General features: G+C 48.8%; 3 protein-coding genes across 7 annotated transcripts in view; 2 read left to right on the plus strand and 1 right to left on the minus strand.

Moving 5' to 3' along the window:
* LOC123378316 (maestro heat-like repeat family member 5) overlaps nucleotides 1-5,515 on the plus strand; it is a 10,019-nt gene extending 4,504 nt beyond the window's left edge. The window contains exons 8-13 of the mRNA XM_045031910.1: nucleotides 1-110; nucleotides 1,195-1,317; nucleotides 1,706-1,808; nucleotides 2,594-2,668; nucleotides 3,509-3,662; nucleotides 4,863-5,515. The exon at nucleotides 1-110 is cut by the window's left edge and continues 46 nt beyond it. Coding sequence (XP_044887845.1) covers nucleotides 1-110; nucleotides 1,195-1,317; nucleotides 1,706-1,808; nucleotides 2,594-2,668; nucleotides 3,509-3,621 — 524 coding nt within the window. The 3' untranslated portion in view covers nucleotides 3,622-3,662; nucleotides 4,863-5,515. The remainder of the gene's footprint in view (nucleotides 111-1,194; nucleotides 1,318-1,705; nucleotides 1,809-2,593; nucleotides 2,669-3,508; nucleotides 3,663-4,862) is intronic.
* Nucleotides 5,516-46,591: 41,076 nt separating this feature from the next.
* On the plus strand, nucleotides 46,592-48,727 carry MRPS16 (mitochondrial ribosomal protein S16). 4 transcript variants are annotated; one of them, XM_045032622.1, is made up of 4 exons: nucleotides 46,592-46,724; nucleotides 47,244-47,274; nucleotides 47,661-47,921; nucleotides 48,440-48,727. In XM_045032622.1, the coding sequence occupies exons 2-4, from the start codon at nucleotides 47,262-47,264 to the stop codon at nucleotides 48,556-48,558; spliced, it is 393 nt and encodes a 130-aa protein (XP_044888557.1). In that variant the 5' UTR covers nucleotides 46,592-46,724; nucleotides 47,244-47,261; the 3' UTR covers nucleotides 48,559-48,727. The 4 variants fall into 4 exon arrangements, with proteins under 4 accessions (XP_044888557.1, XP_044888558.1, XP_044888559.1 ...); XM_045032623.1 differs by having other exon boundaries at nucleotides 46,598-46,619; XM_045032624.1 differs by lacking the exon at nucleotides 46,592-46,724 and adding an exon at nucleotides 46,753-46,905.
* Nucleotides 48,728-52,176: 3,449 nt separating this feature from the next.
* Nucleotides 52,177-120,629, minus strand: LOC123378591 (uncharacterized oxidoreductase YjhC-like). Of its 2 annotated transcripts, none has more exons than XM_045032609.1 (14): nucleotides 120,557-120,629; nucleotides 119,275-119,391; nucleotides 101,982-102,066; nucleotides 98,661-98,734; nucleotides 93,991-94,050; nucleotides 92,302-92,409; nucleotides 87,748-87,804; nucleotides 80,108-80,238; nucleotides 77,877-77,931; nucleotides 74,138-74,230; nucleotides 65,767-65,898; nucleotides 62,979-63,080; nucleotides 60,805-60,969; nucleotides 52,177-52,485 (listed from the first exon to the last, which is right to left on the minus strand). In XM_045032609.1, the coding sequence occupies exons 2-14, from the start codon at nucleotides 119,365-119,367 to the stop codon at nucleotides 52,336-52,338; spliced, it is 1,305 nt and encodes a 434-aa protein (XP_044888544.1). In that variant the 5' UTR covers nucleotides 119,368-119,391; nucleotides 120,557-120,629; the 3' UTR covers nucleotides 52,177-52,335. The 2 variants fall into 2 exon arrangements, with proteins under 2 accessions (XP_044888544.1, XP_044888543.1); XM_045032608.1 differs by lacking the exon at nucleotides 120,557-120,629 and adding an exon at nucleotides 120,103-120,178.
* Nucleotides 120,630-130,304: the final 9,675 nt, after the last annotated feature.

A 130,304-nucleotide genomic window follows, 5' to 3' on the forward strand; every position in this document is an offset into this window, starting at 1 on the left:
TGGTGAGCAGCGTGAAGGACCCAGACAAACCCATCGTGCAGCAGGAAATGATCCACTGCTTGCTCCCGCTCCTGCTGCACCTTGAAGACCGGGATGAGAGTGTGACACTGGTAAGTGCCACGGTCATTATTTCCTGAAGAGCAAAGAGCCAGAATCCCCTGGGGCCCCCACTCCATTAATGGCCAGAGCCCCTTGCCCAAGCAGAGTCTTCTCCTCCCTGCTTCACTCCATGCTGGAGCCCAGTGCCGCATCCATTCTCACAGCACAATTGGGAAGAAAAGCCTTCTTCTGGGAAAGAGCCCTGACCCTCTCCTGCAAAGACAGGCCTCAGGCCTTTGGGCTGCTGCATCCAAAGGTTCACAACAAGAGGCAGCAAGAGAAAAGGAAGCACAGATCTGTAAGTGCCCCTTCAGTTCAGGGAGCTGATATCTGCCCCCAGCCTTCTGGAAAGTGGGTGCAGCTGCCCTGACTTCTTCCCTGGAGCTCCTGAGAGACCTTCTCCAGGTCCCAGCTTCCCAGAATTCACCGGACGTTGCCCTCTTTCGTTGGGCCAGCTGGGATGTGGAGGGAAGCCTGATCTGGGGCCCCTTTGGCCCGACTCTTTGGGATCCCCAAGCTGACTCACGCTCTCATGCAGTCTCTTTGCGCCTAAGGACTGAGCTGTGGAGATCTCTTATGAATCTTTCCAGGGCCGTCCATAGAGGGGCGCAGGGCCTGGGACAACACCCCCTACTCTGTCCTAAGCCCCAGCCCCACTCCATCCCTTCCCCCAAGTGCCACCCCACCTCTTCTCACCCCTGCTCCGCCCTCTGCCCCATCCCTATTCCTCCCCTCCCCCCAAACCCCCACTCCCTCATTTCCCGAACGATGCTGGGAGCTGGCGAGGTGGGGCATAGCATAGTGGGACCGGGAGTCCTGCTCCTGGCCCCTGCATGGCCCACGTCCTGCGTCCCCCTGAAGTGCGGGGCCCCCCAAAGCGCAGGGCCCTGGTCAACCACTCCAAACCATCCAAAGACAGGACGGCTCTGGCTCACTCCAGCCAATTCCCTCTCCTGAGCACACTCCTGTGTACAACAAATGACAGGAATCTCCACTAGCAGGAAAAGCAGGAGAACAAGGGACGGGGAAGGTTCCATGTCCCCCAGACTGTCCCTCTCTCAGTGAGAATCCTCTTGGTCTCACCTTCTCTTGCAGCGATGCAAACTGACGCTCTTCCGCTGCGCAGTGTTTCTCAGGTGGGCTCATTTGAAGACGCTGTTCCGCAGCATGGCCTGGGATGGCTCCACACAGCTCCTGAAGTGTGCCTGGAAGTGCTTGGTAGGTCAATTCCCTTTGCCTTGAGAGTGGTGAATGGGGACTTGAGGGAGACCTTTTTAACCCCACACCTTGAGTATCCATCTGCTTCCGTCGGGTGGCAGGACTCTATTCCAGGCTCTCTGTTGGTTCATTTCTGCAGGAGTTACAATCCCTTCACATTTTTGAAAATTTTCTCCTCAACTGTCAGACCTGCAAACGTTTGTCTTTGAAAATGAAAGCTGAGGTTCTGGAGAACACAATAGTAACTCCAGAGAGGTGCTGCTGTGGCGCATGGGCTCATACTGGCTGTTGCCATGACCTGGCTCTATGCTTTGGCTTCCCTGGACTAGTCGCTGTGGGGAGAACATGTCATTTGTATATTGTGCGTTTCTTCCTCCTTTCTTCCTAGATGCAGAACAACAAGAGCCATATCCCCAAATTCCTGTTCCAGGCCTTAGAGTACCTGGAAAGCTCACAGACAACAATCAGACATTCTGCAGCCCTGTTCATTGGTAAGCAGAGCAACTTCACTCGAGCTTTCTTGAACTGCTTCCTTCAAAGCCCTTTTCTAGACTGCTGCTCTGTTCCCGCCAACAGCACCAGAATCCTGAAAGTAAGTGTGTGGGGGGGGGGGGAGGGGTGCGCCTAAGAGGGCCCTGCACCCAGTGAGGATCCCTTCCCTGGCTAGAGGCGTCTTTTTAATTTTTACTCACCTAGCGGCGCTCTGGGTCTTCGGCGGCACTTCGGCAGTGGGTCCTTCAGTGCCGCCGAAGACCTGGAGCGAGTGAAGGACCCACCGCCGAAGTGCTGCCAAAGACCCAGAGCGCCACCCGGTGAGTACACGCCCCACGTGTTTTTTTATATATGTGGTGGTTGTTGTTGTTTTTTTGTCATCCTTGCCGGGGCCCCGTCGAAACTGTTTGAATTGGGCCCCGCACTGCCTAAAGCCGGCCCTCTGTGTGTGTGTGGGGGGGGGGGGGGTGATAGAGAGAGAGAAAAAATTAACATGTCTTCCAAGATGAAGGGAGCAACTTAGCTCTATTGACCGCACCAACTTCCCCTGCCCACAACAACTCTTTGGCTGCGCCTAGGGGAAACCAGCATGATGTGAATTCAATCTCCTTTGGAAATCAGTCTCTCAGTGACTTCTAGGCTTCTGATGCTTTATCTAATGTGCTTTGGGAACAGGTGTAAGGAATGTATTTAATTTCCCAAGGGCTGTCTTGGGAGAATGGCTGCATCTTTCGCAGTTTTCAGCAAAGGATTTGAAAAGTAATGAGATTCATTGTCTGTCTAGGAAATACTATCCACCATTACTGTGACTTGTTGTCTGAAACAGTGACTGAAGATGGCATCTCCCGCCTGTATGAAGGTAAGGAAATACCTCTGTGTGTTTGTGCCTCTGTGGGAAGTACAGGGGTGCAGCACAGGGCCTGAACACAGGTTGGAATGTGTCCCTCTCTGTCTAAGGACAGTGTTTAAGGAAGAAGGATGGTCACGCGAGCTTTCATCGAGGTGCCACAATATGTGTACGGGAGCAGGGGAATTCCATCCCTAGCTCCTAGAATAGACGTAGCCTTAGAGCTCTGTGGGGAGACTGTCTTCCTAGAGGTCAGAACGTCTCTAAAGGAAGGCCTGACAGAATTGAAAAGGGCTGTTGTTATTATTAAGGACGATGATGAGGATGACAATTACCCTCTGTAGGGAAAGATTCATCACTTGCCCTCCCTGTAATGGAGAGATTTCAGGCCAGGCAACCACTCAGAACTTGGTTATCAACTCACAGGAACTCCCCTGAGTGCACATTGGAAACATCTTTCCCTGTGACCTCTTAAGGAATGAAGGCACAGGGCCACACAGGATTTCAGTAGACATTAGGAGTCTAAATCTCTCTGCAGATCTGTGCGTAAACGTTGGATCATTTAACACCTCTGCTGCTGTCACTTTTCTGTTCCATCCCAAGCAGAGTTGCTCCCACCTGCCTGTGTTTTAGCGTGTGGACGTGCGTATGCTGGGGGAGGGGGAAGTTACACATGGAATGGGGTCTCCTCTCTGTCCAGGGCTATTTTGGGAGTAGCAGAGTTGCTGTTTCTTGCCCGCAGACTCTTGGGTAGCTAATAGCATGTGGCAATGGCCATCTGAAGGGGAGGTTTCCTAGGCACCAGTCACATCAGCACCATGGGGCTTTCAACCCGTTTCCTCTTTGTTTCAGCTTTCCAGGAAGTGCCTTTTACATATGACAGGACCACAGGGCACATCCTCAATAGATATTACAAATGGCTGCAGAAGCTTGGAAATCTCGTCTCGGGTTCCGCATTCGACTAGGGAACCGGGACCGACACAGAAGATCTCTTTGTCCTGCTATGGTACGTACAACAGCGTCTTTGGAACAGGGACTGAACAACGAGGTGGATACTGGCAGATGACAGACAATTGTGTAGGTCAGTGAGGCGTAGAGAAGATTTTGAAGAAGTTGAAAGGGATCTAATAAAGCCATGTGACTGGGCAGCACAATGGCAGATGAAAACCAGAGCTGACAAAGTCAGGGCCATACGCATGGAAAGCAGTGAGGTGAACAACTCCTACATATCGCTGGTGTCGGACACCAGAGCATGGATGGTTGGGCCCAGTGGCTGGAGCCGGGGTGGTGGGGCCTAGTGGAGGTCGAGCCAAGGGTTGGAGCCGGAGTGAGGAGCAGCTAGGGGCAGGGCCAGGGTGGGATTAACGATTCGCAGCCAACAGGAGCTGTAGGGGGCGGAGCCTACAGGCAAGAGCAGCTCATAGACTGTCACTAGCAGGGTTGGAAGGGACCTCAGGAGGTCATCTAGTCCAACCCCCTCCTCAACACAGGACCGATCCCCAACTAAATCCCCAAATGGCCCCCTCTGGGGTTGAACTCTCAACCCTGGGTTTATCAGGCCAATGCTCAAACCACTGAGCTATCTCCCAGGACAGAGGTTCCCGGCGTGGTGCTCATTGCGGCGTTGCGGCTGCGGGGGCGGGGAGGAACGGCAGCGCGTGGAGCCGCCTCGCCCCACCCCAGCCAGGCAGAGCCGGCCCGGCTGGAACGCAGCACACAGGGGCTTTAGTGGCTGTACCACGGGGCCCCCCTTAGCCCTACTCCTTTCATGAGTGCATCACTGCCCCACTTCTGCCCCAGCCCCACACACGGTTACAGGGCAGAACCCTGTAGCTGAGCTCTGAAATCTCTCTCACTGTAATGAAGTTACTGCAGAGTCAGGACAACCCCACCTTTGGGCTCCATGTCTGACATCTCACCCCACTGCACAGAGGCCTACATTCACAGAGCTTCTCGCATGTGATTCCTTCACTCATCAGAGCCAGGCGGAGAGAGGAGAAAGTCTCCCAGACTCCCTTTATCCATTGCCAGCCCACAGGGTAGCGGAGGTTCTGGGAGGTTGGGTGCTCTCTTTACGCAATGCCAGTTCTCAGGGAAGTTACAAAGGAGCACTAGCAAAGTGCAGTGGTTTTGTGCTGTGGAAAACTACCCTGCTTGAAGGTTTTGTTCTTCTGAATTGTGTTCCTGCCCTTTCTCCCTCTTACAGATATCTAGAGGCTAACAGGAGCCAACCGAGCCCACCACTGATCACATCTCTTGGGAGACGCCAAAGCAGCTGTTGCATGGGAAGGAGGAGAGAGAAGAGGCAGAGCAGGATGTGCCGGGGTGCACCAGTCACACATCACCTCACAGTCTAGGCGGCGGAAGCCAAGCCCCTCCCCAGCCCTGCCGGACATGCTACAACTGGAGCACCAGTGTGAAAGGGAGCAGCTCAGCTCGGTCTAGGCAGATGCCGAAAATGGAGGATGCACATTGTAGGCTCCAGTCCAGAAGCAGCTGAAGCCCCTGACTGCAGAGCCCCGAGGTGCCGAGACCCAACCCCATCCCCGGGTGCCTGCAGACGTGCAAGGGAGCTTGGAGTCTCTGGGAGATTCCCACGCCGGGAGCCCAGAGACCCCCAGCCCATGGCCTAGAGACATCTCGTAGGAAGTAACCTGGGAGAACTAGCCATCGCCATGCTGAGTGACGTCAGATGTTCTGGCTGGATCCCCACTGACTCAAGGCCGAACACATGGGCCATGGACAAGGCCCTGGGCTAGGACCCGGGGAAGAGTAACAAGGGTCCGGGTCCCCCTACCCCGGCCACCATCCATCCTTGGGTGGCAGCCCAACTCCCCAATGTGCCACTAGACTGCACAGCCCCAAGAGTAGGGGCGGCCATCTTGTCTCTGAACTCTCAGCCAAACAGCCCTGCACTGAAGGGCAGCGATATTGACTCTGCCCGTTGGGCCACACAGCACTGAGGGAGAGAGCAGCCATATTGTCTGGAGCCATCGGCCACACAGGCGTGAGAGACAGGATAGCAGCACGGACTCTGGTCTCTGGGCCCCACAGCCCCGACGGAGAGGGTGGCCGCACGGACTCTGGTCTCTGGGCAACACAGACCCGCCGGAGAGGGTGGCCGCACGGACTCTGGTCGTTGGGTCACACGGCCCCGACGGAGAAGGCGGCTGTACGGACTCTGGTCGTTGGGTCACACGGCCCCGACGGAGAGGGTGGCCGCACGGACTCTGGTCTCTGGGCCCCACAGACCCGCCGGAGAGGGTGGCCGCACGGACTCTGGTCTCTGGGCCACACAGCCCCGCCGGAGAGGGCGGCCGCACGGACTCTGGTCTCTGGGCCCCACAGACCCGCCGGAGAGGGTGGCCGCACGGACTCTGGTCTCTGGGCCCCATAGCCCCGTCGGAGAGGGCGGCCGCACGGACTCTGATCGTTGGGCCCCACAGCCCCGACGGAGAGGGCGGCCGCACGGACTCTGGTCATTGGGTCACACGGCCCCGACGGAGAGGGCGGCCGCACGGACTCTGGTCGTTGGGCCACACAACCCCGACGGAGAGGGCGGCCGCACGGACTCTGGTCTCTGGGCCCCACAGCCCCGACGGAGAGGGCGGCCGCACGGACTCTGGTCGTTGGGTCACACGGCCCCGACGGAGAGGGTGGCCGCACGGACTCTGGTCGTTGGGCCACACAACCCCGACGGAGAGGGCGGCCGCACGGACTCTGGTCTCTGGGCCACACAGCCCCGATGGAGAGGGCGGCCGCACGGTCTCTGGTCGTTGGGCCTCACAGCCCCGACGGAGAGGGCGGCCGCATGGACTCTGGTCGTTGGGCCACACAGCCCCGACGGAGAGGGCGGCCACACGGACTCTGGTCTCTGGGCCCCATAGCCCCGTCGGAGAGGGCGGCCGCACGGACTCTGATCGTTGGGCCCCACAGCCCCGACGGAGAGGGCGGCCGCACGGACTCTGGTCGTTGGGTCACACGGCCCCGACGGAGAGGGTGGCCGCACGGACTCTGGTCGTTGGGCCCCACAGCCCCGACGGAGAGGGCGGCCGCACGGACTCTGGTCTCTGGGCCCCACAGCCCAGACGGAGAGGGCGGCCGCACGGACACTGATCTTTGGGCCCCACAGCCCCGACGGAGAAGGCGGCCGCACGGACTCTGGTCGTTGGGTCACACGGCCCCGACGGAGAGGGCGGCCGCACGGACTCTGGTCGTTGGGTCACACGGCCCCGACGGAGAGGGTGGCCGCACGGACTCTGGTCGTTGGGCCCCACAGCCCCGACGGAGAGGGCGGCCGCACGGACTCTGGTCGTTGGGCCCCACAGCCCCGACGGAGAGGGCGGCCGCACGGACTCTGGTCTCTGGGCCCCACAGCCCAGACGGAGAGGGCGGCCGCACGGACACTGATCTTTGGGCCCCACAGCCCCGACGGAGAAGGCGGCCGCACGGACTCTGGTCGTTGGGTCACACGGCCCCGACGGAGAGGGTGGCCGCACGGACTCTGGTCGTTGGGCCACACAACCCCGACGGAGAGGGCGGCCGCACGGTCTCTGGTCGTTGGGCCACACAGCCCCGACGGAGAGGGCGGCCGCATGGACTCTGGTCGTTGGGCCACACAGCCCCGACGGAGAGGGCGGCTGCACGGACTCTGGTCTCTGGGCCACACAGCCCCGACGGAGAGGGCGGCCGCACGGACTCTGGTCGTTGGGCCCCACAGCCCCGACGGAGAGGGCGGCTGCACGGACTCTGGTCTCTGGGCCCCACAGCCCCGACGGAGAGGGCGGCTGCACGGACTCTGGTCTCTGGGCCACACAGCCCCGACGGAGAGGGCGGCCGCACGGACTCTGGTCGTTGGGCCCCACAGCCCCGACGGAGAGGGCGGCCGCACGGACTCTGGTCGTTGGGCCCCACAGCCCCGACGGAGAGGGCGGCCGCACGGACTCTGGTCGTTGGGCCCCACAGCCCCGACGGAGAGGGCGGCCGCACGGACTCTGGTCGTTGGGCCCCACAGCCCCGACGGAGAGGGCGGCCGCACGGACTCTGGTCTCTGGGCCCCACAGCCCCGCCGGAGAGGGCGGCCGCACGGACTCTGGTCTCTGGGCCACACAGACCCGCCAGAGAGGGCGGCCGCACGGACTCTGGTCGTTGGGTCCCACAGCCCCGACGGAGAGGGCGGCTGTACGGACTCTGGTCGTTGGGTCACACGGCCCTGAGGGGGAGGGCAGCTGTTTTGACTGTGGCCATTAGGCCAAACCACACTGAGGCTAAGGGCAGTTATTTGGTTCCAGCCAAGGGACCTCGCCCCTTCACCCCAAGGCATCCCTCGTCTGTCACCAGGAGACTGACCCCATGACATAAGACTTTCGGGGTCAAGATGCAAACGTGAGCAGAAGCAAGGAGTGGCATGTGACCCCTCTAAGAGCTCCTCCCACTCCTCTACCAATCTGGGGGTGTTTTATCTCCATCGATCTGCCTCAGGAATGGATCTGAGCAATGGGGGAAAGTTCTGGGGCAGAGTGACCCATTCGGAAGTGGGTCATGTAACCCCTCGAAGAACTCACCCCAGTTGGGGTGAGCCTCATCCCCTTAGGAGCAACCAGAGAGGGGATTTCACCAGATAGGTGAAAGTGCCATGGTGGGGTGACCTGCCCGTAAGAGGGGCCCATCACCCCTCCATGAAATCCCCCCACCGTCCTCTGCTAATTGATCAGGGTTTCACACTCACCCCTTAGGCCATCCCAGAAGGGAAACGTACCAATCAGAATAGGTAGTGCCCGAAGGCCTAGGCCAGAAGCCGCTGATCTCCGGAGCTCCATGTTTGCGTGGCTGGCAGCATCGTCCTGGAAGTTGCAACCCAACACTGCGCGGAAGAGGCCGACTCGTTCCAAGGATGTGTTTTGAGGAAATCATGGCCTCGACCTTCGGGCTATATCTGTTCTGATTGGTACATGTTTCCCTTCTGTGATGGCCCAAGGTGGGAGTGAAACCGTCGACAATTGGTAGAGGGTGGTGTGAGGGCTTTTTAGATGGACCACGGGATCCTGTTGCGGGCAGGTCACTCCGCTACCTTACTTCCATGTTTGGTCAAATCCCCTCTCGGGGTGGTCCTACAGGGATGACGCCCACTTCAATTGGTAGAGGACAGACGGAGGAGTTCTCAGAGGGGATACACAACCCCCTTCGAGATGGGTCACCCTGTCCCCGTTCATTCCCCGATTGGTCAAATCCAGTCTCCAGGTTGTAAAATGCTAGTTGCCCCTGCCAAATTTTAGTAAAAGAAGGGAAGAAAGGCATGTACCTTTTGCGTTATCTATAAGGTGGCCATCTTGGACTTGGGAAAAGAATGTGGTGACCTTTTGCCATGTGCTCTATTATTTTGGGTTGGGAAGCACACTCCCACGCACGGATTGAATCCGCGTAGATAGGGTCTAACATCCAGGCAGAGACGACGCAAAGAGGGATAGGGAGGGGTTTTAGTTAGGTCTACTCACCCGTTCCTGTGTCCAGCATCGAAGTCCATCCCTAACGTCCAATGTCAAGAGAGCAGCAGCCATCCACCACTGTCCTTGCAAGAGAAGAGAGAGAACATCAACATTACCCCCTGGGTGTAACTGTTTGGGAGAGTGGAGCAGAATCCAGAGTTAAAGTTTTTGTTAATCTGCCCCTTCTCTGTCCTATCCTAGCCCTTTTCCCCATAGGAAATAAAGTCTTGTTTGTGTGGTTACCACTGTGTGGCCTTATTTTCTTGTGCTAAGGGAAGCTCCGATCGATGGGCTTTACAAAGGGGACCATGTGGGAAGAATTTACTGTAAGATTCCCCACGTCTTCTGAATGGGGTTTGGGTCCTGCCCTCTTTAAAGGAAGGAAAAATCCTTACAGGTGATCCCACAGGGGTGAAACCCACTGTGATTATTTAGTCATCTGTCCTATTCACCACGATGTGTGTGACCCTGTGTATCACAGGGAAGTAGCACATGGGGCATTATAAATCCTCTGATTTCAAATGGACACTCGTGGATGAAGAAGGACAACTTTTCAAATCCAATGTGCACCGAGATTGTATGGACACTGAACGTATTGAGTACAATGCTCTTATCTTTCATCTGTTCATTAAACAAAGCCAAAGGAGCAGGGTTGGGAGGCTAGGCACTGACTTCCCCAGGATCATTCCTCTCCTAGTAATTCCCATTACAAATCTCCAGTCAGGGAAGAGCCCGAGGAAGTGTGATCAGTGGAACTACCCAGCGCACCAGAGAAATCAGGGCCCTGAGCTGAGAAAAAACAAGCCTCAGCCAGTTCACATTCATTCACTGTCCTCAGCACAGAAACCCCAGAGGCACCTGAGGATTACTTGAAAGGGTTTGAGAGGGTTGGCTCTGCAGAGATAGAGCTGACGCCTATTACGGCTGGTAAATCCATGACAGAGTAGGAACAGGATGGAAAGATACAGGGACACAAATTCTCTGGTTAAGTCGAGTGTGTTTCCAAAACCTGACCCGTCGCCTGGCGCAAGGGCAGAGCTTGGGTTAAGAAGACGATCTAGGCGTTTTGTCCCTTTAGCCATGGTGCACACAGAAGATGATGGTTTACAAAGTGATTGACAAGTGGGGGCGGTGGACGACTTCCCCGCTGACATGCTTATTGGGAATTATTTTTTTATGTGGCTCAGGGTGTGGAAGTGATCACCCGCAGCCAAAATGCATCTTTGTGTTGAGATCCCAGGGAGAAGGGGGGAAATCCCAGAAGCTACTAAGGGAGACAGAGAAAGTCTCTCTGACACCCCGGCAGTAGAGGGAAGCGGCGTGTCTCCAGCAGCAAAGGGAGGTGCTGAGATGAACTCCTGCCGCGCAGCGGAAGGCAGCCTGCCCAGTGCCCTCAGAGACAAAGGGGTCGAAGAGGCACCTCTCACTGAACAAGCTGTTCCAATTGTTCACAGCCGGAGTTGTGCAGGTGAGGAAAGCATAGACCTGGCCCTAGAGAGCACCAGGGATGGTGGCCTAGAGGGGGCTCCAGGAAAGGAAAACAGGGAAAGGCCTTTTGAAGAAGATGGAAAATGTCTAGGAAAGCTCCAGTGGGAGAGAACCAAAGCCCTGAGCAACCCTCTCAGCAGGTGAATGTGCCCAGGAGCACCCTGGGGAAGTCATGTTGTTAGCGCAGGAACGTCCTCATGCTGGTCACTTGGGGATGGACGCCCCACACAGAGGGGCTGACTCAATCTCTCCCTGCCCCCAACGCTCCCTCAGGCCAGCAGCCTGGAACTCAGCCTCAGAGAGTGAACTGTGCAGCTGACTTTTCAGAGGAAAGCAGTCACACAACCCACCCCTCGGGGACATGGGGTGGTGGGAGACGGGCTCTCCCTCCAGGACCCAGAGCATATAACTGGGACAAAAGAAATCTGAGGAGGTTCAACAAGGACAAGTGCAGAGTCCTGTACTTAGGACGGAAGAATCCCAGGCACCGCTACAGACTAGGGACCGACTGGCTAGGCAGCAGTTCTGCAGAAAGGGACCTGGGAATTACAGTGCATGAGAAGCTGGATATGAGTCAGCAGGGTGCCCTTGTTTCCAAGAAGGCCAATGGCATATTGGGCTGCATTAGTAGAAGCACTGTCAGCAGATGGAGGGAAGTGATTACTCCCCTCTATTCGGCACTGGTGAGGCCACCCTTGGAGTACTGCATCCAGTTCTGGGCCCCCCACTACAGAAAGGCTATGGACAAATTGGAGAGTCCAGTGGAAGGAAACAAAAATGTTTAGGGGGGGCTGGAGCACATCTTCTATTGGAGAGGCTGAGGGAAGTGGGGTTATTTAGTCTGCAGAAGAGAAGAGTGAGGGGGGATTTGATAGCAGCCTTCAGCTACCTGAAGGGGGGGTTCCAAAGAGGATGGAGCTCGGCTGTTCTCAGTGGCGGCAGATGACAGAACAAGGAGCAATGGGCTCAGGTTGCAGTGGGGAAGATCTGAGTTGGATATTAGGAAACACTATTTCACGAGGAGGGTGTTGAAGCACTGGAATGGGTTCCCTAGGAGGTTTTTAAGGCCCAGCTTGACAAAGCCCTGGCTGGGATCATTTAGTTGCGGTTGATCCTACTTTGAGCAGGGGGTTGGACTAGATGATCTCCTGAGGTCTCTTCCAACCCTATTCTTCTATGATCCTAAGTCGGTCTCTGGAGGGTTGGAGAAGAAAATGTCAAACGTGGGAGTGGGCAGGGAATTCCCACTGACCCTCAAAGCACAGAGTGACCTGTCCAATCTTATAGCCCTGGTTCCAGCTATTCAGAAAATTGCTTCTGGACTTATTCTAGGCTAGTTCAGAGCATTTGTAGATGGGTCGTTTGGGGTTTTTCTCTCTCTTTCTTTTAATATAATGATGCTAAAACTTTTGTAACTAATACAGCCAAATAATGAGATGAATAGTGAAGCAGGTTTAGCTACTTCATAAGAAAAAGGGTAAATTTATTTCCCCGATTTTGAGTCTTAAAAGATTTTCTGAGATTTCAATTTATGAATGTGCAAGCGTTTTATTGCCCATCCTGAATTGTGGATTTTCTCTCTTGGTGAAGGCTGTTTGGTCACATACTTTGATATTAGCTTAGTTTGACAGGATGTAGCTCAGATTTGTTGAGGACTTCACGAGACAAACCATCATTTGCCTGAAGAGCCTTTTTTCAATCTTATTTCACTTCAACCTTTGTCTATCCCCGTGTCATGAGATTGTTTGAACAATGGCAATTATCGATCTCTCTCAGCAGAATCACTGAGCATGCAAGCTGGATTCTCACACTGAGAGGCAGAGACTGAGACAGGGAATGAAGTTACTGCCTGATGCCTGCAGAGATGTGAGATATACTCAGGAGTGGGGGAAGAGCTGGGAGACTGCCGGGTTTGCTCTTCAGAGCCAGACAGCTGAGGCTGAGAACTGTGAGCTCCCTGCATCAGAGCCAGAGAGAGACTCGAGCTGGCCTACGAGTGTCCTGTGAACACCCCCCGAACTCTAAAGGGCCAAGAATGACCCCCCAAGAAGAATGATGGGGGGAGGGCCAGCGTCTCTCAATTGCTGTGATGACAACGCTGGGCACAGGCAAGTGAGCCAGGGATGTTAACAGAGGCCACAGAGATAAGGAGCCCTAAAGCCCAGCTCATCCCCTCTCCGCCCTACATCCACCTCACTGTCCTGTGTGGGGACGAGAGAGGCTCTCTCTGCCCCACTCCCCCCACACTGTATCCCTTCAGCCTGAGCTCTGGGGGTTTCCTGCCCGTGGAGCGTCTGCTCTGACTGAACAGTCATTGGTCCTGTTGCTAGCAGGATTCTTGTTGACACAGTAGCAGCCAGAGGCTGCAGGGCCGTCCCGAGCGATTTTGGTGCCCTATGGAGGGTCTGTGTGGGGCTCCGCCCCAGGCCTCCGCGAGGGGTCTGTGTGGGGCTCCGCCCCAGGCCTCCATGGGAGATGGGGTCTGACTACTTTCTGTGGGAAGTGGAGTGACCTGGCCCCAGCCTGCTCTGCTCCCCCAGCTCCCAGGCTTGGGCACGGGGGGAACCGCCCCCCAGCACTCACCGACGGCGCGGCTGGAGTCGGGGAGCGGGGCAGGCCGGGGCCGGGTCGCGCTACTTATGGGTGAGGGCAGCCCAGCCGCTTCTGGAGTCCTGAGGGGAGTGGGGGGGAGCAGGGGCGGGGGCCTGGGGAAGAGCCAGAGCAGGGGCTGGAGCAACACGCAGCTGCGCAGGGCACCAGGAAACGTGGTGCCCCAAACGTCCTGGTGCCGCACACGGCTGTGTACTTTGTGTGTGGGTAAGGACGGCCCTGAGAGGCTGCACCATAGCCTGAGGCTCTAGTGCGCTCGGTGCTGTATTAGACACACACAGCGTGAGACACAGCTCCTAGGGGAAGGGGCTTCAAGTCTAACCGCACAAAGCAGACACAAGGAGGAGTGTGTGGGTGTCGGGAGTGTCTCTGTGATTAAGGCCGTGCTTGTAAACCAAGTTTTCAACTTCCAATACATGTGAAAAAACAACAACAGATTTTTCTTCCTCCAAGTAACAGCACTTACACTTACACAGTACAGAACAAGTAGCCTGAGTTCCCTGCAAGCTGCACAGCCGCACAGCAGCCTTCTTGGTGCCGCATGGGCACTCAGACAACCCAGCCGGGGGCCTGCCATGGCTAGGGGGGGGCACCCTTCCCTGAGCCCCAATCTATCCCAGCCTCCAACCTGCCCGAACCCAGCTGTGCCTGAGCTGCCCTTGCCCAGACCTGAACCCAGCCCTGGCCTTGCCAAGGAGAGGTGCCTATCCTGTGGCCCCAGCCCTGCAGCTGATACGGGGGGGAGGTGCCTCTCCCCCCAGCCTGGGTGCTGCTGCAGGGGGAGACAGCTGGGAAGAGTCCTCTCTCCCGGCCCGAGCACCCTCCTGCACCATTGGAATCCCCCACCCAGACCCGGGACACTTTCAACTCCAGCTCCAATGAGCTGGATACAGGATCAAATTGCTACTAAGTGCAGAGACTCTTGGGAGGGGGAGGGACAAAATACGGGTGGATAAACTCTACTGTGCCTCAGACATCAGCCAGCGCTGTTGGAGTCAGCAGATCTAGTGATGGTGATGGGGAAGGAGGGAATCCCTGCGACTCGCCCCATTTCCTTCCGGCGTCACAGAGGCTGAAATGGTACATCTGCCCCACTCCTGCTCCTCCTTGTTATATGGAAATGCATTTTAAATAAGAAAAATGGTAAAAAAGAAAAATGCCCAGCACGACCTGTACCAGCGTGAGCACAACTGGGAAGGAGACATTTTGCCAGCAAAGAGGGAACTTGGTGACTAACAATCGCTCTGCTACTGGGGTGACAGTATAAACGTGATGCTCAGGGATTGTCCAGACCAGGAAAATGGGTGTCCATTAGGACAGGCCAAAGGGGAAGATGCCAGCTAACCCCAACCCCTGTGCCTGGGCGATGTCAGCACTGCAAACAGAGCGGTGTGTTTACATCAGGATAGCTACCTCGAGCACGCCGACTCCAAGGGAAATCCTAGAGCAGAAGACAAAGCCCAGGTCCTTTCTCACTCTGTGAGGCTACTTGTGGTCACCCCAATTTCCCCACCTGGGGCTGATGGAAACTCCTTGCCAGGAGGGGCAACGCTCCCATGATGACTCACAGGAGAAAGGAGTTGGGAGCAAGGAGCACAGGATCCACCCCAGAGAAGGGCGACCTGTAAAAGGCACGAGTGTGCGACACACGAGGCAGATGAGAGAACAGAATGATACAAATGGTGCAAACAACCCAAAAGGTCACTATGTGGGAATTAGTAAATGTGTTTTTTTAAAAAGTCTCTTCTCTGCCCTACACAGAGTTTCTACGCTGCGTCGCTGTCCTGTGAACACCCTGATGTCTTGTAAGGTGTGGGCCCCGGGTGAAACTTTTCCTGCACTCTCAGCATCGATAAGGTCTCTCTCCCATGTGAATTCTCTGGTGTACAGTGAGGGCTGAGCTCACACTGAAGCCTTTCCCGCACTCACAGCACTGAGAGGGTCTCTCTCCCGTATGGCTGCCTGCTGTGTCATTAGGGTTGCTTTCGGACGGAACAGTTCCCCACACTCACAGCACTCAGAGGGGCGCTCTCCCGTGTGGATCCTCTGATGTGTATTGAGGGCTGTTGTTAATTTCAGTTTACATGTTTGCCAAATTATTCTGTATGAAAGTTAAAGTAAGTTCTGTAACTCAAAAGGCCATTTTGTGTTGGTAAAAGGACAAGGCGACCTCCATTGGGGGTCAGGTTCCTGGTCCTCAGTACCTAGAAAAGGCGGGAAAGTGGGAAGAGCAGGAATCTGACCTTGCCCAGCAACAGCTCCCTACAGAGACCAATGAGGGGAGGGGCCAGGGGCACTGGCTCTTGAGCCGTCAGAGATGCAGGTGGCTGCTCTCTCTCCTGGTGCGGTACAATCTTGGCACTGGCTATGGGCCTGCAATAGCTACTTACTAATTAAGTTGGGGTTGGTTGGTTGTTGTTTTGGGAAAGCAAACTTGCATACACGGACCTGGTCCGGTTAGTTAGATCAATCGTGCACTCGGGACGACGCAAAGCGGGTTAGGGTGGGAGTTAAGATAGGGATACGTACCTGTCTGTTTCATCTGTCGACCACGGTCGGTGTTCACCGCTGGCCTCTGTCATCTGGATCCTGCAACCCCTTCATTGCTGACGTCTGTAAAGGTAAAAGAACATCTTGTATTATAAGCGCATGTGTGTGCCTGTGTGTTGTTCCGAATCTCCAGAATCATTAATCCAGTCCCCTTTCCCTTCCTTCCTCTCCCCTTAGCAAATAAAGTGTTGTTGTTTATTTTATAGTTGTGTGTGTGTGGAGTTCATTAAAGTCAGCTCTGATAGCTGGGCTTAAAAGGGGGACTCAGCAGGAGATAAACTGTAAGGCTCCCCGAGATCTTCTGATCAGATCGGCCTAGAGAGATAAAAATCCTTACGCTTGTTGAACCTCATCAGATCTCTTTTGGCCCAGTCCTTCTTGAGAGCGGGAAGAGGCTGGGACAGCAGCTTAAAGCCACATCTCCCCAGGGCAGCACCGCACAGTGTGCAGCGCAGGAGGCACATTTCCGTTAGTTTCACTTTGTGCAACTTAACCCTGAGGTTCTCAGCCCTGTGAATGAGACTGTGGAATTGCCCAGCCCGTGGGAAAGATTGTGAGTGTAAAATATTCCCAGGGTTGTTCCATCCCTGGGGGACCATCTGCCTCTGGATGCCGGGGATGGAATCAGGACCTTTCACTGCCAGGCCTCTGCTTACGACCAGGCCCAGGTCAGCCGTGATCCAGTATAAACAGTGACTCACAATGAGCCTTAGCCCACCTACTGCTGTTAACGGGCAAGGCGGAAAGGCCTCAATTTACAACAATGGCCTAATTTTGGGTACCTCAGTTTCTCCCTTTGAACTCCAGGACTGCAGGGAATTTGTTCCAACGGCAGCCACAGCTGCATGTGGAGTCCGTGGGCACTGCAGGTGTCCAGCCCCTACGCATGTAAAGGCAGGATCCCGTATTTGGACCCTACATCAAGAGACATTCCTGAAATCTGGCCCCAGCCCACCACTGTGCTCTGCCTCCCGTGCTGCCCAGGGTGGGCCAAAGGGGCTGTAGGGAAGGGGTAAAGCCCTCCCCCACCCTGGGAAATTCCTCCCACACAGGTGCCGCTTGTGCCTCCCCCCAGCAGCTGCAGGCACAAGGAGTGCTCGGGGCGGGGGGGGGGGGGAGCATGGACAGGCTGGAGGGGGAGGGGGTGGAGCAGGGATAGAGGGGTGTGGCCAGGATGAAGCTGCACCTCAGTTTTATACCCTGGCAAAGCCCCTAACACCATTAAAATGAGTGCAGCACTTTACTCAGCTGAGCTGCAACCTCTGTATTAACCAGGTAGTTAAAGTGCTGCAGCGTCGTACCCAGGGAACTCGCTGCATCGGCAGCAGCATCTCTGCTCAGCCCAGCTTCCCCAGCACAGCTGAATTCCCTCCTTCTCCCAGACGGCTGCTTTCCCGACTCCTGCCCCAGTCCCCGCGGGCTGCTCCCAGATCCCCTCCTGCAGTGGAATGGACACGTGGCCTGAGAGCCCTGGACACTGGATTCCTCTGTTCACCCCACACGAGGGACCCTGCAGGAGCGCTAGTGCAAGCTCCCCTCACCCGCTGCCCTTGACCACTGGTTTGCAGCCCCCAGCTGGGGGAGAGGAGCTCATTCTCCATGGACCAATGAGTCCCTGGTCTCTCTGCTGGGACTCACAGACAGGGAGAAAATCGGTGCAGGGAGAAAATCGGTGCAGATGGGGTCACCTACCCCACTAGGGCCCAGGCCGAGATCCCAGCACATTCCACCCCAGCCCCTGACCAGCCATCAGATGGACTTTCAGCCTCTGTCCCTGTGGCGAGGGGGAGGCATTGGGTCATTGCCCTGGGGGAGCTGCTGGGCGAGGGAGGTGATTCACCTGCTCACAGACCCAACGGGCTAGTTTTACTTTGGTTATTATAGCTGAAAAGTCATGGGAGACGGGAGAGATTCCAGCAGACTGGAAAAGGGCAAATGTAGTTCCCATCTATAAAAAGGGAAATAAGGACAAGCCAGGCAGTTACAGACCAGTCGGCTTAACTTCTGTGCCAGGAAAGATAATGGAGCAAAGAAATAAGGAATCCATCTGAAAACATCTAGAAGATAAGCATGGATACTTCTACCCAGATCCTGGTGTGGTTTTGCAGAGACTGTGATTTGCTATTCCCACTTACTGACATCCAGGGTGGGGGGACCATCCAATGTGAAAGGTGCCTGCTGGTGAAATCTCTCAGGCAGCAGAAGGTTGAAAAAGCTACTGGGGGGAAGCTGTTCTAGACTTGATTTTAACAAATAGGGAGGAACTCGTTGGGAATTTGAAAGTAGAAGGTACTTTGGGTGAAAGTGATCATGAAATCCTAGAGTTTGCAATTCTAAGGAAGGGTAGAAGGGAGTACAGCAAAATAGAGACAATGGATTTCAGGAGGGCGGATTTTGGTAAGCTCAGAGAGCTGATAAATAAGGTCCCATGGGAATCAAGACTGACGGGAAAACAACTGAGGAGAGTTGGCAGTTTTTCAAAGGGACACTATTAAGGGCCCAAAAGCAAGCTATTCCGCTGGGTAGGAAAGATAGAAAATGTGGCAAAAGACCAGCTTGGCTTAACCACGAGATCTTGCATGATCTAAAAAATAAAAAGGAGTCATATAAAATATAGAAACTAGGTCAGATTACAAAGGATGAATATAGGCAAACAACACAGGAATGCAAGGGCAAGATTAGAAAGACAAAGGCACAAAATGAGCTCAAACTAGCTACGGGAATAAAGGGAAACAAGAAGACTTTTTATCAATACATTAGAAGCGAGAGGAAGACCAAGGACAGGGTAGGCCCACTGCTCAGTGAGAAGGGAGAAACAGTAACAGGAAACTTGGAAATGGCAGAGATGCTTAGTGGCTTCTTTGTTTCAGTCTTCACGGAGAAGTCTGAAGGAATGCCTAACAGAGTGAATGCTAATGGGAAAGGGGTAGGTTTAGAAGAGAAAATAAAAGATAAAAATCACTTAGAAAAGTTAGATGTCTGCAAGTCACCAGGGCCTGATGAAATGCATCCTAGAATACTCAGGGAGCTAATAGAGGAGGTATCTGAGCCTCTAGCTATTGGAAAATCATGGGAGACGGGAGAGATTCCAGAAGACTGGAAAAGGGCAAATATAGTGCCCATCGCTAAAAAGGGAAATAAAAACAACCCAGGAAACTACAGACCAGTTAGTTTAACTTCTGTACCTGGGAAGATAATGGAGCAAGTAATTAAGGAAATCACCTGCAAACACTTGGAAGGTGGTAAGGTGATAGGGAATAGCCAGTAAAGAACAAATCATATCAAACCAATCTGATAGCTTTCTTTGATAGGATAACGAGTCTTGTGGATAAGGGAGAAGCGGTGGATGTGGTATTCCTAGACTTTAGTAAGGCATTTGATACGGTCTCCCATGATATTCTTATCAATAAACTAGGCAAATACAACTTAGATGGGGCTACTATAAGGTGGGTGCATAACTGGCTGGATAACCGAACTCAGAGAGTAGTTATTAATGGTTCCCAATCCTGCTGGAAAGGTATAACAAGTGTCGTTCCGCAGGGGTCTGTTTTGGGACCGGCTCTGTTCAATATCTTCATCAACGACTTAGATATTGGCATAGAAAGTACGCTTATTAGGTTTGCAGATGACACCAAACTGGGAGGGATTGCAACTGCTTTGGAGGACAGAGTCATAATTCAAAATGATCTGGACAACTTGGAGAAATGGTCTGACGTAAACATGATGTAGTTTAACAAAGACAAATGCAAAGTGCTCCACTTTGGAAGGAACAATCAGTTTCACGCATACAGAATGGGAAGAGACTGTCTAGGAAGGAGTACGGCAGAAAGGGATCTAGGGGTTATAGTGGACCACAAGCTAAATATGAGTCAACAGTGTGATGCTGTTGCAAAAACAGCAAACGTGATTCTGGGATGCATTAACATGTGTGTTGTGAGCAAGACACGAGAAGTCATTCTTCCGCTCTACTCTGCGCTGGTTAGGCCTCAACTGGAGTATTGTGTCCAGTTCTGGGCACCGCATTTCAAGAAAGATGTGGAGAAATTGGAGAGGGTCCAGAGAAGAGCCAGAAGAATGATTAAAGATCTAGAGAACATGACCTATGAAGGAAGGCTGAAAGAATTGGGTTTGTTTAGTTTGGAAAAGAGAAGACTGAGAGGGGACATGAGAGCAGTTTTCAGGTATCTAAAAGGGTGTCATCAGGAGGAGGGAGAAAACTTGTTCACCTTAGCCGCTAAGGATAAAACAAGATGTAATGGGCTTAAACTGCAGCAAGGGAGGTTTAGGTTGGACATTAGGAAAAAGTTCCACACTGTCAGGGTGGTTAAACACTGGAATAAATGGCCTAGGGAGGTTGTGGAATCTCCATCTCTGGCGATATTTAAGAGTAGGTTAGATAAATGTCTATCCAAGATGGTCTAGACAGTATTTTGTCCTGCCATGAGGGCAGGGGACTGGACTCGATGACCTCTCGAGATCCCTTCCAGTCCTAGAATCTATGAATCTATAAGGTGATAAGCAATAGCCAGCATGGATTTATCAAGGACAAATCGTGTCAAACCAGCCCAATAGCTTTCTTTGACTGGGTAACAAACCTTGTGGATGGGGGGAAGCGGCAGATATGCTATATCTAGACTTTAGAAAAGCTTTCGATACAGTCTCACATGACCTTCTCATTAACAAACTAGGGAAATACAACCTAGATGGAGCTACTATAAGGTGGGTGCATAACTGGTTGGAAAACTGTTCCCAGAAAGTAGTTATCAGTGGTTCGCAGTCAGGCTGGAAGGGCATAATGAGTGGGGTCCCACCGTGCTCAGCTCTGGGTCCGGTTTTGTTCAATATCTTCATCAGTGATTTAGATCATGGCATAGAGAGTACCATTACAAAGTTTTCAGATGACACGAAGCTGGGAGGGGTTGCCAGTGCTTTGGAGTATAGGATGAATTTTCAAAATGATCTGGATAAACTGGAGAAATGGTCTGAGGTAAATAGGATGAAATTCAATAAGGACAAATGCAAAGTGCTCCACATAGAAAGGAACAATCGATTGCACACATACAGAATGGGAAATGACTGCCCAAGAAGGAGCACTGCGGAAAAGGATCCAAGGGTCATAGTGGACCACAAGCTAAATAAGAGTCAACAGTGTGATGCTGTTGCAAAAAAAGCAAACATGATTCTGGGATGCATTGACAGGTGTGTTGTGAGCAAGACACGAGAAGTCATTCTTCCACTCTACTCCACACTCATTAGGCCTCAACTGGATTATTGTGTACAGTTCTGGGCACCACATTTCTGGAAAGATGCGGACAAATTGGAGAAAGTCCAGAGAAGAGCAACAAAACTGATTAAAGTCTAGAAAACATGACCTATGAGGGAAGATTGAAAGAATTGCGTTTGTTCAGTCTGGAGAAGAGAAGACTGAGAGGGGACATGATAACAGTTTTCAAGTACCTAAAAGGTTGTTACAAGGAGGAGGGAGAAAACAATTTCTCTTTAACCTTTGATGATAGGACAAGAAGTAATGGGCTGAAATTGCAGCAAGGACGGTTTGGGTTGGACATTAGGAAAAACTTCCAAAGAGTCAGGGTGGTTAAGCACTGGAATAAATTGCCTAGGGAGGTTGTGGAATCTCCATCACTAGAGATTTTTAAGAGCAGGTTAGACAAACACCTGTCAGAGATGATCTATATAGTACTTAGTCTTGCCTTGAGTGCAGGCGACTGGACTCGATGACCTCTTGGGGTCCTTCCAGTCCTATGATTCTATGATTGGATGATCCAAAGGTCTCTTCTTGCCTTAACGTCTACAAATCTCAGCAAAACTAAGTGTGGCCCATTGAGCAGCCTCTGATGTTTTCATGTGTCGCCTGCTTGATCTCCAGAAGTAACACTGAGTGAGGGGGGGTGGGGGTGTGACACACCAGGAGCAGCTCAAACATGCAAAGGGGCTGGCCAGGGCGGTGACATCACACTAGCCTGTTGCAGGACCTCGGCTGATTGGTCAAAGGCGGTTGGGAGGCGGTGACCTCACAGAGAGTCTATGACAACGGGCAGGTAAAGAGGCTGCAGGGTGGGGGAAATGGCTTTGCTGCAGGGAGTCTCCTTCTCCAGGTCTCCCCTTGAGGACGGTGAGAGAATACAGGGTCAGGCCTGTGAGCGCGAGGAGGAGCCTCCTTGGGGTTTTCCCCTTTCCCACGGCTAACTGAGCGAGAAGACAGACGTCCCTGTGGAGCAGATAAGAGCCCCAGAGAGGTTCGGTACCTGGCAGCCTGACCCACCTGGTGCTGGCCAAATTCAAGGCGTGGAAAACACTAGGTTAAGGTGGGAGAATTTCCCCCTAACACACCTTAAGCCATTGTCCCTCAGAATTACTGGGGACATTGGGGTTTGTCAGTTTTGGTTTCCCTTTTCTCTGCTTCCCTCCCTCCACTGCTCTCTAGCCCTCGCTGCGTTGTGGGACGCCCTCACAGAGCAATGGGGCAGGAAGGCTGCTCGGAGAGTGATCCCCACAGGTGACCTGAGCCATCCATGGGCCGTCTGGGGGGAAATATCAGTTTCCCACCTGTTGCCGGCTCAAAGAGCCAGAGGCGGAGCAACAGCAGGGTTCGTTGCCCGGTGTGCGTCGCACTAATTATCACACCAGGGTGGAGAAGCAAAAGCAGGTTTATTTGGGCCCAAAGAAAGGTGCCAGGGAGAAAAGCATTCTCAAATCCTGCACGCCCGCGTGCAGGCGGGGTCCCAGCATTTATACCCCGCTTGTTTGTGTAAGCCTTTTGTTCAGTTTTCCCCCTCACCCCTCCCTTCCCAGCAGCAGCTACATTAGGCATTACATTTCAGCGTGTTAGAAAAGTTCTCATCCACAGGCTTATCTTTTGGCCTTCACAGAACAAACGCATACAGATTTTCCTCCCCCCCCCCTCTCCCCCTCCTCCCCGCCGCTTCTGCTGTTTCAAACTCCTACATTTGCAAGCGGAGATTGCTGACAGCTACACATTTTGCTTGCAGTCTGTTAGCATCTTAGGCTGGTTAAAGTTCACAGCATGGAAGAACTTTGGTTCACTTCAGGCCCAAAGTCACAACTTTGGTTTACTCAGGCCTAGTGGCACCAACACACCCCTCAGAGTCTCCGTGTGATTGGCTGAGCTGGCGGCTAAAGCTCTCCCCTTTCGACACCTTCAGCTTCCCTGGCAGCTTTGGGAGTTTAACAGGCTGTGGGTCTCCTTCTCCTGCAGCAACAGAGAGCTCCTGTCCCCAGGAGCCCCTCCTGGCCACTGAGTCCTGATGGCCTTTGAGCAGGGCAGGCCATCCTCTCTGCCGTGGGGCGCCCCAGACTGGGCCATCCAGCAGCCACAGGAGAAATCGCCAGCTTCTGGACCCGTGTGCACTGGTGGTTTGATTAATATGGAAAGCTGGCACCTGGCCAAGATCCTGCTCCTTATATTTAGCTTCTAGACTTCCTCGTTCATCCAGTGGGAGAGGACGGCTTTCAAGGTCCTGGCTTGGAGCCTTGCTAATGGTCGTGTGTTCCATGGATCCCCTGCTACGTGGCATGAAAAGAGTCCCCGGGTGGGTGAGTTACTGCAGGATTTTGTCTCTGGAGACATAGCTCCTGTCCCTGTCTCCCTGGCTGGCCCATGAGTCTCTGAGAGGGGAGCTGGTGGGTTGGTGAATGGGCAGGACACACCCAGCGATTGCCTGAGCAGATCTTTGTGGGAGTCTCAGAAAGGGGGTGGGGTTTGCCCCGTGCCACCACAAGTCGGGGAGCAGACTCCCCGTCCTCTTCCAGGGGCCTATTGGGTGCGGCCACATTGTCCTTGTCGTGCTGCAGTTTGACTTCCCCTTGGAACAAACCCACGGGCTGCAGCCGCCAGACCCAGTGACTAGAGACATCCCTAAGGGGAGGGGAATAGACCTTTGGTCTGTCAGCTCCAAAAGCCCCAGGCCCTAAGCCATAGGTGGTGAGTTATATGGGCAAATGGTGCTGAGCACCAGGGATATTCCTGGCCCAGGGGCCTGGCTCCAGCAAAGTTGGGGGCCAGGTCTCTCCCCCGGCCCCACCTGCCACCCCTGTGCCTCCCCCAGCCCTGCCAGCCGCCCCTGGGCGATTGAAAATGGCCCCACTGCCACCACCGGCAGGACAGCAGGCCTGAGCGGCTTCCTGCGCGCTCGCTCCACGTGTCTGGTGCCACGTCCCTGCGGCCTGGGGGGGGTGGGGGGCTGTGTCTCCGCACGCTGCCCCTTCCCCGAACGCCCCTGTGGCCAATGGGAAGCTGCAGGGGCGATGGGGACAGGAGCACATGGAGACCTCCTGGCCCGCCCCGCCTAGGAACCGCTGGTGGAGGGGTGCCCCAGGTAAGCACCGAACCCCTCACCCCCTTCCAGAGCCTGCACCCACACACCCTCCCCACACACCCTCCTGTCCCCAAATTCCCTCCTGCACACCCACCCCCTCTAGCCCCCAAACTCCCTCCCAGAGCCCACACCCCTCACCCCTCCTACACCCCAAGCCCCTGCCCAGCCCAGAGCCTGCACCCAAATTCCCTCCCAGAGCCTGCACCCCAGACACCCTCCTCCACCCAAACTTCCTCCCAGAGCCTGACCCCTCACCCCCGCTACACCCAAACTCCTTCCCAGAGCCTGCACCCCAGAGGCCCACCCAAACCCAAAGCCTTAGGCAGGTGCATGTGTGTCTGTGGGTGGGTGGGGGGGATTTGGAGGGGCAGGTTCTGGGCACCTCCAAAATTTCTACAAACCTGCCGCCCTTGAGCGTTATTAGCACCACGCTCTCACCAGCTGAGCTGCCGGTCCACAGAAAACAGCCTGCCAAGCGGCCCTTTCAGAAAGGAGCCATGGGCAGCCGCAGGGTCGTTGTGGCCTCTGGAATGAGACGGGTGGCTGAGGACCTCTACTTGTGTGCAGTGGAATTAGCTCAAGTGGCTGAGCGCTCGCTTGGCATGCGAGAGGCAGCGGGGGGATCAATGGCCCCATTCTCCAGTGGCAGGAGTGTTCCCATCCTCTGCCTTCCTTTTGAAAGCACTGCCAGGCAGGGGGCTAAGCGCCTCCAATGGGGAAAGGGGAGGGAACCGGCCTATCTTTCAAACTTAAATTCTGCAATTTCTACATATAAGCATGAAACTCAGGTCTGCACTGGCCACGAATTAAGCCCAGGCCTGCTGTACGGGAGACAAGAATTCTCCCGCAGACCCATAACATGTGCAACATATAACAAAGTGACTGTGCACTACGGGCCCTGCCCGCTGCCAGAGCCCCTCTGTTCCAGGGCACAGGGGGGTGGCTGACACTGCTGGGAGCTCTCTGCTTCTGGTCAGAAGGGAATTCTTTGAGAATTCAGTCATAAACGATATAGAGCAGGGGTAGGCAACCTATGGCACGGGTGCCGAAGGCGGCACACGAGCTGATTTTCAGTGGCACTCACACTGCCTGGGTCCTGGCCACTGGTCCGGGGGGCTCTGCATTTTAATTTAATTTTAAATGAGGCTTCTTAAACATTTTAAAAGACTTATTTACTTTACATACAACAATAGTTTAGTTATATATTATAGACTTATAGAAACAGCAAAGAATCCTGTGGCACCTTATAGACTAACAAACGTTTTGCAGCATGAGCTTTCGTGGGTGAATCCCCACTTCTTCGGATGCAAGAAGAAGTGGGTATTCACCCACGAAAGCTCATGCTGCAAAACGTCTGTTAGTCTATAAGGTGCCACAGGATTCTTTGCTGCTTCTACAGAACCAGACTAACACGGCTACCCCTCTGATACTAGACTTATAGAAAGAGACCTTCTAAAAACATTAAAATGTATTACTGGCACATGAAACCTTAAATTAGAGTGAATAAATGAATATTCGGCACACCGCTTCTGAAAGGTTGCCGACCCCGATATAGAGATTAATGGGTTCAAGTTCCCTGTAAGCTGCGTGGCTGCAGCCTATTTAGCGCCGCGCAGCCACTCAGGGAATCCACCCAGCCGGGACCTGGGCAAAGCTTCAAACATGGGTCAAACCTGATGGCACATCGGAAAGTCCACACTATGGAGACACCCTACACCTGCTCTGAGTGTGGGAAAAGGTTTAGTGGGAGCTCAACCCTCACCATACATTAGAGAATCCACACAGGAGAGCGACCCTACACGTGCTCTGAGTGCGGGAAAAGCTTCAGCCAGAGCTCACACCTCATCACACATCAGAAAATCCACACAAGAGAGTGACCCTACACGTGCTCTGAGGGTGGGACAAGTTTCAAACACAGGTCAAACCTGATGGCACATCAGAGAGTCCACACTGGGGAGACACCCTACACCTGCTCTGAGTGTGGGAAAAGATTTAGTGACACCTCAACCCTCATCAAACCTCGGAGAATCCACATGGGAGAGAGACCCTACATATGCGCTGAATGAGCTGAAAGCTTTAGTTGGAGCTCAGCTTTTAGCAAACGTAAGAGAATCCACACAGGCGAGTAATGCTATAAATATCTTGACTAGGGGAGGCCAAACATTTTTTGTAAAATACATTAGCGAATTCCCACACACTTCGCACCAATTTCTTCAGTGTGGTCTCTCAGCTCCACATGAGCTGCCTGCCTCTGTCTTTTGCGCCTCACCCTTCTTTGGGGTGATTCCCATCATCCTTTATCAACTTCTTTGTCTGATATCACCTGGGACTGTGTCCCCCTCCTGCCAGAAATATCTCTCAGCACCATGTCCAGGAGATAGTGTTTACTTGATTACCTACACTGAGCTAAAAACTACCTGTGCCTGGTCTCCACTGGGAGGTACATGGAGGTAGCAGCTCAGCGTAGCGATCTTTGGCAGTGCAGACGTAACCCGGGTACAGTGGCTGGGGTTAGCTTTCCCCTTGACCTGAGCTCCCCTCCATCATGCTTCCTAGTCTAGACAAACCCCGAGCATCACATTGATACCATTCCCCCATTACACCGAGGTCCCCTTTGGGGACAGATTGTCTCAATCCCAGTTGTTCTCACCTTGCTCAGGGTTGTGCTGGACAGACGTATTTTTTCTACCATTTTCCTCAATTGAAATAGAACAAAGAGCAGGAGCAGGGCAGGAAAAATGTGTCATTTCAGCCTCTGTGACACCCGAAAAAGACGGGGTGAATCAAAGAGATTCCCTCCTTCCCCATAATGCCCCCTCGCCCCAGCAGCATTAGCTTCTGTGTAAGCCACAATAGCATTTATCCTCCCCACATTCTACTCCTGCACCTCCCAAAGTGTCATGTGATGTCACGTTCTGAGCACTCCCTGTGCTTAGGTGTCACACTTTGAACCGAAATCTGACTCTCCGACCTGGAGGGGGGATTTGAATGGTCCCAAACACATAGTAGTCATTCTGTGCTTCCATCTCTTGGCAATGCTACTTCTGGGCTTTTTCCTGCTGAGCTGGGATTGCTGCAGACGGGAAGGTTGGCTGCTTTTCCCCCTAGATGAAGCTAAATCTTTATAAATAACATGCCTCAATAATAATGAGGTGGCACAGAGTGAAGCGAGTCTGAATGGATCAGAGGAGAACACAAAGGGAGAGTCTGTTTTCATTTTGAGTTATCAGATATAAGCTGCTCTGGAATTTCATTTTAGATGAACCTGAAAGTGCCTTCCACTCCTCTGTGTTGTGAGTTTTTCTTTCCTGAAAGCAGTTTGGTCTCACAATTGAATATTACCTTTGTTTGATTGAATGTACCTCAGATTTATTGGGGACTTTGAGATGTGTGACCATTTGCTCAAACGATCATATCTTATTTTATTTGTGTCTTTTCCCCACCCCCTATGATGACATGGAGGAAGTTCAAGTGCAGTTCAGCCAGCAGGAAACGATACTCCAGGCTGTTCGGCATGCTCCCAAGGAACCAGAACCGTTTAAAAATGTTTACTCGGAAATGGTGAACAATGGTATACCACAAATTGTGCAGCTAAAACAGAAGTAGCTGCACACAATCACAGTTGTGGGTGCATTATAAATTAAAAACAAGAGATGTCCAATAACTAGGTTTGACCAGGGTTCGGGGGGAGGGGCACACTGAGAGTGCTCAATTTGGGCAAACTGCAAAGAATAGTTAGATTCACCAAGCCAGCAACAAAACAGCTTCCACAAGACCTCACTGCTTCCACAGAAGCCAAAACTCAGTTCCGTCCAAGCAACCCAGCCTGGGGCTCCCTCTCAGACAGCCAAGTCAAATATGATGAGGATTATTGAAAATCTTGTTCATCGTATAAAATGTTCTACCAGCCCCAAAGGATCGGACACATTACCCACCAAGTTAATGAATATTTCAGCTCTTATCCAAATACACGTTTACAGCCAATTCTTTTTAACTAAATGAAAATGTATTAAAACAGAAGAGAGAGTTACTGGTTAAAAGATCATTATACATACAGGTACTAACAGAGTTCTTAGATCAGTTTCATAGTAGAGATGCTGAGCTTTAGTGTTGCAAGGAGTCCTTTAAGAATTAGTCCATAAGTTCTGTCCAATATGCAAATACTCAATATCAGGGCAGTCCAGATGGGACTGGAGATCTCAGTTTTACAAATCGAACCACCCCTGATTGAAGCTTAAGCAGATCTGAGATGAAAGGATCAGGGCCCAAGAGTTTTTATAGAGATTTTTTGCAGCCTCTTGACAGCACCCGTCCTTGTGTGAACAGGCTTTTGAAGCAACCTTTATTTCCTAAGCATCACCGGTAATGAGTTACATGGATTAACATAAGGCAGTTGCCCATCTCCCATTATTTGCAGGTGATTTGCTATATACTTCAAAGAGAAATTGAGAGAGTGATAGCACTATATTTACAGTTCATTTACATGTTCATATCTTCTTTTGATCTCTGAATTAACAGAATACAGGATAGACAGGAACTGTTTGATTAAATATTGTTAGAATAGCTGTAACCACACAAAAGCACAAACATTATCTATCAATATGTCTCTAAAAGTTGAATCTGGCTTAATTAGCCTGCAAGTTGCTTAACCCTTTCTAGCCCTGTGTCTCACTAGGCTTAATTAATCAATTATTATTAATCAAAGATGAATACAGCTGAATACAGCAAGGAAGAGTCCCGACATTACCCGTCGCTCTGGAAGACAGGTTTGTGGAGCGCACACTGTCTTAAAGATTCTGTGCTTCTCCCTCCTGTATTTGTACCTAACCGGGGGAGTTTCACAATTTTCCCCATATCACTTTATCTACTAGATCTTTGTTCTCCATTTTCTCTGACATGTTTTTTTACAGACAGTAATTGCTACACCTTCCTTGTAGGGGATACACTGTAAGTTTCAACATGGCATATATTTCATGATTTGAGAGTTATGCAGTCCCCACACATTAAACAAAAGCAGAGAGACATGGATACAAGACAATTTAGTTTTGAACATTCCAGGCTTAGCATTATTTGTTTTTCTGCTAGCCCTGAAATTACAATACTTCAGCTCTCTCTTTCTGTAACTTAAATAAAAAAGCATTTTAGAAGATCTTAACATGAGGACAAATCAGGAAACGTGTGATGTTATAGACAGTATAATGTTAATATTGCCTATACTATTAATATTGGCTAGCACTGCAGAAATTACAGAATTTCTCTCACCTAACTTCATCGATAGTGTAGTAGCCAGGTATAGCCCAACAGCTAGAAGCTGTTGTATTTATGTGTATTTTACAAGCTTCTTGTATCTTAGTTGTTGCTAAGCTTGTATTCTCCAGCACAGATACAAAGGAGAAGTTCGAACAAAGGTCACAGCATCTACCTACCATACAGTTTCAGAGGATGTAACGTGAACATAAAGGACTTCAAATATAATATACTTTACATATGCACTACTGACACTTTCTTATTTTGATTATATAACACTGCTTTTCCACTTAAGTTTGCTACTATAATCAATCACATTTTTATCAGTTATCACACTTTTAACCTTTTGTTTATAAAAACTGACTTCCCAATATATCTTATCCAGACAAACTAGTATTTTGTAATTAAACAATTACATCCCTGAATAATAGTTCTGATTGTGAGAGCTTAGGTAAGCAAATTACATTCCAGAATAATAGTTCCATGTTAGAACTCAGGTTTCAGTAAAATTCCGTTCTTCCATGGTAGCTGTCATGACAACAGCACTGCCGGGATTTCACGACCTGTGTGTTTCCACTTGTGTTTCGTTTAGCTGAAGAGTATACTGACTCAACGGTCAGATCGCAAAGCGCTCTGGTCGAGTTCTGTCAGCTAGTGTTATGGGTTTGAGTGTAGCTTGGTCACCATGCTGTTATTCACTTGGCACTAGGGCAGTATAGTGTCAGATGTCTGGGAAGTGTATTCCCCAGCCAGTGCCTTGGAACTTGGCAAAAAGCCCATGGATTTGGGTCCAAAGTAATTGTGGTCCAGGCCTTACAGGAGGTGACTGCTGAAGACATTTCCTTCCAAATCAGGTGCACGCTGCCTATTGTGGAAGTTGGGGAAAGCGCAGACGTCTTAGTCTTCCAGGAAGAGCAAGAGTCAGGCTAACTCTTCTGTTTAATAACGTGAGACTTTAATGCAGGGCCTGGGTGAGTGGGGAAAAAACTGTGTGAGGTTATTTTGACCCTGTGTTAGATAAGAATGGAACACAGACTGTAGCAGAAATTGCTGAGGAAAGTAAGATATCGGGAAGGAATATGTATAAACAAAATGCAGCTGTTGATCATGACGGTATGTAACAAAAGGTATAAATGCCTGCCTGAACTGTGTATCTGGGGGATACCTGCTTAGGTAGGGGAATCCCTGCCCGCGTGCACTCTCCCAACCAATTGCAATTGCTCATAATAAAGCTGCCTCTGGCTTGTTGCTTTAAACTCAGAGTGAGGACTTTGTTTTCTTTCACACTATTATTTGGGAAGCCAAATCCCTATCTCTGTAGAGAAGGAGAACATGGAAGTGGCCTTTTTGATGAGCTCATCCCTTGTAGATACTGCAAATGTGTATAAAATGAACTCAGTGTTGAATGTGAGACCGCTGCAGAATTATACCTGTTTTTAATAAATACCTCCCCTTTAACGGGTGACAGGGATTCTAACCCCGGCCTGGATCGAGTCCCTATCTTAGATCTGTGCCAGCAGGTTAAATAAACAAACTGGGCATGTTTGCTCAGCTATTCCTCACTATCACTACTGACATTTGCTGTGGTTTGGTAAGAATCCCACCACAGAGCAGTGTCAAGTTACCCCGCCCAAGGCCTAGGAGCACACAAGAACTCAGGTAGAAAGAGCAGGTACTCATTGGTTGATTTTCACCCCGCAGATGGAAACTATGATGACCTATGGCCCAGCTAAACTATTTTTAGAGCACTGCTCCTTAGTTCAGTGGCATTCATTCTGGTGCTAAAGGATGCCATGGTTAAATTCAAAGCAATTGTCCTTTGCTTTTTGCATCCAATGTTTCGTGAGGCAAAGAAAGAAACAGTTGGTGCCTTCAGAGGACATTACTTCCCCATGGATCCCCATCTGACGGCCTTTTTAGACAAGGAGCACTTCCATGCTGGGCAAGTGATGACGGTCAGTGAAGGACTGAATGTGTCAGACTCTGAGTTCCAACTGCAGGATACAGGAATGTTGAGTCCTGATTCTATGCTTTGTTGCTTAGATTTGCTCTTCTGTCTCACACATTTGTATCACTTCTCCACCTCCTGCTACTCTGACAGATTAGAAAATGTGCAAATAGAATATAGGGTGTTTTTTCATGATGCAAATCTTTCCACCTAGTGTGAGAGCCCTTCCACCACTGCAATTTAAGCTCAGGCATAGTGGGACTCAAGTCAGATGTCCCATGATAAGCAACCCTGGGCTTGAGTGTCTGCATTTTATTTTAATCCTATGTTAGACTTTTCTAACCTGTGCTGCAACCTAGCTCTCTGGCCTCCACACAGCAGTGCGCAGACCCAAGTCAAAGTACCCATATCCTAGAGTCCCTTGTGCACCCCCCCCCCAATCGGGATGATCTAGCCCTAGGAGTGTGATGCACTGTGGGAAAATTTACTGCCCACCTCTTTGTCATCTGGGGAAGGGCTTTGGTGGGGGGGAGGGTGGAAATCAAATCCTGTTTCGTTTGATGTCTCCAGCACTTATTTTCATTTGTTCCCACCTTTCCCCATTCTACTCTCTGGGGTTTCCTTTCTCCCCAGCACAGGGAGTGACCTATGTCTGGATTCTCTCTCTCTCCTTCCAGGTGATGGGATGGTGAGTGAGAACGAGGAGGAGAATCCACCGCAGGAAGATGCTGAGCAAGTAGAACCATGTGGGACATTAGCCGGAAGAGCCAAAGAGAAAGTTTCCTGGAGTTATGGAGAGGCAAACGCCTGGGAGAGTCAGCACAGGCCAGAGAAAAGCTTCAGTACTGGCTCACACATTAGTAGACATGAAAGAATCAACACAAGAGAGAGACCTTACAAATGTCTAGAGTGCAGGAAAAGCATTAGTCGGAGCACACACCTTATCACACATCCGAGACTCCACACAGGAGAGCGACCCTACGCATGTTCTGAGTGTGGGAAAAGCTTCAAACACAGCTCAAGCCTCATCTCACATCAGAGAGTCCACACTGGAGAGAGACCCTCTACTGCGCTAAGTGTGGGAACAGCCTCCGCCAGTGCTCCCATCTTATCAAACATCAGAGAATCCGCACAGGAGAGCGCTCCTTCTCATGCCCTGAGTGTGGGAAAAGCTTCAAACACAGGTCAAACCTAATGACTCATCGGAGAGTCCACACTGGAGAGAGACCGTACACGTGCGCTAAGTGTGGGGAAAGCTTCAGCCCGCGCTCACACCTTATGTCACGTCAGAGAATCCACACGCACGTAGAGTCTTCACATGCCCTGAGCTTAGGTTGACCAGACAGCAAGTATGAAAAGTCAGGACAGACTGTGGAGGGTAATAAGTGACCATATAAGAAAAAGCCCCGAATATCGGGAATGTCCCTATAAAATCGGGACATTTGGTCACCTTACCTGAGTTTTAGACAGAGCTCAGCTTTTCTGAGATGTAAGAGAACCCACACAGGTGAGTAATGTCAGAAATGTTTTGACAAGGGCCCAAAGATTTTTTGTAAAATACATTAGCGAATTCCCACACAGTTCGCACCATTTTCTTCAGTGTGGTCTCTCAGCTCCACGTGAGTTGCCTGCCTCTATCTTTTTCCCCTCACCCTTTGGGGTGATTCCCATCCTTTATCAACTCCTTTAGACTGGAGACAGCAGGTATTTCTATCCTTCAATGTAATCCCAGGCTTAGTGGGACTTGAGTCGGATGACCTGTGTGAAGAAATCCTGGGCTTGAGTGTCTGCACTGTGTTTTAACCCTGGGTTAGACTTTTCTAACCTGTGCTGGCACCTAGGGCTCTGGCGTCCACACGGCCGTGCACAGATCCGAGTCAAAGTAACATCTTAGAATCTCTTCTTCCCTCCCCCCACCCCATCCCCAAATTGGGGTCACTCTAGTTCCGGGACTATGATGCACTGTGGGAAAATTTACTGCTCCCCCTGCTTGTTGTTGGGAAGCATCTTGCTTTGCAAAAGGCTTTATCGGTTCGCTCTCCTTTGCACAGCCAGGAGACTCTCTGATAGCGGGCTTACAGAGCCGTAGTCAGAAGAGAATGGGTTAATCCTGACCTGAGCTGCTGCCATTTGTAATGGGGGGTGGGGGGGTGGCTTCCGTATTCAATAGCGTGGATTGCAGATTGTTGGGATTGTTGAGCATAGGAGCCAACTTTTCCAGGCGCCAGTGGGTGCTCACCCCCGGCCCCGCCCCCACCCCACCCTGCCCCTGCCCTGCCTCCATCCCAACCCCTTCCCCAAATCCCTGCCCCAGCCCCGCCTCTTCCCCGAGTGCACCACGTTCCCCCTCTTCCCCCTCCCTCCCAGCGCTTGCCACCACGAAACAGCTGTTTTGTGGCGGGAAGCACTGGGCGGGAGGGGGGAGATGCGGAGCTGGGGTGCGCTCAGGGGAGGAGGTGGGGCGGAGCGGAGGTGAGCTGGGGCGGGGAGCTGCACACACCAATTTTTCCCCAGGGGTGCTCCAGCCCCGGAGCACCCGCAGAGTCGGTGCCTGCGGTAAAGAGGACTAAGGAATTTGTCCCATAGAATTGTGGGATACTTCCAGCTGACTCCCGGGACCCCAGTGAAACAGGGCTGCATCTACACTGCAAAGCAATGGGGCTCAGCTTAACTTGAGCGTGGCCCTCCAGCCCTGCAGGGTCCGGGGACCCTGGGTCCAAGCCCTGGGTTAGTGCAATTGCAGTGTAGATGCAAAAGGGCTTAGGCTTGAGCCTGGGCTCAATCACGGTCTTATGTTTCAGCGTAGACACACCCCAGAGACAAATGAACTCTCGGAAATGGAAGGCACCAATGTTAGTGGGGAACAGAGCATTACACAGGGCTCAGGGCAGAAATGAGGATTGAGAGAAAACTAACCAATGTGATAAGATTTTGTAATCTTTGAATATGTTGTTACCAGTGATAATGGAATAAAAAATTGAAGTTAATTATTACAGAATAAGAGGCTGATTATGTGATAACCAGAATTATAATAATACAACTTATTTTGTGGTTTGGGGCTGGGTTAATTTTGGTATTTTTTGCATCAGTATTATAGGAAATGGTGGCTAATTCTGAAAAGTTATTTAATGTAATTAAGCAGTGCCGAAATAAAACCTCACTCCAAAAGCATTGAGAAAAGTAGCATATAGGAGAATAGACTCCCAATATAGACTTTAATTATTTCTATTTCAAATGGAGTTTATGTTGATCAGCTTTAAAATAGGACTGTTAAACAATAACAGAATACCATTTATTTAAATATGTTTTGATGTTTTCAACATTTTCAGATTATAACACAGAATACAAAGTGTACAGTGCTCACTTTATATTTATTTTTATTACAAATATTTGCACTGTAAAAAACAAAAGAAATAGTATTTTTCAGTTCACCTAACACAAGTAGTGTAGTGCAACCTATTTATCATGAAAGTTGAACACACAAATGTAGAATTATGTACAAAAAATAACAGCATTCAAAAACAAAACAATATAAAACTTTAGAGCCTATAAGTCCACTCAGTCCTATTTCTTGTTCAGCCAATCGCTCAGACAAACAAGTTTGTTTACATTTGCAGGGGATAATGCTGCCTGCCTCTTGTTTACAGTGTCACCTGAAAGTGAGAACAGGTGTTTGCATGGCATTGTTATAGCTGGCATCACAAGATATTTACATGCCAGATGCACTAAATATTCATATGTCCCTTCATGCTTCAACCACCATTCCAGGGGACACATGTCCATGCTGATAACGCGTTCTGCTCGATAACAATCCAGAGCAGTGTGGACCGACGCATGTTCATTTTCATCATCTGAGTCAGATGCCACCAGCAGAAGGTTGATTTTCTTTTTTGGTGATTTGGGTTCTGTAGTTTCTGCATTGGAGTGATGCTCTTTTAACACTTCTGAAAGCATGCGCCACACCTCGTCCCTCTCAGATTTTGGAAGGCACTTCAGATTCTTAAACTTTGGGTCAAGTGCTGTAGCTATCTTTAGAAATCTCACATTGGTACCTTCTTTGCATTTTGTCAAATCTACCATGAAAGTGTTTTTAAATCAAACATCTGCTGGGTTGTCATCCGAGACTGCAATAACATGAAATATATGACAGAATGCGAGTAAAACAGAGCAGGAGACATACAATTCTCCTGCAAGGAGTTCAGTCACAATTTAATTAACACATTTTTTTTGACGAGCGTCATCGGCATGGAAGCGTGTCTTCTGGAATGGAGGCTGAAGCATGAAGGGACATACGAATGTTTAGCATATCTGGCACATAAATACCTTGCAATGCAGATACAACAGTGCCATGTAAACACCTGTTCTCACTCACTTTCAAATGACATTGCAAATAAGAATCCGGCAGCATTATCTTCCATAAATGTAAATAAACCCATTTGTCTTAGCGACTGGCTGAACAAGAAGTAGGACTGAGTGGACTTGTAGGCTCTAAAGTTTTGCATTGTTTTGGTTTTGAGTGCAGTTATGTAAAAAAACAAACCCACTGCATTTTTAAGTTGCACTTTCATGATAGAGATTGCATTACAGTACTTGTATGAGGTGAATTGAAAAATACTATTTCTTTTATCATTTTTACAGTGCAAATATTTGTAATAAAAATAATATAAAATGAGCAGTGTGCACTTCGTATTCTGTGTTGTAATTGAAATCAATATATTTGAAAATGTAGGAAAATATCCAAAAATATTTAATACATTTCACTCGGTATTCTATTGTTTCACAGTGCGATTTAAACGGCTATTAATTGTGATTAATTTTTTTGATTTAATCACGTGAGTTACCTGTGATTAATCGACAGCCCTACTTTAAAATAAACTTTCTGGGTTTGCTTCTGCTGGAAGGCCAGCCCTCAGCCCAGCCGCATGGGCCAGCACGAGGCATCCCCAGGGCAGGACCTGGGGGATCGCTGCCCCAGCAGCTCAACTGGTGCCAGAGGGGAGAGCGGCCATTCCCTGGAGGCCCCCTGCAACACGGAGGCTGAGTGCTCCTCCAGTGCAGGTGAGGAGACCCCCTGGGCATGGGGAGGAGCAGGGGGCCATTAACACCCAGTCGCTCTGTCAGAGTCATTGGGGGGATCCCAGCCCTGGGGTCTGGCCTGAGCCACGTGAGCCCAATGACCTCAGCGGGAGTCGCAAAGCCACCCCCTGCAGTGGGGAATGGGGGGAGCTTCTGGGAAGTGGGTCCCTGATGCTTTGGGGAAACTCCCAGGGAGGATGGCACAGTGAAGGGACCTATCTGCCATGGGGCTGAGGAGTTTCTGGGAGAGGCAGTGTGGGGATCTCTCTGCCATGGGGCCCTGGGGCTGAGGGGTCTGTGGGAGGGGCAGTGTGGGGATCTCTCTGCCATGGGACCCTGGGGCTGAGGGGTCTGTGGGAGGGGCAGTGTGGGGATCTCTCTGCCATGGGGCCTGGGGCTGAGGGGTCTGTGGGAGGGGCAGTGTGGGGATCTCTCTGCCATGGGGCCTGGGGCTGAGGGGTCTGTGGGAGGGGCAGTGTGGGGATCTCTCTGCCATGGGGCCCTGGGGCTGAGGGGGTCTGTGGGAGGGGCAGTGTGGGGATCTCTCTGCCATGGGGCCCTGGGGCTGAGGGGTATGTGGGAGGGGCAGTGTGGGGATCTCTCTGCCATGGGCCCTGGGGCTGAGGGGTCTGTGAGAGGGGCAGTGTGGGGATCTCTCTGCCATAGGGCCTGGGGGTCTGTGGGAGGGGCAGTGTGGGGATCTCTCTGCCATGGGCCCTGGGGCTCAGGGGTCTGTGGGAGGGGCAGTGTGGGGATCTCTCTGCCATGGGCCCTGGGGCTCAGGGGTCTGTGGGAGGGGCAGTGTGGGGATCTCTCTGCCATGGGCCCTGGGGCTCAGGGGTCTGTGGGAGGGGCAGTGTGGGGATCTCTCTGCCATGGGGCCCTGGGGCTGAGGGGTCTGTGGGAGGGGCAGTGTGGGGATCTCTCTGCCATGGGGCCCTGGGGCTCAGGGGTCTGTGGGAGGGGCAGTGTGGGGATCTCTCTGCCATGGGGCCTGGGGCTGAGGGGGTCTGTGGGAGGGGCAGTGTGGGGATCTCTCTTCCATAGGGCCTGGGGCTCAGGGGTCTGTGGGAGGGGCAGTGTGGGGATCTCTCTGCCATGGGGCCGGGGGCTGAGGGGTCTGTGGGAGGGGCAGTGTGGGGATCTCTCTGCCATGGGGCCCTGGGGCTGAGGGGGTCTGTGGGAGGGGCAGTGTGGGGATCTCTCTGCCATGGGGCCCTGGGGCTGAGGGGTATGTGGGAGGGGCAGTGTGGGGATCTCTCTGCCATGGGCCCTGGGGCTGAGGGGTCTGTGAGAGGGGCAGTGTGGGGATCTCTCTGCCATAGGGCCTGGGGGTCTGTGGGAGGGGCAGTGTGGGGATCTCTCTGCCATGGGCCCTGGGGCTCAGGGGTCTGTGGGAGGGGCAGTGTGGGGATCTCTCTGCCATGGGCCCTGGGGCTCAGGGGTCTGTGGGAGGGGCAGTGTGGGGATCTCTCTGCCATGGGGCCCTGGGGCTGAGGGGTCTGTGGGAGGGGAGGTGTGGGGATCTCTCTTCCATAGGGCCTGGGGCTGAGGGGTCTGTGGGAGGGGCAGTGTGGGGATCTCTCTGCCATGGGGCCTGGGGCTCAGGGGTCTGTGGGAGGGGCAGTGTGGGGATCTCTCTGCCATGGGGCCCTGGGGCTGAGGGGTCTGTGGGAGGGGCAGTGTGGGGATCTCTCTGCCATGGGGCCTGGGGCTGGGGGTCTGTGGGAGGGGCAGTGTGGGGATCTCTCTGCCATGGGCCCTGGGGCTCAGGGGTCTGTGGGAGGGGCAGTGTGGGGATCTCTCTGCAGCAACCGGAGGGGAGCACTGAGATGAAGTGTCCAGCCGCCTCCGTGGTGGAAAGGGTCTCTGAGGCTCAGGGCAGGAGGCTGCCAACCCTCAGGGGCCTGCTCTGACTCCTGCTCTCACAGCCCTCCAGGGCCTAGTGCAGAGGGGCATCATCGGGGGGGGGGGGGGAAGCTCACAGGTGACAACAGTCCTGCTGCACAGGGCACCTGCGAGGTCAGAGGTGCAGAGCTCCCCCGCCATCCGGAGACCTGAACTGCCCTCCACAACCAACCACATCACTCCTCCAAAATCCCAACCCGGCCTGGCCTCTCCCCGCTCCTCTCTGGGACACTCAGTGCTTGGCGAGAAAGCTGGCAGCCACCACGCAAGGAGACTGTCTGCACACGGGGATCTCATTCCCCATCCTCCCTCACTCTCAGGAGGGGACACAGCACAGACCGGCCAAACCCCATCGCCCCCAAATGTAATTAATGCAAATCTACATGGGTTTATGGAAACTAGATCCTCTCAAACTAACTTGGTATCTTTTTTAATGAGATTACAAGTATGGTTGATAAAGGTAATAGCATTGATGTAATTTATTTAGACGTCTGTAAGGCATTTGACTTGGTAACTCACTACACTGATTAAAGAACTAGAATGACATACAATTAACATGGCCTCATTAAATGGACTAAAAGTTTCCGTCACTGTACCAGGGAATCATCATCAAGCTGGTGTGTTTCCATTGGGGTCCCACAGGGATCATTTCTTGGCCCTATGCTATTTAACATCTTTATCAGTGACCCAGAAAAAAATCTAAAATCATCTCTGATGAAGTTTGCAGATGACACAAAAATTAGGTGAGTGGTGAAAAATAAAGAGGAGAGGTCACTGAGTCAGAGCAAACTAGATTGCTTGGTGAAATGGACGCAAGCAAGGAACATGATTTCAGACAGCTAAAAGTAAAGACATACATCTGGGAACAAAGAACGTAGGGCACAGTTACACAATGGGGGACTCTATCCTGGGAAGCAGAGACTGAAAAAGATTTGGGGGCCATGGTGGATAATCAGCTAAGCATGAGCTCCCAATGTGATGCTGTTGCCAAAAGAGCTAATGAAATTCTGGGATGCATAAACAGGGGAATCTTGTGTGGGATTAGAGAGGTTATTTTCTCTCTCTATTTGGCAATCATTGCTGCCATACTGTGTCCAGTTCTGGTGCCCACAATTCAAGAAGGACATTTATAAATTGGAGAGGGTTCAGAGAAGAGCCACAAGAATGCTTAAAAGATTAGAAAACATGCCTTATAGTGATAGACTCATGGCACCCCATCTATTTAATTTACTGTCAGGGTTCCCTCCTCACTCTGGGGTACAGATGTGGGGACCTGCATGAAAGACCCCCCCCCCCAAGCTTATTTCTATCAGCTTAGGTTAAAAACAACTTTCCTTAGTATCGCTGCCACCACCACGTGATTTAAACAAACATTCAGGGAAGGTAGGGCTCCATCTTCCCCAAATATCCCCCCAAGTCCCTACACCCCCTTTCCTGGGGAAGGCTTGAGAATAATATCCTCACCAATTGGTGCAGGTGAACACAGACCCAAACCCTTGGATCTTAAGAACAATGAAAAATCAATCGGGTTCTTAAAAGAAGAATTTGAATTAAAGAAAAGGTAAAAGAATCACCTCTGTAAAATCAGGATAAGTACTTTACAGAATAACAAAAGACTCAAAAACACAGAGGATTCCCCTCTAGGCAAAACCTTTAAGTTACAAAAACAGGGATAAACCTCCCTCATGGCACAGGGAAAATTCACAAGCTAAAACAAAAGGTAATCTAGCGTATTTCTTTTCTGCTATTACTTACTATTTCTGCAAGATTGGATGCTTAGTTCAGATTTAGCTTAGGGAGATGTATTTTCCCCTGCCCTGTTTCCTGGCTGGCTCCGAGAGAGACAGCCAAAAAACCTTCCCCCACAGATTTGAAAGTATCTTCTCCCCTTATTGGTCCTTCTCGTTAGGTGCCACCCACGTTACCTGAGCTTAACCCTTTACAGGTAAAAGAGGAATTAACCCTTTACAGGGTAAAGAGGGATTTTATGCCACCCTGAGCTGTATGTTTATGACACTTACAAAGAGAAGATTAAGGGATGATTTGATCACAGTCTATAAGTACCTACATGGGAAACAAATATTTCACAATGGGCTCATGAATACAGCAGAGAAAAGGTCTAACATGAGTCAGTGCCTGGAAGTGGACGCTAGACAAAAATCAGACTGGATAGAAGATGTAGTATTTTTAATGGTGAGAGTAATTAACCATTGGAACAATTTACCGACAGTGGTGATAGATTCTCCATCACTGACCATGTTTAAATCTAAATTAGATGTTTTTCTAACAGCTCTGCTCTAGCAGTGATTCTGGAGAAGTTCTCCAGCCTGTGCTGTACAGGAGGTCGGAGTGGATAATCGCTATTTGCCCCTTCTCACCTTAGAATTTATGAATCTCTGTATCTAGCTAAGTATGGGCTGTAGGTGGTGTGTTATGAGGTGGTGTTACATGTAACCATTTGTTCCCATATCTCATACTGATTTCTCTTTGAATCTCTGTTCTTTCTTAAAGAAATGTCCATGTATTTTCTAATTGAACTCCAGCGCTCTGCATAACACAGGAGAGGTGGGCTGAAGTAAAACTGGGACCTCTGGGAACAGTTTCTGAGATTTCTATGATGTGGGGCAGGATACCACAGGGGGCACTATAAGGGACTTGGGTGCTGGGGTGCGTTTGTTTTCAACCTGCAAGGAAAAGACAGGGTTTCCCCTGACAAATGACCAGATTGGCCTAGAAATCATGAGAGTTTTTTCCAAAATAAACCTTTTTTTTTTTAATTTGCCTTCTGGCTTTTGAGCCTTTAGGGTGAGTGACTGGCTCCCCTGGGTACCACCTGGAACTGGCATACCAGTGAGCCTCTCTAACCCACCCGCCCAGGCTCCCTTTACACTGTACTGCTGTGACAAGCTCCTAACCCCCTCCCGCACACACAGGTAGAGACACACCGAGCTGCAACTACACACACATGCTGAAGACTCAGCTAAGAAGCTGCCCAGTTACTCCAGTGCAACTCCCCTGCCCCCCTGGCTCCGAGGGTAAACCCCAAGTTACACCGTTGTGCACTGCACAGGGAACTGCACAGTGCAAGCTCATCACATTGGCCCCCTCCCTCAACATGGAGAGGAATATCTACAGCTTTCTGCCCCCAGTAATGACGCCCACCCACACTGGTTTTAGACAAAACCAAAATGAGTTTATTAACCACAAAAGGTAGATTTTAAGTGATAATAAGGGATAGCAAATGGATCAAAGCAGATTACCTAGCAAATCAAACAAAAACACAATCTACGCTTAATATACTAAAGAAATTTGATAAGTAACAAATTCTCACCCTAACAGTTGATTAGCCTGGGTTCTGCCCTTCTCCCCTTGCTTCTCAGGTGTTTCCAGCAATCTTCTTCGGCAGGAAGTCACTGAAGATCCATGATGACAGTCACTCTCCTGCCTTAAATAGCTTTTGCATACGGCGGGAACCCTTTGTCTCCAATTTTAGTTCCCACCCCTTTCAGTGGAAAAACATTAGTATTCCAAGATGGAGTCCAGTACCAGGTGACTTGGTCACATGTTCCAATAGGCAGGTCCATCCGTAGTTATTCTGGGGCCCTATGCAGCCCCCCCACGGGCGGTGGGGGGGTTGTGGGGCCCCAGGCCTCTGCATGTGCTGGCTCGGCTGGCTTGGGGAGCAGGCAAGAACCGCCCCCCAGCACTCCCCAGCGGCACGGCTGGGACCGGGTTGCTGCATTTCCAATGGGCGGGAAGAAGCAGGACAGGAACGGGGCAGGAGCCTTGGGGAAGGGGTGGAGTGGGGGCAGGAAGAGGCGGGGCTGGGGAGGGGCGGGGGCCTGGGGAAGAGGCAGGGCAGGGGCTGGAGTAGCATGCAGCAGCGCAGGGCACCAGGAAATTTGCTGGTGCCCTACGCAGCTGCGTACTTTGCATACGGGTAAGGACGGCCCTGCCAGTAGGGCTATAGCAGCCATGACGGAGAGGCTGCTTGTAGCATCCTCAGGAAGGTTCCCTGTCGGGAGATTAGCATCTTCTAAGACCTATTGTTCTCCCTAATGGCCCTTCCCAGCCAGGCATCTGGACTGAGTGCATTCTACCTACTGGGCGTTCCCCATGTAAACACATTTGTAATCGATGTATAGACCATATGCCTAACTTCAGATACCAAAATGATACATGCATAAAATTGGATAATCATATTCAGTGAATCATAACCTTTTCAATGATATCTTACATGACCTATCTCGTATAAAATACATCATATTTATGCCATAATCTTATCACGATAATATTACGATGATGAATACGGGGCATAATGCCACAGGATGTACTGGCTTCACACCCCCGAACTTTTCTCTATTGAATGAAATCTAAGAATCTCTTGTATTAGGATTCTAGCAGCCGGGGCTTTAACGAAAACACCACAAACCTGAAGCCATGCTAGAAAATCATGAGAGTTGGTAACACTCGAGTATCAGAGACAGTCTGGTAACTGAGTACCTTAAATATATACTGGCAACGATCTCTTTTTGTATTAACCATAATGTAGCTCAATGTGAAATCCATTTCAGAGGCCACATGGTGAGGCTCTAGTTAAATAAGGATCCCTGCATGGCAATGACACAGCAGCACCCCAGGGGAACAGCTACTCACACAACAGGCCGTGCCGGTGCCCTGGGGCAGCTGGGTCTAACAGGGAAAAAGCACCTCCACCAGCTAACTGCTTCAGCTGGGTGGGGCACTCCCAGCACAGCCACCTGCCCAAAACAAGAGTAAAGCTCCTCCGTAGATCACTATGGCTTTGTCCACACTGGAACTTTGTCAGAAAAATTTTTGTCGTACAGAGGTGTTAATAAAGAAAAACACACCTAAATGACAAAAGTTTTACTCCCCTGCTGACAACCCTAACGCCATTCGTTGGGGGTGGAAGTTTTCTGTCGACAGGAGCGCGCTCTCTTGCTGAGGAACAGCAGCCCAGTTGTGTTGCTAAAAGGTGCATAGTGTAGACAAGCCACATTCAGCAGATCAGAGAGACCCCAAGCTGGAGTCAGTTGGAGACGGAAGCGTGCTGCCCTCCTGGGAGTCACTGGCCAAGGGGGTTCAGCAGTCCTGGGGAGATTGCTGTAATCTGACCCTCCCCTGCAGCCTCCCCACCCACTACAGCAACTCCAGGCCAGGCATAGGCAGCAGGTTTAATAGGCCAAGGAAGGCTAAGCCTCCCGGGGCCCAGCTGCCACCGACCCGCCACCGGGCACCTGGCGGCCCCACCTGGGTTCCACCAATCACCACCACCACTCCGCCTCTTCCCCAAGGCCCCTGCTCCCCTGGCACAGCAGCCACCTCTCGCCCAACCGCCCGCCGAGATCCCTGCTGCCCGCCAAGTCCCTCCTCACCCCCCTTCCCCCACGAGACCCCCCCCGCCAAGTCCCTCCTCACCCCTTCCCCCACAGGACCCCACCCCGCCAAGTCCCTTCTCACCCCCCTTCCCCCACGAGACCCCCCCCGCCCAGTCCCTCCTCACCCCCCTTCCCCCACGAGCCCCCCCACCAAGTCCCTCCTCGCCCCCCTTCCCCCACGAGACCCCCCCGCCAAGTCCCTCCTCACCTCCCTTCCCCCACGGGACTCCCCCCCCACCAAGTCCCTCCTCACCCCCCTTCCCCCACGGGACTCCCTCCCCCGCCAAGTCCGTCCTCACCCCCCTTCCCCCACGGGACTCCCTCCCCCGCCAAGACCGTCCTCACCCCCCTTCCCCCACGAGACCCCCCCCCGCCAAGTCCCTCCTCGCCCCCCTTCCCCCACGGGACTCCCCCCCCGCCAAGTCCCTCCTCGCCCCCCGCCCCCCACGTCACCCCCCCCCGCCAAGTCCCTCCCCGCCCCCCTTCCCCGAGACCCCCCCGCCAAGTCCCTCCTCGCCCCCCTTCCCCCACGGGACACCCCCCCGCCAAGTCCCTCCTCCCCCCACGAGCCCCCCCCCGCCAAGTCCCTCCCCGCCCCCCTTCCCCCACGGGACTCCCCCCCGCCAAGTCCCTCCCCGCCCCCCTTCCCCCACGGGACTCCCCCCCGCCAAGTCCCTCCCCGCCCCCCTTCCCCCACGAGACCCCCCCCGCCAAGTCCCTCCCCGCCCCCCTTCCCCCACGAGACCCCCCCCGCCAAGTCCCTGCCCGCCCCCCTTCCCCCACGGGACTCCCCCCGCCAAGTCCCTCCTCACCCCCCGGCCCCCACAGGACTCCCTCCCCCGCCAAGTCCCTCCCCGCCCCCCTTCCCCCAGGGGACTCCCCCCCTCAACTTCCCGCGTCACCCCCCTTCCCCCACGGGACTCCCCCCCCGCCAAGTCCCTCCTCGCCCCCCTTCCCCCACGGGACCCCCCCCCGCCAAGTCCCTCCCCGCCCCCCTTCCCCCACGGGACTCCCCCCCCTGCCAAGTCCCTCCCCGCCCCCCTTCCCCCACGGGACTCCGCCCCCGCCAAGTCCCTCCCCGCCCCCCTTCCCCCCCTGGACCCCCCCAGCCAAGTCCCTCCCCGCCCCCCTTCCCCCACGGGACTCCGCCCCCGCCAAGTCCCTCCTCGCCCCCCTTCCCCCACGGGACCCCCCCCGCCAAGTCCCTCCCTGCCCCCCTTCCCCCACGGGACTCCCCCCCGCCAAGTCCCTCCTCCTCCCCCCCGCCCGCCGGCAGCTGGTGGGGTCTCAGCTCCGGCTAGCGGCCTGGGCCGGTGCTCGGGCCGGTGCTCGCCCAGCGCGGGGGCAGCCCGGGGGTTGGGGCGGTCTAGCCCGGCTCCGGCAGGCGAGGGGGAAGGGAGGGGCCTGGGGGGGCAGCGGGGGGGGCCTGGGGCCGCCTCCCCGGAGCAGGGTTTCACCCCGCCCCGCCTCCAGCTGCTCGAGCCCCGCCCGTCAATTTCCGCCCCCGCTCAGACCCGGCCCCCCCTGCCAACAGCAGCCCGCAGGGTCACGTGGCTAGTAAGGGCGGGCGGGGAAGGGCCGCGGCTTCAGCAGCGGTTACTGAGCATGCTCCGTGCACGTGCGTCGCGCTCTCCCGCCGGGCGCGGGTCCCTGCACCGCACCGGCCCGGCCCGGGGCGCGGGAGGCGGCGCCAGGCGGCAGCGGGGCTGGGGCTGCAAAACTAAAAATAACCCGGGACCCCTAAACGGCGGCGCCGCCGTGTCCTGCAACCTCCGCCCCGCCCCCCGCCCGGGGCAGAGCCTGAGCCCCCCTCCCGCCTCTCCTGGCCGGCGGGCTGCGGACAGCAACCGGAAGCTGAGTTGCCCAGTAACCGCGCTAATTGTGTTCGACTAAAGCCACTGACCGGAAGTTATTTGCCCGGGGAGCCACTCTAGTGACCGGGTATAGCGTCAGTGCCCCGGTACGCTCGTTAACAGCGTTCCTCCGGAAACAGTGTCCGGAAATCATTTACCCTGGTGTGCTCTTTAATACTGTCCTGCTGGGAACAGTGACCGGAAATCATTTAACATGGTGTGCTCTTTAATACTGTCCCGCAGGGAACAGTGACCGGATATTTAACCTGGTGTGCTCTTTAATAGTGTCCCGCGGGGAACACAGCGGAAATAATTTAGCCTGGTGTGCTCTTTAATACGGTTCCTCCGGGAACAGTGACCGGAAATCATTTACTCTGGAGAACTTTGAAAGCGTCCCCCCTGAACAGTAACCGGAAGTTATTTCCCCATAATACTCTCATTACGCAGCTGCCATGAAGACCAGTACAGTCCGCGGACTGGCAGTTGTCCTGGTTTTACGGCCTGGGGCACCCGGCGCACCCAGGGGGGAGGGCCGCTGGGGGATGCGCTGAGGACTAGCGCAGGCGAACTACATCTCCCATGGAGCCCAGCCCCCGTGAGGTCACGTCTCCCCGCGGCGACAGCCTCGCTCTAAGAGCTCTAAGAGCGGGACGTCCCGGTAGGGCCACACCCACCGCGTGTGCACCGCAATGCCTGATGGGAAATGGAGGGTCGTCCGCAATACCCGGCTCCCCTCCCCCCGGTTCTTCTCACTAGGGCGCGCGTGGCCCTTTCCGAAGTTGGGGGGGAGGAGGGGTCGCCCGCTGTGACATCATCTCGGCGCGACAGAGACGGGGCGGAAACGGAGCGTGCGGGGCGCGCGCGTGTGCGCACTGCGTCTCCCAGCGTGCCTAGGGCCACGCAGTGGCTGATGGCCTCGCGGGGGCCGATGGGAAATGCAGTCTCGAGACGCAGGCACGCGCGGCGCCGGCGCGCTGGGGCTCAGTTCCCACAATGCACCATTGCGGCCTGACCCTGCCGCCGCGCTACGGCGGCCCGTGAGGCGCGGAGGGGGCGGGGCTCAGGCCGCCGAACTTCTGCCCTGCGGCCGCTGCCTCGGGCTGCGGCCTGTTCCCGCCCGGCGCGAGCGCGAGCCGGGCCCGCGCAGGTACCGCGGGGGCTGCGTCACCTCCGGGAGCGGCGCGAGCCGGAGCCACCGCCTCACCCGGGGGGGGGTAACGTCCCCTCGGTCCCGCCAGCCGCGCGGGGCCAACGCGGGAGCCGGGAGCGCGGGGGAGGGGAGCGGCCTTGGGCCGGCGGGACTCGTCCGCGGGCTGCGAGCGGGGCCGGTGAATTACCGCCCCCCCCCCCCCGCCGCCACCCTCCTCCCAACCTAAACCCCAAAACCCAAACGTGGGAGCGGGGGCAGGGGCTTTGACACGTCCATTCCCAGGATCGCCATGGCCAACGGGCCACGGGAGACCGAATCCACAGGGGTCAGGGCAGGGCTTGCAATTACACACCCACGTTTCCCTCAGGATCTTCAAACTCTCACTTTCAGTTATACCTCATCTCTGTCAACGAAGGCGATGTCTGCCCTATAGCATTTACAGCTGCAGCGGGCGGGCCCCTTGTTCTGGGTTTGGGAGTGGCAGGGGATTCATTCATGGTCTTTTTCCTCTTTCAGGTGCAGGCCAGGGTCACCATGGTGCACCTTGGTAAGTGCAGACAGGGTTTGTTACGGGTTGCATGCACACCACGTTGTACTGACAGACCCCTAGTTTCTGCATCCCTCTAAATCAATGACAGTTAGTGGAGAATGTGCAGCCTTCTCCGCTGAACTCTTAGGGGTTGGTAAAGCAAATCTGTCTTATTTATTGTCAATAAATTGAGGTCTTAAAGCAATCTCATGGCAGGGTACAGACGTCGATTCCATCATAAAGAATAATCTCTTGTTGGTGTGTAAGGAAAGGTTACAGCGGTTTTATTGATTTTAAGTGAAACCAAACTTTTTCTCTAAGGCCTTTTGGAATTTTTTGGCTAGATGTCTGTACACATCTGTTATAATCAAATCTTCTGTGATACCTGTTGATCTTTCCTTCAGCTCATCTCCTTCTGAAAAATTATCATGGAGGACACGTTGCTATCCGATTGGCTCTTGGCGGCTGTGCCAACAGACCCTTCTTCCGTATAGTGGCCGCATATAACAAGCGAGCACGGGACAGCAAGTATTTGGAGCAAGTGGGCTGCTATGATCCACTCCCAAATAGCCATAATGAAAAGCTTGTTGGCTTGAACATCGAGAGGATCAAACACTGGATTGGTTGTGGAGCACATGTCACAAAACCAGTTGAAAAACTTCTAGGTAACTCAAGGTGTTTTTCAATCTGAACTATTTGCTTATTTCGCTTAAATGATAATAGATTTTCCTTGGTGATCCTCTGCATACTTGGAGTACCAAAGACCCTTTCTTCATTTCTTTGCATGAATTCTTGAAAATATCTATATATGCAGTCACCCTTCTTTTGGCCACAGGAAATGGGATGGGTCTCATTTATGGAGACACTGAGCTGGCCGAGACAGCAGTTAAAGGCACTTCAAGCCACTAGTGGGTTGGTGAGAGAGACAATTACTCTCACTTCTTAAAAGTCTCATTAACTATTGGAATAGTTTACCCAGGGTTGTGGTGGATTCTCCATCACTGACAATTTAACTCAAGATTGGGTGTTTTTTCTCTGAGAATTATTTTGGGGTAGTTCTATAGCATGTGTTATCTAGGAGGCCAGATGAGATAATCACAATGCTCCCTTCTAGCCTTTGAATCTGAGTCTAGTACAGTAATACTGCAACTCCCGTTATAAACATAAATACTCTTTCTTTCAGGTCTTTCTGGATTTTTCCCATTGCATCCTATGACGATCACAAATGCAGAAAGATTAAGGAAGAGAAGAGCCTTGAAGGCTGAAACAGCTTCTGAGGAAGAAACTCCAGGTGACCAATAACACCTGTCTGAACGGAATTACTCAAAAGATTACTGTGCAGACAACGATCAGAACAGGGTGCCAACTAAAAAGGACAATATACGTACCATAGGCAAAAACGATAGTGGATGTGAATTATTTCATAAGAACATTAAAGTATTTTGAGGCTTTAGGAGGCCTCAGACAAGGATTCCGATTGTCCTCATTTGTTAATTAATAACTTGTGTCAAACTAAGAAGTAATCTGTCATGTTTATGTCAAACTGCACTTACTTAGGCCCAGATCCACACAGGTAACATTTAGGCTCCTAAATTCCACTGAGATCCAGTGGACGTCAAGAACCAAAATACCTTTGTGGATGTGGGCCTTCCAGATGACAGCATTTATACAACTGGAGGTGGAGAGCGCGTGACTGACTGTCCTAAGAGCCTGACGTATAGGAAGTTGTGCTGGATGCCCCTGTAGGCGTCCTTCTAAAAGTCATCTTGCCATTACTTCAGCCATAGTTGGGTTTTAATTTTACAGTTAACTATTTCAAGATTTTTGGCAGAGGAGGGACACTCAGACATGGCCACTGTTGTTTATCTTTATCTTCACCCAGTTAAGCTGCAAATAGCGTAAGCAGCAGAAAATCTTTTTTTTTTTTTTTTTTGATGCGGGGTGCAGCACAGAATGTGACCAGAATTATTTACCCACAATACTGTTCTTCCAGAAGGTATCCCACAGAACATCACCACTCTAAGCACAGCACATACTTTGGTGTTTTTATACCTTTCTCCCTGAACAGTATTTGTTCAAACATTATACGTGTCCAGCTAAAACAATAATTTAAAAATCCAGGAATTACTACATGATGTTCATAGTTATCAGCCACCCATATTCCAGTGTGATAAGCACAATAAGAATTGAGCTATGTTCAGAGGCAGACAGCTATCACTGTTACTTGGAAGAACTCGCACATCATTCATTCTAACTCGCTTAAATGTCTTAGGTAAGGTTTGTACCATCCCCGAAGATCACCAGCCTCAGACTTTGGTAGCCAAACAAAGCCACTGAGTTTGAGTCATGGAACCGTCACCCCAAAAGCCTTAACGCCAATCTCTCACAGTGCAAATCTCAGAATTGACTATGGGGAGCACATGAGATCTTTTTCAGCCCACACCGTGCAGCACATCACACCTTTTAAAGACTTGACGTAACAAAGCTGAGACACCCTTGAAGATCACAGGTTTCAGAGTGGTAGCCGTGTTAGTCTGTATCAGCAAAAAGAACAAGGAGTATTTGTGGCACCTTAGAGACTAACAAATGTATTTGGGCATAAGCTTTTGTGGGCTAAAACCCACTTCATCGGATGCATGCAGTGGAAAATACAGTAGGAAGATACATATACACAGAGAACATGAAAAGATGGGGGTTGCCTTACCAACTCTAATGAGACAAATCAAAGTGGGCTATTAGCAGCAGAAGGAAAAATCGATTTTGTAGTGATAATCAAGATGGCCCATTTCAAACAGTTGACAAGAAGGTGTGAGTAACAGGAGCGGGGGGAATTAGCATGGGGAAATAGTTTTTAGTTTGTGTAATGACCCAGTTTTATTCAGGCCTAACTTGATGGTGTCCAGTTTGCAAATTAATTCCAGTTCTGCAGTTTCTCATTGGAGTCTGTTTCTGAAGGTTTTTTGTTGAAGAATGGCCACTTTAGGGTGGGTTTTAGCCCACAAAAGCTTAAGCCCAACTAAATGTGTTAGTCTCTAAGGTGCCACAAATACTCCTTGTTCTTTTTGAAGATCACAGTATCCTGCTTATTTAAGAAAAGCACATCCAATAGTCCACTCTAGTGCTGACAGAAAAGCCGCCTTCCTCAGCTGTTGCTCCAAGCTGGCAGTCTGCTGCTGTTCCTGCACGCGAGGAAGCTGGTGGGGGCTCCAAAGGGGGGCAGCTCATAGCAAGAGAAATGGCTGAGAAGATTCATTGTTCCCTTGGCACCACCCCCATAGGGAGACCTGTGGAAACGCAGCCAGCTCTCAGTTGACAGGCAGCTGGGAATTGGTTACTTTTTCAATGGAGAAGTAAAATCTGAGCAAATGTATACACAGAACCAAAGAAAAGTAAGATCTTTTGGGTGCTACCTGATGTCCTGCCTGCAAAGGTTCAGGCAGACATGGCTGGCTTGGTTTTTGCCTGGGAGTACACTTAAACCAGGGGTTCTCACAACAAATGCTTGTGTGCCCTCAGCATGTGACCACCACTTCTTGCTGGTGGCTGCACTGACACTTTTTCCTAAAATACTTAAACATTAGGAAAAACAAATAAATATGCACATACACGGGTCCAAATCATTGTCATTTATTTATGTCGGGTTTTTTCAGACAATAATAATGTTGTGAAAAGTGATATTTGTATGTTTAATAGTGCTCTTCCCAGCACACTTAGTAGCTAGCTGGGAGTCTGTGAAAAGTGACGTTAACAAACATACAAGTATCACTTTTCACAGCCTCCCAGGTAGCCAGTAAGTGTGCTGGGAAAAGTGACACTTGCATGTTCATTTATATCGTTTTTCTCAGCAAGCCCCGGGACAAATAAAGCCCTAGATGCAGGGTTTGGCGAGGGAGGCAGCGGGGGGCTGGGGCAATGAGGCAGAGAATAGATGTGGAACCAGGGAAGACAGTGGGGGCTCGGGGTGATAAATGGGGGCTGGGGGAGGCAGTGGGGGTTGGGGCAATGGGGGGGAGGGGTAAGATGTGGAACCGGGGAAGGCAGTGGGGGCTTGGGGTGATACATGGGGGCTGGAGGAGGCAGCAGGGGGCTGGGGGAGGCAGTGGGGGGTATAGATGTGGAACCGGGAAAGACAGTGGGGGCTCGGGGTGATACATGGGGGCCGGGGGAGGCAGCGGGTGATCCCTGCTGCCGTATGCCTGGAGCTGGGGGTTGGAGCTGTGCGGCCTGAGCTGTGGATCAACACCCACCACCCTGGGGCTGGGGCTGGGGGTCGGTGCCCGAGGCCAGCAACTGCCACCGCACAACCAGAGCCCGGAGCCAGCGCTTGTTGCTACACGGCCATGGGTTAGTGCCCAGGGCACATGGCCGGAGCCAGGGGTCAGCGCCCCCTGCTGCCTGGCCAGAGCCCGGGGTTCAAACCATGCAGCTGAAACCCTGTGGCCTGTTTTCACCCAGGGCTGAAGCCCAAGCCCCAGTGTGCCCTGGCCACCCCACAGGTGGCTCAGGAACTCCCCTTGACCCTGCAGCATTGCGCCCCATCTGTCTCCAGAGGTGGTGCACGGCGGCTCATGCAGGAGCAACGGGGGGGGGGGCGGGAGAGAGGAGAGAGGCTGATGCTTTGGCTTCTCCATCACTGCCTAGGAGGCTGTTACAACTGCACGAAAAGCCCCTGGTGGCCGCATGTGAGAACTGCTGATTTAAACTCACTTCCATGCTGCCAAAACCTTCCCCATTGTACCTCCTAACTGCTGGTTTCTCAGGGAAGAGTGTACTTAAGAGTTAAGTGAAATGCTGCTGTCAGAAGAAGCTTCGTGTCCTTTAAAGGAAACCGGGATAGAAAAAAATACTGAAGATGATTTTTAATATTTTCTTTATCCAACAAAATTAATGAAACAATATATAAAATTCTATGAACAAACCTTTTGCATTTTACAGATTTGTAGTATGCAAAATTTGATTTTATAAAGTGCCCATCCCCAGATATATTCCAGATTAGTATAAAGAAGACATGATTTCCCTGGTAACTGGGACCAGTTTTTATTCCGTCCCTTCAAATATAAAAGGAGCTAATTTAAAAGTTCATTTGTATGTAGGCTTTGGGAAGAGTTCCTTTCTAGTTTCTAAAAACACAACACGGTTTTCTTTTCTGGATTTCTCGGCCTCAAATGCAAGGAGGTGGGATTGCAGGGTTGCTTCTGGACCGGTCTGAATGAGGGACGGTTTATTCTCCTGTTTAAAAAACAAAATTGTTTCTAGTGTTACAGGAATGAAAGACACAAGTCTGGTTTATAAAGCTGGATCCTTGCATCCCTCTCACAAGGGGACTAGCTGATCAGGCTCAAGGCAGTATTCAGAAATAAATTGTTTATCATCCCTTTACTATGTGAGTTGTACCAAAGCAAGAGTTAGACAGTGGTTGGGCAATCACCATTCAGTTCAATGGAGTAGATATTCATTAGAATGTTACTGCCAATAACGACAGTCTGCTCAGTAGTAAAGCTTTTGATAATTAGGGGAGGCAACGTTGTCTAGTAATAACTGGCTGAACGGAGAGAGGTCCTATACTCAGTCACTCCAATGCTGGGGGAATCTCAGCTTTGTTCATCTTCCCAAAAGAATTTTAAAATGGGGACACCTCAAATGACTTCTCTCTCGGACAGAAAGAAAAGAAATACTGGTGGGGAGAAGGGGGGACCCTGGTCTGGGGAGAGGAGGCGTACAGAACTTCTGTATGGTATGGGAGGGACAGAGGGCACACACAGCCCTGCCTGGGGGCGATGAAGAAACGTGTGACATGGAGGGGTGAGCAGATGCAGGGAATCTGTGAAATAGAGGGGGATGGGAGGGTGGCACATGGTTGGGGGGATGGAGGGAAGTCAGGAGCCCTCCGTCTGTGCAATGAGTACAACTAAGTGTGCGAGTGCCAAGTGAATACTTTGCACTTCAAAAATGACTTTTATCATGGTCTCAAAGAACTTTAGAGATGCAGATTATTTCTTCCCATTTACAAATAAACTCTCTGCCGTGGTTTTCTGAAGAGAGCAGCACAGAGTCAGAGGATTAGCTGTGCTTCTGGCTCATGACCAAAACAGATCATCTGTCAATGTTTGCTTTACGTGCATGTAGCATTGAGGGGTGGGGTTCAGGGAAGGGAGCAGGAGTGATGCTTACCTGCCTAAATCATCCAGTAGAAGATCTGGAAGTAAAAGACGACTGCCAGAGGCAGGTTTCAGTATGAACCCAGCGCTCAGGTAAAGCCTGGCCCCTTCTTAGTGGCTGAGGAGCATTCTCTCTCAGAAGACCTAGTCTTGGACTGCAAAGGTGTGAGGTGGCGTTTAAGGAGCACTGCCGGGGATGCATACGTCCTACTGCCAAGGAGCTCGGCTGCACACCACTATATAGCTGAGAGCTGGAACCTGATCAGTGGCTCCTTTGTGTTCTCTTAAATAGTAGGGATGAGTATTCCCTCCACTGTGGGAATTTCTGGGTAAAATCATATTGTTGGTGCAATGCAGGAGGTCAGGTTAGAAAAACCACATTAGTCCTTTCCACGGAATCATAGGACTGGAAGGGCCATCAAGATCTCATCTAGTCCAGTCCCCTGCACTCAAGGCAGGACTAAGTACAGGAGAACCTCAAAAATACGAACACCAGAGTTACGGCAACCAGACACCAGTTGGACCCAGAGGTATGCAATCAGGCAGCAACGGAGACAAAAAAACAACCACCACCACCCACAAATACTGTACTGTGCTGTGCTGTGCTGGTATTGCATCTTAAAGTTAGGCACATCTGGGCTGCCTGTCCCCACCCCTACCCCCTACTCACCACACAGGCCAGCCACTTACAGGTGAAGATGCTGAGGTTCAGAGGCGTAACTGTGAGCTCCCAAGCAGAAGTGCTGGGGTCTGCACTGATCACGGGCTGTTTCCCCGCTCTGGCCAGGAGCGGGACAAGCTTGCAACCTTAGTCTCAGTCCAGGAAAGAAGCTTCCTGAGCTGCTGCTGGAACCTGGCCACGAGTGTGAGCTGCTGGAGCCTGACCTGCTGCCTGCACGCTGCGCTCTGGAGGAGCGGCGCACTTCTAATGGGCCCCCGCCTGCCACAGTGCCCCAGGGGGCCTCACTCCTCACCCTTGCAGTTGGGCTAGAATCAGAAACTTGCCGGGCAGCAACTGCAGAGCCGTGAGCCCCCGTTCCGAGCAGTCCGCCCTGAGGAGCATCCCAGAACGGTTCGTTCAGAGTTACGAACATCTCGGAGTCACGAACAACCTCCATTCCCGAGCTGTACGTAACTCTGAGGTTCTACCTAGAAGACCATGGTAATCAATAGGCAGCTCATGGGCCAAATCTGGATTGCCAGATGCTTTTGAATGGACCCCAAAATCTTTTTATTTACATATTATCGTTATTTTTTTTAATGACTTTCTCTGCAGTCTGGCCCCTGACTATACATGGATGAAGAATTTGGACCTTGACAAAAAGTAATTGACTCATCTACCCCATCCCCGAGAGGTGACTGTCTAGCCTGCTAGGAACCTACAATGACAGAGATTCCACAACCTCCCCAGGCAATTTGTTCCTGTGCTTAACTTTGCAGGCAGGAAGTTTTTCCTAATGTCCAACCTAAACCTCCCTTGCTGCAATTTAAGCCCATTGCTCCTTGTCCTGTCCTCAGAGGTTAAGAACAACAATTTTTCTCCCTCCTCCTTGTAACAACCTTTTAGGTACTTGAAAACTGTTGTCATGTCCCCTCTCAGTCTTCTCTTCTCCAGACTAAACAAACCCAATTCTTTCAGTCTTCCCTCATAGCTCATGTTTTCTAGACCAGTGGTTCTCAACAGGTGGTTCGTGGCCCACTGGGGGTCCATGAACCCTTTCAGGGGGGCCACAGGGCCCCGTGGCTAAAATCCAGAGCCTGAACCCCAGCACCTCCCGCAGGGCTGAACCCCCGATCCCTGGGGCCCCCGCAGGGCTGAAGCCGGGAGCAGCAGGGCTCAATTCTGGAGCCCCGAGCCCCGGTGCTCCCCACGGGGCAGAAGCCCTGAGCCCAGGGGGGTACCCAGGGGTGTTACACCTCCCCCAAACTACAGTGCAAGAGCAGGGCAGTCCTGGGGCAGTTCCAGACCCACCCCCCCTCCTCCTCTCCCCACCCCCTGCACCCTCAGCTACCCCCTCCCTGCACCCTGAGCCACCCCCTCCCTGCACACAGCCCCTAGCTACCCCCTCCCTGCACCCTGAGCTGCCCCCTGCCCACACAGCCCCAACTACCCCCTCTCTGCACCCGGAGCTGCCCCCTCCCTGCACACAGCCCCTAGCGACCCTCTGCCTGCACCCTGAGCTGTTTTCAAACTTTTTTAACTGAGCCCCCTACCTTTGAGTTATAGTTTTGGTCCCCCCCCTCCCCCCGCCCCTCCAGACAGGCAGCTGGCCTGCTGAGGTGAGTCAGGAGGTGGAGGTGGCATTCCCTCCCCAGACCCCGGCGTGCGGAGCTGGCGTGAGCCTCACTGGCCCCTGCCCACCCAAAATAGAAGTCAAACTATCCCTATGCCCGCGTTTCCCCTCTCCCCCGGCCCAGAGCCTCCCCCTCCCACGCTGGGCCCTGGAGTTTTTATAGCATGTTGTGGGTGGCCTCCGAAAGAAAAAGCTTGAGAACCCCCCTTCTAGACCCTTAATCACTTTTGTTGCTCTCCTCTGGACCTTCTCCCATTTGTCCACATCCCTCTGGAAATGTGGCGCCCAGACCAAGACACAACACTCTAGCTGAGGCCATATCAGCGTGGAGTAGAGCAGAAGGGTTACTTCTTGTGTCTTGCTTACAGCACTCCTGCTAATCCTGCCCAGAATGATGTTCGCTATTTTTGCAAGTGTTACACTGTTAACTCATAGTTAGCTTGTGGTTCATTATGACCCCCCGAGATCCCTTTCCGCAGTGCTCCTTTCTACACAGTCATTTCCCATTTTGTATGTGGGCATCTCATTGTTCTGTCCTAAGGGGAGCACTTTGCATTTGTCTTTATTGAATTTCATCCTGTTTACTTCAGACCATTTCTCCAGTTTGTCCAGATCATTTTGAATGTTAATCCTGTCCTCCAAAGCACTTGCAACCCCTCCCAGCTTGGTATCGTCCGCAAACTTTGTAAGTGTCCTCGCTATGCCATTATCTAAATCACTGATGAAGATATTGAACAGAACCGATCCCTGCGGGACCCCACTCGTTATGCCTTCCAGCTTGACAGTGATACAAGAAAGTAAAGCTATACCACACCTACCGCTTCCCCTCTGTCCACAAGGCTTGTTACCTTGTCAAAGAAAGCTATTAGGTATTCATATCCGTATCTATCCAGTCTTAATAGCTATGAATCCAGTGGCTTTCCCTCCCACATGATGTCAGCAAACGTAGCAACGAGGCAGCTGAGCAGCTCTACTGCCTCAGTGTGGCATGGGGGGAAAGGATTTTTTCCACTCAGTCCCAGAATCACTCCCCAGGGACCAGCCCAGCTGCTTGGGATATGCATTGGTCACAAAGTTTAGGCTTCAGCCAGTTCATAGCTCAGTTTCAGAATCAGAAAAAGTAACAACCATCACCAATTACATTTGAAAACTTGTCTTCACAGCCATAAAAGTTTAAAAGAAAGTTTCTATGTCAAGTTTAATTCTGCAGGAAGTTATGGTAAAGCGTCCCATACGTAAGGGACATTTTCTTCCTTGCTATATTGCCAGGCTCTGAAAGAAAAGGAGCCAATAGCAAAGCTGGGAACAGAACCTGTAATTCCTGACTCCCAGACACTTACTAACCACTAGAGACAGCAAGGCTTAGCAGGTTGTGAAGACTGGTAGTCAGGAGATCTGGGTTCTGGTTTTGGTTCTACCATTAACTTGCTGAGAAACCATGAGAAACCACTGAGCCTCTCTTTGCTACAAAAAAAAAACAGGAGTACTTGTGGCACCTTAAAGACTAACAAATTTATTTTAGCATGAGCTTTCGTGAGCTAAAGCTCAAACAAATGTAAGTTTTACATACAACACAGGTGTGATGTGAGTTTTAACTACTTTTTGAAATTCACTTTTGTCCTTTTCACTTAAAAATCTCGAAGTATTAATGTAGGGTACAAATAAATGGGTGAATTCTTAAAACGTATATTTTTTTAAATACTCGAATTGCTTTCAAAATTAACAATCCACACTCTGGGCAAATTACTGGCTCACAAACTAAATACAAATATTTAAGAGTTAGTTTCTCCAAAACATTTAATGAAACAATCCTCAAGCATTAAAAAGCAAGCAAGTTACAAATGAAGGCAACATACACAGCCAGTACACATCAGTTTCCAAGCACCTACTATCATGATATTTAATCTTGCCAAGATAATAATACTCTAACACACTCACCTTCGATTCAACTAGTGCTATCGCCTCATTCTCAAGTGTACACATCAAATGACTGATCACTCTTGAATGCACAATCTTAGCTCTGACTTTCCAATGCTACAGTTAATAGTTATAATCTTAAAATTGCAGTTTTTAGCATCTCCATATACCATGCCCTAGATAAAGAAAAACGTAACACTGGTCACACAAAGATATTTCTCAAAAACGCACCTGAACTTCACAGTGTTTACATTATGAGCCAGATCCTTGGTGCAAAAGGACCAGAGAAATGGCATTTCCAGAACTGGGATTCCCCCAGCATCAGTAGAGAATCCCTGGGTGGTGGTTCCAACACCTCACTACTTCTAGATCCCAGTGTGGGGCATTACTGGGGTAATTCAAATGGACCCTTTGCAGCTCCCTGGACTTCACTAGGTGTAGCTGTGTACAGAGGCAGATTATGATATATTGGGGCCCTGGGCACAAAGAATATTTGGGCCCCCCACAACCCTCCCCCACCATGGGGCCCCACCCTCTGCTCCTTCCCTTCCCCCAAGGCTCCGCCCTCTGGTCTGGCCAGAAGCTGGGCCATGGTAAGAACTGCCCAGGGAGCCTGGGCCACCGTGGGGAGCCCGGGACCCTCCACCTGCCCTGGGCAGCATGCCCTGGGGGGCAGGGACAAGGGCTGGGGGCTGCCCTCAGGTGCAGGGTCCAGGGCCCCCCACAGCTGCCTGGACTCCCTGGGTAGCTCTTACCACAGCCCATGGCGGGGTTCCCAAACTGTGGGGCCGCCCCAGTAGGGGGGCATGGAGGAATGTTTGGGGGGGGCCCGGCAGGGCCCAGCCCTACTCCTGGCTCCGCTCTCGCCCCACCCCAGCCCTGCCCCAGCTGTGACTCTGCTCCTAGCCGCATCCCCACTCACAGCCCCTGACTGTGGGCCCCAGCCCCACTCCTGCCCTGGCTCCGGGGGGTGTGTGTGTGTGAGTGCGACTGAAAAGGTTTGGGGACCCCAGCCTAGGATGACCAGACGTCCCATTTTGGGCCCAGACATCCCAACTTTTTTGGCAAAACTGGGCATTTGTCCTATTTGCTCTTGCCAGCTGATCACCAGTTGGCAAGCGCCAACGGAACAAATGCCCAGTTTTGCCAAAAAGAAGCTTGGAGGGAGGGTGAGTGGCAGGGCTCGGGGCCAAGGCTGGAGCACCCACGAGGAAAAATTGGTGGGTGCTTAGCGCCCACCGGCAGCTCCCTGCACCAGCTCACCTCCGCCTCCTCCCCTGAGTGCACTGCGTGCCCGCTTCCCCCTTAGCTCCCAGCGCCTGCGCCGCGAAACAGCTCTTCTGAGTGGCAAGCGCTGGGAGGGCAGGGGTGGAGGGGGAATGCGGCGCTCGGGGAGGAGGCTGGGCCGGGGTGGGGGTTTGGGGAAGGGGTTGGAATGGGGGCGAGGCAGGGGCAGGGAAAGGGTGGAGTCGGGACGGGGCCAAGCGGGGGCACGAGCACCCACCGGCACTGGGGAAAGTTGGCACCTATGGGTGGGCGGGGGGAATTGCTCACCAGTCCCACAGGCTTCTCCGTCTGGGCTGGGGCCTCGGGGGGAAGAGGAGCGGGAGGGGGAGAGAGAAGGAGCAGGGGCTGTGCCCGTGGTTCCAGCTACTCCTGTGGGGCCCCCAATTGGTCGGGGCCTCTGGGCACGGCCCCGCTGGCCCATACGGTAATGCGCCACTGGCTGTGTATCGAGCCGTGTTACTTTAAAGAGACGGGATCAGCTACACCGCACACAACACCACACATAACCCCGGATGGCAAAGCCTAGTTCTCTGTCCCCCCTCCATTGACTGGGCCACACAGATGTTTATTTGTCTGCTACAGCTACAGCCTTTTAGCTCAGGCAATAAACAGACCCTTGTAGTTCCAAGTTCAATCCCTGCTGCAGACCCTCTTGTACTGGAATGTACAGTCCTACCACTGCATGTGTACTTTCATAACGTTACACAACACAGCCAATTAACAGTGATAATTAACACTGTGCATTGCTGTTTCAGTTAGCATGTTGGTGTGGCTAGAAGGGACAACTATGATAATTTAGTCTGACCTCCTGCATGACATAGGCCATGGAATTTACCCAGAAATTCCTGCAGCCGGTCCAACAATTTGTGTTTGAACTAAATTATATATCTTAGAAAAGCATCAAAGCCTTGATTTAAAGACAAAGTGTGGTAATTTAACCACTGGAACAGATTACCAAGAACTGTGGTCATTACCCTTCTTCGTAGAACTGGTGGCATCTTACTGCAAGTTTCAACTTTGCTGACTTCAACTTCCAGCCAGTGGATCTCATAACACCTTTGTATGCTAGATTAGAGTCCTCTAGTAGCAGATATCTGCTCCCTATGTAGATTACTATAGCACCATCATCAACTCACCTCTTAACCTTCTCTGAGGTGAACTAAATGGACTGACGCAAAGTTTCTCTTTGCAGAATATGCTGTCAGACCACACATCAATCTTGTAGCTTTAACTCGCTCCAATTATTTGGGATTCTTTTTGAAGTGGTTGAGTTGCATCATGGTAGTAACCTAACGCTTGGAGATCGGTATTGTGTTGAGAATGAATGTTCCTTTAACTTACGTGTTTTGTGCTTTTTGATGTTTGTGTTTTTGTGAAGACATGCACTTGCGCAACCCTAATTCACAAGGGGGTTTTACATAGGATTGTCATCGTTTTAAAAAATAAAAACAGAAGTAAATGTGAGGGCTGAGGCCCGAGGGCTGTGTGGCATCTCCTTTACTTAAAACTTTGCATCCTCAGAAGACAAACTTTAGCTGATGTTCCAGCTTCCTCTGACACTCAAAGTTTTAACATTTGAAGGAAGAGCCATTTTATAAACCACATTTTATCTTGCAGTCTTTTTTCTGAATTAGGAGATAAGGGACAGCCAACATACAAACATATTGTCATTTTAAGTTGTAAATGCATTCCAAATCCACCCTTAAGATGTAATTATCCCCTCATCACCCAGAAATGTGACTATAGTCTAGAGAAGTTTCTCAGAAGGGGCTTGTAGAATGGTGGATGAGATGTCTAAATAACGGGACTTCTGCTACCATTGCTGCTTGTATTGAATGTCTGTTATTGTGGAAATCCCTACACTTGTGGCAGGGTTGACAAAGAGAACTTACAGTTAACGCTGAAATAAAGCTGTCCATCAGATAGTAGTCAGCTCCATCGTGCCCCATTAAATGGCTTGGAATGAATGCGGCTTTGTTTGTTGGATAAGCAGTTTTCTCTCTTGTGCAAAAGTCAAAAACTTGCACTGGTCCCCCCTCATCACAGAATAGTTCTCCCTAGAAGTCCAGAGTAAAGCACAAAACACACCTCACTAAACACATCACTCCGAATTTTTGACAGTGTTTCTAGTGTGTCTAAAGCGTGTCCACATTGCTCACGGTGTGGCCACACTACAATATGGGCAGTGTAGACACACCTTACATGTAATGTCCACAATGACTTTCTATCACAATTAAAATGTATTAAAATCTCTAAACAAGATATTAAGATCACTCCTAGAAAAGTTACACTGTATGTTTTTAATATCTTCACTATGGACAGCATCTACCTGGTATTAAAATAATGGCTAGCTTCATCAGCGGGAGGATCAAAAATACATCACAGAGCTATTTCACTTGTTTATTTGCTGGCCACTGACCTCCAGTTTGACAACGGCCTCATATGGTCACAGGCCTTTAAAATGTGTCTCAAAAGTCAGCATAAAACAGCAGGAAATACTATATGGTAAAACAGTCTGTAAGGGACAGTTAGCAGGCATAGCACTGAATTACTAGACCATAGTTGTTTGCGTAACAGAGGTGTCCAATAAACCAGTGCAGCAACACAGATGAAAAACTATTGCACTCAGCAAGACCCTTCCCCGTAACAACACTTTGTGAGCAGTTACACACACAATACGCTGAAGTGTTAGTGTTTATAGCAAGGTATTAATTCAAAAATCGCTAAGGCCCATAATCCAGGCATCATCTTTGATCTGGCCCCTCTTTTTTGAGTCACACATCCAGGCCATGTCCAAGCCTTGCTGCTTCTACCTCCATAATGCCTACTGTTCTACATTCCTAGCTTTTCAAACTACCACCGCTGTTGTTCAGAATATCTCACACTCTGAATACAGGCCCTCAGTATCTCTGTTTCTCTGGCCTTTAACGGGAATGAGGTAGTGTCCCCATAACTAAGGCCCTAAGAAAAGAACAGACTTTTTCTTTTCTTTTTTCAATTCACGGTAGCGTCCCAGGTAAATGTTTGCATTTCATGGGACACGCATGGCCGCAGATCACCCCTGAACTGCTGTGATTTTTCCAACAGTGGCAAGGCAGAAGCAGGGTTAGCGGGTCAGTCCCATCCCCGAGTGTGGTAGGAGGTGGAGGGCTGGTCCTAGCCCAGGGAGTGTTGGTGTTTTACCACATGGTACTGGCCAGCCCGACCCAGGTCAGGGACTGGGGTCCAGCTAGCTCCATGCTCAGCTCCAGCAACTGCTGCTGCTTCCTGTCTGTCCAGGCTGCAGCACTGACAACACCATGATTAGGCTCCCTGGCCTGGTCTGCCCCATTGCAACCTCCAGCAGCCTGAGGGGAGACAACACAGCACCAGCTGGTGGGGAGCTGAGGCCAGGATCCCTCCCCCCAGCCTGATTCTCTTGCCAAGGCGTAGCCTTCCTCACACTTCGATCACCCTGCAGGGGAAAGGGCTACCTCACACCCCGATCTCTCCATCAGGGTAGGGCCTCCTCTCACAGCTGCTCATATTCCAAGTGGCTGCAGTGCTAGACATTGTGTTGGCTACAGTGGGGGGATGGATCCTGGTCTCGGCTCCTGCGCTGTCTCCCCCAAGGGCTGCCAGGGGCCACTCCTAATCGCTGCATTGTCAGTACTGCCTCTCTCTGCCTGCTGGCCAGACAGGAAACTGCAGTGGCAGCCTGAGCCAGATCTCAGCGAGGCGTTAGCTAGGCCCTGATTCCATCTAGTGCCATGTGGTCAGACACTCCCCACACTGCCCTCACCATCTTCCTGCCCCCCCACCCCCGAATGGGACCCGCCTGCTAATCCCCCCAATGAGCAACCTCAGCCGGGAGGTGGGAGCAGGGATGCCCACTTCCCACCCTGCTGTTGGAAACGGCTAATTCCATGATTTCCATCGAGTCCATTAAATTGTGATTTACAAAGGGCCTTTCCCATAATATCCGTGTAACAGGCCTTATCCACAACTCTCGTTGATTTCAGTGGGAACAAGATTGTGCCCAGTAACTAGTAATGGTGACGAGTGCGGCAATCACCCATTAATTTACCTTGGTCCCATAGATTGTGGTTTTCCTTGTACCCAGCTGCTCCGTAAAGGCCATCATAGTAAAGGCAGCTGTTGCTCCTCCTTCAAACTCCATATTAACAACCTGCAAAGAGTAAAGAAGTGAAGAAACCTACAGCTGCTCTCAAAGTGCTGAGAGGGCTCTGGCAGGCGTGGGTGAGGGCAGGGGTGAGCTCCAGCCGGTTCGCGCGAACCCGTTGTTAAATTTAGAAGCCATTTTAGAACCGGTTGTTAACTTCCAGGACAACCAGGTTCTAAAAAGTTTTTAAATTTAACAAAGCTCGGGCAGCTGTCCACCCGGCCCCGGCCCCAGCTCACCTCCCCCTCTCCCCTGAGCTCCGCCCTCCTTCTCCTCCCCCTCCCCTGCTTCCCGCAAATCAGATGTTCGCGGGAAGCCTGAAACAAGGAGGAAGCAGGTAAGCCGGGCGGGGTGGACCGCGCGAGTGGCCCACTCCAGTCCACTTTGAGCGCCTCCCCCTGGCCCCGGCCAAGCTCCCCAGCCCGGTCCCTGCCAAGCACCCCCGGCTCGGTCTGGTCCCGGCTGAGCGGCTCCGACCCGGCCCAGCTCGGGACCCGCAGCACGGGCTTCGGTGCGGGCCGGGAGAGTCGGGTCCCGCGGCGGCGGCTCGGCCCCGGCGCCGGCCCGGGGAGTCGGGTCCCGCGGCGGCGGCCCGGCCCCGGCGCCGGCCCGGGGAGTCGGGTCCCGCGGCGGCGGCCCGGCCCCGGCGCCGGCCCGGGGAGTCGGGTCCCGCGGCGGCGGCTCGGCCCCGGCGCCGGCCCGGGAGTCGGGGCGGCGGCGGCGGCGGGGGGAGTCGGGTCCCGCGGCGGCGGCCCGGCCCCGGCGCCGGCCCGGGGAGTCGGGTCCCGCGGCGGCGGCTCGGCCCCGGTGCCGGCCCGGGGAGTCGGGTCCCGCGGCGGCGGCCGAGCGGCTCCGGCCCCGGCGCCGGCCCGGGGAGTCGGGTCCCGCAGCGGCGGCCGAGCGGCTCCGGGAGTTGGGCCCCCCGGGGCGGTCGTGGTCCTGGGGGAGTGGACCCGGTCCGGCTCCAGGCAGTGTAGTAAGGGGGCAGGGAGGGGGTGGGTTGTGGGGGGGTGGGACAGGGGTCAGGGTTGTCAGAGGGCAGGGAACAGGCTGAATGAATGGGGGCAAGGGTCCCGGGGAGCAGTCAGGAAAGAGCAGGGTTGGATGAGGTGGTGGGGGCACTCAGGGACAGAGAGAAGGGGTAGTTGTATGGGGTAGGGGTTCTGGGGGGCCATTGAGAATGAGAGGAGGGGTTGGGTGGGGCGGCAAGGGGCAGTCAGGGGACAGGGAAGGGGGGGGATGGGTCAGGGGTCGGGGTGTGTGTGTGTCAAGGAACATGAGGGGTTGGATGGGGCACGACCCCCCCCCCGCGGGGGGGAGGAGGGAACCGGTTGTTAACATTTTGGCAGCTCATCACTGGGTGAGGGTGTATTTCCTGCCATCTCTCATATAACTAGGAGTTACACAGTAGACAGCACAAACATCTGAAAGATGAAATTAACGGAAGTTACAGATCTAGCACATGAGGCAAGCTGTAAAATATATGCGTTGTGTGCTGTGAGCATTTCTAAAGAGCAGCACGGAAGTCATGTGTTGTACACGCTCTAGTTGTCAAAGAGCTTTACTTTGTTTTATTTTGTGCTGCACACAAGATACTTTTCAATAGTTTACGTTTTCCAGCAGGACTCTTGGCAGATTCACACGGTCTCAGAGTGGTGTTACTAGAGCTATGCTTATGGAAGCTGTCATGAATAGTTAGTAAAGGGTTAAAGCATAGTACCTGGTGGGCATCTGACCTGAGGACCAATCAGGGAAGAGAATTTGAAACTCCTAGGAGGGAACTTTTCCCTCTGTTTGGGGGGGTCTTGGTCTTTGGCCGTTTGGAGTTCAAGAGACCAGACGAGTTAATCAAGTCCCTACAAGTTCCTCCTTTCTGAACTAATTTCTTCTAGTCAAGATAGTGAGTATTAGAAAGATACTTTGTGTCCTTATCTAATAAACCTATGTTTGCAATTCTGTGTGTTTGTTATTGATTATTCTTAATTCTGCTTGTACTGGTTGTACTGAGAAAGAGAGAGGATTCTCTCCAGAACTTAGCAAGGTTATACCCTATGAGTGCCCAGCTTGGATTCATAGAGATTCTATATTTTCTTTTGTTCTCTTAATAAATTCTTTTCTTTTCTTTGGACTTGGTTAATTCCTTCCCTTGGGGAAATTCAGGGGAAGGGGAGGGGGAAGTGGGCTGCTTCCCTGTGTGTGTGAGATTCAAGGCGTTTGAATCCAGGCACCTCTGTCTCCAGAGCAGGCTGGAGAGAGGGAGGAGGGGGGAGGTTCCTCCTCTGTGAATTGATCTGTGTTCCCAAGGGGGGAAACAGGGGTGTCCCGGCCCACGGAATTGACCGGGTGGTGGCAGCCGAAGGGGAGACCTACCCTAGGATTTTGGGGTGGGGGAAGACATGCGGGTCCTCACTTTGAAACCGCCCAGTTTCAAGTGAGGGTAGACTCCTGACAGAAGCACTTCCAAAAGACTAGAGCTTACACACAAACGTTTTCTCAAGGGCCAGTCTTTCCTTACAAAATCTCAAACAGGGAAAACTTTAACCAAATAAAACAACTTAACCTGGTTTACTTTAAGATATACAAATTGAAGTGCACTGGTTTCATACTCAGAAGTAACTTCTACAATTTTAAAAAATGTAAGTAAATAAATAATATTTTACATACACTGGCTAGATGAACAAAAATATCATACCTGGTTACTGACAACATCATTGTCACATTCATAAACACATCTTCCATATGGCCCGCTGCGTAGGGCCTCTGTCACAGATTCTATGTCACAAACACCATTGCACACAACAGATACTGGCCAATTAAAATAACCCTACAAAAAATAACGACAATGTTACTTATGCAAGACATACTGTATTCTTATCTCTTCTAAAAAGGCAAGAAACTTGCCTCTTATCTTGGACCAAATTCTCATTTATATGTACAGAAATCAGAACCATTTGCTACAGCTGGGTCACAAAGCTGTTCCTGTAGGTAAACAACACGAACTCTCAGCGTGATGCTGTGGCAAGAGAGTTAGCATGATCCACTGAGGTATAAACAGGAGTATCAAGTAGGAGTCCAGAGGTGGTGGTATCTCTGTGTACGTTGGGCCCACTTCTGGTGTCCACACTTTAAAAATGATGTTAACAAATTGGAAAAAGCTCAGAAGAGAGCTACAGGAGTGACTCTAGGTCAACAGGCGACTTGATCAGTCTAATTTCCTACGTGAAGAGAAGATTTCTGATAGCTGGGGGGTTTCTAGGTGACAAAGGCATAAAAAGATCCAGTGTCTGGGTGCAGAAACCAGACAAATTAAGATGGGAAATAAAATTATGTTTTTTAACTAAAGGGTAATTAGCTATTGGAACAACTTACCTAGGTAGGTGGTGGATTCACCTTGAAATCTTTAAATCAAAATTGGAATTCTAACCGATATGCTATAGCTAGGGCTCCGTGTCTGCCTGGCTTCTGCAGCGGCCAGTATGGCTGAGCCCGGGGCTCCCTCCCTGCAGCTGGTGCTGTGGGCCCCTGGGGCACCCCCCAACCTCCAAGATTCAGACAGGGTTATTTGTGGTATAAGTCATGGACAGGTCATGGGACGTGATATTTTGTTTCTTGCCTGTGACCTGTCCATGACTTTTACTAAAAATACCCATGATAAAATCGTAGCCTTCGCTATAGCTCAACTGAGCAGGTATGAGCTTGAGGAAGGTGAAATTCCATGGCCTGGATTATGAAAAAGTTCAGTCCAGATGATCATAATGGTCCTTGCCAGCCTTGAAAAGTCTTATGAATTCTTGCTATCCCTGGGATTCTCCACTGGCCTCCTCAGGTCACCCCTGAATCACAACCAACACCAGTGAAGGTGCTGTTCATATGCCTCCACTTTACACTGGCAGGCTACCGGAGAGCAGGCAGCAGCAGCAGGACTCCAGGCTGATTTATTGTAGCTTGCAGCTGGAAAGAGTGCTTGTCAAGTGACAATGGTAAAGAATCAATGAGTTGCTTCTTTTAACAATGAACAAGTAACTTTTAGAATAAGGAGAAAAATACCACCCCACAAGCTTCTCTTTCTCTGCTTCACTATATAGCTTCTGCCTCCAACCTTCCGCAACCACCTCCCAGTGATTTAAAGAAACAGCACAGATATCCTCACAGTGTCCACAGTGGCTAAATCTCCTGCTGGATTTGGAGTTCAGCACAACGGGAGTGGGCATACCATGCCCAACTTTCCTCAGGCCATGCCCCCTGCCTTACTGCACACTGACACTAACGGGAGTCTGTACCATCTACGGCTTTCTCCAGCAACGTGACCAGTACAGTTCCGAGATACTTGACTCTTTTTTTCCTGAAACTAGTGTTCACTGGTTCAGCCACTTGTGTCTGCTTATGGACTCAATTGTGACACCATGCCCCATATTCTTCATAAAAATATTGTTATAATATGATTTTGGCATAACTAAGATGTGGTTTAGGCAAGGTGGGTCATGTGAGATATCATTGGAAAGGTTATGATTTACTGAGTATGATTATCCTATGTGTATGCATGTATCATTTCTGGACCTGAAGTTAGGAATATTGACTGTGTAACAATTACAAGTGGGTTTGCACCTGGGGAACGCCCACCAGACAAAATGCAATCAGTCTGGCTGGTTAGTCAATGGGCCATTAGGAAGAACAATAGGATTTGAAGATGCTAACCTCCCACCTTCCTAGGAAGTCTGTCTTCCTGAGGATTTATGACTGCTTTGACACTGCAGGGTCATGTGATCATGTCACCTGGTACTGGACTCCATCTTGGACTGCTAGTATTTTTCCATTAGTAAGGGGTGCGATCAAACTGGGAAAAAAAGGATTCCCGCCATATGTAAATCCTATTTAAGGCTGGGGAGTGGGTTTATCAAGGTCAGTTCTTCATGGACTCCCCGCCTGAGATGACTGCCAAAAACACCCAAAACTGAACTGGGGAAGAAAGGACTGGTCCCAGGCTAGGTGGTGTCTGGCCTGTGAAAGGAATAACTGGAGTTCTAAGCTGCAAGCAAGAGCAGTTTGTCTTCAAGAAACTCTGCAACCTGCTTAAAACAACATTTAGGGTGAGAAATTACTACTTGTAGCCAGTTTTTCTTTAGAGTATTAAGCTTAGTTTGTGCGTTTATTTGCTCAGTAATCTTCTTTGCTCTGTTTGCTATGCCTTAGAATCACTTAAAATCTATCCTTTGTAGTTAATAAACTTGTTTTTGTTTTCTCTAAACCAGTTTGTGCAATTCATAATGGGGGGGGGGGGAGCTGTGCATCTCTTGCTCCACACTGAGGGAGGGGGCGATATTCATGAGCTTATGCTGTACAGTTCTCTGTGCAGCGCAAGACAATACAATTTTGGGTTTGCACCCCAGAGTGAGTGTGCACTTGAATGCTGGGAAATCCCCAAGCTGATTCTTCCCAGGCAGAGCTGACCTCAGTGTCTGTGTCTTTCTGCAGCTGGGAGGGTCCCTACCTGTGTGTGTTCTGGAGGAGGCTGGAGGGCCTGGCTCAGCAGGACAGGGTGAGGGAGCCCAGGCTGGTGGAACAGGTGGGCTCAGTGGGACCCCAGTACATCAGAGGGCACCAGGGCCAGATTAACCCATAGGCTAATAAGGCTAAAGCCTTAGGCCCTCCTATGTTTAGGCCCCACTGCAGGCCCTCCAGCTGAGCGATGGTAGCGGGGCCATATGAAATTTTTTGTCTCATTAGATATTGCTTTGTACAAATTAATCCATCAAGACTGTGAATTCAATTTATGGTGGTTGTGATTTTGTCATTGTGGGCTAAGTGAGTGTTTGTGGGCCCAAGCAATATTGAATTTTGTACACACTAGGCCTACACTGGACAATAGAAACCACGTAGAGAAAAGGAGGATGGCAGAAACTGAAGGAGGCCCAAGAAAGACGCCAAAGACAAGATGCAGTGCTGATAGGAACTCCTCTCCTAACATTTTTTCCTCCTACTAAGTCTGGTGGTGAAGAAGTCCAGGCAAATACCAGCCCAAGTGAACCTGCTGCACCTGTGCCTGATGAAAAGGAGCAGCTTTCTGTGACTTCTCTAGCTGCAGTCTCACCCCACTCCTCTGATGACTTTCCCAGTGATAGTAATACACTCCAGCGATCCAGGCAAGTGGGACATGACTTCTCAAGATCTCATTACATATTGGACACAAATGCCAGGATCTAGCTGCTGACTTTTCATTGGCAAAGCGAGAGTACACCAATCAGAATCATTATCTGATCAAATCAGTGTTTGAATATGTGAAGCCTAACAAACAGATTGGCAAGCGAGAATGGCTCATCTATTCACCTTCTAAGTACAAAGTGTACTGTTTTTACTGCTGCCTGTTTTCTGATACCAAAAAGTGGGGAATGTTCTGTGAAGGCGTCAGTGATTGGAAGAATACCGCATACATTACCAATCATGCAATGAGTGAGCAGCATATATTGTCAGTTAGCAGTTACCATGCCCGAAAGAAAGTTAGTGGCAGAATTGATACCCAAATGGAAAACCAGTTTTGGAAGCTAGTGCTTACTGGAAGAATGTTCTCAGGCAAGTAGTTGAAACCATAGGGGTTTTTGCTGAGCGTGGTCTGCCATTCCATGGCTCAGATGAGACTGTTGGATCGAAACACAATGGCAATTATCTTGGTGTTCTAGAGCTAATCATTAAGTTTCACCCTTTCTTAGCTCAGCACATCAATGAATGCACAAATCGTGGAAAAGGCGATACATCATATCTATCAAAGACTATTTGTGATGAATTCATTGCACTGCTGGCGAAGAAGATGCTATCAGCCATTGTAGATGAGATCAAAGATGTGGGATATTTTTCACTGTCCGTCGACTCAACACCGGATGTGTCACATGTAGATCAGCTGACTGTCATCTTGCATTATGTGCTACCCAGCAGACCAGCTGAGTGTTTCATGACCCTCATAAACATCACCAGCCACACAGGGGAGAAACTTGCCTCGTACCGACGCGATTTCCTCACTGAAAATGGGATTGACATCAGCCTTTGTTGTGGCCAAAGCTCTGACAATTCAAGTAATATGAATGGCAAATATTCAGGGATGCAGGCAAAGATAAAAGAGTGCAATTCTTTGGTGGATTCCATACAATGTGCTGTACACTCACTCCACCTTGTTGGCCAGTCTGCCATGGATTATTGTGTTGAAGCAGTTTCTTTTTTTGGATTTGTCCAAGAATTTTACAATTTTTTCTCTGCATCAACCAGTCATTGGATGATTCTTAGAGATTCACTACCAGAGGGATGCCCAGTGCTAAAATCACTCTCAGGAACACGGTGGAGTGCCAACGCTGAAGCTGTGAATGCAGTTGTTCTGGGATACCCCAACGTCCTTGAAGTGCTAGAGAGCATCAAGGATGATGAATCTCAAAAATCAGCAACAAGAAAAGATGTGAAGATCCTGAAGGATGTAATGCAGACTTTGGAAACTGGTATTTTGTGTGAGGGCTGGAATGATGCAGCCATTCAGCAAGTGCAGTTTAAGCTTGCAAAGTGCTCAAATTGACCTTTCCAGTGCTGTAAACCTAATGAGGAGTCTTGGAACTGTTCTTCAAGAAATGTGGAATAGTTTTGATGACTATGAAATTCAGGGGGCTGCAAGGACTGCTAACCATGAATATAAGTCAGCCAAACACTGCAAAAGACAGAAGACATGCGACGATGCAACTGCCCACTCATTCAGTGACAAGGAGGCCTTCACAGTTAATATCTTCATCACAATCATCGCCAAACTGAACAGTGCATTAGACCATCGGCTCGAGGCTTACGAAAATATTGACAAAACCTGTAGAGTACTGACAAATTTTTCGCCTAACATTTCAAGTTCCAAAGTCAGTGAAGGTATCAAATGTCTGTGTAAGATGTACCCACACGATCTTCCAGTAGATTTTACTAAAGAATTTCTTCAATTTGTTGAATTCACATCACGCTCTCAGATATGGAGAGAAAAGATGACAAAAGCAAATCTATTTGGATGTACCGAATTATCACTCAATCCAGTGACAGAATGTTTCCCAAATGTTGAAACTGCATTACGGCTGCATTTGTCACTAACGATCACTAACTGTAGGGAAGAATGTTCATTCTCTCTTCTAACAAGGGTCAAAAATGTCCTCGGATCCACCATGACTCAAGAGCATCTCAGTGCTTTGTCCCTCTTGAGCACTGAGAATGAAATCCTCAGGTCTTTGAATTATGGTGACATCATTCATGACTTTGCCAAAGCTAAAGCTAGGAAAAAACATGTGTGAAGAATTGAGTGTAGTGAGAATAGAATAAACTTGTTACATATTTACATATTTGTTTATGTAAAATTATGTAGATAAATGTTTGATGACTTCATAATTGTTTTTGCAATATGTAATTCATACTAGGCCCTTCCCTCCCATTAGCCTTAGGCCCCTCATAACCTTAATCCGGCCCTGGGTGGCACCCCAAAAGGGGGGGCAACCCACCACACCGATTCCTCACTTTCATACTTCTATGTCCTTGTAAAGAGATGTGCCTCTTAGATAAACTCAGCCATCCCCCTACATTAGTACAGCAATGTATTGAGATATTAAGCATCTGCTACTCCCACTGACTTCAGTGGAAACTGGGTTTGCACAGCACTTCTGGGAAAAAAACCCCAGCCATTTCTATTCATAGGCTTCCAAATTTACATTTAGCATCTTAAATTTAGGCACTCAGGTTGGAACACTTTAGTCTCTTTCCCCCCGTTGTAAAATACAGGTACTACACACTGCCTTCCCCGATCCTCTAGTGTCTTGACTTCGCTACAAGTTTAAGAGTAGGTTTAATATAGTTCTGCCACAGACCCTCCTATGAGTTTAATCTGGCCCTGCTGAGTTACGGAAGCCAAGTATTCTCTTAGCTGCTTCCTAATCATGCTGTTTCCCAATTTTCTAAGATCTTCAATAACGTAAATTAATCTCCAACTTCCTTTTTGTTGAAGGCTGAAATCTAATGGTTGAGTATTTCAGCCTTCTCCATCTTCCAACAGCTAGGAGTTGAAGCTAGGCAAATTCTGACTAGAAATCAGGTGCAATTCTTTTAACAGTGAAGATACTCACTGTAATAATGTACAAAGGATTGTGGTGGATTCTCCATCACTAGAAATTTTTAATCAAGATTGGCTGTTTTGATAAAGGATTTACTCTAGTTCAACAACAGCTACTGGACTTGAAGCAGAAATTAATTCAGGCAAGTCCTATGCCCCGTGTTATAAGTCAGACAAGATGATCACAATGGTCCATCTGGCCTTAAAATCTATTACTGAAGCTCCCTCCTAACTTTTCTTTGATTTCATTTTTGATCCCATTTATTTATAAAACCTTTTAAAATTCACTTTTATACGAAATTGGAGTCAGAAAGAAATCATCTCCTTCCCATGTTGAACACTGAGCAAACAGCGTAGGTATGTTTTGGCTTCTTGTTTCTTCCAAAATATCAAGTGTTGGCCACTGGAAGCAAGATATTATCCTTGATGACACAGTGGTTTGATGTTATACAGTAATTCTTATGTTCCAAGTGTGACAGTACCTCCCATAAGGCTTTATGGAAATATGCATATGAATGTGTGTATATATATAACATAACTAGAATGTATTTTATATTACATATGCCATGTAACATACCTCTGTAAAGGTTGCAAAGAATCCTGTGGCACCTTATAGACTAACAGACGTTTTGCAGCATGAGCTTTCGTGGGTGAATACCCACTTCTTCGGATGCAAGTCTGTAAAGGTTATGAGCTATTGAATCTATTAATCCTATTTGTATGCATGTATCATTTTTGTATTCGAAGTGCACGGCTACAAGGGCAAATAATTTGAGTTTACCCTGCATAAGCTTTATACAGGGTAAAACAGATTTATTTGGGTTTAGACCCCATTGGGAGTTGGGCATCTGAGTGCTAAAGACTGTAGTAAGTGCAGGCCCTGATAAAGGCCCAGTATGAGGCCTTAGGCCTGAACTAAAGTAATGGTCAAGACTTTGCTAACATAAAGCAAAGTTAAGCTGTGAGGCAGAGGTAGGCCCTGCTCACAGAAGCTGGCACGAAAAGGGCTGATGCTGCAGAAATACATATTCACCTAGCATACCAAAGAATAAACACAGCATTAGAACATATTATACTGAAACATTCCATAGATAACGAAAGGACAGGCCGACCCATCCCAATGACAGGGGCAAAAGGGTAAAATGATGGATAGAGTTGTTTTGTTCGAACCAACATGTACAAGGTAGAAGGCGGTACCTTAATACGTAGAAGGGTTGTAACTTGCTACGTAGAGAGGTTGTACCTCAATACGTCAGGTGTGATGTGTAACTTGTTTGTATCTGTGTATAAGAATGCACTCCTGAGGCGGAGTCTTTGTCCGGCCGTAGGGGGAGTGGAAAGTCCCGCCACTAAGCCGGGTCCTTGCCAAGAGGCACTCTCGTGCAGTATGCCCGGTAGACTAAGTAATCTACGGGGACCCTGCACGGGTGTCCGAGGTCGCAATAAACCTAGCCGACGTGGCTTTGCATCTTACTGGACTCTGTGATCACTGGGGGTTCTTGTCGGGTCTGCTGTGTCAGCTATCTGCAGAGCTGGGGCAGCACACAGAGGGAACTCACGCACGCAGCCGAGTGATATCAACAAGGAGAAAGCAGAGCACCACACCGGTACTACTCTGACAACAAAGACAAGCACACTTCTGTGAGCTGCTTTCAGTGAAGCCTGCAGCTTTGGGGCAGGTAATTCAGACCCTGGGTCTTTGCTGGGAGCAGACGGGAGTGTCTGGCTCAACAGGACAGGGTGCTGGGGCCCCCGGCTGGGAGGGAAGGCAGGGGCAGAAGTAGTCCTGGCACATCAGGTGGCAGCTCCCAAGGGGGGTTCTGTGATTCAACCCGTCACACCAAGATCTTATGAAAACCAAAAGATGAGTTCCTTTTGCTTGGAAACTGAACCCATTTTGAGATCAATGTTGTCAATATTTGGAAGATATGTTGCTTGAAAACAGAACTGTTCTCACCTTCTCTGCATGGTGCAGATAAATCTTCTTGGCTGAATACGGACAGGTTTGTTCGACTGAACAGTCTAAGCACCGACTGGCAGCTCCTTTGGGCTAAAACAAATTTACAATGGTTCATTATTGACAGTTTATTATTTATTAATTTTACTCATCTATGTTCATCCACAGAAAGACACTTCTTGCAACATTTTAACAGAGACAACTCCAACCAGATCCCCCTGTTCTTCCAGTAACCTTCCTCCTTCCTTGTGGTAAGGAGGCAACACAGTCCTGTGTTTGGAACACAAGACCTCCTTCCAAACACCACCTCTTACACTGACTCAATGTGTGATTTTGAACTAGACACATCCAGTTTCTCAGTTTTCAATCTGTAAAGTAGTCATGAAACTACTTACTGCTTAAAGTTAGTCACCTGCTTCAGTGCTTTGCTGATTCGGGGCCAAAATAGGGATAATACTACTAACCTAATACTGTGTTGTGAGGCGTATAACTAATAAATGTCAGGGGATTTGATATCCTTGGAGGAAAGACACTAGACAAGTACTTATTACAGTAAAAGCTGTTTTATCCGGTATGTTGGGGGAATGGGGGGTGCCAGTAAGTGAAAAATGCCGGTTAACTAAGAGAGAGGGAGTTTGGGTGTGGGGGGGGGCTGGGGATTGGGGTGCAGGAGGGGATGTGGGGCGCAGGCTCTGGGAGGAACTTTGGGTGCAGGAGGGGGCTCAGGGTGCCGGATCTGGGGGGCGCTTACCTGGGGTGGCTCTCTGCAAGCACCAACCTGTCCCAGCTGCTCCTAGGCGGAGGCGCAGCAGACAGCTCTGCGCACTGCCCCCACCCTGCCCCGAGCACTGGCTCTGCAGCTCCCATTGGCCAGGAACCATGTTCAATGGGAGCTGTGGGGCCAGCGCATGTGGGCGGAGACAGTGTGCAGAGCCACCTGCCGCACCTCCGCCTAGGAGCAGCCAGGACAGGTCGCTGCTTGCGGGGAGCTGCCTGAGGTGAGCGGCCCCTGGATCTGACACCCCACACCCGCTCCCATACCCTAAGCCTCCTCTCGTGCCCAAATTCCCTCCCAGAGCCTGCGCTCTGCACGCCCTCCCGCACTCCACCCGCTGTCGGCCCCAGCTTTCTGGCTGGTGAAGTGCCAGATAAAACAGTGTTTACTTTATTATTAATACAATCAAGATAACTTAATGTTAGCACTAGTCATTGTTAATATGCACCCCACAGTATCCTGCAAATAAGGATATTCAGCTCTGTGAGTGACTGGCAGTTTGAACAAGTCAAATAACTTCTTTGCACCGCAGTTTTCACATTTTTAATAATAATTATAAAGTAGCTATGAGGATGTAAAGTGCTACCTATTCTTTCTCCATTAGGAATAAAGGTATCTACATCAATCATTTAAAAACACAGGTTGTTCAAATGAAACTCCTACAAATTACAATTTACACCGGTCTCTGCAGAAGTCACGGAGGCCATGGAAAGTCACGGAATCCGTGACCTCCATGGCAGACTCGCAGCCTTACACATCATCTCCCAAGAAAAAGTGGTTTGCAGCCATCCAGTTGAGCCTTCAGTCCAAGGTGCTGCAGCTAGCCCGCTGTCGCCAGGCAGCGAGATAAGTATATGCTAACAGTACTAAATAAGATGCTCATGCAGCAAGTCACTGGTAGTTAAAGTTGGAACACAATTTTAATTTTACCCCATTTTCACATGTTCAGTCTTCCAAGAATTCACTTTTGGGGTTGAAACCTTTGATCTCTGCCCAAAAATGAACCGGCTTCGCTATGCTGACAAAACTTTGTGGTGTAGACCTGGCATAATATTTTTGTTAGAGTCAAAGGTTTTTTACCACCACAATCCACAATCTCACTGCCCCAGCCTTACAGGCACATGGGAAGCTGGTCTCAGACTGCTGAGATTACAATTTCCATGAATGGAGTAGTAACAGAGTTTCTGCCCGGCCTGGTCCCATCACCTAAAACACCATCACAATAAAAACAACATGTAGGTGCTCTTTTAACCCAGCCTTGCAAAAAACGGTCACCAGCCAATTAAAAGAATCAGCAAAAATGTGAATTCACTCCACCCCAACAACAATTGCCTCAGCAAGGTGTGACCAGCAAGGTCTAACTGGGACAATTTAAATACTAACACTTTAAATACAGGCATTTTCCCCATCCCCCGCTTAAAAAACAAAGTAAAAGAAAGTAAGTGCAAATGGCTAAGCTAATGAAACACCCAGGCTGCACAATTACAATTACAAAAAGTCAAAATCTGGAAAATGCAAAGGCTCCACCAGCCACAATAATTCAGCCTCATTGCTCATGTACTAATATCTAGTCCTATTCGTCTGGTTAAACATGTAACTCAGCAATGGTGTTTAGATACCCACAATTATAGGTACCTTAGAAATGCCCAGGATTGATATTACCCACACCTGAGATTTATATTACAGTTTAAGTAACAATATGTATACGAAAAGACATAGAATGTATAAGATGCCTAAATTAATGTTGCTGGTGGATCCTTAAATTATTTTACTGCTTATTATTTGTATTGTGGTAGTGCCCAAAATCTGCTAAAACACATTTCAAGCCCCAACAAGCTTATACTTTGCAAACAAACTGAACATATGCAGGATAGGGGGAAGGAATACACTACACAAGAAAGGTGACCTGGATAATGGCTGGCACATCTTGTTAGCTTCATATTGGGTTTAGGGGTTTTTTGGTTGGTTGATTTTGAATGCAACTGTATTCATGTTTTGTAAGCAAAGCTGCAACAGTAGTTTTTATGTTCTGCGTTTCCTTTTTGGTGAATCCAAACAGACAACCAGGCTATTACGTTTACATAGCCTTTGCATTTTTATAAACCGATCATGACATGAACCATGATTGTTGGGAACGAACACCTATCCAGACAAACTTTTTTGTCCTGACTATTTTTTAAAACAAATTCAGATTATTTAGCTGACTATTTATTCTCTTAAAAGTTAGCTTACAATCAATAGATATTTTAAATTAACATTAGAAAGTCAATAGTTTTTCCATTTAAAAAAAATCCAAGGTCCCGAACTGTGAATCTGAATATTCTACAACTGTGGGCCCAATCTGGTAAAAATGTATGTTCATGAGTAATTTTACTCACATGAGTAGTCCTATTGACACAAATGAAAATCCAAATCTAAAGTAGAGCTAGATACTGAAAGTGGTTTGGAACAATTTTATAGCATGGAAGGTGCTAAAGAGAATGGAAGGCATAATGGGAAAGCCAGGATGAGCTAGCTAGGTGTGTCTTTAGAAGTAATGAGATTTTAAAAAAATTAAACAAACAGCATAAGCAATTTCTGCTTGGGCTATTTCATTCTAGGCTCTCTACACTACTGAGTTATTTCACTAGGGCTTCAGGACCTTGGCTACTGTAAGATTAGGCTTCTTTTAACACAAAACAAGGAATTTCCTGGAATGTTTATGTCATTTTCCCTATATATTTCAAAATGCACATTTTTAGCAGGAAAACTACTGATAACTACAGGTATGTTTAAAATGGTCACATACTTCCTGGAAATAAAATAAAATGGAGATTAAATGATAATATAGGCCCCAATGTAGCAAAGAAGTATGAGCTTAATTTACAGCATGTGCTTATGTGACTTAAGCACATGCTTAAATGCTTTGCTGAAATAAGGCTAGAGACGTTGAGTATTCCTTCATACAGTAGTGTTTATACAAACCTTATGCTCATTAGTAAAATGAGAAAGACTGCCAAAAGATGACACCTTTAAGCACCTGAAATAAAACAGACATTTTCATAAATAAACAAACATATCAACCTTAAATTGTAAAAATGATCATTTTTTTAACCGTTCATTTTGGGCTTGATCCAACGCACACCGAAGTCTACAGAAAGGCTTCCAGTCATTTCAATCCAACCTAGATCAGGCTGCTTTTAGATATTCAAAGTCCTTCAACACCAATTAATTGTTGGTTTTCTGTTGCACTAGTGGCGCAACTGTTTTCGCTAAGATTTTTTTCTGATGACATGTCTTAGTATTGGGAATAATTTTACTACTCCGGAAATCTCTAACTGAGCAGGGTCCTAGTCAAGAGAATGATGTCAGAAGAGCTCTGATTTTTTTCTCTTGTCTCCAGTTTCTGTTATAAGAATTTACAAACAATAACTGTCTGGGTTGCCTTTGAGGAACTGGAAAAAAATATGTCTTTAATTCTATACTAAAAAAGTTCTGGGACTAAAATGGGTCTGAGAATACAAAATACAACATCTATGTTTATACTTTTAAGTCAAGGATCACAATTTCTTTATGACCTCTAGTGCAGGATCAGTGCTGGATATTTCCTGGTCCTGAAAGGGTTAGCATTGGTCCCACTGGATGTTCTGAGAGGTGAGGAGCTATCAAACAGTCAAAATCACATCATTCTGTTTCTCATCTTCTTTTCCTCCCTCACCCACTTCAATCCTGGCATGATTTTTAAAAACTGGTATTTCACAGACTGTTCGAGATTCTGGACCAGTGAAGATAAATGACTTCAACAGGAGCTGCACAGCAGTAACTGACACTATCTGAACACTTAAAGATGAAATCCAACTTGGCTAATTCTAGTGGGTTTAGAGATAATGTTACAGAAATTAAGTATTTTACAAAAATAAAAGGGAGATAATAAAAATAAGACATTATGGTCTGATATCTCAATCTGTCAGGATAGAAAAACAATGTATGTCCTTGAAAAATGGAAGTGCCTAGCTTTCCGCAGGCTGACCTTCTAAGGAATATTTCTAGCCTTGGAGATTAGTAAAATTATCACACCTTGAAATTGTCACTGTGGCATCCAACAAAGCACTTAAGCATGTCCTTAAGTCCCATTTAAGCATATGTTTATGTGCTGGTTCAGAAGTAGACACAGCGAGTCCCAGACCCAGGACCATTGTCATTCCAATTCCTCCATTTTTGAGGATTCCATCCTTTTCTGATAAAGACAAGTTTTACATCCAACTTGCAACTAAACTTACCAGTGAAGATATAATGGTTTAGTTAGCTAATTTGCCTAGGTTGGTGATTTTGGATAGACTGGAGATTTAATGAAAAAAGAAATTATACCGTTCTTGGAATTCTAAGTTTCAGGAGAGAAAGAATGACCTGTGGCCAAGGTACTAGTGTTGGACTCAGGAGATCTGGGCTGACCTCCCAGCTCTGTCACAGACTCACTGTGTGACCTTGGAAAAGTCACAGACTTTGTCTCAGTTCAAAATCTATAAAATGGATATTTAAAAAAAAACAAAAACAAAAACAACCGACCTCACAAGGGCATTGTAAGGATAAATTCATTAATATTTGCAGTGCATTCAGATACTAGTGATGGAGACATACATGTCCCTAGATAGATACTTTCCCCCACAATCTGATTATCACCTTTGGTTTATTCTTCCTGCTAGGATGTAACAACAACTACAAGCATTTCCCTTTAAATAACATGAATGTCAATATTTAAATCAATGTAATTTAATCTATCATTTTTTGTATCACTATAGGAGATCTACATTTAGAAGAAGGTTCAGGCTTCTTGTTCTCTAGGAGGGTGATGGTCAATTACACGCAGAGGGGAAAATTGCTAACTGGGGCTAGGTTTACACTACAAAGGTTTGTCAGCACAGCTATGTCAGCAAACCTCCAATGCAGATGCAGTTATACTGACAGAAGAGTTCTTCTGACGACATAAGTAATGTCGTTTGGAGGAGTGGTGCTACCGTGCCAACAGAAAAACTCCTTCTGTCATCATAAGCTGCATCTACACTGTAACTACACTGGCAAAACATCTATAGCATAGACATGGCCTTCGTCTCTCGGAAGGGGAAAGTTACATAAAACATGTGTAACTATAACACCCCTTATTTGTGTTTGCACATGTTTATTCTTAGAACGAATATGATAAAAAAGATGCTGTAAACCTTTTATCACCCATCCAAAAATTAATGAGGTCGATGTCATGGCAGGATTTGGCTAACAAAGAAAATGTACTTTCTGCTTCATTCCTCCAATTTCCTCTCACAAACGAGTGGGCAAAATGCCAGAATCCAACCTATGCTTACAAGAAATAAACAGTAATTAATGAAGTGAATAGATACAAGTAATTTATAGTTTAAAACAATTAATAATCCCAAATCTGGAAGGAGAAAGGGCTTGACAGCTAAGAAGGTGCTAGATTGACAGACTCACTGAGGTCCTATCCATTCCATGTAGGTGTGCGCGCCGCGCGTGCATGGCTCTCCGGAACATTTTTACCCTAGCAACTCCGGCGGGCCGGCTGGGCGCCCCCTGGAGTGGCACCGCTATGGCGCCGGATATATACCCCAGCCGGCCCGTCCGCTCCTCAGTTCCTTCTTGCCGGCTACTCCGACAGTGGGGAAGGAGGGCGGGTCTGGAATGGATAGGAGCAACACATCTCGAAGAACAACAGTTACTACGGTGAGTAACCGTCTTTTCTTCTTCGAGTGATTGCTCCTATGCATTCCAGTTAGGTGATTCCCAAGCCTTACCTAGGCGGTGGGGTCGGAGTGAGACGTGGCAGAGTGTAAGACTGCTGAGCCGAAGGCTGCATCGTCTCTGGATTGCTGCTCCAACGCGTAGTGGGAGGTGAAGGTGTGGACAGAAGACCAGGTGGCCGCTCTACAGATGTTCTGGATGGGGACATGGGCCAGGAAGGCGGCCGACGAGGCATGCGCTCTCGTCGAGTGAGCAGTGAGGCGGCATGGTGGCACGCGAGCAAGCTCGTAGCATGTCCAAATACATGCCGTTACCCAGGAGGAAATCCGCTGGGAGGAGACCGGCTCGCCCTTCATGCGGTCGGTGACTGCTACAAACAGCTGGGTCGAACGCCGGAAGGGCTTCGTCCGCTCGATGTAAAAGGCAAGGGCCCTGCGGACGTCCAGGGTGTGAAGCTGTTGCTCCCGAGGGGAGGCGTGCGGCTTCGGGAAGAAGACCGGGAGGAAGATCTCCTGGTTGAGGTGGAACGCCGACACCACCTTAGGGAGGAAGGCCGGGTGTGGCCGAAGCTGTACCTTGTCTCCGTGGAAGACAGCGTATGGTGGACCAACCGTTAGAGCACGGAGCTCAGAGACTCGTCTTGCTGATGTAATTGCGATGAGGAAGGCTGTCTTCCAGGAGAGGTAGAGCAGAGAGCACGTGGCCAGAGGCTCGAAGGGCGGTCCCATAAGCTTGGCCAGAACGAGGTTCAAATCCCAGGTCGGGGCAGGACGCCGCACCGGCGGGTACAAGTGGTCCAGGCCTTTAAGGAAGCGGGAAACCATCTGGTTGGAGAAGATGGACCGACCTCCCATAGATGGACGAAAGGCGGACACTGCTGCCAGGTGTACCCTCAAGGAGGAGACCGCAAGACCTTGCTCCTTAAGGTACCAGAGGTAGTCCAGGATGGTAGGGACAGGGACTACGAATGGATTGAGTCCTCATTGATCACACCAGAGCGCGAACCGCTTCCATTTCGCAAGGTAGGTGGAGCGAGTGGAAGGCTTTCTGCTCTCTAGCAGGACTTGCTGTACTGCCGCCGAACAGTCCCTCTCTGCGTGGGTCAACCACACAGGTACCAAGCTGTAAGATGGAGGGACTGCAGGTTCGGATGGCGGAGTCTGCCGAAGTCCTGGGTGATGAGGTCCGGCCATAATGGAAGGGGGATGGGATCCCGAACGGAGAGCTCGAGCAGCAGGGTGTACCAGTGCTGCCTCGGCCAGGCCGGAGCTACGAGTAAGCTTCAGTAGCACTCGGTGCACGAGCGGGAAGGGAGGGAAGGCGTAGAGGAGGTGATCCGTCCAGGAGTAAAGGAATGCGTCTGACAGGGAGCCTGGCGAGCGACCCTGGTACGAGCAAAACAGGTGGCACTTCCTGTTCTCCTTGGAGGCGAATAGGTCTATCTGGGGAAACCCCCACCTCCGGAAGATTGTGTGCACGACATCTGGATGGAGGGACCACTCGTGGGAGAGGAACGACCTGCTGAGATGGTCGGCCAGCGTGTTCTGCACTCCCGGAAGAAAGGACGCTTCCAGGTGAATTGAGTGGGTCACGCAGAAGTCCCACAGGAGCATCGCTTCCTTGCAGAGTGGGGAGGAGCAGGCTCCGCCCTGCTTGTTCACATAAAACATCGCTGTCGTGTTGTCCGTGAACACCGCTATGCATTGGCCTTGCAGACGGGCGTGGAAGGCGTGGCACGCCAAGCGGATTGCTTGCAGCTCCCTGACGTTGATGTGGAGGGAGAGCTCCTGGGGCGACCAGGGACCCTGGGTGTGAAGGTCGCCCAGGTGGGCCCCCCATCCCAGCGCCGAGGCATCCGTGGTCAGGGTGACGGACGGACGAGGAGGGCGGAACGGGACTCCTGCACACACGACCTCTGGGTCCAGCCACCAGCTGAGCGAAGCGAGGGTAGGCTTTGTGACCGTGACTACCCTGTCTATGGAGTCGCGGTGCAGGCGGTATACCGACGCCAGCCAAGATTGAAATGGGCGAAGGTGCAGTCTCGCGTAGGCGGTGACGAACGTGCACGACGCCATGTGGCCCAGGAGGCGTAGGCAGGACCGAACTGTCGTAGTGGGAAAAGCGTGCAGGTCTCGGATGATGGAGACCATCGTCTGGTGTCGAGCGCGAGGGAGGCAGGCCCTGGCCACCGTGGAGTCGAAGATCGCTCCGATAAATTCCACTCTCTGTGATGGAGTCAGTGAGGACTTCTCGGCATTGACGAGAAGGCCCAGTACCCGAAACAGGGAGAGTATCTCGGCAATTTGGTCTGTTACCAATTGTTGGGATGGCCCGCGAACCAGCCAGTCGTCGAGATAAGGGTAGACGTGAACTCGACGACGGCGGAGGTCTGCAGCAACTACCGCCATGCACTTGGTGAATACTCTCGGCGTGGTGGATAGGCCGAAGGGTAGCACCGCAAACTGGTAGTGTGCACTGTTGACCATGAAACGTAGATAGCGTCGATGGGGAGGGTAGATCGCGATATGGAAGTACGCGTCCTTCATGTCGAGGGCGGCAAACCAGTCTCCCAGATCCAGGGAGGGAATGATGGTCCCCAAGGTTACCATGCGAAATTTGAGCTTGACCATGTACTTGTTGAGCTCCCGGAGGTCCAGTATGGGTCTGAGGCCTCCTTTCGCCTTGGGGATGAGGAAATAACGGGAATAGAATCCCCTGCCCCGCCGGTCCTGCGGCACCTCCTCTATGGCACCCAACCTCAACAGCGTCTCGACCTCTTGCAAGAGGCATTGCTCGTGAGAGGGGTCCCTGAAGAGGGACGGGGAAGGTGGGCGGGAAGGAGGGGGCGAAATAAACTGAAGGCGGTAACCATACTGGATAGTACGGAGTACCCAGCTGTCCGATGTTATTTGGGACCACGCCGGGAGGAAGCGGGAAAGGCGGTTGCAAAACAAAGGGGTTGGATCCTGGGAATAGACTGATGGGCCGTCCTCGGGCGTCCCATCAAAACTATTGCTTGGGCCCTTGCGGGGCCTTGGACGACGCCTGGGCCTGGTTGCGCCTGCTGCCGGAAGGTCTACGGCGGTTTAGACCGTTGCGCCGACTATTATAGGGCCTTGACCTGGCCTGGGTAAAAGGCCGGTAGGGTTGTTGCTGCCAGAAAGAGCGCCTCTGGGTAGCTGGTGTGTGCATACCCAGAGTGCGGATAGCGATACGACCGTCCTTCAGGGTCTGTATCCTGGAGTCCGTTTTCTCCGAGAACAGACCGTGAGTCTCAAAGGGCAGGTCTTGCAGGGTATACTGCACTTCCGGCGGCAAGGTGGAGGACTGCAGCCAGGAGATGCGCCGCATAGTCACTCCAGAGGCCAAAGTTCTGGCCCCTGAGTCCGCCGAATCCAGAGCAGCCTGGATGGAGGACCGGGAGGCTTTCCTGCCCTCTTCAACCAGAGCCGAGAACTCTTGCCGGGAAGCCGTCGGGATCAGCTCCGAATATTTAGTGAGGGACACGAAAATGTCAAAAGTGTACCGAGCTAGGAGGGCCAGCTGGTTTGCAATCCGCAGCTGGAGACCCCCCGCCGAATACACCTTCCGGCCCAACAAGTCCATGCGTCTGGCGTCCTTCGACTTCGGCGCCGGGGCTGGCTGTCTGTGCCTCTCACGGTTGTTAACAGACTGGATGACAAGTGAGTCCGGAGCGGGGTGCGTGTACAGATACTCGTATCCCGTGGGGGGGACCGAGTATTTACGTTCCACGCCCCTTGCAGTAGGGGGGACGGATGCCGGCGACTGCCAGATGGTAGTGGCATTTTTCTGTATTTTCTTAATAAACGGGAGGGCCACCCGCATCGGGGTCTCCGCGCCGATGACGTTGGTCACCGGGTCTTCGTCTTCCGGGACCTCTGCCACCGGGAGGTCAATAGCTTTCGCCACCCTGCGAAGAAGGTCCTGGTGGGCCCGCAGGTCAATTGGGGAGGGTCCGCCGTAGCGGCACCCGCCACCGCCTCATCCGGAGAGGAAGACGAAGACAGAGTCTGTACCACCACCTCTGCCAGTGGCTGCTCCGGGGCTTGGAAAGCTGAATCGTGCCCCGGATGCAATGCGGGACCTGACGGCGACAGGGTCTCCCCCGGTGGTGTTGAGGGAGGCCTGCTCACCGTGGCCTCTGGCACCCTGCGTTCAGCACCCGCTGGGCGCTGGGGAAAGGGGAGCCTTTGGGGCTCATGGTAGGCCCAGGGGACCCAAAAACCCCACTGCTGAGGTCCAAGGTCCTGGCTCTGGGTGGCAGCCCGGAGATCTGTCCCGCTGCCCGCCTGGGAGGCGACGGATGGCTGACGCGAAGGCCATGGGGGGGCAGAGGCGCTGATGGAGTGCGCCGTGGAAGGAGGCAACTTGTCCCCGGACGGTGCCGAGGATGGAGATCTGGACCGTCGACCATTTCGGTACCGGGAGCCTGAGTGTGACCTCGATCGTCGGTGACGAGAGCGGCTTCGGGAGTCGCGATGTCGAGATTGGTACCGGGAGCTGGACCTCCGACGGTACCGTCGGTCCGGGACTGTGAGCGTCGCCGGGAGTGCGACCGGTACCGTGACACTGAGTGGTACCGGGACTGCGACCGGTGCCGGGACGGGGAGCGGTACCGAGACGGAGATCAGTGCCAGGATCGGGATCGACGAGACGGCGACCGTTGCCTGGATCGGGACCGGGTCCGAGGCTTGGAGCGCCATCCATCCTGTCTGTCGGGGGTCGGGGGCCGCATCATTGCCGGCTTGCCCACCGACTGAACAGCCCGCACCGGCGGTGCCGGGGGCCGGAGGCTCGGTGCCTCTGCGAGCTCAATAAGCTCTCTCGCCGTCGCGAACGTCTCAGGCGTAGACGGGAGATGCAGCTCGACCGCGGTCGGCACCAGGGAGCAGGGAGGTACCAGACTCGACGGCTCTTGAGGTGCCGGAGTCAACGGAACCATGCACGGCTTGTGCACTACCACAGCCGGTGCCGGAGGTGCCGGTGATGGCTGGGTAAGCTGTCCCGAAGTTGGAGGCTTAGGAGCCGCGTGCGCCGTCTTCCGCTTCCTCTGTGGGGAGAGGGAACGGTGCCGGGACTTCGGTGCCGTCTGCGACTCTTTAGCTGCGTCGGTACCGGGACGGCTCGGTGCCGCTGGTGCGCTGCGCGCCGAGGACGGTTTCGGCGGCACCGGGGACGAAGCGGGAGGCTGAAGTGCCGACTCCGTAAGGAGCTGTTTAAGGCGAGAGTCTCGCTCCTTTCTGGTGCGTGGCTTAAACGCCGTGCAAATCGGGCACTTATCTGTCCTGTGAGATTCCCCGAGGCAGCGCAGGCAGGAGTCGTGCGGGTCGCCGATGGGCATGTGCCGCTGGCAAGCCGCACAGGGCTTAAACCCCGGTGCCTTGGGCATGAGCCCGCACCGGTTGTGGAAGAAGAGGGGCTAACCCCTCTAATTCCCTTACTATACTATAACTACTAAACTTATTCAACTAATCTAACAACTAAACTAAGTTAACCAACTATATACACTGAAGAGATGGAGAAACGCTAGGGCTGTGGAGGTGAGAGAACACTCCACTGTTCCAACTGGCCGTCACGGGCGGTAAGAAGGAACTGAGGAGCGGACGGGCCGGCTGGGGTATATATCCGGCGCCACTCCAGGGGGCGCCCAGCCGGCCCGCCGGAGTTGCTAGGGTAAAAATGTTCCGGAGAGCCGTGCACGCACGGCGCGCACACCCTAACTGGAATGCATAGGAGCAATCACTCGAAGAAGAAGGTATAGGTACAGTAAGAGAAGCAGCAGTGCATGCTTACCTCGCCCTATGCCCTACAAGTGTTTCTTACTTTTGTTGAATATCTAAAATCCTTTTCACTAAAAAAAGGGAGGCTAATTTCCTGAGTGTTATTAACGTAAAAAATTCTGCTTTTCTAAACACCTGATTCCTGCCAGTTTATTAAAAATGCCTTAAACTGGGGACACAATTTATGTGACTTGAATTTTGCTCGAGGTAAAGTGTGAAAAGTATATAGTGTCCTTTATTCACTGTTCTTGGAAACTGAAGTATTTCTCCTAAAAAGGAATAGTGAACAAAGACAATGTTTGTCTGCTTGGAATTTGTAAGCCACATTAGTTTCTTACATATTAAACCAGAACTGAAATGCTAGGGCAAAAAACATTACTGACATTTAAATAACATTTAATTTCAATACTTGAATTTTTAAGTTTTCACTAACTTTAAACAGTGATGATCTGACAGTAAATTTCTTCTAACTGATTTCAACGTTAGAAATAAAAATCCAACATTTTGCTGCAAAATTAAAAGAACACGTTGGTAAGGCCCACACAAAACAATGCTCTCGGCACCTTCTCATCGCTCTGATCAGAAGTTACCAGAAACTATTTCCAGGTATTGCCCATTCCTGCTGCTCCAATAGATGCTGTTAGTGTACAAACAAGGAGATACATGAGAAGGAGCTAGATTCATACGGGGGTAGTGGGGGGGAGGGGGAGACAATCAAATTTGCCAAACAAGATGGGACAAAATAGGCGAGATTCTGCCTCGCCCATACAGTGTACACTTCTAAAGCTCATGCTGCAAAACGTCTGTTAGTCTATAAGGTGCCACAGGATTCTTTGCTGCTTCTACTTCTAAAAATGGATCACAGTCAGCAGAAAGTTCAAAACAAAACATTTGTTTAGGGTGCTTCTCATTACACGGTCACAGATGTGAAGTCAGCAGTTCTCCAATAATTTACCCCCGAGTTTTGGCAACAAGAGGATTAAGCAATTTGTTTTCTAAAGCATTTAAAAAGGAATAGTTCTAGTTGTTTTATGTTCACAATAGATGATTAATAAAGAATATAAAAAATACACAAGACTTAAAAAACAGTAAAATAAAAAAGTCTGTTGTCTCCTAATCCTATTTAACTAATTCAATTTTGTAACAAAGAAGGGAAAGGAAGAATAGTATTCAACACTTAATTAGTTGCTTCTAGCACACTTGAGAAGATGCTGAAGAGCATATATGCTAAGTATTACTTACTACTAAGGCACTGATTAATATGTATAACTAAGCTCGGACAATACCATGACACACACACTTACGGGCTCCAGATGCTGTATGTGGCAGATGTCTCCAATTGCTCCAGCATCTAGTAGCTCCTATATAAACAGACAGTGAGGAAACATAACTCAGTTTGCTCTGCCTACTCAGGCACACAAAGCCTCTTGCTGATACCACAAACAGATATGGCAACTCTTGTGAATTTATCATGTGAGTCGCGATTTCAGAGTAAAATTAAGTCTCACTCATGATCTAGCGATAGAACTCTCAAATGTCAGGATTTTTTTTCAGCCACACCACATTCTTAAAATGGGTTTCTGGTCAAACAGAAGTTACCCCCCACAAACAGAGGAGTGTGATTTCTCCACTAGACAGTAACTTCCAAAGTACTTTGAAAGACAATGAGAAGTCATTTACATATCAGAGAAACAAAGCTATCAAGCTAATGGGAGGAGTGGGGGAGAGACAGCGTGGCTACTCCCCAGCAGGGAAGAGAAACTTCATCTGAGGTATAAAGAAGGGGGAGAGCCAAACCTCAAATAAGCAATTGAATCAACTGGGAAAAAAAGAATTTACTCACCTTGTGCAGTAACGATGGTTTTTCAAGATGTGTGTCCCTGCGGGTGTTCCACTGTAGGAGTACGTGCGCCCCCCTGCGCTGCTGATTGGAGACCTGTGGTAGCAGAGCCTGTTGGGCCCGCAGAGTCATAGCAAAAACTCCGAAGCAGAGGAGAGGAGGTGGGTAATGGAGCACCCACAGAGACACACATCTCGAAGAACCATTGTTACTGCACAAGGTAACTTCTTCTTCGAGTAGTGTCCCTATGGGTGTTCCACCATAGGTGATTCCCGAGCAGTACCCCCCTTGGAGGGCTGAGACTTTGGAGTTAGGTTAGTCACAGATGAAAGTACAGTGGAGCCAAAGATGGCATCAGAGGCATTGTCCCTGGTGCTTGCATAATGTTCTGCGAAGGTGTGGACGGATGCACCCATCAACCCTGAACCAGGGGGCAGGTCTACTCAGGGAGACCAGGGGTTTAAAAAACCCGTTCCTAAGTGACCAGGGAAGCTAGCGAACACAAGCAGCCACCAGGGAAGATTTGTGAGGGAGTTTAGAGGGGGAGTGTGTGGCGGAGGCTAGATACACTTAACATTCTTTAAGGCAATAAAAAAACCCTGATAAAAACAAAACAACAGAGGAAAGAGCTGCAGGAGTAAGAAGACAATGCAGGCAGAAGACCAACAACAGCGCGGGGGCTACCCAGTTTATTGCACTCAATGCAGCATGTATGATTACCTGCCCTACGGTATGTGTACATTCGGTGCAAGGAGCTCCTGGCCCTCAGAGACCGTGTACAGGTTTGGAGACCAGGGTGGCTGAACTGGAGGAGCTACGGGAGACAGAGAGGTACATAGATGAGACTTGCCGGGACACAGTAGAATGGTCCCACCCCTGGTCTGACAGCCTCTGTGCTGTTGAGGAGGATGAAAGTCTCAGGGAAGGAGAATATCAAACTGGAGCAGAGAGGAAAGATCCCATAGTTGGGACCCTCCTTCCAGATGATGTCATGGTATCCTCTTACACGGAGAATACCTCTCTGGGGGAGAAAACCCCAGTTATTAGTAAGAGACAGGTAATAGGGAATACGATCATTAGAAACATCGATAGATGGGTTTGTAATGGCTGGGTTTGCAATGACTGGGAGAACTGATAATGGCAGTTTGGGCTGCATTAGTAGGAGCACTGCCAGCAGATCAAGGGAAGTGATTATTCCCCTCTATTCGGCACTGGTGAGGCCTCATCTGGAGTACTGTGTCCAGTTTTGGGCCCCACACTACAAGAAGGATGTGGACAAATTGGAGAGAGTCCAGAGGAGGGCTGGGGCACATGACTTATGAGGAGAGGCTGAGGGAACTGGGCTTGTTTAGTCTGCAGAAGGGAAGAGTGAGGAGGGATTTGATACCAGCCTTCAGCTACCTGAAGGGAGGTTCCAAAGAGGATGGAGCTCGGCTGTTCTCAGTGGTGGCAGATGACAGAACAAGGAGCAATGGTCTTAAGTTGCAGTGGGGGACGTCTAGGTTGGATATTAGGAAACACTATTTCACTAGGAGGGTGGTGAAGCACTGGAATGGGTTACCTAGGGAGGTGGTGGAATCTCCTTCCTTAGAGGTTTTTAAGTCCTGGCTTGATAAAGCCCTGGCTGGGATGATTTTGGTGTTGGTCCTGCTTTGAGCAGGGGGTTGGACTAGATGACCTCCTGAGGTCCCTTCCAACCCTGATATTCTATGATAGGGAATGGCTTAGGTGGTGGCATCCATGGGTGCCCATACCATATCTAGGTGTCAGCCCAGTGGTGATATTTGGGCTGTATAGGTGGACTTAATACCATACTAGTTTGAATGGGAGAGGAATGGTGTGATGTGTTAGAGCCCTCTTCCTCATCATCTTCATCCTCACTGGAAAATTGAGCGGCCAGAGGTGAGATGGGTTGGCGTGGGTACCATGTGCACCGGAGTAACATCTGTGCCGAGGTGTGGTGAGTCCGGCGTTAACAAGATTAGTAAGTCCTTGTGGTGAAGAAATTAGTGTGGTACCGATGGTTTCGGTACCGAGGTGGTCAATAATCACTGTGCTGTTGTAGTTGTACACATCTGTGCCAACGTCGGCACACCCTGCGCTATGGGAGCTGAAGGAGGCACCAAAGCCTATGAAGAGCATATTGATGCCACATGTTTAGGCAGCCTCGTTGGTACTGTGGTGGAGGAGGCAGGCTTCTCTTTGCCTCTGGACTCTGAGCCTGCCTGCTTGTGGTCACTGACTTTCTTGGTATGTGCGGTACCCGAGGACCCTGGTGCTTTGTGTGTACTCAGCCATGGTGTGGTTCGTACCGAGGACCTAGAACAAGCTGGAGACCGTTTCTTTTTCAGTGGATCTTTAAGAGGAAAAGTTGGTGCCCATTTTCTTGCCATATTTTTAGAGGAGTGAGCTTTCCTCTGTGACACGGGTGAAGTCTGTTTGTCAGAAGTGATTGTTGGAGACCGGTGTCCAGAGGGAATCTGCTGACTGGGGTCAGATGCCAGGCGCAGTGACTTCTCCACTAGAATAAGTTTAAGTTTTAAATCTATTGTTTTCCTGGGGCGAGCTTTTAAGTTGTGGCAGTGGGAGCATTCTTGTGGGATGTCAAATATCAGAGGGGTAGCCGTGTTAGTCTGGATCTGTAAAAAGCGACCAAGAGTCCTGTGGCACCTTACAGACTAACAGACGTATTGGAGCATAAGCTTTCGTGGGTGAATATACACTTCGTCAGATGCAACAAATGTGGGATGTGTGTCTCAACAAGGCACCAGATGCACTGAGAGTGTCCATCGGAGATTGGGATCGCCTCCTGGCAGGAAAGGCACCACTTGAAGCCTGGAGAACCAGGCATGGCTCCGGCTGTAGCAAGTCTGCCTTACGGGTGAAAATGCACTACTCTAAGGGGTAATCAAACTTAAATAAAGAAGAAAAAAATTGAGAGAGAAAAAAAGAAGAAATGGGGATAAGGGGGTTAGCGAAATCTAACTAGAGTACTAAACAGACCGTTCTGATGCTAAAGCTAAGTATCAAGCGTAACACCGCCGAGAGCTCTGTCAGGCCGAGGGCAAATGAGAAGGAAGTGGGGGGCGGGGTCTGGTCGCACAGCACTAAATAGGCATTGACAAGGGGGCAAGATGGGGAGAGCTCATGTGTGACCCAGACGGGCAATGCTGCTGACATTCTCCAATGAAAGGTGCAGGGCCGCTCATTCACCTGAAGAGGAGCACCGACAGGGACACTCCGCGAAGGAGAATCCTAAATTTCAACTGCCGTGCATTTCTAGACAATGTGTGCCTATTGGATCATCTTCCATAATACACATTTCCACAGCTCAAATCTGTCATTAAATCTAATTATCAATTAAAATTTTAGCTCTAAAACTTTACAAATACATTTTTATCTAATTACAACCACTGACAAAGCCCCCACATACTCAATTCAGTACAAAATCAAACATTCACAAGACTATGAAATAGCAGGGAGTCTCGAGCCACCCAGGTAGTCATCTCAAAGTAACCACTCTTCATGCACTCAAGTCTTAGTGACTAACAAACAGTCCCCAGAACCAAAGGAGTTACATAGAGGAGTCTCAATTCCCTCCCGGTAGCAGTATTGCATTTCTCACTGATACAGCACACTCTAACAGCTCCATAGTAGCCTTGTAGAAAGAGTTCTAAAACATGTTTAACACTTGCTGGTCCTGGAATGCCAGCTAATTTATAGCCTAATCCATTTGGGCAATCTCTTAATGGAATTTCATTTACAACCTTATTTTCTCAGTAACTGAAGACCTAAAGTCTTGGCCTAAACTTTCACAGCTGCTTCTTGCAATTCTAAATGATTTTTTTATGCTCTGACAACCAATCACAGTAGTACTAGGAGTGTGACACATAGTACAGGAATGTATTGACCCTACTCCCATGACTAATGTCAAGGTCACAAAAGTTAATGCCCATATCACATAGCAGGAATGACGATTTACTGACTCCACTGGTTACTGTGAAAGCAATAAGTATACCTTTATCTTCAGTGCGGCTGGATAGTACCGCAGGACATGGCACACTGCAAGCATGACATTGTTAGCTTTACACACAGACACAATTTCTTTGCAGTCCTCAGGTGTTACCTTATAAACCAGAGAAAATAATCCACTCGGTTATTTCTATTCTGACTGCATTATGTACCACAGTTACTGCATGAATCTGCTAACTGACACAACACTAGCGATTTGAAAAATACGTTTTATTAAATATCTTTGTAGGCACTTATGTGCTAAATTGAAATTTCATCTTCAATTGTAGGAAAATAGCACTCACCAATAATACTCTAGTTATGTATATGTTTGCGTTATTATTAGAAACTACATTTAACTAGACCAAAGCACACTCCTGCAGGGTGAAACTTTTCCAAGAGTTCAGCACAGCAGCAAATCATTTTTATTGATGTAAAATGTGTGTCGTTACTTTTTTAAATAAAGATTTAAGCCCATATTTTGATGTTTGGAAGGGCCTACCATACTGGATATCAAAGTATCTGACATTAGAGGAAGGTGGTTTTATGGTTAAGGCACTAGCCTTGGGTCCAGGATACAGGCAGTCCTCGACTTTATGACGTTCGACTTATGACGAACGGCACTTAAGACATTTCTGAATTGACCCCCTGACTCGACTTATGACACTTGGTTTTGACTTTACAATGCTTGGTACCACAATGGAGTGTACTGAGTTCCAAGTTACAACGTTTCGACTTACGACGCAATTTTTCAGAAACCAATTGTGCCATAAGTCCAAGGACTGCCTGTATTGGGATGTTGCTTCTCTGTGCCTCAGTTTCCATCTATAAAATGAAGATAATACTCCTTCTTTCTCCTACACTGTGTCCATCTTGTCTATACTCTCTGGGGGAAAAGATTGTCTCTTACTACATTTATGTACAGCACTGAGAGCACACTAATACAAATATAAACAATAATAAAAGATGTTACTTATACAGCACCCCAAAGATTTAATCTGTCTGGTCTGTAAAGCAACTTTCACATAGTACAAATTTGGAAGTGCAAAAATATTTATGTAGAAAGACAGGTAGATTGCAGGAACTGGTGTTCCTCCGACTTTCAGAATTAGCTCCTGTGACCACTGAGGTCAATGGGAAGGCTCCCACTGACATCAGAGGTGCAGGTTCAGGGCACCTTATTGCAGATAGCAGGACAGTATTAAACCAAAAATTTCATTTCTTGTTCTTCTGGATTCTGCAATGAAGTCAAAATCCTGTGCCTAACATTATGTTCTATTGCCAGAGAAATTACATAAATTCAACATGACCACCTTACTGCAAGATTCCAAAGCCAGAGATGTGCTGTAAGGAAGCAAACCCCACGCTATATTTACAGACAGGCAGATTATTTATTACATTAACAGCTACATGTGCTAGGGCTGTACAAACACACACACGCTTTAAGGGAGTTTCTACCCTGAGGAGTTTATATTCTAAGTGAAATGAAAATAGGAAGGATCAGGGAAAGGAAGACTATGTACAATTTTTCTTCCATTTTTTGTTTATTAAATATAAAAGAATATAGATCAGGGCTTTGATAATTAGCAAATGTAGCAGAAAAGATACTAAGGCAAATTGATTGAAGATTTGACCCTGATATTTGAAAATTACCCCCACTGTTTAAACTTTAGCATTACGACCTTTCTTAACTTACTGCCATGGGCTTTTCCAACAGAATGTGGTAGCCTTTGTTAGCAAAAGCTATCGCTGGAGCCTAGGAAAAGAGAGAAACCAAAGAGACAAGTTACAAGAAACTAAACGTTTCTCCTTATGGTTGTTTACTCACAATTAGAAATAAGCAACATTTTTCAGACAAACGGTTTATTCACCAAAATATGCCGTTTCGGGGCCACCAAAACTACTTGCGAATTCACACAACTTTGCCGAATAGTTTTGGCCCACAACATTTTTGGAGCTAGATTTGCAAGGGGCGTTAGCTGCCATTCACAAAACCAAAGGAAGTGGAAATGCCTCCCCCACGCCACAGACCCCTGGTGACAGCACTTACCTAGGATGTCTGAGGCCCAGGTTCAAGTCCCCACTCAGAGGAGGGATTTGAACTAGGGACTCCCACTTCCAACGGAATAGTCCAGTGTTATGGCACTGAGTATTCTGGGATAGCATCAACTCAGTCACTCCTACGGAAGCTGTTACACTTGGTATAAAATCCTTAACTAGTCACTGGGGTAGAGACAGAGAATGACACTACAGCCTGCTGGTTAGGAGACTCCCCAGAGGGAGACACCTGCATCCCACTCCCTCCTCCAATAAATTATTAAGCGGTGAGAGACTAAAGTTCAAATCCCTGCTATAAACCAGGCAGAGTGGAGACATAAGCCCAGGTGTCCCCCACCCCAGGGAAGTGCTCTAACCAAAAGGCTGCAGGATATACCGGGGAGGCTTGGTTGTCTGAATGGTGTTTTTGTATTTCCTTTGCTCTTCATAAAAAGCTGGATAAAATCAAAACAAAGTGTTGAATTCAACCAAAATATTTTTCCTTCAGATATTTGTTTCTCTAAGAAAAGTGAAAAAAAATCATTTGGGGTTGATCCAAAACAATTTTTATTTTTCAGTAGTGACTGAATTAATGTCATGCCTTTTGCATGCAGCCACTTAAGGTTTGTCTTCTGATTTACATTCTTCATTTGCCTTCCTCTTCCTGTTTCATATAACAACTTCCTGAAGACCTCCTGGGTCTGTAGAACATTCGGACTATCAAGCAGTCTTCCCTTTGTTTGTTTAATTGGATACTGCGGTGTATTGTACTGTTTTATTGCCTTTTCAGCTTGGTATCAGTGGGCTTTAGATGAGGTCCTTCAGCTGTAAGCTCTTTGGCACAGTCACTCTCTATATATCCCGTTCTGTAAATACATTATCTCAAAAAGTGATTTTCTAGATTTTTTATGTTAAAAAGTGATATTCATATCTTCTCTAAGGGGTTATAAATGCTAAGTATGATTCTTATTACTAATAGAATATTCCATGTTTTAGTTCACTGACAATATTGCCAAAGTTCTTATGATGTTATAACTTGAATAATACTAGAGTTGATTTTCTAAGGGCAATTTACAGATTGATTTTTTAGGGGAGGAGGTATTCCTTCTTTGAGCAAGTTAGTGGGGACAGGGATGAGAAGCAGTAGATGTGATATATATTGATTTTAGTAAGGCTTTGGTCATAGTCTCACATGACATTCTCATAAGAAAACTAGGGAAATGCAGCCTACATGGAATTACTATAAGGTGGTTGCACAACTGGTTGAGAGACCATACTTAAAGAGTAATTATCAATGGTTTGCTGTCGAATTGGGATGGCATGTCTACTGGGATCCCACAGGGTCAGTCCTGGATCCAGCGCTATTCAATAATTTTCATTAATGATTTGGATAATGGAGTTGCGAGCAATGTTCCCTCAATTTTTTTCCATTCATGCGTGGAATAAATTTTGTTGTGTGCACCAAGGTGAAGTGTGCCACTACTAGAAACAAAAAACCTAGATATAATATATTTTTTTTAAAAAGTAACCATAGGGATAATTACTCCAGCCAGGACAGGTTAGGTATCTTAGAACTCACTACTCAAAGAATTAAATTAAAGTGTAAAAGAGAAATAAAAATTATGAAATGCACAGACCAGTCAAAAAACTAAAACAACACACTCTGAAAGAATACAATTACAGAGAATATATGTGCATTGCATGAAGTACCAAGAAGTAACAACAACAATAATACAAGTTTGTGTTGGGAGGTGAGTGTGAAAGAGAGAGAGAGAGTGTGTGTTTCTGAGAGACACTGTGCACTGTCTCTTTAAGGCATTCTCACTGAAAGCTCTCCTGCTCCTGAGCCCTGTCCCTGCTCTGTGCAGACGGGGTACATAGGCAGGAGGGAGGGGGACAGAGTGTGTGTGTGTGTGACAGAGAGAGATTGTGTGTGCTGGCTGCTGGGGAAGTCTCTGAGAGACCATGCGCTGTCTCTTTAAGGCACTTACTGCCCGGAAGGTTCGTTCAGACCTCAGAAGCTCTCCTGCTCGGAGTCCTGAGCCCTGTCCCCCGCCCCTGTTCTGCGGAGATGGTCCCGGGAGCAGCTGGCAAGGGGCTCCAAGGCAGAGGGCAGGAGCAATGTGGCTGCAAAGCAGTGGGGGCAGGGGCACCTTAACACAAGCTGCCAGATGTGCTAATCAAGTGCGCAGCACTTGAATCACTCCTGGTCAGCTGCCCAACCATGCAGCTTAGAGGGAACACAGGTTGCGAGGATACTTATAAAATTTGTGAAGGACAGGATTCATAACAACCCTGACAAACTGGAGAATTGGTCTGAAATCAACAAGATGAAATTCAATAGAGACAATTGCAAAGTACTACACATGGGAAAGAAAAATGGGGGTAGTATGCAAAGTGGAGCCCCCTGGCTGCCCCTACGCATAGGAGCCAGAGGGAGGACATACCGCTGCTTCTGGGAGCCACACGGAGTGGCCCCCGACCCTGCTCCCTGGCTGGAGAGCCGAAAGGGGCAAGCCCCAGACTTCGCTCCCCAGCAGGAGCTCGAGGGCTGGATTAAAATGGCTGACAGGCCAGATGTGGCCTGCAGGCCATAGTTTGCCCACCCCTTTTGTAGAATCCCTGTCATTGGAGATATTTTAAGAAAAGGCTGAACAAAGAGCTGTGAGGGACAGGTGGCATATGATCACCATCTCCCTGAACGACATGTTTACTTGATCCTGATGCACCGCCATGGGCTGGCTTTGATTACTTCTCAAGGACCCTTGCAACTCTACACTTCTACAATTCTATATTTAAAATTTAAAAACCCTCATTTTAATTCCTGTCCTTTTGATTCTGCTTTGTTTCTACACTTACCAACATGAAAACCAGATTGTGCCAGTGATAGCTTCTCCTCAATGTGATGACTTTGGGGAATCTGTACAACTTATATGTTCTGGTTAATATTATGAAACTGCTGTATCATGTAAGGCCTCTATGTCTCTGGCCATGTCTACACTACAGAGCCTATAGCAGCATAGGAATGCCAGCACAGCCTCCTACTATAGACACACTCTACAATGACATATTTTTCTGTTAGCATATGATCACCACGTCCCTGAACGACATTCACTACATCAACAGAAGCACTCTTCTGTTGACATAGCTGCATCTATATTGTCAGCATAGCTATGTTGGTGAGGGGTGTATTTTTTTCACACCCCCTAACACAGATATGCCAACATAACTTGTAAGTGAGAACAAAATCTGTGTATCCACCATAGCCAACAATTATGTTCCTCATCTGTGAGGTACAATGACAGAACTCAGTGACCATCTATTCGGGATGAAGCGCCTCGGGACAATGTGCTTGCTCAAGCTGCTCTTCTCTGAAGTGATGGAGGGAGTGGAAATGATAGAAGAGAGAGAAGTGACCAAGCAAGAGGTCGCAAAGACATTAACTGGAGGAAGGCTCCAGGAAACGCACAGGAAATGTTGGGCAAGGAAGGGGACGGAGACAAACCAGTCAAGGGGAGGAGGTAAAGTGGGAGAGACACTCCAGTTTTCAGAACCCAAGCCATGCAACTGCCCCAGACTCCATGACCCAGCCCAGAGAACATTCCAGTGTGGGGAGGAAACTGAAAAGGGAAATGAAGGTACGGTTTATTATTTTAATATAGATGAGTAGCATGAAAAATACACGAGGAAAGAGCAAAAGCATTGGAGAACCCTGTGCAAAGTGTCTATGAGTTTATAAATGACACCCACCAGCTGGTCCCCTTCGGGTAGAGATCTGAGAGATGGTGTGTTGTGTGTTCAAGCTATGGGAGAAGGAGTCTGAGGGCTCCGTCAGCACTGGTTCTGGGGGCTGGGCCAGGGAATGAGTGGCCTCGGCTCTTGGCTGCGAATGGCAGATAGAAGATTGGCAGCTTGAGAACGAGACCAGAGAGCCTAAGACAGCGGCACTGGCAGAACTCTGTTAAGACTCTGGGTGTTTAAAACACCTACGGATTCAGCAGCTGGATCCCCTCAAGCTGGTGAGTGGGGGGGCTCAACTGGACGTTGGACAAGGTTGTAATCATTTAAAGGGTTAGGTGTTAAATTCTAATTTTTCTAGCTAAGACACAATTGGTAGAGAATGACTTAAGTCCTGGCATTGAATATTCGTGCATGTTCATGTTTTCCAAGTGCATATCAAACCTGTAGTGAGAAAGAATGGATCAAAATAGTGAACAAACTAAGACTGGAAAGCCAGAGCTAGGTGAATGATGTACACCTTATAATCCGGGGCTTCCCTTTTTTATTCCAGTTATGATTTTTGTGTAATGCTCAAGAAATCCATAGTACCTTATGCAGTCTATCTGGTGTTGCTATTATAACAGCATCCGCAAACCTCTCTCTCTCTGCGGCTACTTTCCAGTCTGAAGGAAAAGAGATTTAAAATAGTGAGTCAACTAATGTCAGTGGTTGAGACGGCCTTTATGTTACAAAAAGTGAGCACGTATAAAAAAAGGAAAAATATTATTTCACATTAAAAAGAATAGAACCAACTACCGGTATTTGTTACCACAGTGCAAGTTTTATCACCACCTCCTGAATTAATTCTAGGCTAAATTCCAAGTAATCTGTTATACTAAAACTGATTCTATAATTAAGGCTGAGATAGTATTTTTGTGCCCCCTCTCTGCATTCACCGAAGTCAATTAAAATAGACTGAGCCTAAGATCCTATTTCAGATACTTAATTTTCTGAAACAATTAACATGACACATTAAGAGACAAAAGGTTACAGCCCAAAGGAAATTGTAGACGGTCTGAACAAATCCTACTGGGCTCTTTTTTAAAATGTTTCACCACATTTCTAAAATGTTTCATTGTTACTTTCTAAAAGTCCCAAAATAAAGAATAATTATATTAATGTGGTAAAACAATTATTTTCTCAATCAAAACAAATATTAATATATTTAAATATACACAAAGCCTCTACATGCATGCATGGCTTATTTAATTGCACAGTATCATTTCTGAACTTGCTCTTGAAAGCAAGTGTATCAGACTGAAAAGCCAGTGATAGAATTAGTAACTGTAGGCAGTGAAAACATGCTTTTGGAGGCAGATACTCCATTTCCGGTATTTTTGTAACACAAATCCACCTCACTTCACTATTTGTTTTAGAGGGTTGTGATGGTCTAAAGTGACTCTCTTCATCTTTTGCACAAACTACTACATATATCAACTGCAAGGAGTACTTGCCTCAGAATGAAATCTGTCCAACAGTATTCCTGTTATTAGATTATCACAGGAAGTTCAAAAAATAATGCCTATGCCATCTAAATTCATAGATGGCAACTCTTAACAGGTATGCAGAAAATAAAATATGCATATTAGCCCGTTTCTCCCTTATTTTTGCCAACTGTAGCTTTAAAATCTTTATATTTTTGTATATATTGACCCACTGGGCACCACCAAAAATAGTGTCCTTTTGATAAACAATTCAAAGTATTCACTGTAAGCCTGTACTTAAATAAAATGGATTTTTAACAAGTGTTCAGATGCTTCTTTTCTACTCAACTTAAAACAACTCCACTTTAGAACTTAAAATTTGGCTTGTATGCAGGTCTTACTGAGAAATACTATATGTGTAAATACCATATATGTAATTTGCTATATTTGAAGACATTGCTAAATAGAATTAGATGCAGTGAACGTCACATAATGTGGATTCACAATCACTTTATCAATAGAGACACAGACTGCGTGCACTCCTCCAGATGCACACTGAAATAGGCACAGTTGTGTTATTTCAGAGATCAGACCATCAAATAAGTTTTTCCCCCTTATATTCCTAACTTCTGTCAGACATACTGAAATGCAGAAAGCCACAATAATCATTACTACGAAGTTCCCACCACTGCAGGTTTGCTTAAACCAAAACCCATCACTTTATCAAGATCTAATGATTCCCTCACTAAGCAGTTCCCATCCTAAACTCACACACTTTCCTTCAAAACAATAGTTCACTATTTTTATTCAGTACAGTGGAACTCTAATTATCCAATCTTATCCAGATCAGATAACCAAAAATCCAGGTAAACCATATAATGGCCACCAGGGGCTGACAGCCCAAGCCCCAGCCACCCAGGGGCGTACGGTGGTTCAGTTAATAAGGAGAGCCAGAAAATGGAGTACTCCTGCGGGAATTCTGTGCCACTGCATACACGCAGAATTGATGTCCCCCACAGATTTCTTTGCTTCCCCAAAGAAAAATTACTTCTGACATGGAAGTAAAGGGAAGCCAAAAGAGTGGTCATGCGCCCCTCCTTGGCAGCATAGGCACATTGTTCACGCACCTGGAGCAGCTTGCGGAGACGGAAATCACCACTGTGTGTGTGTGTGTGTGTGCTGGGCTTGGCAGGCATGCATCCAGGAGGAGACATCAATCAATGCCGGGGGAAGAGAGAGGAGCTTGGACTGTCAATGAATGAGACTCTGTCCCTCTTGCTCGCTATTGTGGCACACCTGGCGTGGGAGGCAGGGCTTTGGCGTGTTTCTGAGGAGGTAGGCATGAGGCAGGCACTGTCAGGCAGAGCAGAATATAGCAGCCTGCCTGCTTTGTGAATTGTTCCCATTGTTCTTAGTGAATTCCCCCAGGAGTATAAAACACATGTAAAAGATTTAGAGGCCCTTTACATTGCCAGAGTGGTGTAAAGGAGCAGTATTGTAAATGACAGTATAGCCTTATAAATGCTAATGGTGCTTTAGTCAATATAACTGGTCTAAATTTTTGGACTGAAAAACGTTCTTATCAAAATGTGCTCCATGAACTGTTTACTACTGACCTTTTTGGCAATGGTGAGTAGCCAATATAAATTTTGATTCTCCAGCCCTCACTGGCGCTTCAGTTGCCTATGATGTAATTCTGAGCATACGGCTGCATATATTTATTGACTGATAACTAGAAATAAAGGGTCAAAACTAGCTACATTACTATTAGACAAAGGCCATTTGGAGATTTCCTCCAGTGCTCCCCACTCCTATTCTCCATCCATCGTATAGTCGTTTAAATAAATTACCTAAATAACTGAAACTGGCATGATTATATTGCGTTACTTTGACAAATAAAATATGCAGAATTTTAAAATGTGTGCAGAATTTTTAATTTTTTGGTGCAGAATTCTCCAAGGAGTAAATGGAGACTCTGTGAAGCAGGGTTCTACTGTATTTAAAAGTGTTTAGATTTCAGTGGTAGATATCACATTATAGGTCTTATTGTTCTCACAGCAAAAACATTTAGCTATTACTGTAGAATAAAATGTCATAAAAGGAAGACATGAGCAGATTACCTAAATATGGCAACGGTGGTTGTTTCTATGATCCGGTATAAGTACACTAACATGTACAGTTAACAAAGGGAACATCATCCTTCTAAAGATGAGAAGTTATAGTTTTTTTAAACTATGTCAAGACTGCTCAAAGCCCCGAATGGGCATTTATTTATTTATTTTAAATAATAAATAATACTATATTCCATAAATACAATCCCCAGATGTGTGTCCTTAAAGGCACTGCATATAAACTAATATTAGTGTTTGGATTTATAGAAATATATTTCATTAATTTAGTCTTTCATAATATGGCCTATAGAACAAGACAGCGAGGCAAATATTACCATTAAATACATTTTTCTTGTCAATGCTGTGAATCTTCTGAAGGTCATTTCTAGCAAAAGCACGAGGATCTGCAACTCCAACTACCTAAAAAAAGAAGAACATTGTTATGTTCTGCAAACAGCTGTGGGAGTGTCAATACCAGAAAGATCTCCACAAAGGAATTCAGAGAACAGCTACAAAGTGATGAGGCAGATGAAGACATTGACTCAAGTGAAAATATTCCAGGAACTAAGTACAACCTGGCTTAACAGCTATATGGGAAGAGGATAACCATTTACAAGTATACATAGGGTTTACACATAAAGGAGGAAGAGGAATTATTTAGGACTGCATAATTAAGATTACATACAAAAAGCCAAGTTCCGTGGTTATAAAGTTAAATTCCCAAAAGTTAGTAAATGCCAGATTTACAGTCACCCATGAAACCTTAATTCGGCTCCCCATGCATCTATCTTGTGCAGTGGTTACTCCTGGGGGAATTCTGTGCCAAAATATTAACAATTCTGCACAAAATATTTGAAAATTCTGCATATTTTATTTGTCAAAATAACACAATATAATCATGCCAGTTTTAATTATTTTGGTAATTTATTTCAAAATATCTGTCAGCAAGTATGTCTGTAACAATACAGACCCCCCCAAAAAAAGATTCTGTCAATTTATTTTATTTATTTATTTTGACAAATAAATTCCTTACTAGGCATATTATTATAGAACTTTGTATCAGAGGGGTAGCCGTGTTAGTCTGGATCTGTAAAAGCAGCAAAGAGTCTTGTGGCACCTTATAGACTAACAGACGTTTTGGAGCATGAGCTTTCGTGGGTGAATACACACTTCGTCGGTATTCACCCACGAAAGCTCATGCTCCAAAACGTCTGTTAGTCTATAAGGTGCCACAAGACTCTGCTGCTTTTATAGAACTTTGTGTAATTCATGTAAATTACAATACAGAACTGTATTTCCTGCACCTGTCAGAAGCAGTGCAAAGGCTTGGGGGGGTCAGGGAGAGGGAAGGAGCCTAGGAGTGAACCTGGAGGGTGTTGGGTGTGATGGATTTTTTGAGGGGTGGGGGTGGGATTGTTGGGGAGTTGGGAAGCCTCCCCCATGCAGATCCTGCCCGACCTCAAGCCTCCCCCATTCAGTCAGGCACGTCTGCCCCTGTCCCTGCACCCCCCATCCCCATGGGTCTCTGAAGCCCTCCCTCCCGTCCCCAGGCTCAACGCTGTCAGCCCACTAGCTCCTGAGCCCATTCCCCAGTCTGTCCCTTCCCACTAGCTATTCTGAACCCGTCTGTGACCCCCCCAGCAGGCCTGTGTTCCCCACTCTGTCCTAACCTGGTTCCGCGGGCAGGGTGCTGTGATCAGCTTCTACTCCTGGGCGAATGCTGCAGCACTGGGCATAGAACTTTGTATTTTCCTGCCTAAAATATATTTTGCCTAAGAAGTGCTGCAGTTCTGCCTTTTGCCCACCAGAAGCTGCTCTGGCACCATAACCGTCGGCACCACAGCGGCTTACGGCAGAACTGCAGCACTACTTAGGCAAAATGTATTTTATGCAGGAAAATACAAAATTACGTGAGACAGAGGAATTCTGCACGTCCGCAGATACGCAGAATTCCCTCCGGAGTCAGTGATGGAGACAGGTATCCTGTGATAATAGTGTGCTATCATTGTAATCAAGGTTGCACAGGCAGCCATAGGTCTGGGATTTTTTTAACATCTAAGCACATAACTTGGCAACCTCAAGAGTTCCCCCCTCCCCTGTATGTAAATCCATAGGGTATTTTTAAAAGGTAAAAACAAATTCTATTTTGTACAATTACATGATCATCAGTAGGATTTGAACCCTGAACCTTAGCTAGTCCTGTAGTGCAAGCTTTGCCTAGGTTAGCTGGCGGCAAGAGAAGGGTTATGGGCCACTGGGAACATGTGCTGATCTGGGAGGGGTGTGGTCGGGGAACCCTCCCTAACCCAACTCTCCCCATTTCCAGCCACTGCAGCTGCTCCCGGCAACTCCCAGGCATTCCCAGTGCAGTATGTGCTGGGGATGGTGTGAGCCAGGCTAGTCAGAATGTTCGTGTTCAGTTATTTCAGCAGGCTGCCAACATTCTTCTGAGTCATACAAACAAGAGAAATGATTATTTTTAACAGTTTATATTTTAGAGAAACCTGAATGGAATTTAGTGAGATAAGTGCAGTGTGGACTGGTTTAAACCAAAGTGATTTAAACCACCACTTTTAATCCCAGCGTTCAAGTGGCTGCAACGTGCTTTTCAAAAGAGGGGGGTGGGGTGGAGTGTGACAGGGAGCGTGGGGGAGACAGTGAGAGTGGATTTTTGGAGCTGACACAGTGTCAGCTCCCTGCCTTGCAAGTTCCGACCCCTTCCCTCACCCCTCTCTCATTCACTAAATGCAAATAGCCTTTTGTTTTTTTCCTCACAGACCAGATAAGCAGCTGCTCCGAAACACACACCCCCCCCGCACGCGGTGCTGCTTCTCTCCTCAAGCAAACACTAGCTGTGGACATTCCAAAGGGATCACCCTGCCTCTGCTCATTCACTGCAAATAGTAGCTGTGTTTGTTTTTTAGGGTATGGCTACACTTACGGTTTGCAGCGCTGGTCATCCAGCTGTGCAGGGCCAGCGCTGGTGTGTGGCCACACTCACAGCTACCAGCGCTGGTGTGTGGCCACATTTGCAGTATTTGCAGCGCTGTTGGGAGTGATGCATTATGAGCAGCTATCCCAGCATTCAAGTGGCCGCAACGTGCTTTTCAAAAGAGGGGGGTGGAGTGGGGTCTAGTGTGACAGGGAGCGGGGGGGAAGAGAGAGGGGATTTTTGGAGCCAACACTGTGTGTTTAGCTTCCTGCATTGAAAAATCAGAACATGTTTCTGACCCCTTAGTCTTAACTCTTAATTGCAAACAGCCTGCAGCCAACACAACTCCCCACTGTTTCACTCCCTCCCTGCTTGCCTCTCATTTGATTGTTTACAGCCAGGTACAGATGATCACAGCAAACAGGAGCTCTGTTTGTTTTTTTATGCAGCCTCTCTTTGTTTTGTTATGAACGAGCTCCGATCGGAGCTCCGTTGCTTATCTAAAAAACAAACAGAGCTCCTGTTTGCTGTGATCATCTGTACCTGGCTGTAAACAATCAAATGAGAGGCAAGCAGGGAGGGAGTGAAACAGAGGGGATTTTTGGATCAGAGCTCGTTCATAACACAACAAAGAGAGTAATTTATAAAAGCATTCTGGGATACACCTTATACCCTGGAGGCCAATCACAGCGCTGGTGTGTGGCCACACTTGATGACCAGCGCTGCAGCACCAGCGCTGGAATCCTTATTCCCCATGCTGAGTGAGGTGTACGGCCAGCGCTGCAGCCAGGGAGTTGCAGCGCTGGAAGTGCCCTGCAGGTGTGGCCACTTACTAATTGCAGCGCTGGTGGAGGCTTTCCAGCGCTGCAACTCGCCAGTGTAGCCATACCCTTAGATAAGCAGCTCCGGGAGCCTCAAGTTCACAACAAAACAAAGTGTGTTCTCTTTACTTAAAAAGCATTATGGGAAGGTTCTGGAGGTCAGTTACTGCGTAGTAAGATTAATCACTGTTTACACTGGCACTCCAGTGCTGCAGCACCAGCGCTGTTCTCTTTATTCCTCTTGTCGAGGTGGAGTACATGCAGCGCTGTAGCCAGGGAGATACAGCGCTGTATGTGCCTTGCCAGTGTGGACGGGGAGTGAGTTACAGCGCTGTAAAGCCACCACCAGCGCTGTAACTCTCCAGTGTAGCCAAGCCCTAAGTATCACCTTTGTGTTAAGTCTGGTATTTCTTTTTGCTAACCAGGAGGATACATCATATTAATTTATTTAAGCAATTATATAATTTAACTTACATTTATTCAGATTCATAATTTATACTTTTTTACTATGCCAGAAAATGGTGAATGATGCATTTCTTATTTACTAGGTGATTCGTTTTTTACTTGTATGCAGTGTTGTTGTAGCCATGTTAGTCCCAGGATAGTAGAGAGACAAGGTGGGGTGAGGTAATATTTTTCATTGGACCAACTTCTGTTAATGATAGAGAAGTTTTTGAGCTACACAGAGCTCTTCTTCAGGTCTGGGAAAGGTACTTAGGCCTGGCCTACACTAGAGTTAAGTCGACCCAAGGCAGATTACATTGACTTAACTCTGTAAGTGTCTACATTAAAATGTTACTCCCACCGAAGTAACTCACCCACTACACTAACTTAATAATTCCACCTCCCGAGAGGCATAGCACTTAGGTTGATGTAGTTAGGTTGATGCAGTGTCAGTATAGACTCTGCATTACTTAGTCAACTTTACTGGCCTCGAGGAGGTGTCCCACAATACGCCACCATGACTACTCTGGTCACCGTTTTGAACCACACTGTCCTCTGGCCAGATACATAGGAGCATGCCCTTCCCCTTTTAAAGGCCAGTGAATTTTTGACATTCCCTTTCCTGTTTGCTCAGTCTGGAGAGCTCACCTAGCAACTGCCCAGCTGACCATGCCGGTTCCACACTGCAGACAAACTCATCCCTGGAGTACACGGGAAGCGGTGGATCTCCTGGGTCCATGGGGAGAAGATCCAACTGTAGAAATATTGATATCGATGAGCAGATCGCTCAGGGCATGGGCAAGAAGGGCTTGTGACGCTCTGTACCTCAGGGGAACACCCAGCACCCCCATATTAATCCTTGTAAAATGATGCACTGAGCATTGTTATAGTGATGTTATAGTAACTGTTATGTGAAATTATAACCTATAACATTACTGTATGTAGTTCTGAGGCTGAAAATGTATCCTCATGGCTTAAAATAAGCCCAGGCAAAAACTCTCCAAGAGCAGAGAGGCAGTTCACACTTCATCAGGGCAGGTATGGGACAAACCCAGCCCAGCCTCACAGGAACAAAGGACACTGGCCTAGGCAGCAACAAAAGAATCTGTTGGACTCTTGAGGGAGTCACCCCCCTTCCTTTAGTGGAAAAGTATAAGCGGAAAAACAATAGAAGACAGTTGGCACTTTTTCAAAGAGACATTATTAAGGGCATAAGAGCGAAAGACAGGAAGTATAGAAAGAGACCACCCTGGCTTAACCAGGAGATCTTCAATGATCTAAAAATAAAAAGTCCTACAAAAAGTGGAGACTAGGTCAAATTACAAAGGATGAATATAAACAAATAACATAAGTATGTAGGGACAAAATTAGAAAGGCAAAGGCACAAAACGAGATCAAACTAGCTAGAGACATAAAGGGTAACAAGAAAACATTCTACAAATACATTAGAAGCAAGAGAAAGACCAAGAACAGGGTAGACCCATTACTCAAGGGGGCGGGGGATAATAACAGAAAATGTGGAAATGGCAGAGGTGCTTAATGACATCTTTGTTTCGATTTTCACCAAGAAGGTTGGTGGCGATTGGACGTCTAACATAGGGAATACCAGTGAAAATGAGGTAGGATCAGAAGAGGCTAAAATAGGAAAAGAAGAAGTCAAAAGTATTGTGTCCTGTTCCGGGCGCCACATTTCAGGAAGGATGTGGACAAATTGGAGAGAGTCCAGAGAAGTGCAACAAAAATGATGAAAGGTCTAGAAAACATGATCTATGAGGGGAGATTGAAAAAAAAAAATTGGGTTTGTTTCTTCTGGAAAAGAGAAGACTGAAAGGGGACATAACAGTTTTCAAGTACGTAAAAGGTTGTTACAAGGAGGAGGAAGAAAATTTGTTTTTCTTAACCTCTGAGGATAGGACAAGAAGCAAGGGGTTTAAATTGCAGCAAGGGAGGTTTAGGTTGGACATTAGGAAAAACTTCCTAACTGTCAGGGTGGTTAAGCACTGGAATAAATTGCCTGGGGAGGTTGTGGAATCTCCATCATTGGAGGTTTTTAAGAGCCGGTTAGACAAACACCTGTCAGGAATGGTCTAGATAATACTTAGTCCTGCCACGAGTACAGGGGACTAAATGACCTCTCAAGGTCCCTTCCAGTTCTATGATTCTATGGGCCACTGGAGTGAATCCTGAGAACGAGGTGTTGGAGGAGGAGAATGGAATACAGGCAATGGGGGGTCCAGTGTCCAGGACCTCTTTTTGACTCCAGAGTAGTTGAGCCAGTCCCTACAGTCCAGCACAAGTGAGCCTGAGGCAGGGAAAGGAACTGCTGATGAGCATGCAGTTTGCTTTGATATTGCAGAGACACATCTGTTCATTTACGCTTTTTTAATAGTGTTAAAAGAGGTAGTGAAATAACCAACAGAGGTAGAGTCGCTATCTGCTTCTCATTTCCCTGTACAGCTAGGCAGAGGGTGATGCCGTATGGGATCTGGGGAACACTTCAGGATATTATGAATACCAATATTATGCCATGTAAGATATTTGCAAAAATGTTATAATTTGCCAGATATGATCTCATGTGTGTGTTCATATCACCTTTGTAGTTTGGATTATAGATATGTCTGTCTGTATTACAAAACTTGTGCTATGCTTCTGGGTGATACCACTAGGCAGTTTGGCAACAGAACTGCCTAGCCTGCTTGATGGCCCATTAAGGACCATCAGTTATACAACTGACCCATTGAGAGAAGGCAGACACTCTTATGACTCAGCAAGGCACGCAGAGGACATGCCCATAGTCAGAACTCTAAGGCTTTCAAGCCATGTGCTAGGCAGCTTGTTTGAAACAAAGGAAGCACAGGCCACATGGCAAAAGATTATAAAAGGCAGCTGCATCTTCTCCACTTTGTCTTCGTTCCTGCTTCTTACCTCTGGAAGAACTTTGCTACAAACCTAAGCTCTGAAAAAAGGACTGAATGACCCATCCAAACTGTGGATGTGATCCACATGGACTTTCAAGTCAGCAAACTCACCAATACTGTGAAGAACCTGATCTATGGACTCTGAAGTCTTCGTATGTATGTGACGGTTTTACCATCTAACAACTCTTGTCTTGTTCTTTCTTTATAATAAATGTTTAGTTTTAGGCACTACAAGACTGGCTGGCAGCGTGGTATTTTGAGTAAGATCCAAACCTATACTGACCTGGTAACATGGCTGACCCTTTAGGGTCAGAACATTCTGTATGGGTGAGCAGAGTTTAAAGTAACTTCTCACTGTACTACCCCTAGGTGCTGATTGGGAGCCAGAGAACTGGAATGCAATAATGGGGGCTGTGTGATTTCTTTTTTGCTTCTTGATAACCAGTGGAGGGATCAGAAGCACAGTTTGTGACTGGTTGGGGAGTTTAACTTCAGTATTACCCACCAGTCTTGGGAGTATCTGCTCTCCTTTTTGCAGCCTGCCCTGACCTTAGCATTTCCAGTGAGGGCTACCCTGGGCCACAGAGGGGTCCCTGTGGAACAGTTTATGTCCTCCATAGAGATCTCAAGGAAACTTCCCCAGAGGTAGTCTGCAATCCTCCGCCGAAGGTTGCTAGGGAGAGCAGCCTCATTTCTTCTGCAGCGGTAGGACACTTTCCCAAGCCACTCAGCAATTACTTCAGCAGGGATCATGGCAGCACACAGACTAGCAGGACATGGACCTGGTCTGCAGCCACATGGTGCAGGAGCTGTTCCATTTCAGCTTGTGTGCCCTTAGGAGTGAGATCAGCTAAAGTCACTACTGTCTGTGGAAAACACTGCCAATATTCAGTGTAGCTGCCCTGTCCACATATACTCATGCCCATGAGTTCCCTCCTTATTGTACCACCTTACCCCCTACCCTCCGGGCCATACGCACCATGGCTGTGACTGCCGTTGTGCTCTATGAATCCTAAGCAGAAGAGAATGTAGTGCTTGTAAATCGTGTGGATCAAGGGGAGTAAATACACTCACAACAGTACTTCTGTATACTGCAGAGAACTCATGCAATTAACTCAAATTAATTGTGATTAATCGCACTTACAATAGAATACCAATTAAAATGCATTCAATATTTTTGGATGTTTTTCTACATTTTCAATATTAATTCTAATTACAACACAGAATACTAAGTGCACAGTGCTCGCTTTATATTTTTTTATTACAAATATATGCCCTGTAAAAATGATAAACAAAAGAAATAGTATTTTTCAATACACCTCATACAAGTACTGAAGTGCAATCTCTTTACCGTGAAAGTAACTTAAAAATGCAGATTTTTTTAGTTACATAACTGCACTCAAAAACAAAACAGTGTAAAACTTTAGCGCCTACAAGTCCACTCAGTCCTACTTATTCTGCCATTCACTCAAACAAGTTTGTTTACATTGACGGGAGATACTGCTGCCTGCTTATTTACAATGTCACCTGAAAGTGAGAACAGGCATTTGTATGGCACTTTTGTAGCCAGCGTTGCAAGGTATTTACGTGCCAGATGCGCTAAAGATTCGTATGCCCCTTCCATGCTTCGACCACCATTCCAGAGGACATGCTTCCATTCTGATGATGGGTTCTGCTTGATAACAATCCAAAGCAGTGCAGACTGACACATTTTCATTATCTGAGTCAGATGCCACCAGCGTCTGATTTTCTTTTTTGGCGGTTTGGGTTCTGAAGTTTCTGCATCAGAGTGTTGCTCTTTTAAGACTTTTAAAAGCATGCTCCACACCTCATCCCTCTCAGATTTTGGAAGGCACTTCAGATTCTTAAACCTTGGGTTGAGTCCAGTAGCTAGTTTTAGAAATCTCACATCAGTACCTTTTCTGCGTTTTGTCAAGTCTGCTGTGAAAGTGTTCTTAAACCGAGTATGTGCTGGGTCATGATCCGAGACAGCTATACCATGAAATATATGCAGAATGTGGGTAGAACAGGAGACATACAATTCTCCTCCCAAGGAGTACAGTCACAAATTTAATTGACGCTAGTTAAAAAAAAAAAAAAAAAGGGTCATCAGCACGGAAGCATGTCCTCTGGAATTCTGGCCAAAGCATGAAGGGGCATACAAATGTTTAGCATATCTGGCATGTAAATACCTTGCAACACTGGCTACAAAAGTGCCATGCAAATACCTGTTCTCACTTTCAGGTGACATTGTAAATAAGCAGGCAGCAGCATTTCCCATCAATGTAAACAAACTTGTTTGTGTGAGCGATTGGCAGAATAAGTAGGACTGAATGGACTTGCAGGCTCTAAAGTTTTATATTGCCTTGTTTTTGAATACAGGTGTTTGTTTGTTTTTAAAACATGTATCTACATTTGTAAGTTCAACTTTTATGATAAAGGGATTGCACTACAGTACTTGTATGAGGTGAATTAAAAACACCTTTTTAAAGTGCAAATATCTGTAATAAAAAATATAAAGTAGGCACTGTACACATTGTATTCTGTGTTGTAATTGAAAATAATATTTGAAAATGTAGTAAACATCCAAAAATATTTAAAGTAAATAGCATTGTATTGTTTAATGTGATTAATTGCAGTTAATTTTTTTAATCACTTCGTTAAACTATTTTAAAAAAAAGGAAAGCAGCATTTTTCTTTTGCATAGTAAAGTATTAAGTCAATGTTCAGTTGTAAACTTTTGAAAGAACATACAACATTTTGTTCAGCGTTACAAACATTGAGAGTTATTCACAACCTCCATTCCCAATGTGTTCATAACCGAGGTTCTACTGTATATCTGTTTGCATGTATTTATGGAAACTTAATTCACTTTTATTAGTTCACAACACAGTGGTTTGGGCTGACATTCACAGATAATAGCAATAGGTGCATTTGCAATGTTATATTACTACTACTACAAAAAGCAGTCATTACAAGGTTCATACTGCGGTGGAAAAAAAAAAAAAAACCAAACAAACCCAATGACAGGCACCCAACAAACACCACACATTACTGTGGCTCATTATTAAAATGGTCTTTCAAAGCCTCCCTGAGCTGTATAGCTCCCTGTTGAGCTCTTAGAGCCTCTACCCTGGCAGAAACTTCTCCCCCTTTGCTTTACAGATATTATGAAGCACACACCAGGCAGCTATAGCCATAGGGATATTTTTTCCACTGATATCTAATCTCATGAATAGACAAGGCCAGCAGCCTTTCAACCGGCCAAAGGCACATTCAACAGTCACTCTGCACCAGCAGAGCCTGTTGTTGAAGTGCTCCTTGATGCTGTCAAGGTGGCCGATGTAAGGCTTCATCAGCCATGGGAGCACGAGGTAGGCTGGATTTCTCAGGATCACTATTGATATTTCCCCATCCCCAGTAATCCTCTGGTCTAGAAAAAAAGTCTCTACTTGCAGCTTTCTGAACAAGCCTGTGTTCTAAAAGATGCGTGCGTCATGCACCTTCTCTGACATTCCTGCACTGATGTTGGTAAGATGTCCCTGGTGGTCCACCAGCGCTTGCAATACCATACAAAAGTAGCCCTTTCTGTTGATGTATTCTGGGGCACAGTTGTCTGGCCCCAAGATAGATGGCACACACATCCTTATCACCCCACTACAGATGGGAAACCCCTTTGCTGCAAAAGCAGCATGTAGTGGATGGTGACTGCCTTACTCCATACTCTCTGCTCACAATCTGCAGCCCCTCCTTGAACATGTCTGCTTTACTCCTCCTTATCCGAGAGAGGTGATCAGCCAGTGTGTGGGAGACAGCCATGGGCACATCTGCAGCTGCTAAAGAAACAACAGAGGTGTTATTGTCAGTGCACTTATACCCTTGTTCCAAACAAGCAACAAGAGCATCTCTCTCTCTTTCTCTTGGCGCACTCCTGAGGTTAACCGAGGCTGCAAGGGTCCAGCTGCAGACTGGGACTGTATGCTGCTGCCCCGAGTGCTGCTATCCTGCCTGCTGAAGTAATTGCTGAGTGGCCTCCACAGGGGAAGAAAAAGACGGTTACTCACCGTAGTAACTGTTGTTCTTCGAGATGTGTTGCTCCTATCCATTCCATGTAGGTGTGCGCGCCGCGCGTGCACGGCTCTCCGGAACATTTTTACCCTAGCAACTCCGGCGGGCCGGCTGGGCGCCCCCTGGAGTGGCGCCGCTATGGCGCCTGTTATATACCCCAGCCAGCCCGTCCGCTCCTCAGTTCCTTCTTACCGCCCGTGATGGCCAGTTGGAACAGTGGAGTGCTATCTCACCTCCACAGCCCTAGCGTTTCTCCGTATCTTTAGTGTATATAGTTGTTTCACTTAGTTTAATAGTTAAGATTAGTTGAATAAGTTAGTTGTATAGTTGTGATAGTAGGGAATTAGAGGGGTTAGCCCCTCTTCTTCCACAACCGGTGCGGGCTCATGCCCAAGGCACCGGGCTTTAAGCCCTGTGCGGCTTGTCAGCGGCCTATGCCCATCGGCGACCCGCACGATTCCTGCCTGCGCTGCCTCGGGGAATCGCACAGGACTGATAAGTGCCCGATTTGCACGGCATTCAAGCCGCGCACAAGAAAGGAGCGAGACTCTCGCCTTAAACAGCTCCTTACGGAGGCGGCACTTCAGCCCTCCGCTCCGTCCCCGGCACCGCCGAAACCATCCTCGGCGCGCAGCGCACCAGCGGCACCGAGCCGTCCCGGTACCGAGGCTCCTAAGGGTGCGCAGACGGCACCGAAGTCCCGGCACCGTTCCCTCTCCCCCCAGAGGAAGCGGAAGACAGCGCACCCGGCTCCAAAACCTGCAGCTTCGGGACAGCTTACCCAGCCACCTCCGGCACCGGCTGTGGTAGTGCACAAGCCGTGCACGGTTCCGCTGACTCCGGCACCGCAAGAGCCGTCGAGTCCGGTACCTCCCTGCTCCCCGGCGCCGGCCGCGGTAGAGCTGCATCTCCCGTCCACCCCTGAAACGTTTGTGACGGCGAGAGAGCTTATTCAGCTTGTAGAGGCACCGAGCCTCCGGCCCCCGGCACACCTAACTGGAATGCATAGGAGCAATCACTCGAAGAAGAACAAAGCAGCCCTCCCAAAAAACCTTCAGCAGAGGATTGCAGATTACCTTCAGGAAACATTCCCAGAGCTCTCTAGGGAGGATTCATGGGATACCCCATTGTGCATAAACAAACTTTTCCGCAGGGCCCCCTCTGCCTAGCTGTACAGGAGAATGAGAAGCAGATAACTGTTTCTGCGCTGGTTATTTCACTACCACTTGTGGCCCAATTAAAAAAGCAGTATATGAGCAGATGTGTCACTGCAGTATTGAAGCAGAGTGCTTACCACAGCTTCCCTCCCCTGCATCCGGCTTGCCAGGGTTGGCCTGCTGGGACTGGCTAGACAGCTCAGGACTCAAAAGGAGATCCTGGTTCTCCATGCCACTGGGTCTCCCTGTTGCCTGTCCCACATTCTCCTCGTCCAACGCGTCGTCCTGTGTTCACTCTGGTTACCAGCAACTCCAGCCCTGAAGTACCCACAGGGCTCTTGGGGTGGAGGTAGGGTCACTGCCAACGAAGGCATGCAGCTCCCTGTAGAAGCAGCATGTTTACAGCTCCGCACCAGAGTGTCTATTTGCCTTCTGGTACACCTGCCTCAGCAACTTGATTTTTATGCTGCACTGCAGCGTGTCGCAACCATAGCCCTTCTCCATGCCCCAGGCAATCTTGCCATAGATATCAAAGTTCCGTGGCTGGAGCGGAGCTGCAGTTGCACATCCTCCTCTCCTCACAGACCCAGGAGATCCACCATCTCCTGTGTATTCCAGGCAGAAGCACATTTGCTGCATGGAGCCAGCAGTCCATTGGGCAGTTGCTAGGTGAACTCTCCATGCCCAGCAAACAGGAAGAGCAATTTCAAAACTTCCCGGGGCTTTAAAGGGGATGGGACAGTCTACCTGGCTACAGGGCAGTGGAGTTGAAAATGGTGACCAGAGCGGTCACAGTGAGCATTGCAGGACAGCTCCTGGAAGCCACTTTAGGCAACATAAGCAACGTCTAAATGGACACTGCCTCAGTCTAACTAGGCTGCAAAAAGCTCTGCCTATCCTCCAGGTCGGTGTAGCAGGCGAGTTAAAGTGGCAGGAAGAGCACTGCGGTGGGTACACCTCCACAGTTAGGTCGCCATAAGCTGCCTTACGTCAACTTAACTTTGTAGTGTAGACATGCCCTAATTTTTTTACTTGTGATTTGTCAAGCTGAAATTAAAATTCAATTAAAATGCACAAAAAAACAGCAATTTAGTTTTATTTAACTAATAAGAAAGTCTCTTATGTATCTGGCACATTTAAGAAGAATGTTTATCAAAACATGTTTTGCATTTAAGACTACATGATTAATTAAACAAAGTATCATCTGTAGTTAATGAACTGAACTGATCGTGATGACCAGAAACATCCTTCAAGATTTTAAGACTATTAGATCTCCTCTCAAAGCTAGTTTTTACTCATAGATTGGAAGAAGAAACAAGCTTTTCTGCTTTTTCAACTCCCACTGGCCTCTTTGAATGAATTATAGTCACCAACTGACAATATTCTCTCCACACTTGCAGAAAAAACTACTGCTGTTAAAAGCTGGTTTAGCACTTCAGCTAATTCTAGCTCAAGAGTTTAGCCAGTGACTTGCACCAGTTCACCAATTTGACTTTCTTTAAAATTTAACAAACACATATTGCTTAATTTTTTTAAGTTTAAGGGCTTACCCTAGTTAGTCACAATTTCAAATTTAATTTTAAATATTCAAATTAAAAAATCTGATTTAAATACCTCCCCCCCTTAAAAAAAAAAAAGTCAGCAATTTTTATCCACCCTGGACAAGTGAAAGGCACATCTCTAGCCCAGGGTTTTGCCATGGAGGGCTTAGTGTTTCCTCAAAAAGAGACCACAAAAATCTTTCATAATGGGTAGCTTTAGGAAGCCTAAATCAAGGGGTCACTATTAGCAACAATAAAATAAAAACCACACAGCATTTTACATATTCAAAACACTGCTAACACTTTAACCTATGAGTCCGGAAAGACAGCTTAGCAAAGAGAATTTCAGGCTAAATTTCAGGGAAAAAATCCTGACAATCATTTAATAGGTTGCAGAAATATCTCCTCATTAAAGCCACATCATTTAGGGTATTTAAAACTTGACTGAATAAACCACCACACCACTTACTGTAGGAAACGATCTTTAAACTGCAACAAAAATAATGAAAATAAAAACCAAGCTGGCAAACAAAACAAACCAAGCATCAGATCAGATAATTAAGTCTGACACTGAACATGTAGCTCAACAAACCCAAGCTCTGTTGAACCATCAAGTGGAGCAAATTCAAAAGGTGGAGACCCTCTACCATGGACACCCTCCCACTGGCTCCAGAGAACAACTGTATCCCAAATGATTTCCATTGCTGTGATGGAGTATAGGATAAGAGGTTTCTCAAACGTTTAATGATCTGGGCTCAAGTTGTCTAAGAAACCTGACCAACTTGAGCTGGAAGCATGTCAAAGACGTTGTGGCACAGAGGTGCCTGGGGCAGCCCTCACCGGAAATGCCAAGGTCAGGGAAAGCTGCAAAGCGACAGCAGATACTTCCAAGACTGGTGGGTAACGCTGAAGTTAAACTCCCCAATCAGTCACAAACTGCGCTTCTTGTAACCAGGAGTGTCCCCCGCCCCCATTTGCTCTTTTAGATGCAGGCTGAACCGTATCCTGTTATGCCGTTACAAAGCTACGAGCCGAGGAAAGCCCCAATGATGTTAGATGCTTGCTTAAAGCTGCATAGCTCTATATAATCAATTGTATTCATGCTTATGAACATGTAATCGATTGATGTAAGGAATGAGTGAGATAGTGAGAGTGAGTAACAGCCAATGGCAAAACAAAGAGGCAAATATCCCCTTTTATGGAACCATGATATTATCTTGGTGAAGGTATAAATCTCAAGACAGGCGGCCAGGTCAGGGGTACCAACAAGGAAACGTAAGAGCACGCTAAACTCGGGACTGGACCGGAAGCAGTAGAGCCATCCTGCGGATCCGAAGGGACTTAGTGCTCTTGATGCGATGAGAATCCCGAAGAATTCAGGGACAGCAATGGGCCAAAAAGGCCTGCCAGAGACCTGCAAAGCACATTGGCAAGAAGTAGGCAAAATCCATTCAATTAGCATGGACACTGACCAGACTCTCTCCTCTAGCTACTATCACCAACATCATAGTGATGATATTTCAGCCCAATATGTTACACTATTTCTCTGGGTGGCTTCACGTACACATTGATCAGGAGGGGCATTGAGAACTCTCTGTGCAAGAGCCCTTGGGAAGGAGCAGCAGTTGCCCAACACTATCCTCTGTATCTTGTACAGAGAGAGGAACAAACCACTGGAGGGTCATTTTGTCTATCCCTACAGGAGGGTAAAAACCTCAGTAGTGAATGGCATCAAAAGACAGAAATAATTAGTAGAATCAGCTTGGCATCTTACTTGAGATCAACTGTCAATACAATAAATCTCTCTTCCATTCCCAAATCTGAAGCCAGATTGATAGGGATCCTGGAAATTGACTGAGCTTAGTGCAACTGTACACAAAACAAAACCCACCACCACCTTCTCAATCTTCCATTTAAAAAAAAAATATTCGAGACTGTGATATAGTTGGTGAATTTTCAGAGCAAGTCAAACTGCTATTTGTAAGACTTTGGACAGCCTGTTAATCTCAACAAGAAAATCATTAGACCCATTATTACAAGAAACTGTTAAAGTCTTGTTACTGACTTTAACCAGCCATGGAAGACATTCTTTTAGTACACAAATAATTGTCACTGCTGTCTGAGAGTATGTCTACATTGCAACTAAACACCTACAGCCAGCCCATGTCAGCTGACTCAGGCTCACAGGACTCAGGCTGTGGGGCTTTTTAACTGTGGTGTAGATTGTTTGATCTGAGACTGGAATCTGGGCTCTGGGACCCTGCAAGGTGTAGAGGCAAAAGCCATAGCCACAAACTCTTGCTGATCCGCCTGAGGCTTACATTTGCACTGGTTATTCTACTGGAGCAAATCAAGTCATCACAGGACTAACAGGATCCTCCAGCTTGTTTTAGTAATACACAAAAAGCCAAACATCTTATCCATTACCAGAATACAGGTGGCAATTATCTTATTAGCAACTGACTGTATGTTAAACAGCATGTGTGGAAGGTTCAGGTCTCTGCATGCCATTGCCCCCGTACACCCAAAATGAAGTCATTCGCAAGATCAGTGGGACATTCCACAAGTGAGATTAGCAAGCACCACACCTTGAAAATAGCCACAGTCCTGGCAGGAGAAGCTAACAACTGCAGGCACCTTGCTACATGAGAGGATCCTGTGCCATGGCCACTCCTCCAGCACTCACTCCTGTCAGCACTAATCAGAAGTGGACAGCAGAGCAAAAACTAAGTGCAGGAAATCTCATTCTCATAGTACCATGATGGGGGGGTGGGGGGGCAGTTTGGCATTTGTATAACAAAATCTGGTTTCCTGACACAGTTAAACTGAAGAGGGCATGATGGTAGAGTAGGCTCCTGATATGTCTAACAAGGAGCTGGGATTAGACTCTGCTCCTCAATGTCCTTGATTACTACCACCTCTATTGCTACTTTAAAGAGACAGGACGACGATTACAATTACAACACTGCTAGCTGTTGGAAAGGGTGCTCTCAGATCCACTGGCCAAAACCCACAGGTACTATACCACGGACTAAGAAGGTGCTGTGGGCACGGCCCAGACTTTGGCCTTTAAGTCTTAAGTTTACTGTTGATTTAGTCAAGAGCTTTTTTAGACTGTGCTCGATGTAATTTAATAGTTGGAGAACATGACTAGCATTTTTCTAGTAGTGCACTTGAACACCAGCTCTGTGTCCCTTGTTCTCTTTCTCCTTCACCGATTGCTCACTTGCAGTCGGATCTATAACTGCTGCAGGTAAGTACACGTGCTCAAAGGGGACTTGTTTTAAATCAAAACACCACTCTCATGTAGGATAGTGAAAAAGGAGGGAAGAGTCTCCAACTCCAGCTTAACCATCTCTAAAACATGCTGCAGTTCCCCAGCAGCGCGCACACGCCCAGCTGCAATTCTGAACTTTAAACTAAAGGAAAAACAATGGAGTGCTCACACTCAATACAGGACTTTCAGAAGGTAAATATAGTAGTTAAAAAACATCACTTTTCTAACACAAGGCATTGCGAATGCTATGTTTGAAATTTAAAATTCCTGCTGTTATGAGTTATGAACCAATAAAAGAGTACAATATTAGGAAAAGATCTGTATTCTCATTAACAACTTTCAAACACTTGAAGTAATTTACCTCACATTTTATATGGTGATTGCTGCAATTCAAGAAGAACTCTGTTCAAATTAACAACCATAAGACACATGACCCCTTGAAAAAGGTTGACAGCATATGACATCTTTACCTTCATTCGATTGGGAAAATGCACAGCAAAATAAGAGTAGTGTTTTCCCCGGCATCCAGCTCCAATAATCAGAACAGTTACACAAGGAGGCATCTCTGCTCGGTCATCTACCTCGAACTAGAAATAAGACAATGTTTTAGAATCATCTAGGTTAAAAACCCCACCAATATTAGGTGTATTTATTTTTATGGTGATTAAGTAAGGCTTATGTCAGCACTATCTGACGTAAACATTAGAGCATGAATTCTCCGGCATGTCCTCCCCAGCTTCCCACAGATGCTTCCTTTTCCCTTCTCACTCACTGCACCTTTTGTTTCCTTCTTCCTCAAGCAAGCTGAACTTTAAGGTCACAAAGTTATATACTTAAAAGTCAGGAAGTACCAGAATTGAAGTTATGTATGGAACCTAAATTTTGTTCCTTCATATGCACACGTTAGGATAGTCTTTAATGTTATCGTCAATGCCTAGGTGGTTTAGGAACTTACATCTCTCATTTTGACAGTCAATAAGATTTGAAAATGAGATTTAGATACCTAAACTAGCTAGGAATTGCAATGCTGAGCACACCAACTCCTAAACACCATGAAATTTCTGAGCCTAAATGCCTCAACCAAGGTGACATCGGAAATCTGTGTGAGAGCAGAGACCAGAACCCGGACCTCCTAAGCCCTAGGCAAACCCCTACCTTCCAGGGCACTTGTCCTCCTAGCCATGCCAAACCCCAGGCAACTTCTACCTCAGTCACAGGGCTGGCACCCCGCCTGCCACACCCCCTCCCTCAGTCACACAGCCCCTTCCCCCGCAACCTCCGCAGGGGCAGAGACTCACCCCTGCCCTCGGGAACAGGGCTCCCCCCCGCCATGACATCCATACCGGGGAGACCCGCCCCCAGGCACGGGGCCGACACCCCCCCCCCCGACCCGCCCCCAGGCACGGGGCCGACACCCCCCCCGGGGGAAGGGGGGGCAGAGACCCGCCCCCAGGCACGGGGCCGACACCCCCCCCCGGGGGAAGGGGGGGCAGAGACCCGCCCCCAGGCACGGGGCCGACACCCCCCCCCCGGGGAAGGGGGGGGCAGAGACCCGCCCCCAGGCACGGGGCCGACACCCCCCCCCCGGGGGAAGGGGGGGCAGAGACCCGCCCCCAGGCACGGGGCCGACACCCCCCCCCGGGGAAGGGGGGGGGCAGAGACCCGCCCCCAGGCACGGGGCCGACACCCCCCCGGGGAAGGGGGGGGCAGGGACCCGCGGCGCTCGGACCGGGACCCGCTCTCCGGGCTCACCCGCCGCTGGGGCCGCACGGACTCGGGACCCGGCCGGCAGGAAGCCCCGGCAGCCCGGCCCGGCGGCAGCCAATCAGGGGCAGTCCCTGGCAAGCGAGGGAGCCCATTGGTTGCCGATGCGTCACCGGGGCGGGTCCGCTGGCTGGGCGGGGCCGCGTCTGGCCAATAGGATTCAGGAGAGTAAAACCGCATTGATTGTTGTCGGCGTTGCTGCGCCTCTCGGCCCCCCGCCGCCCTCGTGTTGGGCAGCGCCCGCCTGGGCGAGCTCAGCGGCCCGCCTGGCGGGGTGAGGTCCTGCCGCTCCCGGGCCGGGCTGTAGCGCGGGAAGGCGGCGCCCCGGCGGGTCGCAGCGCGTTGGCTGTCGCGCGGGTTCGCCGCTAAGCGGGTCCGAGGCGGTGGCGGCGCCTGAGGGCAGCGCTGTAGCGAGGCAGAGCGGTGTGTGAGAGGCGTTAGAAGCAGCAAAGAATCCTGTGGCACCTTATAGACTAACAGACGTTTTGCAGCATGAGCTTTCGTGGGTGAATACCCACTTCTTCAGATGCAAAAGAAGATGTTTTTGCATCCGAAGAAGTGGGTATTCACCCACGAAAGCTCATGCTGCAAAACGTCTGTTAGTCTATAAGGTGCCACAGGATTCTTTGCTGCTTCTACAGAACCAGACTAACACGGCTACCCCTCTGATACTTGAGAGGCATTAGTCCCATGAATAGGAGTTAATTGGAACCAGTTTCTATTGTCTGTCTGTAATTAGCGATGTACAGATCAGCTGCCTTATCTCCTGGGACCCAGCGTCCAGGAAAGCGGTGCCGTGTGTGTATTTGCCATGCCGACCCCGTGAGTAACCGCACAGCACACACCTCCTTTCACAGGCCGAGTCATGAATCGGGCCCAGGGGCCCTTAACGTCACAGCCTGTTGGGAGCCGGGCGCCGTAATGCGAGCAGGCCCCGTGAACAGAGTCTGGGCACAGTCCCACCTGTGCCTGGTTTTCCCCTGATGCGTGTGACAGAAACCCCGCACGAAGCCCGGACCAGAGGGAGCAAGTGAACAGGCTGAAGTCCCTGGACTAGGATCAGCCGAGTACAGACTGAAGTTGTATCATGGGGTTTTAAAAAAAAAGGGGGGGGGGGTTGCCTAGACTTAGTATATGTGAGACCCAAGCTCAGGATATGATCTGGAGGGACGTTCTCCCTATCACCTAGGTGGAAAGGCTGCAACAAGTCCCTTGAGAGAAAAGGCAATGCTGGGAGATTTGCAGAGGGCTAGGACGACTGTGTAAGCCCTGGGAAGGGCAGATGGACTGATCTGTGAAACCTTGCTGGCCAGGGAAGGACTGATTGTGCTGTAGGTGAGCCAAGTTAAATGTTTCAGTGTGTTTTTGGCTTAATAAAGCAAACCCCAAGAAGCAGAACACTAACTGAATCGTCTGTTGTGCAGCGAGTGAATACCTGTAAGGGACCAAGGCATCGGCAGTCTAGCCTAGCAGTCACAGCTAGGCTGAGGTCTGCCCACCAGGGGTGGGAATTGCTGGGCAGGAGTTGGAGGAATCACAAGGCCAGGCTCCATAAACAAGAGTCAGAGACCAGAGATCAAAGGCAGTACCGGGCTAGAAATCAGGGTCAAAATCAGGCTGAAGTCAGAGACGAGAAGACAAGACCAAGTCTGACATAGCAGCAAGCCAAAGTATGTGTGGTTAACCAGACAACTTCCTGGGGCAACCCGCCCCACTCACTCCATTTCCCCCCCCCCCATCGCTCACTCTCCCCCGCCCTCACTCACTTTCACCTGGATGGTGTAGAGGGTGGGTTTTGGGAGGAGGGGCTCTGGGCTGAGCCTGGAGCTGGAGGTTGGGGTGCAGGTTCTGGGAGGGGCTCAGGCCTGGGGCAGGGGATTTAGGATGCAGTAGGGGGTATGGGGTGTTGGCTCTGGGAGGGGGTTCAGGCCTGGGGGTTAGGGTGTGGCCTCCCACCGGGCAGCACTTACCTCCGGCAGCTCCTGGTCAGTGGCGGGCGCAGGGAGGCTAAGGCAGGCTCCCTACCTACCCCAGCCCTGCACCACTCCTGGAAGGGGCCACGTGGCTCCGCATGCTGCCCCTCTCTGCAAGCACCGTCCCCGCAGCTCTCCTGGCCAATGGGAGCTGTGGGGGCAGAGCTTGCACGCAGGAGTAGTACGCAGACAGACACCCCTTGCCTCCCCGCCCCTGGGGCCACGCTATCCCCTTGCAGGAGCGGCACAGGGCCGGGGTAGGCAGGGAGTCTGCCTTAGCAGCAGTCACACTGCACCACCAGAGATCGCGATCGAGTGGAAGATCCTCTAGGATTGACAAGTCGATCGTGAGTGACCGGTTGGTGACCACTGCCTTAAAGCAATCCAGCCACTCAGACACCCACATCAAATATGATGAGGATTACTGAAAAATCGTATTCATCAGATAAAAAAGTTCTACCTATTCCAAAGGATCGGACACATTACCTCCCAGGTTAATGAATATTCCAGATTTTACCCAAATACACACTTACAGCCAACTGTTATTAAGAAAACTAAAATTTATTAAAAAAGAAGTGTGTGTATTGGTTAAAAGATTAGTGTACATACAAACATGAGTACAGTTCTTGAGATTAGATTCAGAATGGAGATGATTAACTTTGTAGTTACAAAGAGTTCTTTCAGAAATAGTCCAAAGGTTATAGTCCAATGTTCATAGTCAAGGTGATTCCAGATGAGGACTGGAGATCTCAGTCTTGGGTTTAAGCTTCCCCTGTATGAAGCATCAAGCAGATCTGAGATAAAAAGGATTGGGACCCCAGGCATCTTTATTCGGTTTCAAGCCTTCTCATGACAGCTCGGAGTCTTTCGGCGAACAATAGGCAATTATGGGGACATTTGAAGTAGATCCATTTCCTAAGCATCACCGGTAATTACCCACACAGATTAACTTAAGGCAATTGCCTGTTTTCCATCATTCTCAGGTGATTCGCAATACATTTCAAAGAGAGACGAACACAGAGATGTTACTGTGTTTACAGTTCATCTAAACGTTAATATGTCCTTTTGATCTCTGAATCAATAGCAATAGTGACAGACAGGAACTGTCTGTTTACATGGTTAGCATCAAACGAGATATGAGTACACACACACAATTAGTATTACCTCTACTTTCTAATAATATAGGTTTGCATTTCTAGCCTATCTACCATGGAATGGCCTTAATTACTATTTACATACCTTTCTAACATCTCTCTAATGGGTGACTGGGTCAGATATCCTGCCGGATACTTAAACCTTTCTGGCCATACATTACACTTTGTATAAGATTTGTTGCAATTATATAACAGTGGTAGCAACAATGATTTGCATGGTCATATGTTAATTAGATAACATCACACCTCTAACACGAGATGGGTGTAGAAGGGAGTAAATAGAGCTCCAGATACACCTTAAGTACCTTCCAATTTTGACATGAGCTGTGTTTATACTGAATTCTCTGTAAGGCCAAATTAGTGATGCATGCTCTGGTCCAAGTTAAAAACAGTCTGTACTTTGTGAAACACTTCAGTGATTTCAGGGTTTGGACTATGTGTTGACTTAACATAGCCATTAATGTTCTTCAGAGAGCACTTACTCTGGCATTCAGCCAGGAACGCTGTGAGCTGTTGTGAGCTATTGTGCCTCAGTTTCCCTTTTTGCATAGCAGTCCAAGCTTGTAATGGTTTTTCTGCAGTGGAAAGTTTTAGGCATGTGGATAGGCATTAGCTGAGAAACCTCAACATTATTAGACTTTCTAATGCAAAGGGTGTTCTTCCTGAACCAAACAGCGTCATTATAAGGGTTTCCATTACAGAATTTGTTTCCGTGTACCATTTCAGCATGTTTGAGGATTTTCTCACAAGTCATACACATTGTACATTTTTACAGTTTTTGGCATCAGTAACACATTAGTCACAAGGTTTCCAACACATACATAACAGTGCAGCATGTGTGTAATCTACTGCTACAAAAGTGGCTGTTAGTTGAAGAATTCATTCCAAATCATGTAGCAAATTCCTTTTGCAGCTTATGCATTGGCTCCTCCACTGACTACAGCTGCAAACCAGGTTCTTCGCTGCATGGAACTGACTGAAGGGATGCACATTCCCTCAGACCTTGTCAAGGGTAGGTTTATAGTTTGTGCTTCCGATAACTTAGACTTACTTCTGTGATGATACAGCAGATGGTAAAGGTATTAGCCAAGGCTGTCAGTCTATGAGCTCCACTCAAGAACAGACTAAAGTTGTGCTCAAATGCAAAGACGAAAGTCAGAATGAAGGTGGAAGGGACTATTACAGAGCTAATCACAGACATGGCATTGTTTGCTTGTCTTGTGATTGTGTCCAGATCTCAGCATGATGTTGATTCAGTGGTCCCCAACCTTTTTCGTCTGGCGGGTGCCGGACGACGAGCCACCGAGGACTGTGGCTGGCAGACAAGCATCCACCGAAATGCTGCCGAGAAGCGGCAACGTCGATAGGCGTCACAGCCGAAATGCCACCAAGCAGCGTCATCCAGAGGCGTCACCGCTGAAAATCAGCGGCATTTTGGCGAGGATGCCTCTGGATGACGCTGCTTCTTGGCGGCATTTTGGCGGATGCTCGTCCTCCGGACAGTACACGGGCACACGTAGATGCCCCGGCAGGTGCCATGACGCTCGCGGGTACCGCGTTGGGGACCACTGTATTGATTTATATGAGACTTAGGAAAAGTACAAGTGTTCTGTGGTATTACAATTGCTGTTCAAATGCAACAGAACAATGCATATGTGCCAGGCAAAAAGCATATCTTGCATCATCTTCCTAAGTCAGCACCTACTGACGTGACCAGTATCTTATGCCAGTAGAGGCCTTTCATCAGAGCAATCATAGATGGTATGGCTGAGGTCAAGCTCTTGACAAATCAGAAACTGTGAATACATGCTGAGATTTGGCTGAACACTTTATGATGTGTCTATGAAGAAAATACTGGACCTATGATGAAGTCCACCTTGTGTTTGGCATGAATAAGAACATAAGAAAGGCCGTACCGGGTCAGACCAAAGGTCCATCTAGCCCAGTATCTGTCTACCGACAGTGGCCAATGCCAGGTGCCCCAGAGGGAGTGAACCTAACAGGCAATGATCAAGTGATCTCTCTCCTGCCATCCATCTCCATCCTCTGACGAACAGAGGCTAGGGACACCATTCTTACCCATTCTGGCTAATAGCCATTTATGGACTTAGCCACCATGAATTTAGAGGAATCAATTAAAAAATTACCAGAAAGAAGAGACTCCATGGTATTGCAGCTGTCCAATACAAAATCATTGACTCCATGAACATCTCCAATGTCACAACGAAGAAACTGATGTCTCATACTTGCACGAAAGACAAGTTAACCACGTACATTGCAGGGAAAATGCTCCAGCATGTGAAGAATTATTCAAAGAATTTCTTCATTGCAAGACAATGTATCTGCTGCCTTGCACTGTTCTTCAACATTCTTCATAGTTCCCAGGAGGAGAATGACACTGAAATTATCTTGCATGGCATCAGTGCCACATAAGAGGTGATACTAAACTCTAGAGTTTTGCACAAGACACAGCTGTTGTAGTGCTCTCTGAGATGCGCTACCCAAGTCTTCAGCAAGATTCTGGTTTTGTGCCTGCTGCTGGGAAACAGAATTGCTATGTGTCCCTCTCAGAGATGTGTTCCTATCACTTGGCCCATTAAAAGACACCGCACCAAGTTTCCACACCCTTTCAGGATGTGACACTACTGGAAGGTTGGCTAGAAAAGACCAAATTATCTTACTGGCAGGCATTTGATTCAGCTGCAGAAGACTCTCCTCCCTCATGGTGCAGGTGGTGGAATAGTTGAGATCGTCACTGATGAGGTTATAAATGCACTGGAGATATTCCTATGCCAAGTTTACCATTTGAAGGCCAACTCCACAACACTTCCAGAATTACTTTGGTGGATGTTTCCAGGCAGGCAAACAGAGAAAAATTGCCACCAGCAAGGGGTGCATTTATACCAGCTATCAAGAGGGCAAATTATCAACTAATAGAATGGCTCCAAGATGATTAAGTGCACCCAAAACTACCCTCTCCCTTATCAGGTATAGATGAGTCTTGGGGGATGGATTGATCACAGCAATTATGTGTGAACATAAGAGCTGCCATGCTTGGTCTGACCAATGGCCCATCTAGCTCAGTATCCAGTCTTCCCACAGTGGTCAATGCCAGGTGCTTCAGAGAGAATGACCAGAACAGGTAATCACCAAGTGATCCATCCCCTGTTGCCCACTCCTAGCTTCTGGCAAACAGAGACTAGGGACACTCAGAGCATGGTGTTGCAACCCGTGCCCACTCTGCTTAACAGCCATGGATGAATAGCCTCCATGAATTTATCTAGCTCTTTTTTGAACCATGTTATAGTTTTGGCCTTCACAACATCCCATGGCAAAGTTTTCCATAGGTGGACTGTGAGTTGTGTGAAGAAATACTTCCTTTTGTTTGTTTTAAACCTGCTGCCTATTAATTTTATTAGGTGACTCTTAGTTCTAGTGTTATATGAAAGAGTAAATAACGCTTCCTTATTCACGTTTTCCACACCAATTATCATTTTATAGATCTCTATCATGACGAAGGGGGGCTGTGTTCCAAGCTGAAAAGTCCCAATCTTTTAATCTTTCCTCATATAGAAGCTGTTCCATACCATCATTTTTGTTGCCCTTCTCCAATTCCAATATATATTTTTTGAGATGGTGTGACGAGATCTGTGCACAATATTCAAGATGTGGGAGTACCATGGATTTATATAGAGGCAATATGATATTTTCTGTCTTATTATCTGTCCCTTCCTTTATATTTCCTAACATTGTTAGCTTTTTTGACTGCTGCTGCACAATGAGTGGATGTTTTCAGAGAACTATCCACAATGACTCCAAAATCTCTTTCTTGAATGGTAACAACTAATTTAGACCCCATAATTTTGTTGGGTTTGTTTTCCAACGTTCCTTTGCATTTATCAACACCGAATGCCCTCTGCCATTTTGTTGCCCAGTTACCAGTTTTGTGAGGTCCCGTTATAGCTCTTCGCAGTTTGCTTTGGACTTAACTATCTTGAGTAATTTTGTAGAGTCTGTACATTTTGCCACCTCATTCTTTACCCTCTTTTCCAGATCATTTATGAATATACTGAACAGCACTGGTCCCAGTACAGATCCTGGTTATCCTACTCTCTGATGTGATCTCATAGACTTTAAGGTCAGAAGGAACTATTATGATCATCTAGTCTGACCTCCTGCACAACGCATGCCACAGAACCTCACCCACCCACTCCTGTATCAAACCCCTAACCTATGTCTGAGTTATTGAAGTCCTCAAATTGTGGTTTGAAGACCTCAAGCTGCAGAGAATCCTCCAGCAAGTGACCCGTGCCCCATGCTGCAGAGGAAGGAGAAAAACCTCCAGGGCCTCTGCCAATCTGCCCTGGAGAAAAATTCCTTCCCGACCCCAAATATAGTGATCAGTTAAACCCTGAGCATGTGGGCAAGACTCACCAGCCAGCACCCAGGAAAGAATTCTCTGTAGTAACTCAGATCCCACCCCATCTAACATCCCATCACAGACCACTAGGCATACTTACCTGCTGATAATCAAAGATCAATTGCAAAATTAATTGCCAAAATTAGGCTATCCCATCATACCATCCCCTCCATAAACTTATCAAGCTTAGTCTTGAAGCCAGATATGTCTTTTGCCCCCACTACTCCCCTTGGAAGGCTGTTCCAGAACTTCACTCCTCTAATGGTTAGAAACCTTCATCTAATTTCAAGTCTAAACTTCCTGGTGTCCAGTTTATATCCATTTGTTCTTGTGTCCACATTGGTACTAAGCTTAAATAATTCCTCTCCCTCCCTAATATTTATCCCTCTGATATATTTATAAAGAGCAATCATATCTCCCCTGAGCTGCCTTTTGGTTAGGCTAAACAAGCCAAGCTCTTTGAGTCTCCTTTTGTAAGACAGGTTTTCCATTCCTCGGATCATCCTAGTAGCCCTTCTCTGTACCTGTTCCAGTTTGAATTCATCCTCCTTAAACATGGGAGACCAGAACTGCACACAGTATTCCAGATGAGGTCTCACCAGTGCCTTGTATAATGGTACTAACACCTCCTTATCTTTGCTGGAAATACCTCACCTGATGCATCCCAAGACCACATTAGCTTTTTTAACGGCCATATCACATTGGCGGCTCTTAGTCATCCTGTGATCAACCAATATTCCAAGGTCCTTCTCCTCCTCTGTTACTTCCAACTGATGCCTCCCCAGCTTATAACTAAAATTCTTATTAATCCCTAAATGCATGACCTTGCACTTTTCACTATTAAATTTCATCCTATTACTATTACTCCAGTTTACAAGGTCATCCAGATCTTCCTGTATATCTCGATCTTTCTCTGTGTTAGCAATACCTCCCAACTTTGTATCATCCGCAAACTTTATTAGCACATTCCCACTTTTTGTGCCAAGGTCAGTATCATGGGATCTCACCCCCACTTTGAGCTTGTGGGTTCAAAGATGGGGACCCGCATGTATTCCCCCACCCTAAAATCCTAGGGTAGGTCTCCCCTTTTGCTGCCACCACCCGGTCAATTTCGTGGGCCGGGACACCCCTGTTTCCCCCCTGTCTCCCTTCAAAGACACTCCCTGGGAACACAGATCAATTCACAGAGGAGGAACCTTCCCCCTCCCCCCTCCCTTTTCCTAGGAGAGATACCTTGATTCAACTCCTTGAATCTCACATACACAGGGAAGCAGCCCACTTCCCCCCCCCTCCCTCTCTCTCCCAGCCACCCTGGAGAGATATACACTGATTCAACTCTGTGAATCACTGAGAGAGAGTGTCTCGGCCCCTTCCCCGATCCACAGTAGAAGGGATTTAATCAAATCTTTATAGAAAGAATTTACTAAAAGAAAAAACAAGAAAATACAGAATCTCTATGAGCCCAAGCTGGACACTCATAGGGTATAACCTTATCAGTCTCTGGAGAGAATCCCCTCTCCCCCTTTTCTCAGTAAAAGCAATATCAGCAAACAGGAATAAAGCATTTCCTTTAGCAAACACACAATTGCAAATATAGAAATCAAATCATAAGACTAATTCGCCTTTCTAATTAATACTCACTATTAATTAGTAGAAACTACTCCAGGAGAACTTGGAGACATGACTGTCCTCTGTTAGATCCAAAAACAGTTCTCACACAGAACACAGACAAAAGCTTCCCTCCACAGAGATTTGAAATTATCTCATCTCTGATTGGTCCTCTGGTCAGGTGGTCTCCAGGTACTGCATGTTAACCCTTTACAGGTAAAACAGACTTTAACCCTTAACTATCTGTTTATGACACACACCCCAAATCGCCAACAGTGGGAACTACTGGTGGTGATTTCCTCCTAGAACTGTAAAATAAACAGATAAACAAAACACATGCACTATTACATATACTACTAAGTATGTAAACAGCAAGATATTTGACATTGAACAACACTTTTTATGCATTTGCTCGGACATACTTGGCGACGTCCTTGCCCATCCTCCCAGTGGAAGGAATGTTTTTAACCTGTCTTTGGTTTGTTGACCCCAGAATGCCCACTGGGATGTCAGGGCCCAAGCTTAAGAGCTTGTCCCAGTACTTAGTTGGAACTACCAACTGTCTTTGAGGATGCTGGCCT

Source organism: Mauremys mutica, chromosome 10 (assembly GCF_020497125.1).
Source record: "Mauremys mutica isolate MM-2020 ecotype Southern chromosome 10, ASM2049712v1, whole genome shotgun sequence".
Taxonomy (NCBI): Eukaryota; Metazoa; Chordata; order Testudines; family Geoemydidae; genus Mauremys; species Mauremys mutica.

What these genes read in the sequence shown, in the direction of transcription:
- MRPS16 (XM_045032621.1), top strand. Translation starts at nt 47,223, where the DNA reads ATGGTCTTTTTCCTCTTTCAGGTGCAGGCCAGGGTCACCATGGTGCAC. An exon ending in GGTCACCATGGTGCACCTTG is followed by an intron (nt 47,275 to 47,660) that starts GTAAGTGCAGAC and finishes TCTTTCCTTCAG; the next exon opens with CTCATCTCCTTCTGAAAAAT. An exon ending in ACCAGTTGAAAAACTTCTAG is followed by an intron (nt 47,922 to 48,439) that starts GTAACTCAAGGT and finishes TCTTTCTTTCAG; the next exon opens with GTCTTTCTGGATTTTTCCCA.
- LOC123378591 (XM_045032608.1), bottom strand. Translation starts at nt 120,141, where the DNA reads ATGTCATGGCGGGGGGGAGCCCTGTTCCCGAGGGCAGGG. An exon ending in ATTTTCCCAATCGAATGAAG is followed by an intron (nt 102,067 to 119,274) that starts GTAAAGATGTCA and finishes TTCTTTTTTTAG; the next exon opens with GTAGTTGGAGTTGCAGATCC. An exon ending in CCACAATCTATGGGACCAAG is followed by an intron (nt 60,970 to 62,978) that starts GTAAATTAATGG and finishes CTGGACTTCTAG; the next exon opens with GGAGAACTATTCTGTGATGA.